The following is a 121,148-nucleotide window of genomic DNA, read 5'->3' on the forward strand; positions in this document are numbered from 1 at the left end:
CTCCAATTTACTGCATAAATATGACCATTTCACAGTCCTCAAATTACGTACCACTGTATATTTAATTTAATGAGTGGTTTTTCCTTATATAATTGTTTACTAATCCCAACAAAATTGAAGTTTCTTTATCGCAACCAGTATTTCTTTCTGACAAGCACTCTTCTCACAATTCGCCGCAAGTGTATACTCCTTGTATCGATAGCACCTGGGGTTTTAACAACACTCTGGCCCTATTTGATGTTAGACCTTGTGGCACTCACGATTATCTACCATGGAGCCCGTTCTTTCTTCATCATGATCTAATTTTGTTGTCTTCAGCTCTAACAGCCCTCTTACCCTTGGCAGAAACAACAATGTGAGTGTTGGGTTCCTGGTCATGAGAGGGTTTCTGGAAACGAAAGAGCTGATGCCCTGGCCAACTTGGGCTCAACATCCAACATGATAGGGCCTTAACGTTGTGTGGTATTTCTACGTGCAAATGCTTTGGGGATGTCTTGAAGTGGGTACACGCTGAACATATGAGGAGGTGGAGACTGCATCCGGTTTGAGGATGAACAGTAACCTTTCCCCCAAGGGTGGCGTCTGACCTTCTCGGTTGTGGGTCTAATTACTGGACATGGTCACTCGACAAAAGATCTTTACAGAGTTGGCATTTTCCGGGAGGATTCGCTCTGTAGAAGATGGCAGAAGGAAACTGCTGAACACCTGCTCTTTGTCCTGCAATAGCAAGGGAGCGCTACGCCATCTTTGGTAATCTGGACAAAGAAATGTTGAAACCATAAACTGGTTGGCCTAATGGTATACTTCCGGGGTGCGTAAAAGGCCCTAGAAGTTAATTGCAATGCAATAACCCACCCCTTAGAAGAAGAAGAACCGCCTCTTTCCGAACGTTTCCCATGTATTTGTCCTACTCGCTGGTTTTTTTTTTAACTTTAACCTTTACCTTCATAGTGCTGAGATGATCGTTTTACCAAGAATTTATATTTCCAATAATCAAAAAAGTGATTAAATGAGAGCCGGATATGGGTTCCCGGCCTTATACTCCCATTGAGACTATTCCACGACATCTCAACAGGAGGCAAAACCCCACATTAACCTTAAATGTCCTGGTAGTCTGTATGTAAGCTGCGCTAAAACCATTTAGGTTTTAAATTCCATTGAGGATTCTTCAGCTTCTTTCCTTTCAGATAAAAAAGTATATCTTTATTTCAGCCTCAAAAGTATCCCTTGTTATTAGTAATGATTGTAGCCTGCATGAAAAAAGGTGTATTCCTCATTTAAAAATTATGTCTTGCATATTTTTTATTCTTTCAAGTCTAGAAATCATTTAAAAACAATTTTCATATTAAAAACCTCTAATTACATATTTGTATCCACAATGTTAATGTAAGTAATATTTTAATACTTAATTTGATTGTAATATACTAATAATTAATCAAATTTTTGGGTAAGTGTATTTTTTGTGTTTAATCTTATGGGAAGAAATTTTATTCTATAAATAAATTTAACACGATTTAGCTAACCCACTGCCAATCATATGATTGTTATACAACAGCCTTGGATTATGATTTGAATGGGATTTAACCTTTCTCTTGTTTCTTCTTCTTGTCTTCTTTTAATCAGCAATGGTCTTCAGTATAGTTTTAATTTATTTTATATTTAATTAGTTACTGTACTCTCTCAAACTTTTCTGAAATTTCTAAACTCTGTATATTCATTTCCTTTTTAAATCAGATGTTAAACATCATTTCGTACAAGAAAAAAATCTACTAGATATTTTAAATGAAACAATAAAATAATTTGATATTCTTCCGTTTGAAAAGTATTTTTTGCTTAAAAAACAACTAATTAGTGTAATTGATCTAAAAATGTGTATATTACAATAACAGACATAATAATGATCACAAATCTTAAAATCCATTTTAATTTCATATAAACTAGGTTAATGTTTTGCATTTTTAGCACAAAAATAGTCATTTCTTTTCCTTATATTATTTTTATTAATTTTCCTTACATTTTATAGTCTTCATACTTATAACTAACCAAAAGATATTTTAGTCACTGTAAATAAAATATGAACAGACCGTTTTGATTTTGTGTTTATCCAATTTTAATTTAGAGCTAAAAATTAGGGGTAGGAATGACAGTGACTTTGTGTAATATTAGTAGTTTGTTTGTGTTCAAACAGTATTTTATGTTGTGTATAAATAATGATTCTACTATGTTGTTTTTTATCTACATAATTTAATTTAAGTAGATTTAGACTATTTAAATGAATGTTAAATAAATGTATATTTGTTTGTGCGCTAGATAGCCTATGTAAATAGCCTAACGTATGTCACTATTTATTGGTAAGATAACTAACTGTCAATACTCTGGAGTATATTTTTGCTTGTACACTAGGACAATAAAATAATGACATTCTGTGACAATATTTCTTCTACTTACCTTAAAATGTGTTGCTCGATTTTTAATGATAAAACTTGTTTTTGGAAAAGTTTGCCAAAGCATTCACCCAAGTTGAAATTGTAACAGTGTTTTATTCACAATTGCTTTCCAAGTTGTTTGAATTGTTGCAAAAATGAAAGTCTTTTGGAAAAACTTCTGATAAGATGTTATGTAATGAAATAAACTTTAACCAATACACAAGGCATTTGAATGGAATATTGTTGAAAAGTTAAGTTTACTTATAACAGTGACTAACAGAGTCTATCCACAAATTTTTTTAGTCCGTAATACAAATAAACTAAATGAAAAAAATTATAACAATGTACATATTACCTTATGTTTGGTACATGTCAAAATTTATTTCAAGGGTTACATATGTAAAAACTGCTGGAACAGTCGTCATTCATTCACAGTCAGATTTGAAGCCCCATAGTCTCTATAATGAACAGCACCTCAAACATTCTGAGGAGCATCAAGAGCATGAACAGAAATGATCTCAATGAGAAATGAAATGAAATGAAAAATTGTTTATTTAAACTAAAGACAGTAAATTAAACATTAATCTAAACACTAAAAAATTATAAATATTATGATACTTCTAAAAAGAAAAATATAGTTATACAATCATAACACAAAATAATATTACAACTTCCATTATTAATAAGAACCAAAAACTATTAATAATACTTAATAACAATAATTTATAAATAAATAATAAGAATATTCTAGAAATAAATAATATTTATGGTGTTTTATCTCACTCACACTCCTCACACACAATGCCAGCACCACACCCACAGACTCCTAGGACGGACCCGCCCCGACCAACCGTTCATGGTACAAACGTCTAGTGTCGCCACAAACCGCCGATCTCCCTCAATGGAAGTGATTTCTGGGGGAAGGGAGTTCCACAGACGACAACCCATCACTTGAAAAGATCTATCAAATACTACAGTCCTGTGTTGAGGCATTCTTAAGGTACGAGATCCAGAGCGAGTGCTTCTTACACTATCATGAGATATAAATTGGAAATAGTTTGAAAAATATTTTGGAAATCCAGATTGTAAAATTGAATGAACTAAATTTAGTATTTTGATTGATCGTTGTTTTTTTTTAATCTCAAAATATTTCCCTGAATATAGTACGGTGTAATGTGTTGGTCTCGTCTCACATCATAAACGTAACGTAAACAGTAGTTTTCAGTCCTTTGCAGCTTCTCACTAAGTACTTCTTCTCAATAAGGTGCTGATTAAAACCCAGACTCCTTTTTTTAAAATAATCATCTCTTCTTTTGTTATTTCACATAACTTTTCAGGAGTGCGAGTTCAATACATAATGGGAATGCAAATCTCTATTTGATACAGATATACCATTCTCAGAAATGGGATGCTCATATGTACCTCATAATTATTTTCATCACAAATACAACCCAATTCAGAGGTATTACCACAAGTATCATTTCACCAGATTAGGGTAACTAAATATGTTTGTTAGTTGATGTATATTGTAACGTAATAAATAACCAACGTATTGAATGAGTTATGAATGAAAAAACTGCCATTTTGCCTTTTTACCCCAGAACCAATAACATTTTCCCTTGAACTAAAAGAAATCAATTTCTAAAAGTTTCAGTTCTCTAAGACCTTTTGTACAACAGCTCGCATAGACGGACTGTCATTTGGTCTTCAAACACAAAACTTAATACTGTTCTTCCATGGACAAAGAGAAACGTTTTAACTGATTTTGAGATCTCTGAAAATCTTTGTATCACGAGTTATTATACAGATAGATGACTACACTACTTTAGGAAGGCCCTGTCCTTTTCTGAATAAAGACAAAGCTTCAAGCATGCCTTCATTACTAGGTGACAATTACAGTGATAGAAGAAGCAGCTTGGTTTTTGTGTAACAAAATCCTTTTTCCTACTTCTTGGTAGTTTTGGTCCACATTATCCTAACACTGTGTAAAATATATATAGACGTATATGCCCCTTCATGTGACATATGAGTTGGTAGCTTTGTGTACCTTAAAATTTAAACCTGGATACCCACTGACAAAATCTGTGTTTTAGTCATAAATTATTCTTTATTTGCATGATATATTATATGGATACAGGGTAGACAGTATAAATGCACATCGTTCTTGACATAAAATATAAAACTAATGTAACTTTGAATTTATATTGTGTACCTAAACCATATAATGTATCATGCAAATAAAGAATAATTGACCTGACAATTTTTTTTTCTTGTATCCTTGTGTATATACATACACACAATTTCCACTTCCAACATAATACAATCAAAATAAAGAAAAAGTCTGAGTACTAAAACAGGAGAGTGCTGCAAATTAGCTCCAGCTATCAAGTAGGTACTCAGCCAAGGAGTAATATTCTTTTTTTCACCAACTTATCCTTTACACCCTTTGTTTTTGATTAAGACAAGTGGCATGGTGAAGTATTTTGCTAAACAATTTTAAAGACATATATAATTATATTATAATATAACTATTTTAAGGGTTTTTTTCAAATAAGGATAGATTATATAGGGGATACTGAAATGTTTAATTATTCCGTGTATTAAACTCAGTGTGTGGAGGTAAACTCATTATACAACGCAGGCTTTTTTAACACCAACTTCACTACTTCATAAACATATATTCCTGCTGGTGTCAATACATAATGTTAGTGTCAGGCTGTCTACATAATGGTTGACAACTCATTCGTTTTTTTTTCTTAGCAGTACAAATTATACTCTTCTGTGCAACCAGTATATTTTACAATGTTTTTGTGCACCCCAAAATGCTAATCTGTATCTCAAAAAGATTCTAATTCAAAATTAATTAAAACGTTTTCTAATTGAAAATGTTCAACCTAAATTTCCTAAAATTGTCCAAAATATAAAATGTTACCTAGTTAAAAGCCAAAACAAAAATAAAATATAACTTGTTACAAAGTAAAATAAAAGTTCTTCTTTAAATGTCTTAAGGGCTCAAAAAATCTAATTCCGAGTCCAAGTCCACTATTATACACACAAATATTCACAAAGTCGGCATGAAAATTCCAAGTATTTTAAATATATAATTGTATAACTAGTCTATAATTAAATTCCTTGAAAACAAATTGGATGAGAACTCAAAATATATTAAATTCGTAAAAACCCACCTAATTTCATCTTTACATAAACTTTCATCAGGTCTTCTTACTTCTTTTTCGTAAAGCGCGCATTCTTTACTCCGTATTAGTTGCACAAGATAACACAATGCTATACATTGCGACATGGAAAACTGATCACTTGGACTGCGCTCTGTAAAGTGAGGCTCAGTTTGTAATATTTGAACAAGCAAAGTGGCGCAGCCCTAGCGTCGGATCTCAGAACTAACTGAAAAATCCCTCTCCCCAGGATAACAGCGCTCCTTGTCCGTATAATTGATTAATCATCTGCGTAACCAACAATCCAAGTTTGAACACAAAGTAAAATTACCGAGTTGTTGGAACAAAACTCCCTTCTAATCCCCTTCGGATTACGTAATATCCGAGCCTTATGGTTAGTCCAGCACCTAACCTTTCAAACAAGGATTTCTCGCTTATTTCAATTGTTGACAACATAAAAGTATAATATGGATCCGAGAGAACAGCTGAGACGCGACTACACACACAATTTGACGTGATCCAACAGAAGAAGGAAAAAGGTCAAATCATTAAACACAAGATCACGCTCGGTGAAGGACCGTTCCCCGATACGACTGTTACGCTGAATCGTGACAAAAAGGAGGGACATCAAAGCCGTGTAGTTCCCACTTATTGTAGTGGTAGAAATTTGAAAAATGGTAACCTAGAAATAGCAGCATGGAAAATGATAATAATATGATCGTTGCATTGTGGAATTTTATCCAGTAGTTTACCCCTTAGGGAAGTATAGGTGTACATCATAGATCAAGCTCAAGATATTAGTGGATGGGTAGCTGAAATTAGAAGTTACCAACGCATATTTTACAATTATTTTCGGTTGAGTTTTCCTACTTTTGAAAACATAGGTTCTGGAACTCTAACCCCCATTTAAAGAGATTGAATATCGCTCCAGAGAAAACAATTGCTCAAACTTCGCTTTAAAAGTACAACGAAAACTATTAAATCATATACTAGCTAAAAACATGTAATATTACAGTTTAGGGTAAGATTCTAGATATTAAACGTTTGTAAATTGATACCACCTATAAGAAGGCGTTTTTGAACGAAACACATGTCCCAAATGTATAGATTGATAAATATAATTTTTGGAAACAGTAGTTCCTATTGTTAACTATAAGGCAATATTCGTTAACAAGTATTCATTTTAAAAGTAAAAAAAAATTATTGAATGAAAATAAAGTACAATAAAAATAATTATTAAGTTATTAATAATTATTAGTGCTTTTAATTATTTTTAATTTGTCACAAGCTTTTGGCTCATTATGGACAGTCAAAGCTCATTTCAAAACAACAATTTGTATTTTTAAATAAAAATAAAACTCCCAATTATACCAATATTTATAAAGCAAATCTCAAACAGGTTATTGTATAATGCTTATGGGCGATTACAATACTTTAATTTCTGCAGTATTAAAGTTTGGTTTATTTAATAACTTCGTATGCCTGTTAGTATTGGGGGTCCCAGAAAGGAATGCACTTTTATTTTGGGGAAAGCCGAATGTCCAAGAGAGATAAGATAAAGAGCTTATCAGGGCTTTGTAGCCATGCCCGCGGAAAATCATTTGCCATGGATCGCTTTACCGGTGAGCAGCGTGCTTTCTGTGTACGCGAGTATTACCATACGCTTTCTTATGTGACAGTTCGACGACACTTCCGCGCTCAATACAGACTTCATGATCTCAACCAAACGCCATCAGTGAACATAATTAAATGCTGGGTGCGCAAATTTGAAGCTACAGGATCAACTATGAACCCTCGTCCCATCGGTCGCCATAGAGAAGTGCGTTCTGAACAAAATATCGAGCGTGTCCGAGATGCTGTGGAGGATAATCTACATCGATCAGTAAGAAAACACGCTGCTGCTTTGAATATACCCCGAACCAGTATTCAACGCATTTTGAAACAAGATTTGAAGTTACACCCGTACAAAATCCAGTTAGTACAGGCATTGAAAGAGACTGACTACCCGCTTCGGCTTAACTACGCAAACGAGATGCTTCGCAGTTTTAGAAATTTCAATAACATAATCTTCAGTGATGAAGCACATTTCCATGTCGATGGATATGTGAATAAGCAAAACTGCCGTTATTGGTCTGCAGAAAATCCAAGGGAGAAACACCAACGCTGTTTACATTCCCCGAAGGTTACTGTCTGGGCGGGAATGACTCAAACAGGCATCATTGGGCCGTATTTCTTTGAGGATAACCAAGGGAACACTGTGACAGTAAATTCCCAGCGATACATAACAATGATTAATGATCATTTACAGCCGTTCTTGCAGACGTTACCTCGGGCTAACAGGCAAAGATTGTGGTTTCAACAGGACGGAGCTACGTGTCATACAGAAGGAAACTCCATGACTGCAATAAGGCAGCTGTTTCGTGGGAAAGTCATTTCCAGATTTGGTGACATCAACTTTCCTCCGAGAAGCCCAGACCTAACTCCACTGGACTTTTTTTGTGGGGGTATCTAAAAAGTCGGGTGTACAACAACGCTCCTGCTACCCTCGATCATCTGAAGCAAAATATTCGTGAGGAAATTGAAGACATCCCACCAGAACTCTGCCGTCGAGTTTTCGCAGATGTAAGGTTTCGTTTGGTGGAGGGGTCTACATCTGGATGATGTAATCTTTCACAAGTAATTTCCCTGAAGTGTAAAAAACAGGTAATCCTGGGATAATTGCTGTAAATAAAGCCGTTTTTCTGTTTTTTTTTTCTTTTTAAAAGTGCATTCCTTTCTGGGACACCCAGTATTTGACATTAGCAGCTTGTGATAATTAATTGTGGGTAGTTTTAAGGTTGCGGGTAATTTTGGCATATAACGTTCACAATACTGATGGCCCGAAGCGGGAATGTGAACGTCAAATTCAAACCATAACCAACAAATAACACTATCTAAATCTCATGTAAACTTCATACGTAATTCTAACCTGTTTCTGTAAACAATTATGCGTGTTTATTCTTGATAGTTGCAATGTTCTAGTTGAGTTCAAGCATGCTTTAGTCTTGCCCAGTTATTTTACATTAGCCCAAGAGATCATACACCATGTCGTAAGTGAAATAAAATTTACTTTCTTAACATACCTAATTATGCTTAGGGTAATGCATTGTATAATTTACCATACCAGATTTATAGATCAAGCATTTTAAAAATTAAAATTTTCGTCTTATATTAGAACTAGAGAACATATGGGTTATTTTATTTAGAAGTATGGTTATACTATCACTAACAGGGGAGACTTATTTTTGTAAAGATTATAGTGTTTAGAGTAACTTAATGAGGCAAATAATGCTGATTACTTACCATGTTTACCAACTAAAACATTTATTAGATTAAACTTTTTTGTAGGCCAACTGGGACATGATTTTTTATTCAGTAATTATTTGGGTGAATATTTACTTTAAACTACACATTATATTTTGTTTCCAAATGGAAAATTTTTATAAGTTAAATGGAAAAAAACAGCAAACAATTTAGGTATGAAAATGCCTAAACATAAAAAACCATGAAAATAAACTTGTAGTTTAATGAGTTGATACTAATGCTTCCTACCTTCAGCATGAAGTATAGCAGCATATTTGATGCTGCCCTGTGCTAATGTGACAAACGAAAAATTTCCTTCAGGATATTACTGCTACAATATCATTAGCAGATAAAAATTCTATAAGGCCTGATCACAAATGTTTGAGATCTAATGATAATGTCCTAGAGGAATACTCCGTCAAATGTGTTGCTAATTTTTGTGAAATATGTGGTTTCCTTAGCTCCTAAAAATTATTTGTGGGAATGAAAGTATATTGTTATAAGAAATTCTTTAAAGCGATTTTAGACCGTTTCATGTACAGTAAATATTAGGCTGTCAATAATACGATGTAGACCAATTTATTAAATATTTTCACCCTTAAAATATAAAAAATACTATATAAGTTAATAAATATTTCTAAAATCAGGTGTTCAGATTTTAGACATACTTTTTACCAATTTCATCTGAACGTTTGGTGGGTTTCATTGAAAGTTACTATTTTTGATCATTTCATAAACTTTTACCCTATCACTGAACAGTAAATATTTAAAATATCTCCTGATAATATATTTTCTAACAAAATATTTAAAAAAATTCTAATATAGTGCTTTACATTAGTGTTTTAAGTTTTCTATAACAGCAACATAGCTGGTTTTTATAGCCAGTGTGAAAGTTCTTGAGACACAGTTTATGCTACATGACACAGTCCTTATTTTGTGATTGACTTTACTAAAGTAAGAGTGTTTTTAAATGTGTATTCGTTTTTATATGGGTATACAATGTGATTGGTACTTAGTAACCATAGTTTTTTTTTTAGAATATACTGTGAAATACAGAACCTAAAACTAAAAAATTAAAAATTTGTTTTGTCTTGGAACTGTGATTTTTTTATTTAAAGTGTTTTGTAATATATCATGACCTATTTATCATTACTAGGCCTGGGTATTATTTCATTGAAAGTCATAACATTCCATACTAGTAATTTTCTTCATAAAAAACTTGTTCATGGAGTGAATTGCTGGAATGATACTGAATATATTCTGGTACCAATATATTATACACTTATTTTTTATTGCCTATCAAATATTGTTAACTTTTTTAGTTTGTAATAAGCTTTCAAGTTATAATGAAAAGTAAGCTGTGGTACCTCAAAATATCATTACATGGGACGAAAAACAGTTTAGTTTAGCTTGCCATATTTAAAATAATTATAAGTAATAAAGTTTCCAATCAAATTATATATATTATTAGAAAATTAAATTTTAGCCTACTTCCTGTGATTTTTAGAACTAGAAAACTAAAAAAAAACTGTCATCCTGCCACAAATTACATATGCATGTAAAACAATATTTAAAACAACAAACACATATAGATAAGGTACTCAAGATTGGAAGAAGAATAGTTAGAATTTTTCTAAACAAAACTATGAAGCAGACAGAGTTTGGAGACTGACCTTAAATTTAAAAACAATATACTGTAGAACCAATAATAAGTACAATAAAATATTAAATGGATATCATTCCTTCATACGTGTTAAGAACACCTGAAAAAAGAATTAGCAGGAAATTAATAGAAAAATTATGGAATGGTAAGAGTAAAATTAGATGATTTATGGAATTGAGAGAAGACATGAGAGAGAGTTACAAATTACAATAGAAGATTTAAAACACAAGAGAGACAAACTTAAAATATTAGAAGATATATATATATATATATATATATATATATATATATATATATATATATATATATATATATTCTACACTACTGTTGAATAGGAATAACGAAGAAAAGTAAGAGTGGTTCTGGATGAGGAAAGAAAATTGTGCTCAGAAAGTATAAAGATATGGGGCTGAAGAAATGAAGAAAAACTTAAATCATAAATTGAGAAAAGTAGTTCAATTTAGGCCATAAAGTGTAAATAAATAAAGTTTCCAACCTCACTTATTAACAAATATTAAATCCCAAACATCTATGTGCTGTTTAATATTTGGAAAACTTTTTGAAACAAATATTTAGATAATCCTCTACTTTATTCAATATGCTTTTTTAAATAATGTACCTCAAAAAGCAAGCTGGTTCTCTATCAGAAATTTGTAAGTTGAAGTCTTTTAAAATTTTGAACATTTCAAAAAGTAAGTGTTATTTATCGATAAACATCCTCCAAGTTTAGTTCCTTTATGTAGAATTGTAATAGTATATTTCACAACTTTTGGGGAAAATGGGGTTTTTCCAAGTGTGAGTTGTTTGGTGAGTAATTTAAAAACACAAGCACTGGAAAGAGACAATGTTCCCAAGAGTTTTGAATAATATTTTCACAATTCACCATGAAATATGTTAAGTACTATGATTATTTCTCATTTTATTTCGAAAAACTTTCCACGTGAGGTTCACAAATATAACAAAACTAACAATAAATTGACTAACCTTAACAATGTCAAGAACAAATAAAGGAATGTTTTTACCGTTTTTTAATTTTATAAAGCAACTGTTGCATTTAATAAGACAGAGGAGCTAACATTTGATTTTTCGCCATTAGTGAAAATACATCCCAACCAGCAGGATCATTCCAGTAGTATTTGGAAAAGGAATTTGCAGGGGAAAGTAAACGTTCTTGTTGCTTTGTGTATTTATTACTCGAATAAACGTTGAGTACTTATTTACAGGGTATTACGACTGAGAGGGATCAGCCCATACGCAATTATGGCAACAGGTGGTTACGATCACACAATCAGAATGTGGGGACTTGAGTCTGGCTTGTGTACCAGGATCTTCAGGCACGAAGATTGTGTATCCTTTAAAAACACATTTAGGCTATTTTTAGCACTAAAAATAATTTTAGTGCTAAATGTAAATTACGAATATTAGTCCATTTAAAAGATAGTACAGTATCAGATAACAGAATGATAGCAGCATATTCAGGGTCAGTTTCAGGGAGGGTCCTCCTCCAAAACCATATGAGAAAAAATGAAGCCCTTTGAAATGCTGTTCTGTTTTGCTGTAATACTAAGAAAATTGTACGATGAACTAATTGATGTTCAATTGTGGAAAGTTTTTGTTTAGACACTAATTGAGTGTGCCTATTAATTAGAATCTGTTTACTTTGCTGTTTCAATCATTGTTCAGTTATGATTTAGAAATTTGTGGTGATTCTAGTAATGTAGCTGAAATTTTAATAATCCACAAAAAGTTATCAAAATGAATTTTTCTAATCTTGAAATCCCTGTGATACTTTTTAGTATAACTCTTTTGTTTGTAAACCTCAATAGCATGGATTTTTCCCAATTGAATTCTCAACTCTAATCCTTCATAGCAAGTCTTTTCAAAACCCGAACCTTAAGAGTATGAGTTCAGCCTCAATGTATGTAATTTAAAATATAACAAACTTTATAGCATGAGTTTACACTTTCTATTGCATATTTCCAGGTGTCAGTGATGTGTTAACAACGTATAAACACGGGCCTAGATATGAAACACCCCTTCTCCGTGACACTGTACATGTGTCATGTGAATTACCATAGTCTGCAGCACCATGTACAGTAGTGTGTAGTCGTGGTTACATGGCAGTGTTGTGGTTACATGGCAGTTGTGGTTACATTTGCAGTTATCAAATCTGTGAAGTTTCGAAATGTTTTTATTAGCAAATGGATTTTACGAATAAAATAAATTAATGGCTTGATAGTGGCTTGGATCACATTCATGTAAATAACAAACATCTGCAAGTTGTGAAAAAAATTTAAACAACATTTAATCAACAGAGATTGTTATTGTATTCAGTACATTGAGTTTGTTTTAATCCATTTTTATTATATATATATATATATATATATATATATATATATATAATATATATATATATATATATATATGAATATATATATATATATATATATATATATTCATCTTTGATTTACTTGTTGTTTGTGTTTTAATTACTTTTTTGTTGCTATGATGTTTTCCTGTAATGATTACTTTTTTAATAAAACTATGACTATGATAAATAAATTTGCTCACATCAGCTATACTGTATAACAGTATTATCACAAAATACAGTGGCAATACTGTAGCAGACTTGCAGTAATTTTACTATGTAAAATAAATTTCCATCTATCATTGTAACTACAGTACTATAGTACTGCACAATTAAAACTGTTTTCTGTTAAATGAGTTACTACGCTTGTCACAATCATAACATACTGTAAACAACCGTATTCCAAATGCACTTTTAAAACAAAACTTGTTAGCAAGGGTATGTTGTTTATATGTTTTGACTAAGCATATCTTATGTGTTTATTAAATATTGATGATATTTATTGCATGTTTGCATTGCTTAAAGATGATAAATATTCTTATCAAAAAGTATCTCGTTTGGTATCACATGTTGTCATATCATGTATAGTTCATTATCAGTGAATTATATATGATAATAGGGCACAAAATTGGTAAAGAAAAGTATTGTGAAGTGTAATGTCAGTTACAGGATGCCATACATAGAAAAAAGCCACAAAGTCATCAGAATTGGATTTGGTCATTCGATCGTGATGATACTCCATCTCAGTAATCGCATCTTTTCCGATGTAGTTTTTGGATGACGTCAAACTATACAGGTCCAGCAGTCCCCCCACTCGCTCGAATATTGCTCTTTGTGACTTCTTTGTTTGCCAAAATCAGTCAGTTAGATGATGATTGCAAGATATAGAGGAGATGTTTTAACAAAAAGCAGCAACTGTACAAGGTTCATAAAGCGATTTAAAACCCTGCTTCAATGCTTTTCAGCAGTGTAAGTTGTGCTGGACAAAGTATGTGGCATCAGGAGAGAACTACTTTGAAGGATTAGAAGTCTCAAAACCCTAAGTCTTTTTTAATACTGTCAATCCAGATACTTGTGTACAGACTGAATTTCATACTTTTTTATGCCCACATTACAGACTCAATTATAACACAATATATAAAAAATTGTAACTTGGCTCAACTCTCTTAACTTTTGAAATAAAATAAATTAAATAAAATATCCATTAAATTGTTCTTGTGCCCACTTTAAATGGGCTTTGTCATAATGTTGGTATCATACTCTGTTTCAAAAACATGAGAAGGGAACAGCTCCTAACTGTCCAATAGTCGCCTGCATTTTTATACAGCATGATAAAAAACACAATCATTGTAATGTAATATGACATAATACTATCATACCATTCCTTATCATTCTACTGCAGCAAGTGAATTGTTTGGCAATATCTCCGAACAGGAGGCTGATAATCTCTGGAGGTAAGTTGCTGGATACATTCCTGTTATACTAGATCCTGCCTATTTACTGATTTACCACAACATATGTTTAAAAAAATTGAAAATATCATAACTATTCCAAATAATAACAATTAGATAATAAGCTTTTTAAATTTGATCAATAAATTTCTGTTGAATGACCCTTTACACAAGGTATCAGAGTGTTTAACAATAAGATGATATACAAATGTAAAGTTCACCACCATTTCACCTTCCACTTAGTTCATCACTTGACAGACTGGACTCCTGGAATCTGGAATCAACATCCGTCTGAAGATATCCTACACAGCCAGTGACGAAGAAGCTCAGACAATCTACATGAGATCATGACAACTTATGAGACAATGACTACAACACTTCATCCGGTTTACAGAAGAAGCTCAGACAATCTACATGAGATCATGACAACTGACGAGACAATGACTACAACACTTCATCCGGTTTACAGAAGAAGCTCAGACAATCTACATGAGATCATGACAACTGATGAGACAATGACTACAACACTTCATCCGGTTTACATTTCTCCGTAGTCTAAGTTCTTTGATGTCGAAACGGTGTAAAGAATTCGTTTTGGGCTTCTTCATCACCGGCTGTTTAGGATATCTTCAGACGGATGTTGATTCCAGATTCCAAGAGTCGAGTCTGTCACAGCGTTAGACTTCAGACGTTGCACTAAGTGGAAGGTGACATGGAGCTGAACTCAACATTCGTATTGAATCAACCCTTTCCACCATTGTTCTACGTTATGTGAAATTGATATATTCAACCCTTTCTCCTACAGTAGTTAAGTGGTTATCATCTGAGCTTAGGACCTTGAAAACCTTGGTTTGAATGTTTGACTGTACATAATTCTCATACTCTAATAAACTCTCAGATTCTACCCATAAGAGTAGTGAAATGTCCTTCAGTTTTACTTTGTAAGTACAATGTTAACATTAAAACTTTTACATCATTATTTTTGTTTGAGAATTATTACGTTTGAATGATATCTCTCATAATTCTAAGATTAAAAATGAGTGTGGAATTGTTTGAGATTTAACACTATTTTCAAGATTAAAATCAAGATGGCATTTAGTACAGCTGGCTCTTTGGTAATGTGACAAATTTATTGGTTCCTGGCCAGGACACACCCGGAATTTCATTTTGGGGAGAAGCGGGACAATAGTGTATATCACAGTCAATATTGTATGTAGTATATACGAGTATTTTCAGTTTGCATATAGCATGGAAATTTTATATTAATAAAATATTACTGAAAGCGAAAAATGCTGATAAATCCTAGGATTCAAACTAATATTTTTCAATTGACCTTCCCAGATGTTAACACACACCATATAATTATCAATGTATGGCTCTATGTCAGCAAGGTTAGGTTTATCGGTTTAGGGTCGTGGGTGATAGTTTCTTATAATTTCGCTATATCAAGTCTCCAGATTCTTAACTGTGTGTTTTTTAAATTAAAGTACCTAAAGAGACAAAAATATTATATCACTTAAAATTACAAATAACACATCCTAACTCAACCAAATTGAAAATTAACTTCATGATCTTTGACTAAGAGTTTCAAATGAATTATATTCTATATACAATGTAATATATGAAATTCCTATTCAGGAATTATTGTAGAATTAATACATTAAGACCTTGTTTATTGCTGCAAATATGGAGGTACAATGTTTCAACATTTGACTTCCTCCAGTGACGTAACTAGAACTTTGTTTTGAGGGGGAGAATGAATCTGATTGAAGAGCATGTTACATAGGGGGGGGGGGAAGGGGAATAAGGAATAATTTCAAACATTAAACTGTTGTGTTTCAAACCAATTGAATTGCTGTTATTCTTATCACATTACATTTTTTTGCTTTTAGGGATTCCATCCCCTTCATGGTCTCTTAGTTATGTCACTGGAACTAATAATATAATGTTATACAGGGTTTGTCCGGAAAGTAATAGGACTGATTTTCTTTCGCCGAGACTGTACTTCAGAGCGTGGGCGCACCAACTGGATTCGGTAGAGGGCGTTCCTAGCTAACGAACAAGCGGCTGGTCAGTTGTCTCCGAGCACCTGAAGAGTCAGGACAGGCATTTTCACGTGACGTGTTTTCTGTGAGTGGTGCAAGCCGAAAATGCAGTGTTCGTTAGAGAAGAGGTACACGATTAGATTCAGTGTGAAACTCGGTAAATCTGTGACAGAGACATTTGATATAATCAAGCAGGCTTACCCAGATGTTGCTTTAGGAAGAAGTGGTGTGTATCGGTGGCACCAGGCCTTTCTGGAGGGCCGAGAAGAGGTCGCTGATGAAGACCGTGCTGGAAGACCTTCGACTTCGACAAACACAGACAATGTGACTTGTGTGCGCAAAGTTTTGAACTCAGACCGTCAACTAAGTATTTGTTTAATTGCCCAGATGTTACATTTACCAAAATCTGAGGTTCATGAAATTGTGACGGAGCATTTGAACATGCGCAAAGTGTGTGCGAAGATGGTCCCAAAAGTGCTCACTGGCGACCAGAAATTGCGGCTCACACCGCCATTCTTGTGAACAGCTACCTGACCAAGGCCGGCATCCCAACTCTTCCACAGCCGCCCTACAGCCCAGATGTGGCCCCCCAGACTTTTTTTTGTTTCCTCACCTGAAAAGGCAAGCATTTTGAGACGACAGAGGGGATCTAAGCAGCTTGCACCGTGGCTCTCAAGGCTATTCCGGAGAATGCCTTCCGTGACGCCTTCAATGCTTGGAAATCGCGCTGGTAGCGCTGCATCGACGCAGAAGGAGCCTATGTTGAAAGTTTTTAAAGAATTGTAACAATTTGCTCAATAAATTTTTTTTTTATCGACTCAGTCCTATTACTTTCCGGACAAACCCTGTATACCACTATTAAAACCTGTTATAAACAATGTACCTTGGATCTTCCCCCGTAATGACACTGCACTACATGCATTACCATCTGCTCCCAGACAAATATTCCATTTAATAATTGCAAAGTAGCACATGTTTGCCACATTGAATAACAGGTGACATCTGTTAAAACAATTAATTTAGGCATAATACCTATCGGAATATAAGGCCTCAGTGCTCAACTCAGCTAAGCCAAGTGGTGTTTCTACTGCACATTTGGATATTTACCGCACTGTTGGCGACAAATAAAAGAAAAACATCTCTCGAGATATTACATATCACGTAATAGGATAAAATTGTTGAGGGTCTGATCAGAAAAGTCTGAGAAAGCTAAAAATATTTTCGTTTCATTTGGAAATATATTTTATAAAAAATAAGCTAAGTTTGAAGCATGGTTGACCAGTTCCAAGTTCATTATCTGCATAACGATAAGATATTTGATAGTTTCACTGATAATGCCGTAAAACTGATTCTCAGTAGTCAATATTAATGTAAAATAATATATGGAACTGTTTTAGCATTAAGTAGCTCAATTGAAAAAAAGTTTAAAAACTGCGGGGAGATGAAACATTTTTACCCATTTATAGGAATTGATCAGATTACAAAAATAGAATATAAAACAGATCTAAAAATAAACCTGTAAGATTTAAAATATTTTTCTTTCAAAACAAAAAGAAACAGTATACAGCAAAATTATGAATTTAAAGAATACTTACTCATTATGTTGTACTTAAAAAATTTAAATATTATAAACATGTCATAAAAATTAACATAACATAAAAATTAAGAAGAACAAATAAACTAGACTTAATAAGGGTTAGGGTTTACAGGTTTACAAATTAAAAAGATGTATTTTTCTGTTTAAAGAAAAATTTAGGAACTCGCAGGATTAGCCTGTTTAGATTTGACGTTCCAGCATTTAAAATTACTTATTTCATACCATAAACGTTCAGAATGAAAATGAAATATGGTATTATGTTAATAATTAAAATAATACTTAAGCTTTGATTTATGAAAAAAGTTATATTATGCATGATATTTTTTGCTTCTTTTTTTTATAAAAATCTATTGAACTAAATAAAAGGTAAGACAACTAAACGATAAATAAATAACACTTTAAAATAATAAAATACCGATCATGTGTCTTATTGATTTAATATTTAAATGTTCAGATTTATATTACAACCATGAAGTTTACTGTAAGAGATTACTGTAAGAGACAAAAATGGTAAAAAAATTATTCCACATCTTCAATTTGTAATAGCCATATGTAAACCATTGAAAAATTTTAACAAATTCAAATTTTTATTGTAAGAACATCTTTACAATGTATAACAGTGTCAGAAACAAATTCAGCGCGAACTATCATCTATTACATGCATTGCCTAGGCCTAGTAACAAGTGTCTATCCAATTACAGCATAATAATCACTGATGTCATATGGGCTGATATTAATCAATAGCTTTTTTACACTTTTCTTGAAACAATTAATTTCAAGAGATTTAAGATGAGAAGGAAGAGAGTTGTAGAGTTTAATGCCTTTTTCAGCAAAACAATTTAAAGTGGTTTTAAGACTACATTGAGATATTCTAAGAGAATTTGAGTTTTAGTCGTATGGTTATGTACAGATCTATTTGTAGGTATGGCATGTAAATTTCTTTTGGTATACAATAGGCAATCTAAAATATAAAGTGCAGGTACTGTAAGAATACCATACTTTTGAAATAAAGGTTTACAGTGAGTTCTTAGGTTTACATTAGCTATAATCTTAATAACATGTTTTTGTAAAATTAATAATTTTTGCCCCATACAATAATTCCATAAGATAAGAAACTATGAAGGTTGGCATAGTAGACAGTAATGTGGATGTTTGTAGTTACAATATATCTTAGCCTAATTAATATAAAAATACTCTTAGACTTTCTTGCATAACATTTCAACGTGCCTATCCCATTTAACCTAAAGAGTTATTGGGCTTTCTGCTTTTACTGTATGAATAAAAACACAAATAACCATTTTTATTATTATGTTTAATAAATTACTGTCTTTTTTAATCATTACTTCTATCCTTAAAAGTACTTTATAACATGGTTTTTTATAACAATTGGTATTTTATGTATAATAAATAATATAGTGGATATTGAGTAATTAAAAAATTTCAGGTACAGTCTCTATGTATTGGCTCTTCATAATTGTTAGAGAATTCTGTCTTCATGAGAATGAGAATACCTTTATTTACAATCTTCAAGATTAAAAATAGTGTCAAAGAAAAATATAACATCAGGTAAGTTTTTTGAAGAAACTACTCCAGCGTATAGAATGGTCGATCTAGAAGCCATTTATGTAGAGCTGTATTCAGTTGCTTTCCTCTTTTGGACAGCAGGTAGGGTGGTAGCAGGTTGTAGAGCTTCATTTCCCTGTATGAAGGTTTCCGCTCGTATAGCTTAAGACGATGTGCTGGAAGATTGCAGAGTGCAGCATTTCTGGTATTGTAGGGGTGTACTGTACATCAGTGTTCTTTAAAAGATTTTCCCCATCAACGTACATTATAAATTCTTGAATGTAAAGTGAAATAATAGTGAGAATCTTGAAGACCTCTCTACAGCTTTTAAGAGGTAAGAGGCCAGCCAGTGTCCTAATACATTTCTTTTGTATGATAAGTATTCGTTAAAGATTTGTAGCAGAAGTTTCACCCCAAGCAAGTAGACCATATTGGAGGTGGGATTTGAAGAGGGAGAATTTATTTTTGCTGTTTCTAGGCTACTGAGGAAAATTATCTGTTTTTTAGCAAAATGACTAGTGTTGAGCTTTTTGTTTAGGTTGTCCACGTGATTAGTCCAATTTAGGTCTGCATCTATTGTTATTCCAAGGAATTTTAACTGAGCAACAAGACTGATGTCAGGAATAGCTGAGGCTTCTGGTGCTACCCATCAAAAAGTGATCTGGTTAGTCTTTGATGGGTTTACAGTACTACAAGATCGTTTCCGTAGCAGTACTGGATGGCCGTGTTAAGGGCAATATAAGTTGAGGCAGCAAAACTTTCTGCAGAATGTTGATTTAGGAACAATTTAGTATCATCGCCATACATAAGAGTGGTGCAGAAGTTTCTTAGTTGTTGGGGTAGATCATTGGTAACAAGGATGAAAATTACTGGTTTTAATACAGAGCCTTGTAGCACAGGAAGAATGTTTGAACTGATTGGCTTTGTGATGAATGGTTTAAGTCAACTAGCTGTCTGCAGCTCTCAAACCATTCATTAGCTGTTCCTCTGATCCCAAGTGACTCTAATTACTTCAGAATGGTGTTGTGGCTGAGGCAGTCAAATGCTTCGCTTAAGTCAAGAAACAAGGCAGTGATTAATTTTCCCTCTTCAATGCTATCTGTCACTAACTCAATTAGATTGATCAATGCTGTGGTAGTTGATTTGCCTTTTGTAAATCCAAGTTGTTTTCACTTAACATGTTGTGCTGTCATAATGTTCTCTGTCCATAGGTTTTGAGTGCATCCGCATATATGATGTGAACCAGTCCCTTGACAGTGCCCTCCTAACCAATAACAATGTTGAGAAGAATGTTCTTGCGGTTGGGATCGAAGAGGAGGGCAAGTGGATGTACACTGCTGGGGAAGACAACACAGTTCGCCTCTATGATCTCAGGTCGAGTTTATAGTCATTCTAGAGGGGTGACATCATGACTAGATTTTAGGAGCTGTTTTCTTAAAAATAGCGTTATATTCTTTGTAGTTTTAAAATATGTATGAAATGTTTATTTTGCCTATCTCAAGTCCAAATTAAGAATAGTCTGGTATTATAGAAAAATTGGATTTTTAATCTCGCAAAAGAAAGTTCTTAGAATTCTCAAAGCTTTTAATCACTGTAGTCCATTGTTTAGAAAATATGATAGACCTTAATAAATTTAAACATTTCATAGTTATCTAATAAACGTTTTAGATAGTAAAAAAATGCACATAATAATAGCAATTCATTGGTTTTTCAAGTGGTTTGGTGAGCTAAACAATAAATACTCAGAGTTGTTTTACTTAACATTTATAATTAAATGAATTCTTTCATTTATAAGAGCAAAGTAATTTATTCAAAAATGTGAAAAGTCCATTGAGTTGGATGTTCCAGCCCAATTGTTCTGCAAGGGACCTGCGTGAACACGTCCAGTACATTCCCAGATGTCTACGAATATCATTAGATTGCAAAAATAAAATTGTGGATCCGCCACTAAGCAGCATGATGGTGAAATTAGATCTCCACATTCCTTTTTCACTGACCATATAAACATAAACTGATGGCATACATTTGCATTTCCATTTTTAGGGTGAACTACAATAATTTGGAGTAAACTAAGGAATTAAACTGGTGTTTAGGTGCTCTAGATCTCTAATGATTGTCCTTCTGTCTGACAGGGCTCTGAACATGAAGTGCCAAAAAGTATTTCAGACTGATGCTACAGTGAACTGTGCATGCCTCCATCCCAGTCAGAAGATGATGGCAGTGGGAGATCAGAAAGGCATCATCCACCTGTGGGATCTCAAGTCTGATCATAGCAAGCAACTGGTATAGTGAAACAATCTTAAATATCAGAACAAACATTCTCACTTCCTTGTTTATAGCTGGTAGAATTACGTAGTTACACTATGTACGTACGTAGTTACATGGTATACGCCACGAGCTGAGAGCCAACTTGCATTGTATAAGCACACAATTAGTTTTGGTGGTGGTCGAAATGGGTGAGTATCAAAAGGGTTAAAATATGATATCATAATCTTTTTCTCATGCATAAATACATGGTCTGGGAAAAAGATTTTTAGCTTTACACACAGAAAACCCAACCATCAGATACGTATGGGTGTTTACTGTTCTTTATGAATCTGATGGTCAGGTTTTAGTGTATCAAGCTAGTTAAAATGTATGAGAAAAAAAGTTATTGTTTCATGTATTTATACCCGTTGATATCCTACCATTTCAATGTCCACCAAAACTATTGTGACTCATGTTTGTTTTCTTCTCAGGGAAAAAGCCTCCATCAACCCCTAGAAAAACCGGTTTTTGTGTTTATACAGTGCCAATTGGCTCTTGGTTCCTGCACTAGTAGATCTGCGAACTGCAAGAGATTCCGGCATCAAGTGTCAACATTGTCAACTGTTGCAAAGTTTGACTTGAAAAGGAGAGACGGCTGTTAAAAAGTTTTGTTTTTCTTTAGTCAGCTATGAAATTGTACAATTCACTGTGATTAAGAATTGTATAAGGTTTTATCTGTCGTGAGAGAAAGAATGACTACATTAAAGTACTTTTTGTCGTATAACAATATTTCTTATTTTGATTTTATTTGTAAGCCATGTATTGTACATTTCATACACACTTTTATCAGAACTTTGTTGAAACATAAATGGTGTGTACTTGATAAAAACTTATTTTGGATTTAAAAAAATTTTATGTAGAAAGTATAAATAATAATAATAGTAAGACAAAAAGTCACTTGAAATATTTATATCTATTTATTAGCATAGCTCATTTGTCAGGTTGTGAAAATCGAACTCATAGTTCAACGCATCCTGCCCTGGCGTAACTAAGAGGGATTATGAGTGGGATAGAACTTTCCCAAAGTCCTTTTTATTATACATATGACAGCAATCCAACTTGTTTGAAATCCAACAGTTAAGTGTTTTTCATTAGGACCTATATAATTTATTTAAACTTAGATTTATTTAATTTTACCCCATATCTCCTGTCTGGTGGGCTCTTCAATTAGGCTCGCTCCCCCCCCCCCAAGACAAGTCCTAGCTACGCCACTGATAACCTGTATAATGTACATATAAAACTAAACAAAACCACCTACAGATCCAAGTACTATAATCATTTTAAATTGGTTAACCAATATATTAAACAATATAAGAAAAATAACTTTGCAAACAAATATTATAGTATATGAAAATCCTGAAACTATTGAAAACAAGGGTGTTTTAAGGCCAAAACATTAAACATATCTCCTTACATATTTATTTTTTATTCAAATAATAATTCAATAAATAATCGCTAAAAACGTAAAAAGTTCCACAGACCCATATGAGGTGAAAAATTCAAAATTATAGAACAAGGGAAACCCCTTGTTTTATAACGCTTGAAGGTCATAGAGAATATCATAGATTTTCAACAATTTTATTTTTATTTAACAATTATATAATACATTGTTAAAAGTAGTGTACATTCCTAAAATAGGAATACATGCTTGCAATCCCATATTGGAGAAAAATTTAAAACTGTGTGATATCAGGTTTTTAAAAGTCAAATGAGAGCACAATTTGATCAGCTAAGCATAATTTTGTTGCAAATAATAAAAAAAATGTATATGTAAAATTCACATAATACCTACAAACACATACAGAACAACAAATTTAATTTGTTAGATATACAATTTATAAAATACTGTTGCAAATTCTGTTTTTAGTCTCTTTTGTAATAAATATTCTAACACAGTAGCAAAAATGACATATGGAGTCCAAAATAAGGCAGTCTCAAAATTTCTCCATGTAAATTTCTTGAGAGCCTTGTGTGTCGAAACCAATGCACAACTGGATCATCCAAGTGGATTTGTGGACAAAACAAAATGTTTTCCATCTATGTAGGTAGGAGAGGACATTGAGAGTTTTTTTTACAGATTCCATATTAAAAATGTTTGATATTAAATATCACAAAACTTTCTGGTAATGACTTGGATGTCAATAAACGCTCCCCAAAACCGGACATGACATTCATTGGCTCAGCATTAGCGAAGTTGTTGCTCCATGGGATTTGGCTGAGTGTTAGTTAAAATATTTTCCATTGGTCTTATGTGTAAACATGATGAAAATAAGGAAAACCCATAGAAGAATCTGATTTGAGAACCATTATATGACATTTTAACATGTGACATAGTATAACATGAACCTCTCAACTTAAAATTGTACATACAACCTCAACAAAATGTATTATGCTACACATGGTGTGTTTTACTTCTACCTTGTTAATGTTTTCAATAAGAGCCTAAAAATGGTGTAAACATTTAAAAACTGTTCTTACAGGCAAAAATTAAGTTTATTTTGACGTAGCATGCTCTTAAAACAACCAACCTGAAATAGTCAACTTTCCAGAATTAATAGCAAACCTTTTGCAAAGCTTTTTTTAGTTTTAAAGAAGTTCAGTCATAGTTCTAATTTTATGCAAAACAGCTACTGATTTAAAGAATTGTGAAAATAGTAATCTCCTTCAACTCATTCTTTCTTGAGTATTACACTTGTATGTATGAAAATAAACAAAGGACATAACCCAATGGTCAATGATTTTATGCCATAGGTACCAGAACCTGGAGCGTCTATTCAATCTATCGCTATGGACCCCAATGGCAAGTACATGGCCGCTGTCACCAACAGGGGGCGATGCTTCATCTGGGAACTGCCTGCCATGTTCGTCGAGGAGCTCACATTGATCCAACACAGGGCGATGATCGAAGCTCATCAGAGATACGCTTTGCGCTGCAAATTTAGCCCTGACTCCAAGTCAGTACCACTTAATCCTTACAAAGTTACAAAACAGTGTGTTTCTACTACACAGAGCAATGATTTAGCTCATCAGGTGTTACAATCCTTAGAAAGTTATACAAAACAGTGTGTTTGTAAGATCAGATTTTAACATATTACTTAGATCAAACAATGATTGGATAAACTTAATTCAACAGTGTTTATATTGCTATGTATACGTGGTTCGATATCTATAGTTATTTACCACAAATGCGCTGATCATGATTTATTAAATGTTTTGTTAACAGGACTTTAAAACCGAACAAATTTTAAGTTACGAATAGTTTAAGTTTTATACAACAGACAATCATTCTTTATTTACACAATAATAGAGATCTGTATTCAGCATCAAATCAAAATTATATAAAAAAATTAAATTGCTGTGTCATGGTTCTCAGGTCTTCTACTGCAGCAATTTCCCTCTCGCTGTAGTAGGAATGATCTTGAAGCCACTGAACAAGTTTTCTCTTGAAGGCCTTTCCTGTATCACGTTTGATGTAGTATGGCACATTGTCACTCCTTTATACTAGAGCTATTCAGAAAGTAGATTACATTTTGCTCTGTAGCTGCTAGGGGCAGGCCGTCAGGGCATTTCTACGTTCAGTGGCTATCCAACCGTGCTACAGCTAATTGACAATAAGCACAATAAACTAATTGAGATTTATTGCCAAATCTGTGAAGTTTATGGGTGTGATTACTGAAGGTGGAGTGTGTCAGTATTGCATTAGCTTTAAAAATGGCCGAACATGTAATGTACATGATGATGAACGAAGTGGAGGACCAAGCATTGTGACTGATGAAATTGTCTCTAAAGTCAATGAGAAGATTCCCAATTCACAATAACAGAACTCTTAGTTTTCTTCAAATTTCAAGGAATTTTTTTACATGAAATTGTTATGTAGAAATTAGGTTACCATAAATTTTGTTTAAGATGGGTACTGAAAATCAACAAATGTCAAATCGGATTCGACAAGTCGTGGATGCTTTTGAGTGAGAGGTCTTTTCACATATGCTTTACAGTCCAGACCTTGTACCCAGCGACTACTACCACTGTTTCCAGTAATGAAGACCTGGCTTGCGACGCAGCGCTTTGACAACATGGAACTGCAGGAGAATGTGACTACCTGGTGGAAGTTTCAGGCGGCAGAATGTTATAACGCTGGAATTTCATAACTAGTTCACAGTTATGATAAGTGCTTAAATTTGTATGGTGGCTATATTGAAAAATAGTATTTTAGTTTCACTTTCAAATTTATATAATACAATTTGTTTGTTGCACTTTGGTTATATCAAAATGTAATATACTTTTTGGATAGACCTTATAGTTGGCTTCCTTTTGGAAAAGCTTATATGATGAAATGGGATTAAAAATGCTGAGTCATTCCTTGTGTTGTAAAATAAAAATGAAATGGAACTTGGCTTTATAAGAAGCAAAGGTAGGATTACAGAGTCCTCTTTTTCACTTAACCTTAGTAAGATATTACTAAGGATAATCATATAGGAATTTATTACTGGTGGGAATCTCTAAGTTTTAGTTTATTTGAAGAGAGCATCAGTACAATTATCTTTCTAATATACATTTCTGGTTGTTTGGATTGAAATTGAAGTGTCTTTTTAGTTTGTTCATTGTGTATATGGAGTATTTGTGAGTATAAAGAAAGAACAAAAACTTCACAGAATATTACAGTGTAAACTACTGAGATTTTCTTTTTAAATCGAATAAAAAGAACTAACTTGTAAGTGTAAAGTATAATAATTTTCTTAGCCTAAAAGAAGTTTAACTAAACAGCTAAGAGGTGATAGATGAGTTGTAGTCGATCAGATCATCTTAGCTAGGAAAGTTTTAGTCCCCTATACTGGCTGGGATTGTACTCGAAGAGAGAGCGGAGTTCTCGATTTTCAACTGAGTACACTGTAACACAGGGACAGGTAAAGTGGGTACCGGCCAGTTGCTGTGCAACTGCGGCTATTTTGGGAAACCTTGTGTTGAGCAAAAGCACAGATACTCTGCCTAGTGAAGTTGTTGACATTGTTTCGTCTCTTCAGACATATATAGACAGCCTGTTTTAGCTGCCACTGTGTTACAGCATACTCAGTTGAAGATCGAGAACTTTGCTCTTTCTTCGAGTACCTTCCCAGCCAAATTAGGAGATGGAACTCTAGTACTAAATAACAGAGTTACAGTTTTATGTACTGACAGCAAATTTAGTTTTTATGAGACCATGATTTTGATAATTTTCATTACTTACAAAAAATTTACAACACACAAGCTCTGTAATTGCTTGATTCTGTTTGTTTTTAATTTGCTTTATGGTTAATAAACTTAAAGCCTGTCTAGAACTGCTGCAGGTCGGGTTAATGTACTGAACAATTTTGAAGAGTAATCTGATTTGTTAGGAATCAATCACTCAGTGATGGAATCTGAAATCTCACCTTGTAAACTTCCCATCTCTGATACATGTAGAGAGCTTTCTCTCATCAACCCTGTAAGCTCCAGCCATTGGAGGGTTTCTGCATCCAAAACTTGCCAAACCATAGGAATTTCTAAGTATCTTGGCCTCAGCCCTTATGAGCTACCGTCTTCTAAGTGCTTCTGGTGTCTGGAAGCTCTCGGGCTCTGTGGAGCCATTGACTCTTGAGAGCTCTCAGACCCTTGGACCTCCTCGCCTCCATAAATTCCTGATCTATTGAAACTCCTGATGATTAAATGAATGTCATTATAAATTGAACAAATCACCTCTTTCACCTCCCCAGCTTTGGAGGTGTCTCAGGGTTAAGATCAACAGGCTCATAGCCTCACTCATAGCCTATGCAAGCTGTAGATGTCTGCCTCTGGGAGTTTTCAAAGTCTAGAGCTTCCCGCACCTGAGAGCTTACAGTCTTTTGACAAATCCATGTTTTTGGCTGTCCCTGACTCTGACAGGTACAGGCCCTTGAGAGCTTGCAGTCCTTGAGAACTTTTACCTTGTAGGAGCTTGCGCCTTGTAAAAGTTTCAGACAGCTTTCAGTTCTAGGGAACTTTTGGATTTAGAAGAAGCTTAAACAATATAAAATATAGAGTGAAAAGTCTATGGTAGAAGTTAGTGCTAAAATTTAAATTATTATGCAGTCTCACATTGCAGTACTCTACATATGTCACTGGGATCATGAGGACCTAGTTTCCATTTACCACACGGCACCAATTTCAAATCCATCAATATTACATTCATTTTGTTATATTGAAAACAAATTCTGCTGACTTTAGTATATAGAAATTTCGTGTCAAATAGTAATTTATTTTAGATTGCACTTATATTCATTGGCATAATATAATGTGTCAAGGAGATATGACAACTGCTGCAAATAATAATGGTAACATTAAACACGTGGTTTACAATACATGAAACAAAAATATGAATGATAAATTATGGCAATGTGTATAAATTACACTTACAACAGTCATATAAAGAAAACTATAAAGTATGTAAATAAGGTTCAGAATCTCTGATAATATCTGGACTTTCGGAACTTCAGGTCTGTGGTAAGTCTGTGCTATAGGAGTTCTCGATTTCTGGTAGCTTCTAGACATTGAGACTACTGGGCTCTGGGAGCCTCCCCTTGGTTCTCAGCTATTGGAAGGTCTCTGGAACTGATATCTTAGAAGCTACCAGATTTTGACATCTGAAATATTCCTACCTCTATTCGAATTGTCCAAGATTTTAAATTACGCAACTTTACTTCTTATCCCTTGACAATCCTATACAATAATAATACAACTATACAAGTCTGCATCATTTGAAATCTTGCACAATTTGAAATAGAGGTAGGAATATATCAGATGCCAAAATCTGGTAGCTTCTAAGATCTAAGATATCAGTTCCAGAGACCACCCAGGGGCTGAGAACTATCGGTGTATCAGGTCGTTAAGCGATAAGAAGTAAAGTTCAAACAATTAAAAATGTTGAAATAAAAATGTTCGAATTATTCATGTTTAACTACAGTTTCATTGCTACAGAGACCTCCTTCCTTGAGTCAAGACACCCATTCTTCCCGACATGTCCATGGTTGAGTTGGCGCTAGTAGATATGACCAATTGAGTGTACGTCCTTTCTTGATGACACATGGTATCAACAGTGTGTCGCTGATAAAATAATTAAATATTAGATCATCTCCTAATAGAGAACTAAACATGTGGTCAATGAAATAACATCACTTCATTCTAGATTAATATTGTGAATATGAGCTGTTCTATCCATTGCTCATTGCATGTATTAGATACAATACATATGATTACAATTTATTTTTATAGTCTTGCAAAGTCAAGCATGGTTAAGTTTTATGTATCATCTATAGTTATAGATTTTTCTCTGTATATTTATTTATTTTATTAAACAAAGGAACTATTCTTGTTTCTGCAGAATTTGTTGATATTATTTGTATAGGGGATCTGAATTTGTTCTTCTAGATAAAATTGCTTGTCTCTCAGAAGAGACTACTTTTGAGTCAGCGGCAATTTTGCTGCCTGCCTGGAAGACTATAGTGGTAGCTTTCTACAGGTCTCCAGCCGGAAATTTAAATCTATTCCATGAGAAATTGAGTGAAATGTTTTCTATCTTATGTGGCAATAAATTTAACCTAACTATTGTTGGTGACTTCAATATGGACTTTCTCAAGCAAAGTGGTGATACCAAAGAGCTGCTAAACTTGTTTGATAGTTTTGTACTTAACATTACTGTTTATGAGGTAACAAGACCTGGCATAAATGATAACACGGGTAGCTGCATCGACAATCTGCTTATGACTGTGCATCAAGATAGGGGACAATCCTCTGTTATTCATACTGCTGTCTCAGATCATTGTGCTCTTTTTTGAGGCTAAATTGGAACATGAAACATCAGAAGCTGTCACTAAGATATCCATCTCTAGGCCTATGTCTGATCGTGGTACATCACAGTTTCTATCTTATCTTGCTCTGGTTAATTGGAATGAAATTTACAGTATGGATTCAGATGTAAATTGTAAGTTTAAGTTATTTTTTAGATAATTTTCTGTGGGCTAAATAGTTCTATGCCTCTTAAAAAAACCAATTAAAACTAGGCGTAAAGATATTTCCTGGTACCATGATGGCCTCAAGTTAGAGTTAGACAGACTTTATTTCATAATAAAGAACACAAGATCTGAGCTAAACTTAGAAATAAGAAGTAATTACAAAAAACTAAAAATAGTCTATATGAATGAGATAAAGAAGGCTAAACTTAATTTTAATAATGGCCTAATTGACAAAGCAAAAAATAAAAGCAAGGCTGCTTGGAAGATAATAAACCAATCAGCTAGGTTAAATAGCTAGTCTAGGCCTATAGGTTCATCTATCAAAATAAATCCAAATAGTTTTAATGAATTTTTTGTAAACTCAGTTTCCGAGACTTGTGACGGGATACCACCTAGCAATAATGACTACTCCTTCTATTTAAATAACTACTCTGTTTCATGGCTCCCAGCTGACAATTTTAGTTTTAAAGTTTTTAAAGTGGAAGAAGTCTATGCTGCTATCATTAGTTTAAGTAATAGTTCTTGTCTTGACTATTTTGGTGTTAATGCCCCTATTTTAAAATTAGCTGCTAGTTTTGTTTGTGAGGTTTTAACTTTTTTGTTTAATGAATGTATTATGTTAGGTATTTTCCCTGATGTTTTAAAAACCAACAAAGTAATTCCTGTGCATAAGAAGGGTCCCAAGGATCAAGTATGTAATTATAGGCCTATATCGATTGTTTCAATTGTGTCAAAGGTCTTGGAACGGTTAGTTCATGGGCAGTTAGTTCATTATCTTGAAACCTATAATTTACTTAGCAGCTGTCAGTTTGGTTTTCGGGCCAAGCGCAGCACTGTTGGTGCAGTCCAATCTCTTATTAATGATTGTTATGAGGGCCTGGAATCGAAGAATTTAGTAAATTTTAGGTCTTATAACCTTTCCAAGGACTTTGATACAGTAAATCATGCCATTTTAGTAAATAAGCTTAAGTTTTATGGTTTTAGTAATACTGTTGTAAATTTCTTTATTTTTTACCTTACAAATAGGTTCCATTATGTTTATTTCAATGGCTCTTTGTCTGATACACGTCTTGTTCAGTTAGGTGTTCCCCAAGGTTCAATTTTGGGGCCAACTTTATTTATTATTTATGTCAATGACCTGCCCTCTAATCTTAATGACAACAGTGTAAGCACCTATATGTTTGCTGATGACCTGGGCCTCAAAGTCTGTACAGAATCAGTTGATGATTGTAGGGAGATGCTTAGTATTAAAACTTCAATTGTAAACGACTGGTGTGCAGCCAACAAATTATGTCTAAATGAAAATAAAATCCAGGATTTACAACTCACCTTGTCTTGTAGGTCAAGTGACAACGATGACTTGAGTCTTAAGTTTTTAGGTGTTTATTTGCAGTCAAACCTAAAGTGGCAAACTCACATTGATTGTGGCTGCTCAGACTGCAAGGAGCATCTTTTTGATTAGGGCTCTAAATGGAGTCATTTCTATTGATCACATGCTGTGTGTATATTATGCATATATAAATAGTTTTTTGACCTATGGAGTTGCTTTGTGGGGCCATTCTCATTTAGCAAATAAGCTGTTTGTACTTCAGAAGAAGGCAATTAGGATAATTGGCAATTTACATGGTAGAGAACATTGTAAACCTCTTTTTGTAAATTTTAATATTTTGACCCTGCCGTCCATCTATGTTTTAAATGTATTGTTGTATGTTAAAGATAATTTATTTAGACTTAGCAACCAAAGAGATGTACATAATCATTTTACACACAACAGAAATAACTTAATAACTCCTAGATTTAACTTTACTAGTACTCAATGCAGCTTTCAATACCAGGGTATCAAGCTTTTCAATGCTCTACCCATGCAGGTAAAAATCATGAGCAGGACTAATTTCAAAAATACCATAAAATATTGGTTGTTAAAATCTGCTAGTTACAGTGTCGATGAGCTTTTTCTTGTAGTGCAAAATCTCACAAGCTAGTTTAATGTATCATTATTGACGTTGTTATATACATTCTTTGTATCCTGACAATAAATGATGTTGTCATTTTTGCTAAGGTGTAGACCTCATAGTCTGCAAAGGTAATGTCATACATTTTTGTAACCATTAACACTATGACATGTTAAGGCAACAAAATGAAATATCGTTCAACAAACATGTCAGGTTAACAGGCTTCACTGAAGTTGCATTCAAAATTATAAAGTTGCATTTAATTTCCTGTGGACAGACAGACAATGATACAGAAAAGACATTTTTCAATTCCTCCTTGCAGAGTGATAGGTGTCAATGATGCTCAGCCAAATTCTACAGTTGGACATGCACTATAACTCATTCTTGTCTATTTAGAAATGAAATTTCAAGCAAAATTCAAAATCTACAGATGAAATCTTTTTCGAGATATTTTACTAAATGATAATTCCACAGTTTTGGGAACTAAACTAAGTTTCATAGCAGAATAATAAAAGTTCCGGTGAGCTAGTGTAGGTTCCATAACGCTAATAATAAGAGTACACTTAAAAGTCTAAGGAAGAAATATGAATCACTTTGATTGTATATAGTGCAATATTTAAAAGTTCACCCCATGTTATTCTGAGAAAGACTAACTCTTTTCATTTTACAATGTTTTAATAAGAATTTCAATGACCTGTTATTACATTTTAGAAGCTTAATTCTTTATCCCCGTTGAAGTTACACTTTACTATTTGAAGTATTACTTTTTCAAAATATTTTAACTTGTCGTTATTTGAAATTTTTTTAAATTTCACTTTGATAATCTATATATAAAGAGAACTAATGTAATATTTGTGTCACACTAAACTGTTTGGTTTTTGCTAATGGCTGGCTGGATAGACCTCCATAAAATCACAAGGGTTGGCTATCACGAGAATCACTGTATTTTTGTATAAATTTACCAAACAAAACAAAAAAAATTAACATTTTTTCTCAATTATTAAATGACATTTCCTTCAAGTTTGATAATTTTTATGATGAAAATATTGATCTTTAATATCAACTTGATTAGGTTACTGATCACATCATCGGCTGACCAGACTGCCCGCCTTTGGAAGATGGGAGAGTACGAAATTTTCCGGGAGCTGAAACGTGAAAATCAGAAGTGGGTCTGGGATGTGGGCTTCACTGCTGACTCAAAATATGTCGTCACAGGTAAGCAATTTTAGCAGAATACGATTAGTAAACTATTCCAGCTAACTAATCCATCAAGCAAAGTTCCCCCCAATTAATACACTTTATGAAATTTCAAATACACTGCTTGGTTGAAATACTAAAAACTGTGTGCCAAGCACAAATATTTGTTTTGTTATACAATAATTATTTTCTTTGAACATTTGCTAGTTTACTACGTCTACTACACATTATTACGTTATTTGTTGCATATTTCTTCAATTCAGTGAAAATTGTAGTGCAACATTGACCAATTTTCAATATCTAATTAATTACTTAGGGTTTATGGAATTATATGCTTTTGATTTTTAATTACCAATCATCCAAGTAAATAACATTTTCTTTAATGTAGTATTGAGCTGAGTAATTTACGAATGGTAGAGATTGGGGGTATATATTTTGGAGTATATATACTGCTCGTTCATGTACCAACATCTCACTGCAATAATGCAGAGTTATTTTAAATTAGTCTAGCGTTAGAATCTAGACTGCACTGGCAATATCCGATTCCCAGACAAGTGTCAATGTTCTTTCTACGTCCTTTACCACCACATAGACCTACATTCACTTCATATCATTGTGTTGTATAGTGTCTTCAGACAATTATGCCTGGCTGTGTAAGCTGGAGAATTGAATGGTCCTAAGGGATTATAGTGGACACGAAATGGCTGCACTGGCAATATCCGACAGTCAGGCTAGTGCCGGTTTTCCTTCTACCTCCTTTACCACCACATAGACCTACATTCATCTCATGTCATTATGTGTTGGACAGTGTCTTCTGACTGTTTGGCACTGCTGTGGAAGGTGGAGAATGGAGTGATCATGAGAGATTATAGTGGACACAAAATGTCTGCACTGGCAATATCTGACAGCAGGCTAGTGCCGGTGTTCCTTCTACCTCCTTTACCACCACATAAACCTACATTCATTTCATGTCATTGTGTGTTGGACAGTGTCTTCTGACTGTTTGGCACGGCTGTGGAAGGTGGAGAATGGAGTGATCATGAGAGATTATAGTGGACACGAAATGTCTGCACTGGCAATATCTGACAGCAGGCTAGTGCCGGTGTTCCTTCTACCTCCTTTACCACCACATAGACCTACATTCATTTCATGTCATTGTGTGTTGGACAGTGTCTTCCGACTGTTTGGCACGGCTGTGGAAGGTGGAGAATGGAGTGATCATGAGGGAGTATGGTGGACATGAGAAGGCAATCACTGCTGTGGCGGTCTCCGACTCTTTGACTGTTCCTCCCGGAACTCCTTCCACCTCCTTTTTTACCCTTTCAGACATAGAGTCACCTTAAGTTATTTAAGATTTTTACTGCCAACTGATTGGCCAGACGATACATCGCAAACTTTGTTTATCATAATGACTGTTCATTTTATTACATGAACTTGAATTTTACTGTCGAACAATTAAAATTTACGATTAAATTTAAGCACGTATTATTATAAAAGTATAATTATATACAGTAAAAACGAGATCATTTTAAATGTTAATATATGTCTGGAACTAGTAATTTACATTTTTATCAACAGCTAATTTATTAATTTAAACCAGTGTAATTGTTATCTCATTTTAAAATTGTAGTAATGTATTGTTGTAGTTGTTATGTTGAATAAATAGTTTGTGTGAGTACATTCTTTTATTTATCAACACTTGCACTTCAGTGCATCTATTTACTGACTTATTTTTCTCTTCTACAAACCGTATTTCAGGGTATAAAAGTAATCACAATCTTGAGAAATTAATATATACACATCATGTAAGTTTACAAACTATTGCATCTGGTCAGTCGTAGGTGGTTGGTAGATGAATGCAGACGTATTGTGACCTGTATTCTGTAGTTCAGTTTTAGTGATTAGTGTTGTCTATAGTTTTTTATTAAGTGCATGTTTTAGATTTAGTGGAGTTGACACACAACACGGTGGTTGTGATTCCTGACGTAGGCGTGGCACAACGCTTTGGTATGATTTGGTTATTTTAACCTGGTTTGTAATTATGTATTAGGTTAGTTATTTACCTGAAGAAGAGATCAGATTGCAGATCTCGAAACTAGTGTTACTGATTTTTTGTTTCACTGAACGATAGCAAATGTCCGAAAAAATCCTATTTCCTTCACAATCCATTCATTGTCAAAAATAAACTTCAAACAAAGAAAACTATTACAATTATTAAAAAATGGACATATGTTTAAACACGTAACATAATTTAAAACTAATCCATTACTCTATCCCTAGGCTGTTTGATAGCACTGATGACTCTTCAGGATCGCAGCGGCTCCTCGAAGCTATAATAACACTGATTGACCAGCCATTTATTAAGTTTAGTACTAAAACTTGTTGTATGGGCTAAATTTGGAACTCAGGGAGCTTTTCAAGAAACTTCCTTCCTACATAAGTTGCTTATAAATGATTTTGTATGGTGTGATGCAGAAAGTGTGTTTCTGTAGCAAGTTGTACAATTATGACGCCTGATGTTTGATTCTAATAATCTATTGTTGAGATTATAAAGAATGGTTTTGCATGTATACATTGATGGAGCAATTAGACATTTATTTATCCTGAAAGAATGTCTGCACGATTGATTGTACTTTAAATATTTATACCTAATTGCTCATTATTGTGTCTTATAGCAGCTTGACTCGTAACATATACACTGAGCTTACCGTACAGTATAAAGTTTGTGTTTGAAAAATTGTGAACCACAAGTGCAAAATAGTCATTTTCATTTTGTACCCAAAGATAATGTAATAATGTATTTTTCATATTTTATTCGTCACGTCTCAGAAATAACAATTGTTTTTTAAAGGAATTATATAATAACATACGAGTAATTCATATTTCTTACCATAGTGGATTTTTATGAATTTATATCTAATGACTTATAACAGGATGAGTAAATGCCACCCACAAATAATCGAAGAATTAATATCCAAATGAATATTTTCAACAACAAATGAGCAATTTTGTTACCAATGTAATAAACATTAAAAGATCATTCTAAACTCAAAATAGAGTTAGCAATAGAGAAGATATAGGCAAGTCGACCATATATTGGCTAAGCAGAATTTTCCACCTCCGGGTCATAGTGACCAGTATCTTCTAAGAACAAGAGTGTAGTGAGGAAAATGATACTGCTTTGGAAATAATATTTCAACGGTATTCATATTATAAAATCATCGGTCATTAAACATTACAGTTCCTTATTCAATTAGGTTGGATACTGGAAACTATTCTGAGTCCAGACATTATGAGAAGTGATGAAATCTATAATGCACATCTTCACACTTTTGAGTCCAGATATAATTTACAAGAAGTGATGAAATCTGTCGTCCCATACATCTAGACTTCATATTTCAGTCCAGACATTATCTAAGAGAAGTGATCTATAGTGCCATACATTTAATCTTCACACTTTTGAGTCCAGATATCATTTACAAGAAGTGATGAAATCTGCTGTCCCATACATCTAGTCTTCAACTTCTGAGTCCATACACTATCTATGAGAAGTGATGAAATCTGTACTGCCATTCATCTAGTCTTCGACTTCTGAATCCATACACTATCTATGAGAAGTGATGAAATCTGTAGTGCCATTCATCTAGTCTTCAACTTCTGAATCTATTCATTATCTATGAGAAGTGATGAAATCTGTAGTGCCATTCATCTAGTCTTTGACTTCTGAGTCCATACTTGATACTTGATGTCTTCGTCTTTGACTGATAAAACCAGATAGACTGTGTCAATTTTGTTTAAAACTGTTTGCAATTTGTTCAGAACAATTTTGTCAAGTATTTAAAACTATATACACTATTTACAAAGGTTTATGGTGTATATAGTATTATCTATGAGAAGTGATGAAATCTGTAGTGCTACATCTAAATCTTCACACTCCTGGGTAAAGAAATCAACTACAAAAAGTGACAAAATTTGCAGTCTTAGCATATTTACCCAATTATTTATGTTGTGTATTGTGCACAGTCATACTTCTAAATTCTCTCTGTGAGCTGTATCAATCTTGAATGTGGCACAATATTTCATACTATAATCTAATTCGCTAGTAAATAAAAAATTAATGTTTTCAAAAAATAATTCTAAAAATGTTATAAATGCGAAGTATCTTTGATTTGTTTTGTTTTCGCATGTAAATTCCTGCACCAATTTTCTGAAATTTTACAAAGATATTCTTACTGTTCTTGAGATGAATATAGGCCTATTCTTATTTCAAAAATCCCTATGGGCTACGCCACACTGATCTTTAAAACAGTGAAAAATCACATCTTGGTCTCTAAATTTGTGTAATATTAATTGAATGAGCCTGTCAAATGTAATCAACTGTTCTATATAAAAACTATTAATTGTTACTTTCAATTTCTTTACATTTATAGTGAGTAAATGGTCTAAACAGTAACCATACTTTCCACCCCATTTAAGATTTCAGCGATTAGGTAAATACATATCTATCTTAAAAAATGTCCTAAAACATAAGGTCAGAATCTGACTTCAAAAACTCCCTTTGAAGGAGTCAAAAAGAGCTATGCTACTTGAACTTTCTGCTGGACTGTCCTTTTGAACTAATATACCAATTCAAGCTCTAAATGTTTTAAAATATTAAAAAACTTTTACTATAAATTTAAAGACTGTTGTGACATCTATCTAAGTCATATTTTGACAAAAGGAGGCTTCTCAGAGCTGTGAATGTACATTATTTTCTTGATCAGGAGAGAGGCAAAATAAGCAATGGAACAAAAAATGCTAAGACCGGAGTAAATTAAAATGTTCATAAATATAACTTTATAACATTTTCTATATCGTGGGAAGAAAGCAAACTGAAAATTGATGTCGGAAATATAATTCATTCAAACAAAAAGTACTCATAGAGGTGCAAGCGAACCTAAGAAATTGTGTACGAAGTTGGGAGTAACTGCTAGTAATATTATCAATGCGATAGTGCCTTTGCTCGTTTGTTTCACTTTATAGAATTAATTCAAACTAAAAATGCAAAACCTAAAATAAGAATTACTCACAATTTTGCTTAAAACCTCTGGTTCTATTAATCATGAACACTGAAATATGGGTGAATAATATACAGGGTGATTCATGAAGTTCTCCCCCCACTTCTACAGCACATTGTACTAGTAAAAATAATGAAAAAATGTTATATAAACACAGGTCCGAAAACGCTTCGTTAGCGAGTTACAGCTAGCGAAAGATTTTCGCCTGAATTCCTGGGTAAAGAGTAAAATAAAGCCATACTGAACTTTTGGAATAAGGTTAATTAAGTAAGAAATATCGTGGATTCTTATGTATTTTACCTGATAAAGCTAATAAAAAATAGGTTTCAGAAACTGTACCTGTAGTAGTTTTTGAGGGATTCAGGGGTTAAATGCAAAAAATTGGGGCACGAAACAATGTTTTTTTTTAAGTTTGATGTACAATAACTTTGTTTAAATTGGTAATAAATACATAAAATCAACAAACATTAATTGTAGAGAATTTAATTCTGAGAAAATTGATATATAATCAAAGTCTAAAATAAAACAGAAATAAGTACCAAAAAATCGATTTTATTCAGTATAATACATTACTAGTTTTAAGCAAAAATTAATCAGGTTGGGCCAACCGTACGCACCTTTTTATAATAGATGTTCGAAAATGAGGCCATCATTATCAATACATTTTGCAGCACGTTTGTGTAATTGCTTTTGTTGCGTTTCTTAATTTTTTCAGGACTTTTCCCTGTATCTGCACAGCCGAATCCATAATACGGGCAATTAATTGATCACGAGAATTCACTTTTGTCTTGTATACAATGTCTTTCATCCATCCCCAGATGCAATAATCCAATGGAGATAGATCTGGTGAAACTTGGTGGCCAAGGGTGAGGCCCTCCACGACCAATCCAGTGTCCAGGAAATTGATGATTTAAGTAAGCAGAAACGGCACGTGAAAAGTGGGGAGGTGCTCCGTCAATGCTGGAAGTACAAATTTTGTCTGAGATGTAAAGGAACATTCTCTAACAGCTGCGGCAAACTCTTCTTGAAGGAAATGCAAATAGAACTCAGCACTTAGGCGTCCAGGTAATATGAAAGGTCCAATCAGCCGATTGTGCAAAAGGCCACACCAGACATTGACGCTAAATCGGTGTTGAAAGTTCTGTTCCACTACCTCATGTGGATTTTGGATTTTCTTCTGCCCATGAGTGTTCATTGTGCAAGTTATTGACACCATCCCGAAGTGAATTGTGCCTCAATCCGTAAACAAAATACGCTTGTAGAGTTGATTATTAATATTCAAAAAGTTGCAAAACTCCAAGTGAAGCGGACCATCCCCTAGCTGTAGATGTTGAACCTTTTTGTTTATGAAACGGATAAAATTTGTTTCGATTAAGTGACCTCCACACCGTTGACTGCGAAACTCCTATCCGCCTAGAAATACGTCGTGTACTTACACCTGGACTGCGATGAACAGCATTAATAACAATATCATCATCAAGTTGGACAGCTCGTTCATAAATTGGTTCTAGTACTTGGTAGTGATCCTGTTTTCCCGAAGAGTACGAAAAGTTCCTGAAATTGTTTTGGTATCTGGAACCCTCCTATTAGGGTAACGTAGTTCATATTCTTCTACAGCAGCTCTAGCATTACCATTAAAGTAACCCAAAATAAAAACCATATCAGCGTATTCCTCTGATGTAAATAAGTAAGGCATTTTTTCGCTGAATAAACAATCGAATTATAACTCACATAAAAATTGCATTTAATAACACGAATCACAGAACCCGATCTCCTGCTGTAGCTTGCAAAACACCACTAATACACAGTGTTCTAACGTAACAGTACAGAATACCATTGTTGATCAGCTGTTATTCGTGCGTTACCAACTTAGAAATTAATTAAAACAAAAAACTGCATTTCGATTATTAGTAAACAATAATGGGAAAAAAAAAAATGTTTGCTTCATTTATTTTCGAACATTTGATGTAAATTTTTTATTTAAAAAAAACAAAAAAAATACAACGTAGTAAAACATGATATTTTTATTTACAAAACAAATTTATTTAACAGTTAATCTTGTTTTCTCAATTTATCTCATCATTAAGGAACAAACATTTTGTTTTTGTTTTATTTTAACTAAATACGTACGGTTTTTCTTTACAGCTAGTAATGTATTATACTGAATAAAATCGATTTTTTGGTACTTATTTCTGTTTTTATTTTAGACTTTGATTATATCAAATTTTCTCAGAATTAAATTCTCTACAATTAATGTTTGTTGATTTTATGTATTTATTACCAATTTAACAAAGTTATTGTACATCAAACTTAAATAAACATTGTTTCGTACCCCAATTTTTTTGCATTTAACCCTGAATACCCTCAAAAAACTACTACAGGTACAGTTCTGAAACCTATTTTTATTAGCTTTATCAGGTAAAAATACATAAGAATCCACAATATTTCTTACTTAATTAACCTTTCCAAAAGTTCAGTATGGCTTTATTTTACTCTTTACCCAGGAATTTCAGGCGAAATCTTTCGTTAGCTGTAACTCGCTAACGAAGCGTTTTTCGGACCTGTGTTTATATAACATTTTTTCATTATTTCTACTAGTACAATGTGCTGTAGAAGTGGGGGGAGAACTTCATGAATCACCCTGTATGACATTATTACAGCACAAGTGCTTTCACTACGAAAGCAATGAAATCATGGGAGCTATTCAATCAAATACAACGAATGTTGCGTAGCAATTGCGGGCAAAGCCACGGATATGTGCTAATAATTTCAAACAAATTCCATTTATAGCCTTCAAAGCATAGAGCATGCTTGAAAGTAGTATTTATAAGTAATTCAACCTTTTCTCCAGATAATAAAATTTTAAGTTTTAGTAAAAACATACATTTAACTGTACATTAAGCATGCAGTACTTGGTCGGCAGTGTTATGTAGATATCAAACACAAAGTTACTGCCTAGCTTTGACTACAGATTTTGACCGTTATAAAACAAAAGCACCGGAAATGTTTTCATCAGAAGCAAATTACAATTCCTGAAAGTATTTGCTTTATCATCGAAGTAGACTTCTCACACTTATTATGTGTGTATATATTTTATTGATCAGTGAAACATGCCAAACTCAACTATGGCGTCGAATATATAATTCATGCGAATCAGAAGTGCATATGTGCATAGAAAAACATTCGCAATTTCGCTTAACTTTTTAAGCTGTTAACCACTGATAATATGTACTCAAAATATGTTTATTTCCGTCTTAAAATTACATAGAGACCTACCAATTATAACATCATAAGTGTGCTAACTGAATACTAAGGACTTCGACTTTCAGATTCCTCTAGAATGGCCTAAAAGAGTTCAATTGTTACTGATGTCGTTGCAGCTACTAAATCAATAATCATGGAATGTTGGAGAGAAATTTGAATTGTTTGACAGTTACTTATAAAATAAGTTTCACTCTCTGAATTCATGACCTCAAAACAGTGCTCTTTAAACTTAAATCTACAATGTATCAGTAGATTGGATATCTTTCATTGATTACCACTTATCTCAGGAAGTTTTAGTATGTCTTTTAAAAGGAATGTACCCACAATGTTCTGTTTTTCAATAGGAAATAGTGTGTGAAGCCGCGTGTAAGTGCTAGTAAGTTATACTTGAAATTAGTATATTGCTCATTATATGAAATGAAAATGTAAATATTGCTACCATTATGCTGAATTTCAGAACAAATACAAATATTAGTGTTTGGAACGAACCCCACTGAAAAGAAAATATCATCTTAGATAAGGCCTCTAAAGTGGTGACCAGCCCCTTGACTAAATGTGCCCACTTTTAGCTTTTTTTGGTTCTTTCAACCAGGAATATCCAGTTATTAATGTGGAATCTATAAGTTCAGAACCTGGGCAGGAATATACGTGCATAGCGGTCGTTACCTAGATGGATAAAACTGGAACTAGGCAGATACACACAGCTACAGCTACAGAATATTAGAAGCAATGGATTCCAAAATAAAATTCAATTAAATTTATATAAAAATAATATTCTTACCTCTTATAGAACACAGGTGTAGTACTCTGACTTGTGGGCTCTAGCGAAACAGGATCTACTACTCCGCATAAAGACAACTTTTGGAGTCTACAAATGGTGAAAAATTCTAAGAAATCATATAATTTTTTATGTCTTTCTTCCCTATTTTTGTAACATTATAGTTTAAACTTCTTAATGTCTTCAAGACGTTATTGTTTTTTGGAATTTATTTTAAAAGTAATTTACAAATTTAAGTCCATCACTATTATCACAATGAGTTTTGAAACTGAATTGATCCATAACATCCTCTCTTCAGATGACCAGGAGAATCTACAGAAATCCCTTTCCTGCATTGTTGAGTGGTGTGTGGCAAATTCTATGGACCTAAATATCTCCAAGTCCCAAGTTATCTCGTTCTCTCGCGCTACGTTAACCTTCAACTTTAACTACCATATTGGTGGTGTGCCCCTTAACAGAGTTGATCGTCTGAGAAACCTTGGGGTTATTTTGACCAGTTCACCAAGTCCTTCTGATCATATTGCGTCCATCACTTCTAAGGCTTATGCTCTCCTTGGCTTTATTGGAAGATCGACAAGGGGCTTCAAGTCGCACGACTCAATGCTGGTTTTGTATAAATCCATAGTGCGACCAGTGCTTGAATATGGAACTGTGATCTGGTCCCCTTACCAACTGGGCCACGTAGAAGACTTGAAGAGGGTGCAGACATGTTTTTTGAGGATGCTGGGAACTCGTCTGAGCTGCGCCTATATGGAAACGCCTGTTCTCCAACTGGAACAGCGTTTTCATCTGCAGTCACTGTACCATCGGCGCATCATCTTCGATCTTCTCTTCCTGTTCAAGCTGATCAACGGACTGGTGGGCTGCCCTGCTCTCCTGGAAATGGTTGATTTTAGCGTCCCTAGGGAAACGAGATCACGGACTGTCTTCTGCCGCAAATTCCTGCCCACGAACTATGCATGCAAGAGTGGTGTTGCAAGAATTCTGAGGCATGGTGGAGTGTGGTCCGGGCAGGTGGATTTCTTCCTGAGGTCTCTTTCGCCTTTCAAAAAAAAATCATGCAAATTGTTAACTAATTATAGGTCCTACTACTCAGTAACTTTGTTGTGATGTAACTTGTTATTGTTATTCTCTTGTCTTGTAAGATTTTGATTGCATGTTGTACGTAAACATAGTTTTAAGTTGTTCTTATACCTAGATATATGTCATTTTTTCTTTAGTCATATGCTAAATGGTTATGTACCGTTGGAAGAAATAATTAAACATACAATGCAATAACTACTTTCAATTTGCAAATTTCAACCTGCACTCCCAAATGCAATGAAGAAAAGTTAAATTCAGTGAAATCATCATTAATACCGCCAGTTTTGGTCTATAGCCTACTGAGAGAGGCTAACTAATCTCAATATGCTTCTGCAGCGTAAGGCACCTGCAGCTGTGTTAAATCTATACTAAGAGGTGAAATAACCTGAGAAAATTAACTTCAAATTGCAAAGCGCAAAAAGAACAGTGCATACAGAAAATTAAATCTTGACCAACATTCTAACACGATGGAAGGAGGAGGAAAATTTAAAATTCTTGTCAACTAGGAAGCAAAAAGAGAATAGCTAAGGGAGAAAGAGCTGCTTGTAGATATGGATGATGAGGGCAGCAATGAAAAAGAATGTTTATTCTGTTGTGAACAGTATGAAAATGAAATGGATCTAGAACAATGGATTCGCTGAGTACATGCAAAAGATAGGTCCACGAGTTATGTGCTAATACTGGTAAACGCTATAAAATCAATGAGTGTGATTTTGCCAAATAAATATTGATTTAGTTCTATCAAAGTGTATAGTAATACTTGAAACAATATAATTCATATATAGTAGTCAATAATCCAAATCAATTGGAACCTGAACCGTCCAAATTTTTGAAATGAACCAAAAATTGGAGTAACAAAAAGCAAATAAAAAGTTTTGTGCAATCAAACATAAATCACGTTGTTTATGAAAGTAGAGCATATACATAAAATTATTGATTACTGTTTTAATAAAAGCTTTAAACGTTTAACTTACAGAAAAAATACAAAACTCCTATTTTTTGTAATGTACGTCTAGGTATATAAAAATAAAACACTGTACTTGTAAAACTTTGATTAATAAACAACGTTTGTTTTTCAAACCACACCAACAAAGTGTCTGCTGACATAAAAGCCACAGAAAATATCGGCCCAGCTTCTTCAATTTCATTTTGTGGAAATTCCCTCCACTGATAAGACGCATCTTGTGCGCACTTTAGGACAGAGAGTTTTTTTTTGTTTTATACAAGTAGGTACTGTACATGTATTAAAAACACATTTTTTGCCAGAATTAAATCCTTTGATGCTGTACTATAATTGAAAATAAAAAAATTGGTTTCCAATTTTTACTGCTTTATTCTACCCTTCCATTATTAGTGTTTTAAGGTACAAGAGGATGTATATAACATTATAATTTAAATTTTAAAAAGTAATTATCGTATATACTATATTAAAGTAAACAGGAAAAGTTGTTCAGTAATGTGCAATAGTTGTTGTCAGCAACATATTTGCCAAATTAATAGTATCAAAAGTCTCCCCTCTTATAAAGCCCAAGAATAGAGTAGCAGTAATTGCGTTTTTGAAAAGTATTAGCTTTTAAGTAATCGTCCAAATTCAAATATGTTTGAATATCTGTATCAATAAGGACAATTATGAATGAACAATTAATTTCTTGTTTAGCTTTGAACATTGGAAAAAAGCAGCAACTATTAATTGTTGTGCACTTTCATAACCACGAAGATTCAAGCAAAGTGGATATTGATGTTATGAAGTCTAGTCTTAGTAAATTGATTGCATATTTGTTCTAATACATTGAATTGCTTTTTACTGTATCTTTTCTCTTGGCTTTCTTTTATACATCAGAAAAATATAAACATAATATTGCAATTAAATATTGGTGTTAAAGGAAGGAATCTATATAAAACAAAACCAATTTATCCTTAATATTGGTCCATATACATTTCTCAATTATATCCCATTCTCTTCATCTAGAAGATCACAGTTCTGGGTCTCCTTCTGGAACTGTTGAACACCTTCAGCACCTCAATCTTTGACCATATTGTAAGAGGACTAAAAGACATATAATTTTTAATAAGAAAATATTTTATTGTATTGAGAGACTTATTCAAAGAACCACCAGTGAGTTGAAGGTAATTTGGAAATTTCTGCTTGAAGAGTAGCACTTCGCTCACTGTCGTCAGAATAACAATCGAATTCTGCAGTTCTGAGACAGTCGTCTAAACCATCTAAGTCTTCGTGCTCTACAAATTCCTTGAGTGTTTCCTCTAAAGTAGCTGATTTGTCATCAGTGCTTGCAGGAAAGTCCTTGAATGTATCAATGAAGAATTGGAGGCCAGATCGCTGAATTCTCACTGCATCTGTGCTATGTGAAGAAAACGAGCTTTGAAGGGTAGATAACTTGTAACCCAATCCTTGCAAGGCAGGTTGAACTAAGGGGCCTATAGTTCTTTTTTCTTCCAATGTATAGGCTATGTTTAATACTCCCGCCTTGTAAAATGCAAACAAAAGATCTTCAGCAGTTGATGATGTTTTCACAAGATCTGCTTTACTATCAAACTTACTATTTCCTATGATCTTTAATCCTTCAATAATCCTTTTAACAATTTTGCCTGGCTCCGACATCCTGAGAAAAAACAAAAATTTTTAATTATACTAAAATACAAGATAAGTTGCGCAATACTGAATAATTCTAAAAAATGCCAAAAGTTAATTTTGAACAAATTTTACACAAAATATATTACACAGGTATACAAAAAAATATACATGAAGTTTTGGATAAGGATTCCCACCTCATTGACTTAGTTTAAGTACTTGTGAAAAAATCAATAGAAGTGAAATATTGTCAAGTAAAATGCAGAAGTTTCTTCAGACATACAACATTGCTATGGTGGGAAGGATTCATTCAATCCGAATATTGGTTAATCTCCTTTTCACATTCCGTTTAGTACAGCGTAAATCTGACAATTGAGACAGATTGGCCCTGGATCTGGAGTCCACACCTATCAGAAGAGACCCATAAAATGTCAGTGATGAATACGTTCAACCTTTGCAAACCATTTCATCTTGTGCTTAAGAAAGCAGAATGTAAAATGGAGATTCAATATTCATAATCAATAAACTATTAAACTACTAGTAAAGTTAATTGTTTCCAATTAAGATAAAAAAATTATCCAACTACTTTATCTTACAAAATATTATTTGTTACATAAACAAATACAATTTCAGTAAAATAAAGACTTAAAAATAATTTACAAGGCAGCCTTGGAATTTTGAACAAGAATCTTCATGAAAATGGATATTTGGAAAGTGTACAACAATCCTCTTACATAATACTAAATTTTTGAAAAAATATATATATTCTTTCTCCACCAGGTATTAAGGACGGGCCATTAAGACCCACAAAATTTGTGATTTGGAATCTAAAAAATCTGTTGACCTTTTCAGACAGTATTTTATACAAGTCTAATTGATCATGTTACCTTTCAGATAAACTTTTATGCTCAGTAAAGCAGTAAAAATTTTACACCAAAAACCAACAAAGGAATTGAAATCTTTTGGGAATTAATGTCCAACAGTGATACATAGTGATGCATATTTTCACCACCAATATATTATGATGGCATAGTGATACATATTATGCAACACCTGGATTTAGCTATAGGGTCATTCCAAGTCAAATAAACCAATGGTCTGGATCTTGACCTCTCAGATTTGTATGGAAGTATTACCTACCAAGACTAGCAGGGCCGTGCGCAGAATTTTATTTAGGGGGGGTTCTATACTTATTTTATGAACAGTATATAACAGTAGAACAGAGCTCCAATTTTTAAACAGTATATAACACAAATCCTTAGAATCAATCCATGCCCGAGGCCCTTTGTTGGGTTTTTTAGCTGCATAGAGTTTTTTACAGATGTTGGGTTGCTATCGATATCAGGGGATATCGAAGGCAATGTCGGAACGGAACTTGGGACCTGGTGATTGGAATGATAGGAGGGAGTGGAAGTTGGGAATCGGAAGGCGACCACATACGCTGTGAAACCGATTATATATATATATAAAACACAAATCAGGCGGAAAGCGCGCGCGGAAATATTTGCGCGCGCATGCGCGTAAACTGACGGCGCAATAGAGCACAATTAAACTGATATATGGAAACAATATGATATATCCCAATCTTCAAGGGGGGGGTTTGAACCCCCAAACCCCCCCCCATGCGCACGGGCCTGAAGACTAGTGAAAATACACAATTTTACATTTTTCTCCCTTTGGGTTTTTGAGTTACAGGCTTTAAAAAACCCAGTTGTTACTGGAGTACACACCGGTTTGGTGTGAGCAGCCATTGCAATGTACCATTAAGTAAGTTATTGTGTTCTGAAATCAGTTAGCTGTGAAATTATCTCCCTTTCCCAGTCAATGTTTTACTTCGAATTTGGTCAATACTTCTAAATTTACATATGGAAACATTTTTAGTTAAATTCTTAGTTTTAAATTAGTTTTTAGACAAAATTTTTATTAACAATTTTAATTTTGACAATATAACTAGTTTATGTAAATTTAGCATTACTGGACCACATCTTTTCAATATTACCTTTTATAATTCTTGAAAAGAGTGTATTCAATTATACATACCGGCTAGATTCTGAAAAGTAAAAAGTGACAGTCTGTTCTTTAAGAATTTTGAACAAGAATGTTGCTAAATTGGTGTAAGATATTTATAATTCTAATGATGTTAGTAGAATGATACTTGGTAAAACATATCATGTCACAATTAGAAATTAAGATAGAAAGGTACAGGTACAAAGAGATTAGTTATAGCAAATTTCTAAGAAATATATGGCTTATTTAAAGAAAAATTCTTTAAAAGTTTGTAAGCTTAGGCCCAAGGACTACATCCTTTCTGGGTAAAGTGCACCACATAAAATTTATATTTCTGCACATTGCACCGTAACTAAAATTAATGATGACTGGATGATGAGCAAAAATGCGAAATTTTGTCCTGGATAATGATTATCTTTGAAAGCCGATCAGATAATGTTCAATCCATCTTCTCAGCACTGTTACATCAATGTGTGTAAAGAATACCCAAGTATTAAAGAATTAAAAGACTTACTGTATGACAAATTTAATAAAGAAATAATAGATGAAAGTGCTTACAAAAAAGTGGGTAACTGTAGACAGGAGTTTGATGAAAACAACAGTAAAAAGCACCAGAGATTTTATTGTGATTTTTAGAACCATATTAGAGGCTTAAAATATATACATTTCTAATTAATCTGCAAAAGGGACACTATAATGAAATAAACAAAAACTTAACAGAAGGCCATGTATTAATTAATTGTGATTTGGGCAAACACTATTCCTTCATCATATAAGATGAGATACAATCCTTTTTTCTGGACAACCAGTCAACCTACCCTACATCCCTTCATTATTTATTACAAATTGAAGGGAAAATTTAAACATCTTTAATATGTTTCATATCAGACTGTCTGGAACACAATAAGGTTACCCTTATACTTTCTAGAAACAAACTTTTACAAATCAAATTTGGATTTGAATTAATTAAATTAAAGCCGAATGTAAAAAATTGCAAATACTAATTCATACTACAAACTTGCTATAAATCAACAATTTCCATTTTTGTAATTTTTAAAAAGCGACTATAAGGTGTTGTGTTTAAGGTAATAGATATTACCTAAGGGATAGAGATGATCAAATGAAATATTTTTTTTAAACAAAATAATAACACGTATGGCTGTGCCGTGCTAGCTGCATACATCAATCATTGATTGCTAAATATGCGTAAATAGATTTTAAAACTTTTTTTTATTGTTTGGTGTTTTAATTGTGTACTTTTCCAACCTCAGATAATTTTTTATGATCTCAACGCCTTCAGTGTCACCCTTTGCTTCTGGCAGAAAAAGAAAAACACCCTTAGAGTCAATACATAAATTCAAGCTCAGATCACATCAGTATTCATAAAGGATAACTTTAACTTTTTCCTACCTTTAATATGTACGTACTTACCTATTTACATCTAATAGACTAATAACAAATAATAGCGACAAAGGGTGGATTCGATATTTGTATTTATTAAATTTTTAGTTTATTCCGTCTTCTGACACCTGTATCAAATGTTATTAAACACATGCTTTTTGTAATTGCAAATGCATTCAACCATCAGTGTTGATGTCAGAGTTTTAGGAATTTGTTATTTTGTTCCTCAATTCCATACAGGAGATAGTATATAAACCTTCTCCGTTACAAAATACATACGCATAGAAATTTTCATAATGATCAGTCCAATAGTTTACGATTCTATAAAGGACATACGGACAAACATTCATTTATATATAGATTTTAGTTTGTAAATTATATTTTAAATAGATTATATTAATATCCATACATTAATTTCTAAGATTGAAAGATAGCAAAACCGTACTGTTCTTTGAAATATCTATTATGTCATTTGGTCGCCCAAATTTTGTTTTAAGTTCATAGGATGGTTATGAATATCGATGATTCTAATCATTCAATAATCATCATCCGATTGTGATGGTTGCCGCTTATTAAACTGTTAGTAGCTGAAAGATCTCAGGGGCAGAATACGATAAGATATGCAGATCTAGTTTTTGTATTGCTTATTTCAATCATTGATACTGTATATATATCGAATAACAGAACTACCAATCGGTATATTGGAGCCAAACCCACATGTTTATTTAGGAATTTATCACATAATTTCCTCATATCCATCAGCACTTTCAAATTCTCAACAAATAAATTACTTCTTGCTGTTTATTGTTTACATGACAAATGACTAACTAATAAGTAGGAATCAATGTTTTGTTAAATAAATTGTAATATCGAATTATTCATTCCGATAAAAACAATCAAACCATTGGATAAAAACAACCGGAATGAAGAGTGTAGGCCGCTTATTAAAGTCTACCCCATAAATCATTAAAGTTAAACTGGGACAATAAATCCAAATAAAGATAATCTTCAAACAGAAGTTTAATAAAGTATCAACGTTTATTCATACATCGTTCACAAGACTAAAATCCGATTAATTTCAGGAAACTTGCATATAACCTACAATAACGTAAACATTACATTTGATATTTCTACTCAATTCATATCAAAACTAGATATTTTTTAAACAAACCAAACTAATATTCATGTTGCAAATACTAAACTTGATGTAAATTCTAAAGCACTGCCTCAAATCCCGCAAATCATTAACGAAACACTACATAGGTCTAACCCCAAAAAGCATAGAAATCAAATGAATATTGAAGGTTGAATAAACAGACAGGCCAGCTGAGTTCAAAAAACAAATCATCTGCAGCAAATTGCAATACCATAACCAACACAAGATACATAAGATGAGATACGATAGATAAGATGTGTATTGGGGAATATTAAATTTCGCAAAATATGGCCCTAAATATCAATAAAATAAAATATTACATATAATATACCCACATGTGCCTTGTTTTCTTAAGTGGTTAAATCACAGGATTGTTTTCTCTTATCAGCACTATTGAAAATTATAATAGTAATGGCCGATGATGGTTCGCGATTCGCGTACCTGCTACTTTTTAGCGCGCTTTTAAATCGCAGTTACAGCTAACTGTTACTGAACGAAAGTAGCAGGTAAGAAATCGCGATTGCATAAGTGGACTCTTGTTTTACTGCTGGCAACATTCGTGACTCACGGAGTCAAGTTACCATTCTAAGGACTAAGGAGAAGGAATAGTTGCACTCTCTGCCGGTATACACATTTAGCTTTAGTATTGAACAGTTATTATATAATGTTATAATATAATATAATATTATATAATGTAAATAACAAATCAAGGAACAGCTGATAATGTAAACTATTTAAAGAACACATGAATAATACTAAATATTATACCACTTATATTTTTGGAAGTTAAGGTTGTTAAATACCGCTTGGGTTTAGTGTTAGTTAAAGCTTTTATCGTAGCCTACTATCTATTGCTACGTTTATAACCCTGTTTTATGCATACAACAAAATGTCATCGCCATATTGTAACACTTTAATTTTTCTAGAAACCTTTCTTAATATTATTAAAACTATGTCCATGTCTGCGACGTTAATTGAATAAGGTGGCTAGTACACAACACTCTTGATTGGGTTTATTTGTATAATACTTAACCATTTGTGATAGTGATCAGTAAATTTATTAAATCTATCCGGACAAATCATTTTATCAAAATCAAATCAAAATCGTTTATTCTCAACAAAAAAAATATTACAAATGATATTCTTTGTTTGAAGGTTATTTTTGACGATGGAAGGATTGTGAAGAAAACAGGATTTTTCCGGACATTTGCCATCGTTCAGTGTGAAACAATAAATCAGTAACACTACGTTTCTTTTAACCTAGTTTGTTAATATTATGTATTAGGTTAGTTCTTTACCTGAAGAAGAGGATCAGATTGAAGATCTCGAAACGTAGTGTTACTGATTTATTGTTTCACTGAACGATGGCAAATGTCCGGAAAATCCTGTTTCCTTCACAAATGATATAATTATATTAATATATTCATTGTCTAAAAATATACAATTACCATACATATTTGGATTTTGACGTATATTGTGTAAATATAAATTTATGTTTTTTTCTAATTTAATTATTTGAGAAATATTTTCACATGGGCTACTAAAGCCTGTGCGTGAGAACGAGTCACCACAAAGTACTCGATTGGTATTTCAAACCTTAAAATTTTGTTATATCTTATTAAGTAAAAAAAAAATTAAATAAAGTAAAAATAATGTTTTATAGAATGAAAAATAAAACTAAAGTGAGAATGTATCTAGACGAAGTAAGTGAATAGAAATAATTATTAGAAGGACAAACGACCAACTGTCGGAGATCAAGACCACGGACAGGCCTTGGTGCAACTCTTAGTTAACAGACGGACATCTCGGAAAAACTGCGTACAAAAATTCACCATTTTTTATCATCGAGGGTTGTTATCTATATTTATGGCATCAACGTATTAGTCTCGCATGACTTCCCCAGAAGACACACACACTCAAGTTCACATACACACACACGCGCGCGCGCGCGCGCGCAAAACGCTCGCGTGCAGCACACACACACATTCGCACACACACACATGTACACAAAAAAACTAAAACTAAAAACTCGCTCACACTATATTACTTATTTTCTAATACTTACTTACAAGCCAACATACATATAATCATATTAGCTATATACTTCCAAACAAACCCAAATGCTTCCAGTATATTTCAAACATACTCACGCTTACATCCTTACATGCCTGTTACACCAACACTTATATTCATTTTTCCGCCTCCCATCCTAGCCCACATCATCTATTGTCTATAATTTGATGTAATTAAGAATTCAGTACGATATCTTCCCACCAAATTTAGCCAATTAATAATTTCTCTTTTTAAAGAAAACATTGTTAGGCCTATATAATTAGTATTTTTTTATGGAATCCGGCAATTTATTAAAAATAATGTGTGCTATATATATATGTATTAGTAGTAGAGAAGGTTTTAATTAATCTCGGAACTCTAAGTCTGTCCTGTAGTAGCGTATCTTGTGGAAATATTCATGAGGCAAAGAGTCAAATAGATTAGGTCAATTAATACTGTTGTGTTTTACCCTGTCACAGGCCTTGGAAAGGATACAGTCATAGTATTCATTTAAAGAGCTGTTTGTATTTTACTTAATAATTAAAGACATCCCTTTTCTTTATAAAAAATGTACTGTGTATGAGGCAAGATATTGTCTGTCTCGAAAAACCATTCAAATCTATTTTTAATAATTCCTTAAGTATTAAAAAAACTAACAATAACACAATACTGAAACTTATTATAACCTAAACACTGTTTAAGTGTATATTCCCAAAAACTATATAAAGGTAATACACAATTGGGTTTTTTACTACTATCATGAAGTATTTGACGTCACTTTAGTGTTAGAACACGTCTCAAAAAGATGAGAATAGAGAGAATTGATATATTATCTTAGGGAAATACCAAAATATAAAATAGGCTGTGTAAAGTCTTTCACTGTCCGACTGTCAGGGTCCCAAAACATTCCTCTCCCAAAATACTGCTGTATAACTTAAATTCCAATTATTCTGGAGTGGACGATGAAATTGGAATATATTCCATTGGTCAACACTTTTTTCAGGAGTGTGCCTCATATCATTTAAAAGTTATATGCCTAATACTTACCTGTTATTTGATAGGAAATAGCAAAAAATGAAGTGATACATTTTATGAACGCAAAGCCATTAAAATAAGCAAATGCAGATATCCTTTTAGGAATTTATTTTAAATATTAATTATTTTTACATTTTTAAGATAAATTAAAATAAATAAACTTTATGGAGAAGAGAAAAAAGTATTTTTTTATTCGAATATATTTTGGTGATGTGTTCAACACAATGTTTAATTTGCACGTAAGAGTATAATTACGTATTTATCCATGCAAACATGAAAATAAAAATAAAATATTCCTATGGCATTGTTATTTATTGCCAAGGAAACCAAGCATATTTAAAAAAATATTCTTGCTGTACTGCATGTTCTTTCAGACTCTTCTTGCTAACACTATTTCGTAAAGGAAACCAAAAAGAAAGGTATATAACAACTCTAGAAGAGTTAATCCAACAGCTTTTTTTCGTTACTGGAGCCTTTTGGTTGAAGAGACTACACGTATCTACAAGGAGTGAAGGAAAAGGATGGGAAGGTGTTGTACCTAGGATCACATTTTATAAATTAATTTTTTACAATGGGGTTTAAACTCTAACACAACAATTAGTAAATGGTTGCTTGCTATAGTTACTTACATCTCAATTGATATTTTTTAAATTGTACTAATTCTATTTTAAAGTTACAATTTTTAACATTTTCTCAACTACGACATGGTGCAGCAGTATGTTGTACCTTGGTTCGCCATATGTTGTACAGTGGGTAATGTATTGTACCTTGGGTCATTTAAACTAACCATATGTACAGTAGTATACCTGAAAATCATTTTTTGGGATTAATAAAACTTTTTTATTTATACATTTATTTTTTCACAATTCAAATTCATCTTAAAGATTTGTTATGGGAAAATAATACCATATAAAACTTAACAACAGTAGCCATTATATATTTTTCTAGAATTAAAATACATTGTTCAATGGTTTAAGTAGCCAATTAATGTTGGTCTTTAAGTAAACTAATTAACATAAAAAGAACAGTCTAAAAAAATGTGTAAAACTGTACACAGTTTAATAGACGTTTCGAACAACCAGTAGTTGTAAGTGGCAGGCAGTATTCTCTCAGTATCTTCGTTGGTAATGTATACTTCTTGCTTTTCTAGGATAACCCTATTTGTACCTTGAATACGTTTGTAAAATTTGACTTTGTAGTTCTTATCAAACAACTCTTTGTGCAAGAATTTGTGCAAGTAGCACATCCTTTTTTCGCAGATATTTTAGTGAGGACAAAATATTGCTTTTTTTATTTAAATTGAGGCATAGTTCAAACATTTTTTCATGCTGGTCCATCACCATTTCCAGATCATCGCCAATGTCATCTGCGAATGATCAGGAACCTTTATAGTCAGGAACTTCATCAGAATCGGAATCACAGTTTAGTGTTTTCTTGACTTTTTACATTTTGAGATATCTGTTTCTTATAGTTTTACCCCTCTTTTTCAATTTTAAACTTTTAATCTATTTTTTTCTGGGGTGTCAGTAAGTATCCTGGTTTTACCTTTCTTCCTCCTACCTGTAGTGTTTCTAGGAGGGGCTTTGGGGAAGGGACGAATCATTTCTGGGGATTTCTTCATACTTAAACCAGACCATATACCTTTGGTCCAGTGGCTGTAGCTAAGCTTGCTGGAATAGAAACAGATACAGTTGATAGAACCCATTTATTTTGAAAAAAGCAGGGTTTGATGCAGAATCTAATCGAGCTGCAGCGCACTAATGATAAAATGAAGTTCATTGTAGCTAAGACTGTATAAGTTATTTTAGGGGCTCGGTCAGCAGTCAAACCAGGAGATACATTTCTCAAACCAAGGGAAGAGTAATTTAACGTAGAGTTTCAGTAATAGCCTCTGATGTTTCAGCACTTATTCTATGTGTAACGTAAGACGATAGAAATTCATCTTTACGAAACATATTGTTATTAAGTGGATAAATTCCAGTGATTCAAAAATCCATTTGGACGTGTTCAGTAGTAAAAGCTTTATTGTGAGCAGTGGTAATAATTACAAGTAGATTATAAATGCTAATTGGCCTTCCAGGATGCTGTATCATCTATTCGTTTAAAGCAGTGTTGTAGAACGTTTTGTAAGATCCAAAACTCACTTATCCAGTGGCTGCAGCTTATTAGAAGCATGAGGAGAGATTTTTAGCATTACTATCTCGTTTTCATTTGCAATGGTTTTAGCATCTATGGATATGTGAGTCTCATGGTTGTCTAGGATCAGTAAATTGTGGTTGTACTTGATTAATGAAATGTTTGAGATATTGACTATCTATCCACAAGATATTTAAAAAACGAACTGACCTAAAGACCTTAAATTTCGCATGACGCTTCATGTCTATGCAGGCTACAATGATTACAATGATGGTAGGTGTAACACACTAGGATTTGACTGAACGTTAGTGGTTATTTTAACATTGGTCTTATGGGTAACCGTCAGAGCAACAAGAAAATAGCAGAACAAATTAATTTTTTAAACAAACTAAACTACTATCAAATGAGATTTTAACACTTGATATTTTTATCCTTAGAGTAAAAAGAGAAAATAATAGGGTGTTATTCAATGTTTAAAGTTGGTGACAAGATTTGATTTCAACACACTCTTGCCTTATAAACCCTCCATAGATGTTCAGAACTTTTATTATTTGAACAATAATATAAACCTAAACTAATGAAAAAATGTGAATGGATCATGTGGAGAAATATTTCTAGAAGTAGTTCATCTGTAGACTTTAAATTTGGCATGAAACTTCATTTTTACGTAGATAAAAATGAGTCCTATGGTCCGAACCTGAAATTTGGCTGAGCGTTGTTGAATCTTAACAATTTCTCTTTTGTCTGCTGGAGGGACGATATAAAAAATACTGAACAAAATTCTTTTATGTACTGTCTGCAGGACATCTCAGAGTGAAATGAGCTACATATTTGAAATTTTGAACTTTATGAAGGTCGTACACAACATGTCATGTGGTGTATTCCTACCTTGTTATTAGAACTTCCTAGCCACTTTCATTTACATAATGAAAATTCTGATTCTAAACTCATGGTCAGGGACAGAAAATAATCTTGTTTCTGATCATAATATTGTGAACATCTCAAGTTATAATCACGTGGTGAGTGTGTGCATATTAATTGTTAATTTTATCTTGTTTGCTACACTTTTAATGTTGTCTTTGAAACATGAAGCACACTGTCTTAGGTTGGAATTAATTTTATCACCAATGTACATTTAGATTTTATACACATTTCGAACCTGTGAAGAAGTAACACTCCCAAATCAAAGTAACAGATATGCATGTACAAATTTTGTTTTTGATGAAAAATTGAAAAACCATCAGTTTTACCTCATAAGTCAACCTCGTTTAATGCCTATATTTTTAGTAGAACTTGTTGAACTAACGGAAATGTCTAATTTTAAAGAAATGATTAATAGTCATTCAAAGGCTTTGATTTGTACACATTTTTTCTTTTATCTCTTAAGACGAATATTACTCCAGATTCCAGAAGTCAAGTCTGTGACAGCTTCAGATTCCAGATGCTACACTAAGAGGAAAGTAAACGGGAACTACACTCAAACTTCACATATAACTCTTGATTTTAATTAACCCAAATTGTAAGTACTACTTGTTGTAGGTTAAATAATAAATGTACACAAATAATACTTCTTAAGTTTTAATGGAAATAGCACAAAATTAAACAAGACACACTAAAAGCTTAAAATTATGCAGTTTTGATTTCAGATACATTATTGATAAAATATTTTTTATGGAATTGATAAATGTTTTTGAAAATTAGAAAGAATTTTTCTAATAAATCGAAAGTAATAATTTATTTTCTCATACAACAAAACAAAATTATAAATACAATAACTTTGTCTATATTAAAGCCAAATTGTATACTATTTAAATAAACAAGAAACAGTACTTCTCTCATTTATACCAAAACTAACACAAAAATTAAAAAAACAACTATAGGAGTTACAGGTATTAAAATGAAAAAAGTATTGTTACAAAAGAAAATGAGAGGCAAATATCTCGCAAGCTTTTGCCTGTTTCAGACCAACAGTTAAAACTATTTATTACTTATAATTATCATTAAGAATAAAAATTAATTATGAGATAATATTAAATGAATCTATTAATATATATCTAGAATAAGCACAATAAAGTTTAATACAAGTAATATTATGTAAGTACAATATAATTAATGCAATATAAGTACAATTGTATTGATCTATGTATGTTATATTTCATTTTGTTAAAATAATAATCAAGTGAACTAATAAAAAGAAAAAAGCATCTAAAGAGGAAATACCGCGGATAAAGATAATAATAAAATATTTAGATTTATATCTAAAGAAAAGATTGATATCTGGACTGTTTCCCTTACACAGACCTCTTAGTAGTCTATAGAGTGAATAAAAAGTCAGTCAGGACCCCCACGATTCATTTTTTAAGTTCATATAAGATGTCCTTTGGGTAGCAGTGTAATGTGGAAAGGAAGTTTCATTTGATGAATTTAAACATTTGTTGTCTCCAAAAATCAAGATTATATATCATTTGGGTAGTGGTGCTTTGTTACAAGACTTTTAATAACTCACAATGTTGTCAAGTCAAATCAAATGTTCAAACTGAAGCCCTCCTACTATTCGGTAGTAAGACAAGCGTAGGGTGAACTCTCTCACGTTTTGAAAAGTCTAAAGTCGTATTTGGTTGCAGGCCTCAACAATCCTGTTTCTTAAATCTTCAATCTTTTATACTGGTGTTTTGTGAATATAAGTGTACAAACTTCATGTCAACCTATTATTTTTTGGAAAAGGGATAATGATCTCTGGTTTGCACCATTCTTTAAGTTTGTTTATGCTCTTCAAAATGAGTTACCCCTAAAATACCGCATTTTTGGGGAACACAAAATGTTCCAAATCATTAAATGTAATTTCCTGTCAACATTGCACCACTGCCCAAATGATATTCTGATTATATTAACTTTAGAGAAAAATAGAGAGGGATCCTGATTTTTTATTCACCCTGTAATATGGAGAAATCTTAATTTTAATTTAGTGATGTATGTTATTCTTCAGTGCGTGTGAATAAGTAATTTAATTTTATTTGATTTGAATTCTTTCGAAGCTTGAACTTACAAAATATATATATTACTTGTTTTAAAAAGCAACATCCAGAGCTGAACTGACTTGGTTTGTCACATTTGTTAACACGTAAACAGGTTGGAGAAAACAACAGTTAAAGTGAGAAATAAACCATACAGTAAGAAGAATGTTGGTGCCATAATACTACCTTTGGCAATCAAGTGAATTTCCATTTGTGGGATCATTGAATGAATAACACAATTTGTGTAGGTACTCCAGCCCAGTTACCAAAGTTCATAAGGCTGGGTCCGAGATATCTGCTCCTAACTCCCTCAATACATTCACTGTATAAGGTACACCAGTGTTCTACCCTACCATAACTACTAAACTACATCGTTACTTCACAGTGCGTCATCCAAAACTACGTAATCCCAGGAAAAGCTTGAAAGCAAAAAGGTGTATACTGAACAAATAGACTACCTAAAACTAATATATATGTTTCATAACACAATTGCTAATATATAGATTAAAGCATGTTGAAACTAAAACACACAATAGTGCACGTGGGATGAGAGATTCCCACATGGCTGGGTGACCCCATATCCTATAAATAAATTACGTCACATTCGGGTGAAAGGATGACACTACACTCATTTTGTTAACTAAATAATAGTCAACTAGATATTAAAGTAAAAATAAAAAATAAAATGCAAGGATCCAACCAACTAATAGCTGTACTCTTGCGTTGTATTATTAGCTATGTGATTGAATATGATATAAAGATGATATCAACAATCTTACAAACTTGGTTTCCTTTTAGCCATCTTGATTTTAACTCACTTCTTGATAAGAAGTGTATTCAAAACATTGCATCCTTAATTTTTGAAGTAATGTTATTGGAGGTGGCTCATTTTATGTAATTAATGAGCATCCAAATACTATTTGAGTTTTGAAAATGAAAATGTTTTTTTTTTCTTTCGTAATTTGAATATCCAAAAAAACTTAAAAAGAAAACTAAAAAGGAGATTAGTTATATCTTTAAATTCATGATATCTTCCAAAACCCTATGACAAAAACTAAAAGGGTTTAAAAGTGTTTAACAAGAAAGTAGCCCAAAAAAAGTTTTGGGGGGGGGAGATCGAGACAACTGATATTTTCCCGTAGTGGACAGAGAGTAAGGCCCCATTTTGTTCCTTAAAAAGTTCTTGACCCATTTCTTTGTTGAGAATGATCTTTCAGCAGCACATGTCAGTAATACTAAATTATTTAAATAATGATAATCATTTACTAAAAAAGTAATTTAAAAAAATTCAAAATTTAGGGGGTTTCATTTTTCTTATAGGGTAAAACTCAAAATCATTTCACTACAGCCGGCTCTTAAGCATTGCATTTCTATTAATGACATTTTAGTGCCACACTAAATGTCTATCTTGAACAAATTACTATTTTTATGGTATTTTATGACAGATACCAGTGGTATTTTTCTAATGTGTTTTATAAATGAGTGTGACCATTCCATATTCTACTCACAGCACAGAATCGTTAGTATATTTAAGTTTTGATTTAAAAAAATGTTAATTATCTATATAAATATGTTTTACATCAAATGGTAATTAATTTTTTTAACACAAAGCTTACAGTGCATGCGTTCTCGCTTTTCATTTAATATGTCTGCCATTTAGAGTGGGATTGGTATCGGCCAAACTTTTAAGCGATGGGGAGCCCCCCTGTCTTATGGCAGGTTCTCAGGCACACGTATTACAAAGCCTCTTTCAAAATCACAAATTTTAATTTTTTTCTCTTATTACAATTCTTATGTTTATTAATGTGACATGATTAACTTTGCCTTAATTACAATACATACCTTAAAATAATTTAAATTGGACAAGTTTAAATACTTCTTTAAAATATAATAGGTAACCTGTTACCTCTAAGACTATTGTTAAAACAAAATTTTTTAAATATTTTAGATTGTGAGAAACTTCTCTTTGATGTATATATTTTTAATTACATGTAAATTAAGTTTTAGATAAAAAAATTTGGTTAAAAAAAAGACTAGTTGAGACGTTATGAAAGTAATATGTGTGTCAGGTTGGACTGATAGCAAGCCAGCTGTGTTGCCAAACTGTGCAGACCTTAAGAGAAAATAAGAGAACATAAACTGTAGTTTCATTCTGCTGTATTACTCAACACTTAGCATGAAAATCTGAATTTAAACATTTTGACTTTGGTCCATAAGTTATGTATGAATATATTACAAAATATAAGGCTACTGTTGCAATTAGTGTAAAATTTAAGGCTACTGTTGTAATTAGTACAAAATATAAGGCTGCTGTTGCAATTAGTACAAAATATAAGGCTACTGTTGCAATTAGTAAGAAAAGTAAAGTAATATCCATGATTATCAGTGCTCTATGAACACTGTAAGTACATATTCCAGCATTCAGCATTGTAATTCTAGAAAATTCAAAGAAAATAATGAAATTTAAAAACAAGAAGCACTTGGGAATCAAAATCAAAATAAGATTAACCCAATTTCCGAGAAATTTGAAACATTAACATAGAAAAACTATATCCAAAGTACAACTGTAACACTAAAAAATTAATATTTAACATATTGTTTAAAATAAGTACAAACTTAATTATTTAGATTAAAATTGGTCTATAACGCTGTGGGGATTGCATAATGTCAAAAATTGTTCTCTTTTGTGAAATATTGAACCAAGGGTTGTGGTTTACTTTTCTCAATAATTATGAGAGTCACCCTAAATTGTGGACTTCATAATAAATTCAAAATGTGTATACCCCAAAAATATTTTACGTTTTAATTAATTTTTTCAGAGTCAAAAATACTTTATTCAAAAACTTAAATTATTAAAATGTTATTCATTACACAAAAGCACCTAAAAAGAGCATATTATGCATATATTAAAAGATTTTCAATTTTTTTTAATTGCCTAGATAATTTTGAGATGTTTCCAACATTTCACTTTAGTAGTGTAAACCATATCAGAGCTAATTACAAACAGGTTTGTATAGGTTTAACTCTTCAAGTACATCTAGAACTTATTACTGATATTATTTAAATTCAAAATATTTGTTATGAATTTAAATTAATACATTTTAATATTATTAAAGCACATGTTTTGGTAACCGAAACACAATATCATAAGAAATAATTAATTATGGTATCATAAATTTAGAATTGATTTTTTTAAACATTTGTAACAGGTGGCTACCACATAATGTTCAATTTATAAGGTGATGGTAATAAATATTGATCTATATTTATCCATATCCATAACAAACTATCAACTTTTTGCAATACCTAGCATTTGTTTGGAAGAAGCTTCGGATCGTACATGACAGTAGCAATGCCAGAATTTCCATCTCTATCAATTTTTATTGCTCTCACTCCTCTTTCTGGCTCTATGTATGTAATCATCACGCAGCTACCGTCTTGACTCAACATTGAATTTTTCTTGTTCGTCGGGTTTCCAACAACCTCTTGAGCAATTTCGAAGTACTGCTCCTCTGTTAGATTTCCACTAGTGCCGAAATGCTTGTGCTTCAAATGGTGATAGGTAGCAGCATCATCACTGAAGAAACCCGGTTTGCACTTTTGGTTCAATGGAGCGACTTTGGATTTCAAAGAGTTGTAACGCTCTTTCAGTCTAGCATAATCTTCTTCAGTCTTGAACTGATTCATAGCTTTCTGCCTGTGAAATTCTTTTCTTTTCATACCTTGCCCTATGCCACGGTCTTCATCAAATTTTGATTGTTTGAAATCAGGCTGAGTTTTAGCTGCAGTCAAATCTTGTTGATATCTCGCTTCGTAGGAGTTTACAGTCTCGTTGAGGTCTGCTACAAAATACTCAGTATATATGATAAAGTCCTTTGTTGTGGTACATCCACTTGATGCTGCAAACTCTGTTGTCATTTGTAGTATCTCTTGGTTATTCTTCGCTGTGTTCTCAAGAACAACTCGCAAACGATCTATTTCATGGGGCGTAGCATTTGCAAATATCTTTTTCCCACCCACTACAATATCATTTAAATTTTCTTTTCCATACATCTGACAAAGCTTTTGCGTAGTTTCTTTTCTCATGCTTTCAAAGGCGATTTGATGCTTTCTGCAATACACTTTCATGTCCTTGTGAAATTGATCTTTGGTTAGTGTCCCATTGGAATAGTTTCTAGTCGAGTTAAAGATAGCTTTCCGTGATTCAGCGGGGATTTCCAGCAGTTTGAGAGGATGAATTTTAAGGTTCTTGTTGACTACCAACTGTCCTTTAAATCCTTTTTCAGTCAATTTGACCTGAAAATGAGGAAATGGATGAGCATTTTTATACTAATTACTTACTATTTGATGTAATAGATTTAGATGTCCAATTTACACTGATCAAATAGAAAGATTGCAGTACAGTAGTCATGGTTGAATCAAATTGGAATAGCTTATCAAATTATATGTTCAGACATTCCTAATTGTGGGGTGTTACTTAAATTATTGTACTTTCTACCAAACACTGCGTCTTTGCTCTCTAGGGCCCAACTATACAACGAGAAAAATGAAGTCTTAAAAGAAACCGAGCACAAACAGTATTCACACGGCCACAGCTCGTATGTCAATCTTACATTCCGTACAAAATTTGTCAATGTTGTTACCAAAAATGTTTTAATTATTAATGTTGTAATTAAAATTAAAAACCTGCTTACATTGTCGAGGTTAGCTTGGACTATATTTAAACACCAGAATCATGCATAATATAATTTTATAATATAAAGGAATCATTTTATCACCATCACAAGAGTATAAGAGTTTTTTTAGTAACCATCATTGATTTACTGACACTCAGAGGCATGTGGTTTATATCAGACCGTCATCTAGCAGAATCAGTGACTGATTAGCTCTAAATGTTCTCGATGAAAGATAAAATTTAATTCAACGAATATGCAAAAGGCAAAATCAAGAATCTGGCAACTTTCCCAAGAAGAAACAAGCTGACAAATTGTAAGTGCCTTATGTAACCACAACCAATGTAGTCCTGCGGTTTAATGTTGAATCTCAAAAAAGATTCTCATCTATACTGCTATATTCCATAGCTACCAGGGCAAATATCACTATTATGATGTATTTTTACCTTATGTCTTGATTATATGTGGTTAAAACTGATATCACTGTTTTAGCTTATGGACTATTTTTTCAAATGTTTAGAAAAATCCTATTTCATTCACAAACCTTCTACCATAATAAACAAACTTTAAACACAATTTGTAGGAAAGGAAATAGACAGCATGATAAGGTTTCCTTAAAGTCAAACCCTCTTTAGGGTTGAATGAAATATCCTCAACAGTACTAAAAGGATGTAAAGAAGTAAGGCTATAACTAACATAAATAAAAAAAATTTACTCAAGGAAAATTCCCAGAACTATTAAGTGGCAAAAGTTTACCTTGAACTTAAGAAAGGGAATCCAAAGATCCAAATGACTAAAGGCCTATCTTTCTCATGAACCATTTTATAAAGTGATAGAGAAACTTGTTCTGTACAGACAACCTCGCCTCAACCAACATGGCTTCACTTTTTTATTCATAATTTTTATTTCAGTATCTATACTTATCTTGCCTTTAAAATGTTTAAATCAGAGTGTGTGTTTTTGTCATTTTTGTTAAAGTTTGTTTGTTATGTATTAGGCAATATACCATTTGACGCAAGTTATTCTGAAAAACATGCTGAGAAACGCTTAAGAAATAAAGGAATTTTTTGAATTATTTATTATTAAACAAACCCCACTCTGAAACCGTCATTAAATTAAGTTGGCCAACAAATTTATCAGTCATAAGAAGTATTATTTCAATTCAACATTTGGTCTGAATAAATTAGAAATTAAGGCAATTAATATATGTTTACTAGCCCATAATATATAAATGGTCTCATTACAAAATTTTTAGTACTAATTTTTAATAAAATATTTTAATTAGTTTTAATGAAATTAACTATAAAAATACTGAAGTGGCCATTATTTTTGAAATTGTGAAAGTGTTTACTTAATTTCAGCAATAATTTTGGCTTGAACACTTCACAAAGCTGTAAAACTGTAGAGAGGAAGTTTCTCTTCACAATCACTAGTGCTAGCTCAGACAGGCTTAGTGACAAGCTTTTATGTGCTAGATGAATAAGGACAACTTTTGACAACCAGACCTGTGATTAGGGGAGGATGTATCTCTTCACAAATCACCAGTGCCAGGCTTTGTGTGGCAATTGTGGTAGGAGGAAATTTAATCCTAAAAGGATTTTTGTGCTGCTTCTGCACTAAAAGAATATTCAGGTTGAGTAAGGATGGAAACTGCTTTCTAAGTGTGCTTTCTTATGTGTGTAAACACATCTCATATTAAATGCAGCATGAGAAGGTTTAAGAGACACTGTCTCAGAAAGGTCTAGCTTTCTATTATTTTTTAAATTTCTTAATATTGTAAACACATTTAAAATGAGTTTTGCTGAACAATAGCCAATATATACTTACAAAAAACGAAACTAATACATTACGCAGGTACTATTCGTATGCAGAATATGTAGTGCTGTTTGCACAGTTCACTTTACTGCAGCATCTGTTATTTAATGAAGTATGGGTAGAGCTACAGCCAGTTGATGTATCATACTTAGGGATATTCTCAATATTAAGACAAAATTTAAATAGTGTAATTTAAATAGTTTTAAAAATTAAAATATTTTTCTACTGATCACATAGGGTACACAGACATATGGAAAACAAAGCATTTATTTTCAGATATACGTTACATATAATTTATGTTTTATATTGATATCCTGAATTAGACTGGAAAGTGGACTCATCCATATTAATTTTTAGTAAAAGTCTAATTTCAAATTCTGAAAAAGGCTCTCAAGAGGTTTTACAGGTATTTAGAAATGTTCTCTGTATTGTATATTTATAAATGTGTGTGTGTGTGTGTTTTTGTACTATTAAATACAATAAGTTAATACATTTTTACCTTGCGAGTTGAGACGTCTTTTTTCACCATCATTTCATAAAGCTCTTGAGAGTTTTCAATACGATTCAGCTGTTTCACAACCTTAGCATTTCCATACATTTCATCACGGCCACGAAGTTTCCCAGTTTGTTTGTTGAACAACTTTTTTGCATCTTTGCTGAGACCTTCTCTATGACTGTTAATGACATCGTGTTGCACTTCTTTGATAATAGTGCTAGCAGTTTTACAGTTTATTGCTGAATTGGTGAAGAATAGAACTGATGCGCTGAATTGGAACACATCTAAAGGTGTTAACTCATTTCTTTCACTTTTATCAATCAGAATCGCAAGACCATGCACAATGCCAATTCCATTAACTGTCAGACTTCCTGTTTGAACTATGAGGAATGCAATGCGGCCAGCTTTGCCCATAACTTCACCAGCTCTTGCAGCGTTTGTCATAGAAGCGATCATTCGGCCTTGCGCAAATCCCAAACTTGATCCAACAATAGATAACCAACATCCTCTAGCTTCAGCATCACTCAGACCAATACTTTGGCTATGAGTTGCACGATCGTACAGAACATATGAACTTCTGGTTACTCCATAAGCACCTGTGGACACTCCAGCGGCTACAGATGCGGCCATGATTGGCCCAGCGATAGGAACTGTACAGAGTGCTGCTACTCCTACAATGGTGGCAGAAACTGTGGCTACAGTCGAAACTGTGTCAAGAAAACTTAATACTCTACTTGTCACGTCACAAGCAGGAGACGTACCAAAGGAAACACACACTTCATTAGAGTTATTGTTCTCATACAGCCCATTAGTAGGGTAGCAGTAAATGCACTTTTGAAGAGTATTATTTTGTAAGTAATCATCCCAACTGGAGTATTTGCGAGCACCTGTATCAACAAAGACACATTTGGATGAAGATTCATCTTCTCCTTTAGCTTTAAACAATGGAACAGTGTAACGATCGTTGAATACTTTCATAACCATGAAGATGCAAGCAAAGTGAATATTACGGTTAGAGAAGTCCAAAGTCTCAACCAATTGATCACATACTTTTTCTAATACATCGAATTGCTCTTTACTATATCCTGTCTCCCGATTTTCTGGAGTTGGTATTGAAGGAGGGGGTCCGAATATACCAAAACCAACTTTTCTCCTTAATATTGACTGACTGTTTACCTCAATTACATCCCATTCTCTGTCACCTAGGAGATCGCAGTATTCTTGCTGCGTAGTCTGTGCCTCCTTCTTGAATTCTCTAACATCTTCAGCATCCCAGTTGACCATATTGTAAGAGAACTGAAAGACTCTTCTGATTTTTAATAAGAAAGTATTTTACTATAATTATTCAATGAACCACCAGTGAGTTGAAGGTAGTTTGGAGATTTCTGCTTGAAGATTAGCACTTCGCTCGCTGTCGTCAGAATAACAATCGAATTCTGCAGTTCTGAGACAGTCGTCTAGACCGTTTAAGTCTTCACGCTCTACAAATTCCTTGAGCGTTTCCTCTAAAGTAGCTGGTTTGTCTTCAGTGCTTAAAGGAAAGTCTTTGAATGTATCGATAAAGAATTGGAGGCCAGATCGCTGAATTCTCACTGCATCTATACTATGTGAAGAAAAAGAGTTTTCAAGGGTAGATAATTTGTAGCCTAATGCTTGCAGGGCAATTGGGACCAAAGGGCCAATTGTTCTCTTTTCTTCCAAAGTATAAGCTGTGTTTAATACGCCTGCCTTGTAAACCGCAAACAAAAGATCTTCAGCATTTGACAATATCTTCAAAAGGTCTGCTTTATTATCAAATTTACTATTTCCTATGATCTTCAGTCCTTCAATAATCCTTTTAACAATTTTGTCTGTCTCCGTCATTCTGAGGAAAAAACAAAGTTTATTAATAACAATTTCATAAGTAAGTAGTATTAGATAAATTGTTTATTTTAATGAGTAAATGATTAGAAACTACTAAGAAGTTTAAAGAGTGGATTTTGAGTACATCATGCACAAAAATACATTACATAGGAATAACAAACAGCGTATGAAATTTTCAGTCAGTAAACTAGCTTGAGTATGAGCTAAGGTTACATTTCATGCACCATAAGCCTTTTAATTTACAATAAATCAGAAGTTTCTTAATATCATTTTCTTGCTTTATGATAATATAACTAACTGTACTAATAGCCCAGTCAACGAATGATTCTAGAAGAGTCAATAAATTTTAAGATGAGAAGAGTTTAAGACACTAAAAGTTCTCAAACCTATCGGTGGCGACAGATGGAGAAAGGTGATCAAAAGTTCCTTTTTTTGGTGATTCGCCTATGTCTCATAAATCAGGCACATGTACATGTATGTTCTCTAGGAGTTGGTCCTACAGAAATATACTGTACACGTATACAAAATGACAGCTGATTAAATTTTCTACATCTTTTGTTCTTATAGTTTAATGGCTATTTGTTACCATTACTGATATATAAGATCATGTAAATTGGTAACTTTTGAGGAAACCCATATGGTAACACATTTTTTGCCAAATTTCTGTCTCCATCAGTGCTTCAGCGTATGAAGTAGGATTCTATCCCCTCCAAATCCTTTAATGGCCCTTTAGAATAAGTGTTGAGCACTAACAGCATTATGTTTTAATAGTATAATATCACAAATACATTGTATCCCTTTTAAAAATTTATTTATCAATAAAAATCTATGACGAAAAAAATTGAAAATTGGTAAGATCTGAAAGTTACTTCACCTCCTCTTCATAACATCTTCAATTCAAAATTGACTTTGGAAGATCAGTGTACAAAATTAGATAAGAGATACTTTTTAAAGCGAATATTATAAAAAATTTGATTCAGAAAATCCTTTTTTAATTCTTGTTATACATTAAACTAACTTATTAATCAATAACAACAAAATTTTAACAATTGTCTTTTAGAGAGGCATTTCTACTCAGAAGCATCTCCTTTTCAAATTCTAGCTTCTCAATAATTAATGCCTGGTTATGAATTTCATTGAGCTGTGTCATTTCAGAGATTGTATGTGCTAGTTTTGAATTTTCATTAGTCATGTCTTGAAATGCCAATCTTAATTTATTGTTTTCAGAGAGCAGGGCATTTCCTACCTCTGCAGCCAGGGTAAGAGAGGTTTCCAGGTCTGGTTCCTCTATATTTAGGTTTTTTATTTTGTCCTGGATGTCAGAGAGTCTGAGGTCTGGTTAGGGGTTGCAGATATTTCTGATACCGCTAGTTCGTTATTGAAACAATTATTAGTAGATTTAAAAGCTAGTGCTGCCTCTTTTAAAGCTACGATGATTTTTTTATTTTTAAAATTGTCTACTAATGGATTGTCATAGAGTTGTTGGATGAGATGTTTTCGTTGTAGGGTTGCAGTGTTCGTTAAATTTGCAGTGTTGACTTTTGCAGTTGTATGGTCTTCGTACAAAAGAATATTATATTTATTTTCAATAGATATTATTTTTATTACTTTAGCAGGCCAGTGGCCAAACCAAATAATTGTGTGATATTTTTAGTAGAAAGTTCTAAAAGATAAACCAATATACAAATAAAATTTTAGAAGTATTCATCCAAGTACCTTGCAGAGTAAAACATAAATTAGATCAACCAAAGTATCATTGTCAAATTCCCTACACCATTTCTATTACCTTTTGCAGTACCAACATGAAGTTCAGATTCAGTATGAAAATTATTTGATCATACACCAAAGAAGGTGTTGCAAAACATTGAATGTGGATAGGCATACTAATGATATTACAATGGAAGTAAACAAAGAACTTGAACAACAATTAGAAAAATTTACACACACTTTGTTGTGAATACATTAAATGAGGATCTGCAAAAAAAAGCTAAACAAGAAATTGAAGATCTTAGGAATCAAAATGTCTGTCTCGAAACTATGGTGTTGCAAAAAAGAGGAGAAAAATTATTTTGCTTCAAGCTGAAATTAAAGAATTAAAGAATAACTTAGTGACATCTGAAGAGTCTTTTACTGTTGTCTCAAAAAAGAAACATGATAGTAAACGAAATAGTTTACCAGCAGTTTTAACATCCTTTTCTCAAAATAGCAAACTTAACCGTACTATTAATCACCGTTCCTACTCATCTGTGGTTAACAAAGAGCAGAATAAAGTTAATTTTCTTAAAAGGCAGTCTTTTTACAAAAAGTAAGAATGTTGGGCCTAGTTATTTTTCTGAAAATCGCTACAATATTTTAACACCACCCGATGATAGTGCAGTGGAGGGACACAAGTGTCTTGCATGAGGTTGAGGACAGAATTCCTGAGAAGAAAATGTTGATCTGTGCGGATAGTCATGGGAAGGACTTGTCGTGGCATATTAACACCCAAATATAATAATGATCAGCATAACAAGTCTCTCAAGTCTGTGGGTTTTGTCACTCCTGGAGGCCGTGCATCGCAAATTCTTAGTAGGAAAAATATTGATGAAGAGCTAAAAAATGAAGAAGACATGTTAGTTATTATGTGTGGGACTAATGATGTGGCTAGGAATGAGGGAGAAGAAGCATTAAAAAGAATTTTAAAAAACTCTTGACGAATGTAAGGATAAAAAAATTATACTAGTGGACCTTCCGAATAGATACGAACTTGGTTGATTGGTCATGTGTCAACCAAGAGACCAGGAAGACTAACTTGGAACTCAAAAGACTCGGTGAGTGCTTACGAATGTGACTGTGGTGGAGGCTAGCAAAGCGGAGAGGCAGATGCACACATCAAACGGTATGCATCTCAATAGAACTGGTAAGAGATGGTTGGCGGAGAGAATATGTGAGGCAGCGGGGATAAGCAGCTGTCAACCCGAGCACACGTCAGGGACCAGACCGACACCGGCGGGAAACGACCAACCACCTACAGGGGACCTTCAGCCTTCGACACCACAACCAACACTGACAAACTCCTGAGTTTATTCCATCTAAATATACAGTCCATTAGAAAATAAGTTGTTTTCTTTAGAATTAGCATTAGATAAATTAAATTGTAACATAATAACTATCAATGAGCACTGGTTGAATCAAGATGAAAGTTCACTGTATATTCCATCAGGGTATGTTTTAGCAGATATTTACTGTAGAAAAACTCCTCTTACTAGGGGTGGGTGTTGCATATTTGTCAAAGTGGGTATAAATTACAACGTAATTAATGTAAGTAGTTTCTGTCTTGAAGGAGTATTTGAGGTATCAGCAATTATTTTGAATGACATAAATAGCATTGTTATTACCATTTACCGTACACCTACTTCAGATGTATGTATGTTTATTTATTTATTAGAACTATTGATTAAGTTTGTAATTAAGAAGTACAATGGAGCATTGATTATAATATCAGGTGATTTTAATATTGACATAAAAAAGAACACACTTAAAACTGTATCCTTCCTAAACATGCTTAGATCTTACAACTTATATTGCTTAAATACTGAGAGTACAAGAAACAATGCATGCCTGGACAATGTCATAACTAATGACTTGAAAGAAAAAAACTAACTGTAAAGTATTTGAACCTTGTTTGTCTGACCATGCAGGACTTTTTGTAACATTTAACAATACAAATTTAACGAGGGGATAAAGAGAATAAATATTGTAGTGTAAGAAATCTGAAACCAGGAGCAATTTCTAACTTGAAAGCTCAACTAATACACGTAGATTGGTTGCCAATTAAGAATGTATAGTGATGTAGATGAGGCTTTCAGTTTCATTTATTGGTGTATTGTCAGGTATCTATAATAACTGCTGTAAGGTTAAGAAAACTAAAGTTAACTCTTTAAGAAACAAACCGAAAGTTAATTGGTTTACACCTGAACTGAAGAAAATGAGAGAATTTTTGCTAGTTTTGTACGATAGGTTTAAAACATGGTGTAAATAATGAGGATAAAATTCAGCTTAAGAATAACTATGCTTTGGCAAAAAAAAGATACAAGTGTAAAATTACTCAGGCAAAATAGCTGCAAATAGTCATTACATTCAAAATGCAAATAACAAGTGTAAAGCTGCATGGAATGTAATAAAAGCAGAAAGTCAAAGTATAAAATTAAGTAAAGAACCAGAAGTGGATTCCAAACAATTGAATGAATATTTTGTTAATGCTGCTTCCCAGCTAAATCAAAGTAATGCCATCAGTCAAAACAATAATAGTAGCAAAGCTTTAGAATTTTTTTAAACCAAATACCTGTCTAGTCATTCTAATTTAGATTTAAAGTTTTAAGTGGCATCACATTACAGAATTTGATATTTTGAAATGTGTATCACAGTTAAGTTCAATCTCAAAGTGAGGACATATATGGTTTTTCAAACAAGGTTGTAAAAGAAATTATTTATGTTATATTGGAGCCACTATTATATCTGTACAACATGATGCTTCAGCAAAACGTATTTCCAAATGTTATGAAAGTAATTAAAGTGATACCTATTTATAAGAAAGGAGAATAAACGGAATCCAGCCAATTATCGCCCAATATCTTTGGTACCTATTTTTAGTAAGATTTTTGAACATTGTATAAAAGAGCAGCTGTATGGATTATATATCACAGAATGGTCTTAATCTGTGATGAGCAGTTTGGGTTTTTATACGTGGCCGTAATACTATCAAGGCTGTAGAATCAGTAGTCAGTAAAGTCTTAAATAGTTTTTGAATGTTAAAAACCATATGTTCTGCTACACTAATAGATCTATCAAAAGCATTTGACTGCATTCCACATGACTTGCTGTTGAAAAAACTAAATCAATATGGTGTTAAGGATTGGGGAACTGAGACTTTTTTCATCATACCTCACTGGTAGAAGGCAGACGGTGGTACAGGCTAATGACCAATCTGATTTCTGTAATGTAAAAAATTGGTGTACCAACAAGGATCAGTATTGGGACCTTTCTTGTTCATTATAGCGGTGAATGACTTTGCAAATAGCATGCCTTGCAATTCAGTTCTATATGCAGATGATGCAACACTACTGAGCAGGAACAAACAGCTAGACCTTCTTGTGGTTGGATCAGAGCAGAGCATTAGAAAGAGCAAAAAAGAATGGTTCAAAGTCAACTCTCTTGTAGTAAATAATGACAAAACTGAACACATATGTTTCTCCTTTAGATTAAGCAATAATTTTTAAACCTGTTAAGCAGTTAGGTATATATTTAGATAGTAGGCTAAGCTGGGACTTTCATATTCAAACTATTTGTAAAAAATTAGCTAGAGTAATTTATTTATTACGTAAATTTAAAAAGCTGTGTAAGTTCAGAGATGCTGTTGACAGCTTACTATGCATTCTTTCATCCTCATCTACTGTATGGAGTGGTGTTATGGGGTAATAGTAGTGCAGCCAAGCAAGTGTTTTTATGGCAAAAAAAAGGCACTAAGAGTAGTTAAGGGTATACCAGAAAAGAGAGTCTTGCTACCCAGTTTTTAAAGAATTACATATAATGACTCTGCCTTGTCTATTTATTTATGATTGTTTGCTAAGAGTTAAGGCAAACCTAAGTAAATATCAGCTAAGACAGGATGTACATAGTTACCCAACTCGATATAATGGAAAGTTAGATGTTTTAAGTGTTTAGATTAGAGAAAACAAAGAAAAAGTCATATATTTATTGAAATAGAATTGTTTAATAAAACTACCAATAATAGCTTGGTCAGGTCAGCATGGTGAAATTTAAAAATGTACTGAGGACCTGGTTTAAAGAGAAAGCTTTTTATTCTATAGAACAATATTTGGCAAGTGATACTAGTGATATGAGATTTTAAATTAGGATAATACATTCATTACTGTTGATTTGTTGTAGTTTATTTTAAATTGTTGACTATTTTTACCAATTTTATCTCGATTATTTTAATTCACTAGTTATAGGCTTTTTGTTATTGTTTTGTTATTCACTGTTAATCTTGTTAATATTTTCTGTTAATTCTTGTTGTTAGTTTCTTGTTACTCTTAAATTTGTTAATTAATTATTAAAAATTAAGAAATTTGAAAGAAGCTTAAGGAAACTGAAATAAGAAGTTCTTAGTTTAAATATTTTTTTAAGCCATTCATATTACTGACGATGTTTATTGCATGTAAATCATGTTTAACAACAAATAAAGATCTTGAATCTTGAATCTTGAATCTTGTACAACAGTTTGAGAAGTTGACTGGAGAAGTAAAGGTGTTAAGTTCACTCAATAACAAAGGTGTTACAAGACACTGACTGTGGTTAGACTGTTAGTAGGTGGGTATCACCTTGTAACGATGTGGGTGGGTAGTAAGACTGTACTACAGAGTAAAGTGCAAGATTGCGTCTATTAGTGATCCTACCTCAATCATGAGCGAAAATTGTTCAGTTTGTAATGACATTGTGCCGGATGAGGGAGGTGAATATGCAATGTGTTCTGTTAATAACTGTAGATTACATTTTGAGTGTGCCGGAATTGCAGAACAAACTTGGACCAGGATGGGACAGAAAAGAAGATGTGAATGGAAATGTAGAAGTTGTAGTAAGCCTTCATCAGGTAATATTCAGGATTTAATACAAAAACTGCATGGAGATTGTTTATTGAAAATTGAAAGCACAGTAAAAGAACAGTTAATTGCTCACACAGAATTAGTTAAAGACGAAATTGTGGAAATTAAAGCTTCACTTCAATTTTTTTCTGACAAAGTAGATGAATACGATAAAAAAGTTGTGGGGTATCTTTCTAAATTAAAAGAGATGGAAAAATTAAACAGTAGTCTAGTTAGGGAAAATACCTCACTAAAAAAACGAGCTACGTAACCTTAAAGAGCGATTTGAGGAATTTGATCAATATAATCACAACCATAACACCCAGATTGATGGTATTCCTGAAGTTGAGGGTGAGAAGATGTAACCTGAAATTGTAACCAAACTTACAGAGATCATTCAGGTGCAATTGGATTATTCTAGGGATATACAGGCCAGCCACAGAATGCCTACAAATAGTAAGGATAAAAGTAAAGGAAAGTAAAGATAAAAAGAATAATTTATTATCAACTAGATTTGTTTCCAATGTGCCAGAAACGAAAGTGTACATTAATGAGCATCTAACTGTGTTTAACAAGAATCTGTTGTTTAATGCCAAAAAGCTAAGAGACATTGGTTATCAATATGTATGGATAAAGGAGGAAAAAGTATTAGTTAGAAGAGGAAATAAGGAGAAAGTTATACAAATCCGTTTTGACAAAGATATTGAGAAAATAATGAAAAGTGGTAGCTGTGTAGACTGATAATTTTTGGCAAAACACACAAACAGATATTTGGTATTAGTTTTATTTTACTTATGTGTGTTGTAAATTATCCAAACAAGTTTAAAATATTTCACATTAATATTAGAAGTATTCAAAAACACTTAAATTATTGATTTACCTAGAAGTGAATAACAAGAAATACGACTTGATTATTTTAAGTAAAAATGGATAAAGTCAGATGAGAAGCAGTCCTACCAGATCCCAGGTTACAACATGACCATGCAGGCAGGGGAGAGTAATCAATCTGGAGGTGTGCTTATCTATTTGGATAGTCATCTGGACTTTGAGCATGGATTGTTATCTATGCCCATGGCCGAAATGATTCATGTGGAACTGTCTGTTGTAATACAAAATAATAAAGTACAAACTATCATAAATTCAGTTTTTCTCAGTTTAGAGAAGAGTTTGAAAATGTTTTAAAATTAAATAATGACCCTATCATTATTATAGGGGATATACATGTTTGTACATTCAAATATAATGGCTCTGGTCAAAATTATATAAATTTATACACATCATATGGCTTTGAAAAATTATATTAAAGAACCAACTCGAATAGTTGGAATAAGTAAATCATGCATTGATCATATTTTGATTAGAAATACTAGTGCATTAGATTTCGAAATTTATCTTTTAAAAACGTACATAGGTAACTGATCACTTTGCTTTAGAATTAAATGTCTTCAACTTGAATTTAGAATTAAGGAATAAAGTAAAGTTCTCTAAAGTTGTAGATTATGATATGCTTAGTAGGAAGTTATTGTCTGCTAATTGGTTACCCGTTCTTCAGGCATGTGATGTAAATAGCTGTGTTAAAATATTATGTGATACATATAGTAATTGTTATAATGACTCTTGTAGACTGAGAAAGATTAATAGTAGAAATAGAAGACACAATCCTTGGATAAATGATCACTTAGTGAATCTAATAAATATGAAAAACCGTTTTTATAAATTATACATTAGGGATATAGAAAATATTTATTTGAAATCTAGGTACAGGGAACTTTCTCATACTGTGCACAGGCAAATCAAAAAAGCCAAACTTGACTATTACTCTACTCTTTTTGATTATAATAGCAGTAACATAAAATAGTACTGGAAAATAATTAAGAGAATTAAAAAAAAGGAAAAAATAGGTATCAGTAGAATTAATTGTAATGGTACTCTGATTGATGTTAGTAGGAATAAGCTGAAGGTAGCAGATGTGTTTAATGATTTTTGTAAATGTTACCTCTCAGCTGAGACAGGAGCATTTTGGTAGTGATATGTTTCTTATTGACAGTGCTGATAACTGTGTTGTGTTTGAGCATTTCTCAATTAGTCACGAAAACATTGCAAGAGCTATAAATAAAATGACAAATAAAAAAAGCTGTGGGCTGGATGGAATAAACATTATTACTATTAAGCGTAACATTAATGTGCTTTTACCGCTTCTTCTGAATATTTTTGAAAAATTTCTAAGACACGGTGTATGCCCTGATAAATTTAAGACTGCTTGTGTAGTGCCAATATATAAAGCAGGTAGCCATACAGAAGTTTCATCGTATAGACCTGTATCGTTAATTAATACACGTTATGTACAAGATGGCTGACTGACTACAGTCAAAGTGAAGTGGCTCCCAGTTAAAAGTGTTCATAAGTGTGTATTTTACAAACAACAACAAATATTTACTCACCTGTGCAGCAATTTACCTGGAAATACTGTAAGTCCATTTCACAATAAAACTTGAAGAAAACTAACCAACTCAAGAAATCATGATCATGACAAGAAATAAGCTGTAACTCAAGGAACATACCTGCAATGTAATCTCAAGCATTTTAAAGAACTTAAGTCTAATGAAATCGTAATAAGGCTTATTCACACTACAAAGTATTTTCAATGAAGTTTACATTTATGAAACCAGGAAACTTTACTAGATTTACTGAATAAATTCAAACCATATGGAGACAACTGGAAACAGTGCTGATAGTGCTGACAGCGTCACATTCCACACCTGACCTACTGACAGCTGTGTACACAGCCGTCAGCAATCAACAGCCTTGCTTCTAACCATGGCTCTCTTAAACAATCTGACGACGTGTTCCCTACTTACTAATTTGAAATTGTTATATAGTTTCATTGATATATAAATCATTATTCTGACAATCTCCCTATACAAGAGCAGTAATATTATCCTTGACAATCTGTGGAATTTTTTTAGCCTTAAACTTAGAGAATCAGCCAAACTCTCAAGAAAAAACTGAATTTTTATCATTTTAACCTAGAGAAGCAGTCAAACGCTCAAGAGTCTACATAAATTGGAAATAGACTACAAAATAAATACATCCTAACTCAAAAATGCCCCCAAGATATCCCTGTGGCTCCTGCTCAATTGGGGTCAAATTTTCAGGAGTAAAATGCACTGGCCCGTGTGGTATGTGGTATCACGCTGGCTGCCAGAATATTCCTGAGAAAACCCTGAAAAAATGGACCGACAGTGAAATAACAATATGGAAAGTACACGTAAAGGAGAGCTCAATGCCACTGATTCAACTACTCCTGGCTCCTCAAAGCCTCTAGATCGTCTGTGCACATCAATAGACGAACTGGAAAGCAGTCTGAATGAAAATAATAATCTATATAACTTAGAAGATAATGATGAGAAACTAGAAATGGCTGCAAAAATAGGAGTAGCACTCCTTGAGGAAAATAATCTTTTGAAAGAAAAAAATATTAGATTAGAAGCTAAACTAGAAATTTTGGAAGAACAGGTTGGGAGAATGGAAAACGAAGAGAATAAATATCTGAATAAAATTGAAGACCTATTACAGAATATCTCTGAAATACAGGCTCAACTGGAAAGAGAAAAAAAACTTTGCATAGACACACAAAACGTCTTTGAAAAGCACGACTACAAAAAAGGACAACTTGTTGATAATCATACTAAAACAATAAATCACCTAGAGAATATAATAAAAAATCTTGAGAAAAAATTAAGCTCACAAGAAACACTTCAATCAGAATTTCTGAATCGTACAAACAATGAATCCCAAACTGAACCGTTCACTCATTACATCTCTCAGCCCATAAGCTACTCCTCAAACTCGCTGATGGAACTTGCTCAATTAAAAGTAAGGCAAGATAATTTAGAACGTACGGTTGAGGACTTGGCAGGACAAATCAAAAATAGACATACTGAGCCTCCGTCTAACTCAGAAATACAAAGCATGTGTAAAACACAAAATCATAAAATAATTAAAAAAAGCATGCCAACCAAACAAAATAATACACCATCTAATAGAGGAAAGAAGAACTATTTCAGTGTTTCACTACAAATGGCTAAACTTACACAATCCCAGAAACAATATCCTATGGTTACACAAAGACAGATACTTTTGACAACTAATGAACTGCTTAAGACTGTGGGAGACTGCCAAACCCGTACAGAAAAACAGAAAATCTCCTGTACGACTCAAGGTCTAGGCCAGATTCTGGAAAACCAATCTCACAAGACTCAAGAAATGACAGCAACTTACGCACAATATAACAGCAACAGGAACACAGTCGGTACCAACAAAACTGAAAACCTGCTACCTGATATGACTGTGGGAATCAGCCAATCCTCCACAAAAATACTGTCCACCGAAATCCATGACTCATCAGAACATAATGACCAAATCACACAAGATATTACAGAGGGAATCTGCCAATGCAAACACCAAACACATTCATTCAACAAACACAAAAGGAGACATCATGGAAACAGATACAGGCAAACTCGAAGACATTCCATTAAGTGATGACGAAGACTCAGAACTTACAGAGACAAGAGCGACCGCCCGCAAGAATGTTGGGAGCACCTCATTAAACACAAACACAGGCCGCATTTCCAACCTACTCGAAGAGGATCTTAAAAATCTTGAAAGATTAAAACCATACTCTTTCCCACCAGAAGAGACACCTATATTGACTACACAGTACATGACCAAATCGTGTAGCATTTTCCTCTTCAATGTTGATGATACCTGCTCAACTTCAAGATCACCATCAACTCAAAACGTCACTGCAATTCAAAAGAGACTAAAGAATAAAAACATCTCATTCAACAACTTCACTACAACTCAGGACAACAAGGGAAACACAAAAATAATCATCTGTTTTTCCGCCAAACTCAACAACTGGAAGAAAAAACTGTTTCCTTTTCTAGAGCTGGCCAATGAATGCATCAAATTTCTAGTGCTCTTCTCCATCAATTCAGAGGAAAACATGAAGGAAGTGAACCTGAGCCCCTCAAGCATTAGAGAGATCCTTCAGGTATTTCTGCAGTTCTCCAGCAATGCCTACCTACATCACTTCTGCCTGTATACACAAGAAAAGGAGACGAAGAAAACAATTGACCGGATTCTTGATGATACAGTGTACAAAAGTCAAATAAAAATATCAAGAGTAGCAACAAGAGACTCGGCTATATACAGCACTTGGAGAACAACTCGAGGGTCCCTCGAGCCCAAACACCTACCACCCTACTCGCCCAACTACAACAGGCTCAACTACATACAAGGGGCAATGCACGAACAAAAAGAGCTTTGGAAATCAAAGGAAACATTATATCCTTAAAGAGCATAGTAAAATATACAAGGAGTACAATGTAAGCCACCTGACAGAAGCCTCCCAAATAGATCTTTTCCACCAAAAGACTAAGAAAAAGTATGACATCATAAATATACGCACAGGAAAAGTGCTTACAACAGAAAAAACACAAACACAATACCAATTCGGGTATGACGGTGCACACCTAGTGGAACTGCAAAGAAACGAAAACCAAAATTACAAATTATCCCCCAACAATTTTGCTATTAATGATAACATCCTAGTTTCAGATAACACACAGCTCCTAAATGACCTGAGGCTATATAACAGCATAAAACACCTCAATATTACTCTTACTCCGGATATTCCGCTTAACCTAGTACAAGGAGTACCAGGATGTGGCAAAACCACCTACATACAGAAGAACTTTAAACCTGGAGATCTAATCCTATTCCCTACTAGAGACTCAGCAATTGACTTCAAAAACAGGTTCAAGGACACACACCCTAACTACTGTAAAACTAACATTAATGACACCTTCCGAACCCTACACTCATTTCTGATCAACTCCTCACAGCATATCGAGAAAGGAAACCAGTATGATAGGCTCATCATAGACGAAGCACTTATGATGCACGCTGGGAAGATTCTATTTGCAGCAACCCTCTCTGGAGCAAAAGAAGTCCTATTCATAGGTGATACCAATCAAATCCCCTACATAAATAGAACATCCGAGCTGGAGGTAAAATACTACAAAATCTCTGAAATAGCCACAACGGTCAAAGTGCTAAGCACATCCTACAGATGCACTAAATCTACGACAGCTGTCCTCTCAAAATTCTACCCACAAGGAATGGAAACAACAAACGACATAGTAGGTGAACTGGATATACAAAACTTTGAGGGCCTAGAAAATCTAAACCTGCACCCAAAGGAGTACACTGTTCTGGCTTTTAAACAGGCAGAAAAGAACGAACTTATCAAAAGAGGATACAAAGCATCCACCATCCATGAGTTTCAGGGCAAACAAGCTGCAAATATAGCTGTAATACACACTTCCAGTAGCCCAGGGGAAATATAAAACTCACTCCCCACTGCCTAGTAGCACTATCTAGACACACCAAATCCTTTCTTTACATGACACCATGTAGGAATGACACAATAAGCAAATGGATCCAGCAGACAAACGCTCTTGACAATAAGGAACTCTTAGCATTCACAGCAAATAATCTCACTACTGACCAGCTGAATAGAAAAAGCATAACAATCAACACAGGCCAAAGTACTAACAGGCAAGAAACAAACCCACATCAGCAGCAACCAACCACAGACCATGATTTTTTAGACAAAATCCAGCACAGCAAGGAAAGAGACAAGACCAAAGTGAAACACAAACCACAAACACTCTGGAACTCCAGCTTCAAAAAAAATAAAACACCTCCTAAACAACACAAGGTCACGCGGCCACACCAAAACATTGTAATGGCCCACCAAAATATAGATGGAATCAAAAATAAAATAGAACGACTGACACACTTCCTTCACTCCCACAACCCCGACATTCTCATACTGACAGAACATGGACTAAACAGTGCAAACCTAGAAAACATCAGGATACCAGAGTATGAACTCATTGGAGGGTTCACAAGGACACAACATAAGAAAGGTGGTGTGGCAATATTCAACAACAAGAACTTAAAAAGCAAGGTCAGCATAGTATCCATCTCACTGATTCAACTGAAATGATCTGTGAATCCATAACACTGAAGATAAATCTCAAAAACTGCTTTCTATACCTAGTGGGAGTCTACAGACCTCCACATTCTAACCTTGAGAACGCTATTGATACACTCTCAACAGAACTAGACAAAATCCCGAATCCAAATAACCCGATAGTCATAATGGGTGACATAAATGTTGATAACCTGAATGATATTCAAGAAAGCCAAAGCCTAATGGAAGCTCTAGAGGGATTCAATATTAAGAGATTAAAACTAACTCCTACTAGAATCACCCACCACAGCCAGACCTCTATTGATGCCATCTGCACAAACATAAGTGAGGATCAAGTATCCCATAGTGTGATCACCACAGGGCTTTCAGACCACACTGCTCAACTGTGTCGTGTAACCGTAAACATTGACAATCATACTCCAATAAAGTCTAAACAAAGGGTTATAAATATGCACAAAATGGAGGAAATACGAACAATCTTAGCAACCCAAAACTGGGCAGATGTAATATCTAAAGAAAATACAGAGGCTGCCTTCACTGCTCTGGATAGTGTCTTGCGGTTTACTCTGGACGCGGTATGCCCACATAAAACAGTACAAATAAAGAAAACACGAGTAAAAAGAGTATGGGATGCCGAATGTGAAGAACTTAAAAGATCATATAGAGGCATTAAACCGAGAAATCCTCACTGGTAATATAGAAGACAAAAATAACACAGCTCTCAGAAAGAAAAACTATGACCTCAAACTGAAAGATCTGAGGAAAAAGCACAATGTAGACCTTATAGAGCAAGCAGAGAACAAATCAAAAGCCTTATGGAAAGTAATAAATTCAGACAGGAAGAAAAAGAGTGAGACTTCAATTTTAGAAAACCTGAATATAGAAGGAGGCATGCACAGCTCACCTGAGAGAATAGCAAACTACTTAAACAGGTTTTTTGTGACAATTGCAGATAGAACACTGAAACAGAACGAAAAGGAAGAACATGGCACAATAGAAGACCCTGTTGAAAATATATTGGCTCAAAACCTCCAGCTTTACAAGGCAACTGAAGAAGAGATAAGAAAAACTATAGATTCAATGAAACCCAAAACTTTGGCTGGAGAAGACGAGATCTCATCTAAATTAATTAAATACTGTAAGAATGAACTAGCAGACCCTCTAACAAACCTAATAAATAAATCTCTTGACGAAGGAGTCTTTCCTAGCACTTTAAAAACGTCTAAAATATATCCAAAATACAAAAGTGGAAAAACCACTGAAGCAACCAGCTACCGCCCAATCTCCCTAATACCAAACTTCTCAAAAATTCTTGAAAGAGTAGTTCTCAACAGACTCACAGAGCATCTTCATCAGCATAACCATTTTACCTCTAAACAGCACGGCTTCATCAAGAACAGGTCAACAACAACAGCCATTACGCAACTCATAGAAGGCCTCATAGAGAAGCTAGAACAAGGCTACATTGCCTCAACAATCTTGCTGGACTTCAGCAAAGCATTTGATTGCCTGGACCACAAACTGATAATAAAGAAACTAAGGATTCTCAGTATTTCTGGAAAAGAAGCACAATGGTTTCAAAGCTATATAAGTGACAGGAAACAGTTGGTAGATATCACCTATGAAGACAATAACGTCTTACAAAAGATGAAATCACAAGTACTACCAATAACTAGAGGAGTGCCACAAGGATCAGTGCTTGGTCCTGTCCTGTACATTCTTCTAGCAAACGATTTTCCAAAATACCTAGAAAACTTTTGCGAGGCGGTCATGTTTGCGCATGACACAGCGATGATTGTTGCTGACAAAAATAAAGAACAATTAGAAATAAATTCCTATGTGGCTTATAACATGGCAAAGCAATACTGCTACCAAAATGACCTTGTCTTAAATGAAAGCAAAACCTGCCAACTCATCTTCACAACAACCCCAAACAACTATCAGGGGCTTCCAGACATCACAACTGTCAGTATAAATAAATACTTAGGCATAATTTTAGACAATACCCTAACATGGACACCTCACATAAACCAGTTATGCAATAAATTGAACTCCAGTCTCTTTGTTATTAGAAGAATGAAACAGATCAGCGACCATAAAACAGCACTAACTGCCTACTACTCACTCTTTGAGTCCCAGCTTCGATACGGACTGGTAGCCTGGGGAGGTACAAGTGACACAAATCTGCAAAGAGTACTGATCATACAAAAAAGATCAATAAGAACTCTGAATGGACTGGGCCCCAGAGACTCTTGCAGAGAGGCTTATAAGGAGCTCAAAGTACTGACAGTGGCCTCACTCTACATCCTTGAAACTGTGCTCTTTACAGTAAAATCGGGCCAAACTAGAATGGAAGAACAGCATTCTTATAACACAAGGTACAGACACAACTTTTATATATATATATATATATATATATATATATATATATATATATATAAATGAGATATTGCAAATTCCCCTGTACTCAACAATATTTGCATATGCTGACGACACAACAATAGTTTGTTCTGCAAATAATAAAAATACATTAAGACAAATGGTTAACCAAGACTTAAAATCTATTTCAATTTGGCTAATTCAAAATAAAATAATAATAAATAGTAATAAGTCAAAATGTATATTATTTTTTGACCAAAATAAAGAATGTAGAGAACTACAAAATGAAAATAACTTTTTCTGTCATCAACATTTATGCCTTTATAAATGTTTATGTGAGGGTATTGAGGTAGTTGATAATGTCAAGTACTTAGGGCTTATAAAATGGATTCTTTAAAATGGGACTTCTACACAAAATATCTAGTAGGAAAGCTTAGAAAAATAAATTATGCTTTATACCATATGAGAGAATATCTAAAATCTGACCATTTAAAGAAACTATATTTGTCTTAGTTTGAGGGAACCATAAGGTATGGTATTATACACTATGGTGGGACTTATGACTCAGTTTTGAGGCAGGTGATAATGTTACAGCGATTTGCAGTGAGGAATGTGTACCATATAAGAAAATTTGATAGTGTGTCACATTTCTTTCAGCAGGAGAAAATTTTGACTTTTTCTCAACTAGATGTATTGAGTGCAATAATGTATATAAAAAAACATTTAATAAATTATGAATTACAAAAATTTAATCGTGACACTAGATTATCTGCTAGAATGGTCATAGAGACTCCAAATTATCTTAAAGAAATCGGATGTAGACAGTTTTGCTACTCAGGGATAAGATGGTTTAACCGTTTCGTACTTGAGTGTGGTGACAACATATTGTATGAGAGGAAACCTAAATGTAAAATGAAGGCCTTGGAATTTATAGTTAGCTTGGGTTTGATGTGATGACACCAATAGAGAGAGATCAATTTATTGCAAGAATTGCTGTTCATACATTAATTGTTGATAATGGATATGATGCAGAAGCTCAGTGATAGTTCCTGGCCTCACTCAGTATAGACCAGCAGTGGAGGTGGTAAGTGGACATATAGTAAGACAGTCATTGTACAACTGTTTAAAATGTTGACTGTGACAGATGCCTTATACTGCAGAAGCTCAGTGGTAGTTCCTGGCCTTACTCAGTATAGTCCAGCAGTGGAGGTGTTAAGTGGACATATTATAGTAAGACAGTCATTGTACAACTGTTTAACATGTTGACTGTGACAGATGCCTTATACCACAGAAACACAATGATAGTTTCTGACCTCACTCAGTATAGTCCAGCAGTGGAGGAGTAAGTACCCATATTATTGTTAGACTGTTATTGTACAACTGATTTTATTTGACTGTGACAGATTCATTATACTGCAGAACCTCAGTGATAGTTCCTGGCCTCGCTCAGTATAGACCAGCAGTGGAGGTGTTAAGTGGACATATTATAGTAAGACAGTCATTGTACAACTGTTTAACATGTTGACTGTGACAGATGCCTTATACCACAGAAACACAGTGATAGTTCCTGACCTCACTTAGTATAGACCAGCAGAGGAGGAGTAAGTACCCATATTATAGTTAGACTGTTGTTGTACAACTGTTTTATGTTAACTCTGACAGATGCCTTATACCACAGAAACACAGTGATAGTTCCTGACCTCACTCAGTATAGACCAGCAGAGGAGGAGTAAGTACCCATATTATAGTTAGACTGTTGTTGTACAACTGTTTTATGTTAACTCTGACAGATGCCTTATACCACAGAAACACAGTGATAGTTCCTGACCTCACTCAGTATAGACCAGCAGAGGAGGAGTAAGTACCCATATTATACTTAGACTGTCATTGTCTGTTTTTTGAGCAAAACATAAATAAATACAAAACCATTTACAGTTCGTCCAACCCTGACTACGTACAGGATGCTTATTTTTTAGGAATAGAAGGCCAAAAAAAGACCAGATACAAGAAAGCGTACAAACCCAGAGTATTCCTAAACTCAAGAATGAAATATCAAACACAGTAAATCAGCAATTTAGCATTCTACACCAAAATGTGAGAGGCCTCTCAAGAAAAGTAGAAAGACTAAACCACTTCATCGAGTCTGCAAATCCATCAATACTGATTGTAACTGAACATGGCCTTGATCCAGACAAACTGAAACTTATAAACCTAAAGGGCTATAGTCTAATAACTGAGTTTAGTAGACATGTCCATAAGCTGGGAGGAGTTGCCATTTATGTTGAGGATACGCAAGACTTGGAAGTGGAACAAATTGACGTAAAGGACTACTGTCAAGAACTTGTATTTGAAGCCGCACTGGCTAAAGTAAGTTCAAAAAAGCAATCATTCCACATTCTTGGCATTTACCGTCCACCATCGAGTAAAACTAAGGAAGCAATAGAGGCCATATCAAACATACTTAACCTTGTAAGAAGTGATGTAAAACCACTAATCTTAATGGGTGACATCAACATAGATAGATTAGACTCTACAAATCCTGGAAACAGCCTACTTGAAGAGGAACTGTCAACCTTTGGAATTAGAAGACTACCACTACCAGCCACCAGAATAACAAGCTTAACCAAAACATCAATTGATTGCATTTGTACAAATCTACCGGAGGACAAATTGTGCTTCGACATTATTCAGGGTGGAATGTCGGATTATACTGGGCAGCTGTGCAGAATCCTAACTACAACAACAAATTACAATAAACAAGGCAGCTCATATAATAGAAGTTTTAACAAACAAAACCTTGACTACTTAAAAAATGAACTTGCAAAAGAAACCTGGGATGAAGTGCATAATGCTCATGATGTTGAGCTGGCATATAATGCTTTTCACAAGATTGTGATCAATGCCCTAAACCTGGCCTGCCCAAACAAAATAGCTAGGACAAAACCAAAGGGGAAGCAGAAAACCCGGTATGATGATGAGGTGAATAAGTTAAGAGAAGATTTTCTTAAATCATTGCACATGTATGAACTCACAGGAACCACAAGAGATAAAGAAATAATGGCTGAAAAAAAGAAAACCTATGACCTCAAACTTCGAGATCTGAGACGTGATGCAGCCTATGAACACCTAATCAAATCAAATAACAAACCTAAAGCACTGTGGAGCATCATAAATGCAGAGAAGCAGAGAAGCCACTCCTCCAATGCTGCACTTCACTTGGAAATAGATGGGAAAACAGAAGAAAACCCGATGCTGATCGCTGAGCATCTTAACAACTACTTTTCGACAGTGGCAGATTTAACTTTGGAGGAAAGCAGGAATCAGTTTCACAATGTGGAAACAACCTTTGAAGGCATTATACATTCACAATGCAACCACACACTAAGCCTGACACTAACTGAGGAGAACGAGGTGTTAGAAACTATTGGATCACTGAAGCCAAAGCTCTCCTGTGGCATTAATGAAGTTCCATCAAAGATGGTAAAGCACTGTGCAAATCAGTTAGCCCCACCTTGGTTAGCATAATAAATAAATCATTTAGCAGTGGACAATTTCCCTCACTGTTAAAGGTGGCCAAGGTATATTCCAAGCACAAAAAGGGCCCAGCAACAAGGGCAGAAAACTATCGACCAATATCGCTTGTATCCACTTTCTCAAAAATAATTGAGAAAATTGCACTAAAGAGAATGTTGAAACTTGATAACAGACAGCCAACATGGTTTTCTAAAGGGAAGGTCAACTGTCACTGCCATTACAAGTCTAGTAGAGTACATAACAGATCGGCTAGAGGAACAAAAGCATGTCTCGGCTGTGTTACTAGACTACAGTAAAGCCTTTGACTGTCTGGGGCATGACCTGATTCTAAACAAATTGTCAACACTAGGCTTTCAAGACACATCAAAAAAGTGGATAGCAAGTTATCTCCAAGGGCGCAGTCAAATTGTCGAGGTTCAAACGTCAGAGAAAGGCAAGAAATTAACTTTCAGATCCAAGCCATATTTTATGAACAGAGGGGTGCCTCAGGGCTCAGTTTTGGGTCCTTTCCTCTTTGTACTGTTTACAAATGACCTCCCTATATACCTTGGCAACAATAACATAAAAACTATTATGTATGCTGATGACACGACATTGGTTCTGGCAAATGATAATGCACAAGAAATGTACTCACAGATATCATGCTCAACAAACAAAACAATTCAGTACTGCCTTCAGAACAACTTGGCTATAAACCCTTCAAAAACAATGCACATAAATTTTAGTAGGAAGCATGATCCAGTGTTAGAAAGCACAGATACTCTCCAAGAGAAACAAGCAAAGCTACTTGGTCTAACTATCGACTGTGGACTCACTTGGACAGTGCACATAAATAATCTGTGTAAAAAGCTCAGCACAGGAATCTTTGTGATCAGAAGGATGAAGTGGATTGCAGGGCCTGAGGCAGCAAGGACAGCCTATTTTGCACTTGTTGAGTCTCATTTGCGGTATGGAGTTGCGGTGTGGGGAGGAACATCTGTAAATAATCTGAACAAAATTCTCATCCAACAAAAAAAGGCCATCAGAATTCTAGCAGATCTAAATCCACAAGACAGCTGCAGAGGAGCTTTTAAGTCTCTAAAAATACTGACCATTGTAGGTATATATGTCCTCTCAGTGATAACAGATGCAGACTGTATGGCAAATCAAAGAGGTGAGAACTTACACTCACATAACACCAGGAGGGCCACAGACTTCATTCTCCCTCCGCACCTCACTACCAAGTACAGCAAGAAGCCATCATACACAGGATGCTTGCATCTTGATGTACAATGCATTGCCGCAGCATTTGAAAAGGCTCAGTGGGAAAAATCTCAAGATAAGTCTCCAGAACTGGTTGATGGAACGACCTTTGTACACCGTGAAAGAATATTATGAACTTACAAAACCTAATTTGTAAAGCAAGAGACATGAAGATATATTTCTTTGTAAAATTTTATTGGACGCCATTACATGTCTTAATGATAATGTGAATAAAGAGATTCTGATTCTGATTCTCTCAGTATAGACCGGCAGAGGAGGAGTAAGTACCCATATTATACCTAGACTGTCATTGTACAACTGATTTTATGTTGACTGTGACAGATTCGTTATACCACAGAAACACAGTGATAGTTCCTGACCTCACTTAGTATAGACCAGCAGAGGAGGAGTAAGTACCCATATTATAGTTAGACTGTTATTGTACAACTGTTTTATGTTGACTGTGACAGATTCGTTATACCACAGAAACACAGTGATAGTTCCTGACCTCGCTCGGTATAGACCAGCAGAGGAGGAGTAAGTACCCATATTATAGTTAGACTGTTATTGTACAACTGATTTTATGTTTACTGTGACAGATTCGTTATACCACAGAAACACAGTGATAGTTCCTGACCTCGCTCGGTATAGACCAGCAGAGGAGGAGTAAGTACCCATATTATAGTTAGATGTTGACTGTGACAGATTCCTCATACCACAGAAACACAGTGATAGTTCCTGAAATAACTTGAGGACAACTGTTTATTACAATGAGTTTCAATATTGTGGCTATTCCTGAACATATAACTCAATAATGTTTTCAGTGAACTATCGTCTAGTCATCATCAAATAAAAATTGACAATGATAATACAAATAGTTGCAATGCTTATTTGAGATAGAATGTGCTGCTATCTCTTTGTACAGAGAGGCACCTTTGGTTTTTTATCGAAATCTTTCCCCTGCAATCCAAACATGAACAAAATCATAGTTTTCTTACTATAGCTGACATTTTTAAATTTTCTGGAGAAGGGGCCTTTGAATTACTCTTTTTCAGAAAGATATCCTTATCCTCCCCTCCTCCCTCGTACCTGTGAAGGTTATAGTTCCGCTACCTAGAAATATATAGGTCTAGAAATCAAGTAGTATATACAGTATTGTACACTTCTTGTATATTAATTTAATAATAAATTAGCAAATACTGTATTGTTGAATAATATTATTATTATTTCTGATTTAACTACTTCATGACAATAAAAATAAAAATCGTGTTGAATCAGTAATATTGGTAGTTGTTCAGTTTTAAAATAAACTTTGATTAATTTCAGTTGAAACATATTTATTATGTTTTAAAAGTATCAGGAATATTGTTGTATCATTTTATTCCGTTCTAGAGTAAATGGTTGGGGATGCAGAATATTTTGTCGATATGTTTTTACATAAGTGTATCCAGGATACAAATATTCAAGGTATATTTTAACTTGCGTTAAACTGAAAATATATTTGAACAATGCATCATAGTTCAGTTTTGTTTTTATTTGTTTTGATATTTTAACTATAAAAGCTGAATATAGTAAAAAACAAGACTCATGATTTATATGGACATGACGAGTCCATATGTAGGGAGTGATAAACATAATACAGACACTGTTGCTTCCACACTTCACGCCGCGTACGGGTGAGACATACAGACCATGAACATCTACCGGTCATCTCCTTGAACCGGTAATAATCTGTAAGAGCTAAGAATTTGTAATAGTCTTAACATAGTTCTCATCACTTTTGTTCTTGGCACTAGTCGTGTATCCACTACTTCGTCACTACTAGTCGTGTGTGTGACTTGTGTTATTAATGAATAACAATAGTGGTAAAAGTAACAAAAATAAAATTTTACTATTTATAAATATTTTATTTTTTTTAAAGGGATTAAATTTTACTCACTCTTACTGTTACATTTTCTGGTATTGTTTCAACCCAAAATATTTAAGACATAAATAATTAGATGCTTCTCAAAACGTATTTTTATACGTTTTTGACCTACCTAGACAGATAAAAAATTAACTTTCAACACTTTGGTGGTGCACTTCTGATATATCAAAAGTTATGGAACAACTCATTTAATTAATTTTATAACATATTTTATTCAAATGTTCACAAAAACTGTAAGTTCACACCCAAAGTAAAGAAATACCGTGGCTATTAAAATAATATCTGACGAAGTTCGTAAATTGTTACGATTTTATTTTATATACTACAACATAAATAAATAATAGTAATAAAAAATTTTGTTATTCAAAACAAAATTAATGCAATGATAAATTAATAAAGATTGGCTTGTTAAGATGCTATCTGACAAAAATATTCTCTAAAACTTTCTCGTGGTTCTAGACTCCAGACGACCAGAAAGTACATGTGGAACAAAATTTCTATTAAAATCCTGAAGAAAACTAAATTTCAGAAAACATCTCTCAATCTAAACTCAAATATTTCATATTATGCTGCCTTGAGAGTCTCATGGTTGCACTGTTAAAAGCCTTAATTAAATTGAAAAAGATTACAATTATGCTCGTTTGACTTAACGGTAGTCACTGATTTTCGAACAAATACAGTAAAGAAATGGCACACATTGTGAAGATATGATGGATTCTAGATTGAGATAAACATATTTCAAGAAAGTAGTACCATAATGAATATAAGTAATGTACTGTAGGATGGTAATGTATAATATATTTCAAGTTATACTGAAATGTACTATTTTCTCAAATATTAAAAAAAGTTAATCATTATTGGCCTCAATCTAGCAAAGTTAAAATTTAAATTTTTTTTAGGATTAGGATATATTTACTAATCTTAAAATCAGTTGGGAAAATACCCTGAGTGTTTGAATATTTTAGTAAAAAAGTCAAGTAAGGGGATAGTTCAAAAACATATATTTCATTAGTGAGGAAGATAAAACAAAATGAGTTATAATACTCTTTTGAAGAGAGCTGAGATTCCAACTCTAATCCAGAGATTCAAATAACTATATTTTTGGAGGTAAAATTTAATTAAATATATTAATAATGGGAAATTTAAAGATTTAGATGGAAGAGTAATATCTGCCTGTTTACTGGAATAAAAGGATTTAGATGTTAATGTAGCAAAGTTGTCAATAAAGTTAAAACTATAGCGATTTCTTGGAGACCGTGTGTTATAATCCTGTTGAGTTTCAATTCACCCATCTCATGTTTAGATGACGAAGATTATAAATTAGAATTGGTGATCATTTTTTTCAAAGAGTTGTCACCAGCAACAAGACCCTGGCATGGTCGAATTTCACCCTAGCAATGTTTTATTTTCAAAGTTATTTAATTTATAATAACTATTAGTTCTGGTGGGCCATTGATCTGTACAATATAAGCATCTTAAAGTTCTTGTCTGTTAATTCCTGATTTTTTATTAACCCATTGGCCTTGTATCACGGAACGGTTTTCCGTGACAGCTAGTCTGGGCTCAAAATTTATATCACGGAACCGTTCCGTGACAAGTACAGCGCCATCTAAATATTTTTTTTAACTCCTTTTTCAACCAAAAGTTAGTATAAATTAGACTAATATTGTTGTAAAACATAAGAAAAACTGCAATTACTACAGTTAATTGAAATTTAAATAAATAATAAGTTTACTATAAGAATATTAGTGTACTACAAGAGAAAAAATCAATATTCTTGGAATTTTCAGTATTTAGAAAAAACATTTATTCTGACATTCTATGCATATATATATATATATATATATATAATATATATATATACACATATTCTAGTATTGTTATGTAGAGAAATACATTTCAAATAAAATAAAAGCAACAATGGGGTATTTTAAATTTGAGTAAAAAAAAATTAAAAATTTAAAAAATTCCAAAACTTTTTTAGTTTTTACAGCATTATTATTTTTAAATTATGACCAAATGTATCACTATCTATTTATTATTAAATCCCATTTCATGTTAATCCAAAAAGATATATAAAAATATAACCAAATCACTTAAAAAAATAAATTTTTTACAAACATATAACAAAACTCTTACGTTTTTAGCATTTTTTAATAGGATAACTCAAGTTGAGCTGATAATAAAAATATGTATAAGCCAATGGGTTAAACAAGTTCGGCTTTTTTTTAAAATTATATTGTTTTAGTGAATTAAAGGGGATGTTTTGTTTGGACTGTTTCTAATAGTGTCTATAAAAAATTAATGATTGGTTTTTCAACATGTCTTTCATGGAACACTATATTCCAATTTTCATGTTGCAATGTTTTTCTACATTTTCTTAGTAAAACTTATCAGTTTTATTTTTCAGGTATAGTGTACTTGCTTCTAAGTAACTGTTAAATAAAGGGATAATTTTTTTAAGTGAAAGATTAACAAAACTGTTGTCTATAATGTGCCTTCCCTGTCATAATAATAATAAATCTCTTTATTGCCGTTAAACAATTCACATATTGTATAGCATCCGTCAGTTTCATCTTAATTCTAAGCTGTCTAGAGCATTAAACTAAATTTAATATAACATCTAGCAGATTATTATTTAAAACATGATTTATGTTATTCAATTACAAGTATACACAATCAATTACTTCAAATTAAACTTGGTCAAATTAAACAGTGTTCATACAACAAATATATTTAACTAAAAATATATCAAATTTTAAATACTTTTTAAATAGTTAAAACTTTAAAACAGATAAAAAATTTAAAATGGTTAAAACTTTAAAATAGTTAAACCTTTAAAATACAATAAAGATCATAAAAACATAATTTAAGACTTAAAAAAACAGGTCGGCCCTCTAAAAACTCTGGCTCACGGTCCGCAAACTCAGCACAACGCTGTAGAAGACCCCCCCCCCCTACTAAAAATTGCTTTAATTTCTTTTTAAACAGTGTTTACCCTGTTTTCCTCACGTATACCGAGGGGAAGCAAATTGATTAAATTTAGCTCCGACCTCACAGGGTAGAGCTTCATAAGCTTGGAACCTGTGCTGTGCCGCCCTTAACACATCCCTCCCCCTAGTGTTATAGCCATGTATGTCCCTGCCACGTGTGGTTTTACATTGTACCGACAGTACAAGACAGTTTCGTACATGTAGAGGGATGGGAGTGTCAGCAGTTCGAGCCTTCTAAAACTCTCCCTACATGACTCTCTGAAACCGAGTTTTGCAATTATTCTGATTGATCTTTTTTGCAACACAAAACATCTGGACAAGTTTGTGATGCGAACAACCACTCCATAGAGTAATGCCATAAGACATGTATGGGTATATGAGGCCGTACTATGCCATTTTTAATGTATCCTCATCACAAAATGTCGCCAAGTTTCTCAATACAAAAATGCCTGAGGATATTTTCTCACAGACAACATCGACATGAGTGTCCCAAGTAAGCATTCTATCAATATGCATTTCCAGGAATTTCGTCTCATTGACCTCATTGATTACAGTTTCATTTAATATTACTGATGGATTACACTCTTGGAGTGATCTTTTTCCAGAACAATAAATAAAATTATTCACAACAGCCATTCACAACAAAGATGGCTGACTGACTACAGTCAAAGTGAAGTGGCTCCCAGTTAAAAGTGTACATAAGTGGTATTTCAACAACAAATATTTACTCACCTGTGCAGCAATTTACCTGGAAATACTCCATTTCACAATAAGTCCATTTCACAATAAAACTTAAACATAACTAATCAACTCATGATCATGACAAGAAATAAGCTGTAACTCAAGGAACATACCTGCAATCTAATCTTAAGCATTTTAAAGAACTTAAGTCTAATGAAATTGTAATAACGAGGCTTATTCACACTACAAAGTATTTTCAATGAAGTTTATATTTATGTAACCAAGAAACTTTACTAGAATTACTGAATAAATTCAAACCATATGGTAACAACTGGAAACAGTGCTGATAGTGCTGACAGTGTCACATTCCACACCTGACCTACTGACAGCGGTGTACACAGCCGTCAGCAATCAACAGCCTTGCTTCTAACATTGGCTCTCTTAAACAATCTGACGACTTGTTCCCTACTTACTAATTTGACATTGTTATATAGTTTCATTAATATATAAATCATTATTCTGACACTCTCCCTATACAAGAGCACTAATATTATCCTTGAAAATCTGTGGAATGTTTTAGACTTAAACTTAGAGAATCAGCCAAACTCTTAAGAAAAAACTGAAATTTTATCATTTTAACTTAGAGAGGCAGTCAAACTCTCAAGAGTCTACATAAATTGGAAATAGACTACCTCTCACAAACTCTGTTTTACATTACACCAACCTGAATAAATATTTACCACTTTATTAACCCAGTCTGAACTTGACTGAGATTTGAAATGCCAACATAGTATCCTTGTGGCTCTTGTACCGTAGGAGTTAAATTATCAGGATTAAAATGTTCTGGACCCTGCAATATGTGGTACCACGCTGGGTGTCAGAATATACTTGAGAAAACCCTTAAAAAATGGTCTACTACAGAAATTAATGTGTGGAAATGCAGTAACTGTAAAAAATTAGATCAAGACACCTAAAATTTTGACACTAAGGCCAATGAAGCAGGCACTCATCAATCTTACTTCCTAGCAGATAAGCAACTATCAAGCACTTCCCACATCCTTGATCATAAAACTGACCACACATCAAACAAACCAGTCATTAATAATGAATTCACTTCCTTGACACAAGTAACAATTTATGAAGTTCAAGAAAAAATTAAAAACTTGGAAGATGATGACCTTGAAACTTCACTTACCTTAGCTGCTGAGGTAGGAAATGCCTTGCTGGCCGAAAATGGAAAACTAAAACAAGACCTAAATAATTTAAAACTCAAAAATGTTCAACTATCACAACAGATCACAGACCTAAAAAAATACAGTGAAATTGAATATGAAATGAAAATTAAAGATTTGGAAAATGAAAAAGACGCACTAATTAATAGAAATTTGGCCTTAAATGAAACTCTAAATCAAATTGAACATCAGCTCACCAAAGAGAAACAATTTAAAATAGAATTAGTTAAAACTTTTGAGGAGCAGGACTGGGAGAAGGAACAAATTATTTTAAATTATGAAAAAGAAATTAAAAAACTTCCAGATGAACTCAAAAAACAGAAAACTAATTATATTGATCAAGTTTATCCAAAACAAGCCTTAACAACTGTAAAACACTCAGGAACACAGACCGATACCTCAGAGTCCAACACTCTATCACCCATGACTACACCCCTCCTTCTTGAGCTGACAAAAATGAAGGTCCGCCAAGACCACATAGAACACCTTAGGAGACTTGCCCTGCCACCAAAGAGAGTCACAGCCACCTCTAACTCCTCTATTGATATTATCTGCACTAACCTCCCTCTAGGTAAACTAAATGTAGAAGTCTGTAACACTGGTCTCTCAGATCATACCGGTCAATATTGCACAGCTGATCTTCCTAAAATACTTGACAACTCAACATCTTCAACATATAGGGATACAAGCTCAAGGAATCTAAACAACCTAAAACACCTCTTAGCCACAGAAACTTGGGAAAATGCGATGCAATCAAATGACACTGATGACGCTTATGACAATTTCCTTATCACCTTTACTAGGGCCTTAGATGTTGCCTGTCCATTCAAAACCAAGACACAACATCACTCTAAAAGGAATACATACCACAACGAAGAAGTCTTGAGCTTACAGAAAGAGTTTATTAAAGCACAGAACAAGTTCAATCTCACAGGAAGAATAGAAGATAAGACTGAAGCAAACTGGAAGAAGAAAACTTATGATCTAAAACTCAGAGAGCTTAGGAAGGAGGCCAATGCAGGCTATATAAATCAAGCTAACAATAAATCCAAAGCGATCTGGGAAATTATAAATAGAGAAAGAGCTGCTAAAAACCAAACAACACCAGGCCTGACTCATTTAAAAATTGATAAAGTACAAGAAACAGACCCAAATAAAATCGCTAACTACCTTAACACCTTCTTTGTTAATATTGCTGACAACACCCTAAAACAACATCAAATATCAAATGACAACATAGTATATAATCCACTGTACAACATAGAAATCATAATGACAGAGATGATCCCTGCCACAGTAAAGAAGATTAAACAAACAATCCACATACTAGCAAGTAAAACCTCCTCTGGGTTGGACAAACGTCTTCAAAAATCATAAAATTTTGTGAGGCTGAACTCTTAAGACCAATACACCACATCAATAACCTATCCTTTATGCAAGGCAGATTCCCGAAAACCTAAAACTGGCCAAAATATATCCTAAATATAAACAAGGAAATAAAGACGAAGCCACAAACTACCGTCTCATCTCACTACTACCGACTGTATCTAAAGTAATAGAAAAAATAACTCTATCTAGACTCCTCACTCACCTGCAAGCCAATAATCTCCTGTCAAATAAACAGCATGGTTTCAGAAAAGGAAGATCTACATTAACTACAATAATGGACCTTGTTGAATTTATTACAGACAACCTAGAAGAAGGCAACACCATCACCAGTATCTTTCTAGACCTGAGTAAAGCCTTCAACTGTCTTGGCCATAACCTAATCCTAGCCAAACTACAATCTCTTGGCATTCAACAGTCAGCTCTGAAATGGTTTGAGAGTTACTTGAGTGAAAGATACCAATTTGTGGAGGTCAAACAGAGAAGAAATGGAGACACCTGCACTGTCAGGTCTGGAAGGCTACCAGTGACTCGAGGTGTTCCCCAAGGCTCCGTCCTAGGGCCAATCCTATATATTTTATTCACAAATGACGCCAACTTTCTTGGAAAACTACACAAAATCTATTATGTATGCAGACGATACTGTTCTGCTATCTGCCCAAAAGGATGTTGAACAGCTGGAAATAAACTCCTACATATAATTTAATATGGCCCAACAATATTGTAGATACAATGATCTAGTATTAAACAGCTCCAAGGCTAAGCAAATCACTATAGGAACTAATAAAAACTATGTGTCCGAACTCCCTGACCTCCAAGAAGCAGAAGACATGAATTATTTAAGAATAACAATAAATAATAACTTAACTTGGACAAATCACATTGACAATTTATGCCTTAAGCTAAATTCATCTCTATATGCCTTACGACGAACCCATGCAACTAGCAACCTTGAATCCACTAAAATAGCGTACTATGCGCTATTTGAAAGTCATCTTAGGTATGGAATAGCAGCATGGGGAAGCACAACAAAATTCAACCTTTCAAAAGTCCTCAAAATCCAAAAGAAATCAATACGTTTAAAGGGCAACCTAGGACCTAGACAAAGTTGTAGAACTACATTTAAAGAATTGAAAATACTTACGGTTACATCCCTTTACATAATAGAAACAATATTGTATTGCCAACAAGAGACCTTCCTCGAAATGGTGATCTCCATGAGCATAATAAAAGACATGGTCAAGACTTTCCACTACCTCTTCACAGAACAGCCTTATTTCAGAAAAAACATACCTACGCTGGGAAGAAACTCTTTAATGCTCTGCCAGAATAAATCAAGATAATATCAAGAAAATGAAGACAGCAATGAACAACTGGCTACTGCAGAGAACCATCTATACAATAGAGGAATTCTACTCTTGGAGGCAATTCAATCAAGCCCACTAATACTCTTTATAATAAGACTTAACAACTATGTACATCTTATTTTCATTGACGCTACTTGTAATCTTAAAGATTATCAATAAAGTATCTCTGATTTCAGATTAGATTTTGAGTCGTTAGTACGCAAATTTAGTTCTGTTAAAAATTGCAAGCAAGAATTTGAACTTTCAAAGCACTGCTTTTACAATGCTTCTTACAATTTCCTTGGAAACAGAGAGTAGTGTCATCCGCATATTGAATAATTTGGTCTGAGGTTACCGATGACATGAGGTCATTTACATAAATTAAAAAATGTACTGGACCTAAAATTGATCCCTGTAGGACTCCGTATTTAATGGGCAAAGTTTTTGACTGATTTTCATTGAGCTGAACATATTGGGATCTTTCAAATAGATACGATTTTAGCCAACTGAGTGGTTTACCTCGTATCCCACAGCTATTTAATTTCGAGATCAGTATTTGAAGATCCACGTAGTCAAAAGCCTTTGAAAAATCTAGGAAAATGCTGATTGTAGGTTTTCTACTGTCTAGGCCCTCCAGAATAATGTCAATAAGCTGTGTGACTGCATCAGTTGTAGATCTACCTCTCCTAAAACCAAATTGCTCTTTACAGAGGATCTCAAATCGGTCCAAGAAGGAGAGTAGTATAGAAAGGAACAGCTTTTCAAACACTTTACTCAATGCCGGGAGAATGGAGATTGGGCGATAATTATCTGTATGTTTGTGTTTCATGTCTCTAATAACTGCCATCACCTCCTCCTCAGTAACAGGAGCCAACATCATAGATTCCAATGCATTAAGTTTGCCCCAATTGAACTCGGTTAACTGCAGAACAACCACCATTTTGAGCAACATTCACAAAAAACTCATTCAATCTATCTGCAACCATGCAAGGATCTTTGATAATATTGCCTTCAATCTCAAGGCAAATAGGATTGGCCGGAAGTTCATTTTTCCTAAGTTCATTAATAATGTTACAGGCCGTTTTCGACACATTTTCTGGATTTTTAATTTTTTTCTTTACATCATAGGCCTTTGAGGTAGCTATTACTTTTTATAATTTTTTCTTTAGTTTTTAAAGAATGATTTGAACTGTTTATTATTTGTAGTTTTAAAAATTGTGTAGTATTCTTTCAATTTTGCTATGGAGGTTAAAATCCCAGAAGTCACCCAACTGTTCTGTCTAAAATTATGTTTTCTTGTTATTCTTTTTTGAGGACAAGCTATCAAAGTAATACAAGAGTACACTGTTAAATATCTCAGAGACATCTCTTCTACGTCTGAGCAATCATCAAGACATTCCCAATTTTCATTATCTAATAATTTGCAGAGGGTCGTGATGTTAGCTGGCTTGTGGATCGACTAATAACAGTCTGAGGGAGGCGAATGGCAGGGGTAAAGTGACTAGCTGCGCGTCATGGTCAGAGACTGCTGTGGCAATGAGAGATACCACCGCGGCTGATGTTTGTGATAACGTTGTCAATCGCAGTGGCAGAAATTGCCGTAACGCGGATTGCCGAGTTAACGGACCAATGAAGATCGAAAGTTTTCAGCAAGTCCCGAAATGATCTGGTTTTCGAATTGTAGACATTCAAAACGTCTATGTTAAAGTTGCCCATCATTATGAATGATCTGCTATTGGAGCACAAATTTTGTAATAAAAGACCCAATAATTCAATAAATATTTCAAAATCTCCATCGGGGGATCTATATAAACCGATTAAATGAATTTTAGTTCTCAACATTGCTGTCCTCCGTAGTCACAGTCTGGCAGAGGGCCGTTGAGTCGTGTCTGCTGTCCCCGCTGTCACTGTTACCGTCCTCTGTTCTAGTAGTGAGGACTCTCGATTGCTGCAGCTGATGCAGTTGACTAGAGATCGATGCTCGGCCCGGGGTTGAGCTGATCGCGTCTGCATAGCTGTCAAACGGCAAGGTGACGGGACTCGACTCTGGTGTCACTATAGACAAAGGAGAACCTCCATAATTACCTGGACTCGAATAGGTCGGTTGCGAGTCCATCGTATCGTCGTCTTCACTTTCCTTAGGTAATCTGTGATGATATACAGCCTTCGAGATTCTCTCACAAAGACTTGCTTTACCCACACTGTTGAGGTGTTGCCCGTGCCCCGTAAACATGCGCCTACCAAGTTTGCTGACATCTACAATGATGGTACCGTCCTTATACAACTGATTTATTTCTTTATTTATAAGTTTTATTTCTCTGTTTACGTACAAACTGTAAGGTAGATCATGGCGGTGAAATAAGTTTAATACGACATGGGACTTATTGGGTGCAGATTTCAGTTCATGATTGAGTTGGTCCACCACCGTATGGGACTGCCTCTTGCCAAGTTGTTTGTATCGTTGATTCCAGCAGTGATAATAACAGCATCACCTTTGGTAAAGTTTTCTGTCATTGCCTCACAATTCGCAAGAACGTACTCGAGATGCGCTCCTGAATTAGCGCAGCCAAATACTTGATCGTTTGTCACCTTATTTTGCAGAATAGATTACAATTCCTTGGCATGGCTATCTCCAAAAATGTGAATCCTTCTTTGTTTTAGAAGGTATTCTTTTAATGGTTGTTCAATGGACGGTACCGGCAGTTTGTTTTTCAGTGGCATGGATTTATTCTTGTTTTTTTATATTATTTGTTTGTTTGCTGACATGTTTTTTCGCCTTCGGTTTATTTCCTCTAACATTGCTGACTTTATTTATATTCACAATTTTTTCGCGTCGTCTGATATTTCCAGCTCTTTAATATCATCAATAAAGGAGAAGCTATTGCTTTTTTCCACTTTCCAGCATTTTGTATAATATTAGTTTGAATAAGGATTTTTGTCTCATCCAAAAGTATTGCACATTTCTTACAATAGATTTGCACATTGCTTCAATAGCCTTATCGACCATTTCCTCCTTGTCAGTTTGCGATGCAATATCCGTAGTAAGTGGCTCCTGGCGAGAGACGCAAGGTTTTACCTCATTCCGGCCTTCTAATTGTAACGTCAACTCCTGAATTTTATCAACTAACACTGACTGACGTAACGCCAATTCTTCCACCCGTGCAACCAATTCATCCTTACTTTTCAGGTGAATGTCATTTGTTTGACACTCCGCACTGTAAGTTATCTTCCGGAAGAGAGTTTGTGAGAGGAGAGGTGAGGCGCATGGTGAGTCTTTAAGTCTCTAAGGACTGCGGTGGTGAGAAGGCGGAGGAAGCTGTCGCGGACACGCGGCCAGTCGCTGACGGTCAAGGGGTGGCTGCTGCCGCTGTCAGGGTACGCATTGTCACTGGATGTTCGTCAGAATGTTTGTCATTGATTAGGGTGATAATTTTAGTTTTGTTAGCATCGGTTCTTACTGCAGCGTTGCACGTGCGGCCGAGACATTGCCATATAACGTCCCCATTTACATAAGTCCGTTGCTCCCGGTATTTATAAGAGTCCAAAACAATATAATCCTTGCCCGATCTATTACTTCCTAGAAAGCCGTATTTTCTATTATTATATCACGTTACTAATGTATATACGTTCGTAATGTATATACGATATTACTAAAACTATTTTCAGTAAATTAATTTAGGGTTGTATAATTATTCGCCTGCAAATGTTGAATACACGTGGGAAACATTTGCAGTATTGCAAAACAAGTATTGCAAAACAAGTATTGCAAAACAAGTATTGCATTGACAAGAATGAAGGTGATCCAATAATCTGTAATTGTGATAAAATCAGATACGCCCGCTTTCAGCTTTCTTAACGCAACTGGAGGTCAATCGCGGATTGCACAATTGGCATCAAAGAATCCCAATGTGCATGCGCCAACTGATAAAAGCTTGACGTAGCCCTCCTCTTTTTGAGAATTAGTGCCTAATTCTAGGAATTGATGACTCAGTTAAAACTTTTAACTCACGGGCTGATGAGATAACCTATACATCTACTGTCTATTACGACGACCGCGCACTATCTTCGTATTTTGATGCGAGTCTAGATGGTTTACACTCATTATACATTAATATTTACGGAACGAATAAAACTTGCTTTTAATCATTGTAGGCCTACCAACCCCCCTGTCAGATCTCAGGTTGACGCCTGTAATAGTTATCTAAAGCTGTAAACAAAATGAATATCTAATATGGCATTATAGTCTTTTTATCACAAGTAGTACGAAATTAAAATCTACAACAAACAAAATAGATTTATTTTTGTCTATCTATATTTGTGTATGTTCATTTTATTACAATAGTTAAGAGTGTAAAATCACTATAGCGTGTTTCTGTCACAATGTATACAGAACTCAAGATTATAAAAGTAACGAAATATGGTGTTTAAATTGAAGTTAATATCTATGTCTATACTTGCTTAGGCTATCACTGAGCATTTGCCGCGTCAATTCACATGCACGCAGTGGACGTCAACCACGCAGCGGCGGTAAAACACACAGTTTCTAATTTCATGCCTCAAAAATTGTGTAGTCAATAAACAGTAAATACATCCTCTATAAAAATACGTATTGATTTATATTCCAGTATTTTTATCAGGGATGGCACGGTTTGAAATTGAAAAGTATTTAATGTAAAATACATATTATTTAAGTATTACAAATAGACGGCAATAGTTTTAAGTAAATGATAATGTATCCTGGAAGCGCATTTTAGAGTGTATAAATACTAGGTAAAATATGTAGTTCTTAACATATAGCCATTTTCCTGGGCCTCTGTTATTCTTTATAATACAGCGTCGTTTTCTTGACCTTCTTTTGTGTTACTAAGTGCTATCTAAAAGGTTAAAATTCACTTATTATGTAGCGGTTTTTGTTAAGCATTATATAAAAATAATAATCATTCTCTCAGTAAGCTGTAAAACTCACAATATTCAACAATATTAACATTTAACATATTCAGGAGAGCTTGTGTATCTCACTGTGAGGTACAGAAAATGTAGAGTGGTAACCCCCTCCCCCCTCCATTAGGTCACCCTAGATACACTTATGAATGTTTAAACATTAATTATAGCTTCTAGCAGATACAATGAGGAAAATATAATATTTTGTTATTTTTAAAGAAAGAGAATAATGCCTCAGTTTTTCATAAATAATTAAAGTTGCAGTTTTTAAATTATATATTTGATTTGTATGTGAACTTAGTGATCGCCATATCATTTCATCATATGGTAAAAAATATTGAATTATTAATGCATCGTTAACAAAACATTTTGTTTAAAAAATACTTGACGTTAAGTAGACAATCTTCTTACAACATAAATTTTTTTGCAAACTGCAGCAATACGATATGTTATAAGGCTACAATGAGAGTCAATCAAGCAAATTATGTTTAAAAAATTATCTTAAATCTAAAATAATCTCCAATTTATCATAATTAAGAATATATACTTATTTATATATGTGTTACCTGTGTTATAGTATTGTTAGGTAACTATAGACTAAAACAATAAATAAAATATTGCGTGTTTTAAAATTGTATTAAACGCTTGAAACACTGCCCCTGAACATTGCTTTTTTTATTATTTATGTACCATTTTCTCCTAAACGATTAGGCTGAGAGATTTCAAATTTAATCGCAAGTTTAAAGGTAGTAAAATAATCTTTTTAAATAAAATGTGTTGTAATGTATAACAATATTTTTACTTCTTTGTACTAAATTAACTACATTGCATTAAAGTAACATCTAAAAGTTATGAGGAATGTGCACTGAAGAGATGTTACTTGCTTTTTCCATTAATAAAGTGTTACAGGCCTCTCTGTTATGTTTACTTAAAATATAATGAATTTATTGTAATAAGGTGTTTATTATAATTTTTATAATTACATTAATAATTATTACCTATTATTAAACAGTAATTTCAGTAATCTAAAAGAAAACAAAATCATCAAAACACTCAATTGTAGTCTATCTGTTTGCGAGTGTGATTAAGTGCTCTTATAGAGCAAACTGTTATCATTGTCTTTCATCATGTCTATTAACTGAGTGGCAGATATTTGAATCACTATGTAACTGATGTAACTATGCATTGTTCCAAGAACGTAGCCAAGAAAACGTTTTGGGTGGTCCAGAAAACTGATATTTGCCATAGTGGACTGAGAGTAAGGCCCCATTTTGTTCCTTAAAAAGTTCTTTACCCGTTTCTTTGTTAAGAGCGATTTTTCAGCAGTACATGTCAGTAGTATTGAATTATTTTAATAATAATAATTGTTACTAAAAAAGTAATTGAAAATTTGGGAGGGGGTCCGGACCCCTTGGACCCCCTTACTGGCTACGTCCTTGCCTTGTTCTTTACTCTTGAACACTGTAATACTGTAGAACTATGTACTAAAGGTGTTATTGTATTCCAGAAGGAAATAAAATTGGTATTTGATCAGCGAGTACTGGGACTGATAATATTAAAAAGCCAACGTCAGATAATTAATGATCAAAGACAGAATGTTACTTGGTTTAGATAATCAGGTGTGAGTGAATGTAATTCATTTTTAACTTTGTTTTCAGTAAGATGAGAGAGTGATGATGTAAGAAGAGAACTGGAAATCATATCCTTTTCTCTGGCACTAAACCTCTCTCTATCTCTAAATTGTAACAGATTTACTCTATTTGTGAAGAACAAATAGTTCCTATAATATTCTTAATTATTGATTGAAGACCAACTCAGTGTTTTAGATAGACTCGTACCATAAGCATATAATTGAATTTGGGTAATTCTAATGGCTAATACTAAGAAAGTAAAAGAAGGTTACTCATTGAATTATTTTTCATTTTACTTTGTTCATCCTATAGCCCACGAGAAATATTTTAAGTAGATAATTTTAAAACAAAAACAAAAAGTTGGTCGTATTTCTGATTCGGTATAAAATTTCAATCACATAAGATACATATATCCCATTACTCAATTTACTTAGAATAAGATAACACTAAAGTCAAAATGTAAGATCATTTTTAAGGATAATCTGTGACTACAAATAGTATAACATTGTAAATAATAGACTATTATGACGTACATATAGCTTACCGATCTATTGGCTGTAGCTATCACTTTCGTGATAGGCAAACAAAGAAGTTAGCAACAGCAACGCCAATCTGTGATAAGCAAATCAAAGGCACTCACGCTCCACACTGACTTCAGACTTCAACATGATAGCGATGGGATAATAGAAAGGAAAACAACCGAACATTCGATTGTTTAACGTTTTCCGATTAATTGCTCGAAGTAATCGAAATATTTACAATGATTCTTTTAGTTCTTTGGATTAATATTTTTTAAATCAAATTACACTGACTGATTTTTTCATGTTTCGAAATAATTATCCGTTATTTAGATAACACAGTAATATAAATATTATTTTATAACTACCTGTTTAAAATATTAGCCTAATTGATGTTTTCGTAAGTTAATATACTTTTTACGTATAAAGTTTATAAAGGTTCCTTCTAAGTTACAATGAACTAAAATATCTACCATTATTTTTTTGGTTTTTTATTATCCAAATGCCTTACGGCTGACTTGGAATTACACCATGAAACCAATTTTCACTTAAACATTTTTTTGCAATGGTTTCATTTTCTATTGCCTTTGATCTTATTCCTCGATTATGTTATATGTTTCTTTTTACGGTTGTCAGAAATCGACTTATTTCCTTACATAACGTTGTATCATACCATTATTTATTGTAAATATGGTTGTTTCTATTCTATTTAAAAATATTGAACACATTTTATTCAGTGTTATTGTCAATTGTTTCAAATAATCACACATGAGTTCCGAGCAGCTATATTTTTAAATATGTTCTATTAAAAAAAAAAAAAAAAAAAAAAAAAAAAAAAAAAAAAAAAAAAACAATATAACACTGTTTTAAGAGTATTACTGTTTAAGATTGTATTATTTATTTATGATGCTTTAAAATTGTACTAAGCTGTTCTTATTAGCAATTTGCAACATCAAAGTCCTTATAATACTTAGTATAAGTACTCATGATGTTATATGATGGTGTCCTATGAACGTTTTTAACGAAATTAAGCATATATTAGGTAGTATTATTTAAGTGTGTTAAGAGTATCAGAGTTAACCCTGACCGATATCATATTTTGCACGTGAAGAAGTATTTCTGGTTCAAATTAATTACATTGCCAATGTCAAAGCTGAGTCTGCATCGTTACTCCGATGAAGAAAATACAAATATTCAAGTCTCGAAAATATACTTTGGTCAAAAAGCCCTTTTACTGCTGGCCCTTGTATTTTTACTTCCGGTCTATGATATTTCAAGTGCCATAGTAGAGTTTGATTGTCCCGACACACACACACGCGTGCGCGCGCGCGTGTGATTGAGAAGCCTACTTCGGTTAAAAGGGGCTTACTTCCGGCCGTTTAAGTTCACCTAAGGTGCCACAGTTTAGTTTGCCTTATTGTCCGATAAAAAACCCATATTTTGGTATAAAACCCATATAAAACGTACTTAGCTCTTGGAAATCTACTTCGGACAAAAGGCATCTACTTCTGGTTCTTGCAATATACTTTCAGTCTAAAACATTTTCAGTGTCATAGTTGAGTTTGCCTTGTTGTCCCGATAAAGAAAACATACATACATAAGTAGGCTGAGAACCATACTACGGCTTAGGGAAAATACTGCCTACATCCGGTATAAAGGGAAAATCCATGTTAAGTTTATACAACATTCTAAAACAATCGTTTATAAAGTTTTGTGTTATAGAAATATTGTTGTTTATCCGAGTTTAATCTGGGAAAGAATGGATTGTTGAGGCATGTTAGAGTTCATTCATCTGGTTTTCCATATGCCACATCTCAATGTCAAGGAAGCCCACGAGTTTGGAGTACCTTATGTGAAAACATTCACACATTTGCTCATTAAAGTTGATTTTTTTAACAGTGTTTAAGTAATATTTAGAATGGATTAGATGTTTTAAATTTGTTACTGGCGCAATCTGAAGTAAAAGTTAGATAATAGCTTTGTATATGTAGTCTGAACTATACCACTGGGCAAGCACTGTACAATTAAATATTTTCTAAAATTGCAAAAATATACAAATATTTCTGCCTTTTTGTTGATTTTAGCTGAAAGTGTGAACAGCTGTTAAGTATCAGTTAACTTTGGATTACGTATAGTAAAAACTATAATTCTTATTTTCTCAAATACTTAAATATTCCGGAAAACGTTTAATTTTTTCTATTTATGAAAACCTTTTTCGGAATTCAACGGGTATATTATAAACAGAACTAGTCGTATAGGTCCACCCGTTCCTGAAATTAGCGCTTAGCAACATGTTTAGTGATCAACTTTTATTTATAAGGTAGTGAATTGAAATTATAATAAATATCGAATAGTTTGTCGTGAACATAATTGTTGGCCAATCTAATTTCATATTATGTTAAATACAAAGTGCATGTACGTATTATTACTGAGTGTTCACAAATGTGGGGTAATTTATAATCTAGCTTGAAATGTTAGAGATCAGTCATAACATACAACTTATGGCTCATACTTTGATGGTTCATTTTATTGTAATAAAATGCAATGGGAAAACTACCGATTCATAAATTACAATATAAGCACGGCTACAACAATCGAATGTTCGCTATATTATTTAAAAATGATCGAACCAAAAGTATCGATTATAAACTTTTGATCGATTGTCCCACCACTACTTCTAGTTCCGAATGATTGCAATGAGTATAGGTTTCTGCAGATGTCAAAAATAGATCTGCAACTGTTGCAAGTACAAGTCTTCATCCCCACCACATTGGCCGACGACCGCAGCGCTGTGATTGCGGTCTCCACCGATAGCCGACCTCATACGGCCGCAGATAAATTTGCAGTGTCGCTTACAGTAACAATACCAAACTACAGATGCGCGCGGCCAAGACTGTACTAGCTACTCACGAAACATTGACTTCACCTAAGCTCTGTCATTCTGCTATTGATTTAAAACAACTGAACTATCGGGACACTTTTTATTTGAATATAACCACAAGAAAAATGAATAAATCACTATATATTCCAGGTCGTGCCTCTTGGATAATGAGGATGGACTCTAAGGGAAAGCTCCATGTTCTTGGAAAAGACACCCCTCTCCCCCGCCCACCAATCAGGCGATCGGCCGACCCCCGCGCAGATTGCTTGGCCCATCTGTACAGTTCGAAGAATTTAGCTGCGCGAGTGACCTTGAATGTGTGGTGATAGGCGGGAGGGGTGGCAGAATAGCATTATGCGCTGCGTCCGGAAAACATTTCCTGTGACTCATGGGTAAAACCCTCTTTTCAGGAATCGTATTGGCCCAAATAACTCATCACACTCGCTAAAATCAGTCTGTTTTGTGACAGTGCTGATTGTGGTGGAATTAAATAATAAGAGAATACCAAATAATAGCAATAATAGGAATTATCCTTATTTTCCAGTTGTTATAGTATTGTTTAACGTGTTTAAAAAAATAACGTATTTGTCAATACTAATCTGCAAATCTAAATCGTGAGTTTAAAGTCGTTAAAGCGACTTCATTTCAGCGGCTAGCACGTAAACGCAACCCGCCACAGCTGATAGCGTATATTTGTTGAAAGGGTAGTATTTGGGCCCTATGAGCACAGCTAAATTCCTCCAACTGTACGCCTGATATTATATACAGTTGATATTTATTTGATTTGCCCCTGTTATCACTGTATTTGGGTGACGAATATCTATACCACCAACCAGGGTCGTACTCAGCTTTGGCGGGCCCCGAAAAAGATATTTGGCTGGGCCCCGTCATGCCCGGCTACCACGCTATCAAAATGGACGGTCTCTCCAAATAGACGTGCGGGGGCCGGGCCCCGGTAAAATTTTCCAAAAAACCCGATCTGAGTACGGGCCTGCGACCAACTGTAGTCAATGTAAGTTTCATAAGGTGAATTTTATAAGTACGATTGTTAACTTTCCGAGTGAAACTCTGCACCACGTCCTTTTGGTTCGAGCTTTTTGGTTATTAATTAGTTCACTAAATTTTATCGTACGTTTTGTACTCATACTTTGAGAACAACTTGAATAATGATTTGGATCAATGAATACTACGTGATTAACTGTTTGTTGTAAAATATAAATTTTTGAAACTGAGACGACTTGTAATACATCAGTGACGTAGTTAGTAGGAGGGTCATTGAGGAGGGGCAAAATGTTACAATTTAATTTTTAAATTTGACCAAAATGTTTTTATTTGTGGAAACTGTCAATATAAAGGGTTTACTAGAGTTCGTTAATTAGTTAGATAAAACACATATACATACATGGGGTAAACGAAAAAATACAGATCATTGAGTGCATTTAGCTTTTGTCTCATGTTGGTCCTAGGTAAGAAGTCGTAAAGTTTTTCACGATAGCTTTAAAAACTTTGTATGATTTTTTTATCGAAAAGGTTTATGCTTAAACTGTATAATAAGTATTGTTCAATGTTCGTGACAAATTATGGTTAAAATATACTCAACAGCATAATATATAGTACTTGTACATAAAATTCTTCTGGCCTGGGAGCTAAGCTTCCATGGCCCCAAAGCCGGTTATAAGCTATCTTTGTTTATTATTTGTCCAAATCATTCATATCGAATTTGGCTGAAATCCACCCAACCAAAAGGTGTTCAGAGTAATTGTACACATTCATTTAAGAACTATCCATGCTGTTCGAGACGTTGTCGTAAGAACTCCACATTGGTAACTCAGCGTCATTACAAAAGTATTAGTAGGCCTATATGACTTGTATTGTAATCCAGTTTAGCAATCGTGGAATTATCGTGTAATATCGATGGAAGCTACATGCCAATTGTTTGGGGATCACTTAATGCTAAGTAATCGTGTAATATCGATGGCAGCTGTATGCCAATTGGTTGAGGAATGTAATGTTCAGCAATCGTGTAATTATCGTGTAATATCGATGGAAACTGCATGCCAATTCTTTGTGAAACATGTAATGTTCAGTAATCGTGTAATTTATTACCATCCAGATCCCCGATCTATCAGATTGTGTTTTCTTATTGACAGGTCAGCTTAAAAGATAAGTGTTTCTTTGTCGATCTACTGAAATTTATTCATAAATCGTTCAAGAAAATTATTTTATCCCGTTTCTTAAAAATACTACGTGTATGTTACAAAGTACGAATCGTACATCGTACGATCGTACAATCGTACGTGTTGCCTAACAGTCTTCGCTGAAGTTGCTTGCACAATTTAAAGTATGTATCTCATTTCATTTGGGTAGGGAACGATAAGCGGAACCGGTTGTTTATATCGAAGAATGTAGTCATCGATACCTAATATTCGCATCTGAAATCCTACACTATCAATCGATATAAAAGTATCTATTGTCCTCAATAACAATGATATGTTTCAAATTAAAATTTGAATTTAATATTTACAGTGATCAAACAAATTATTATAACCAAAATTAGGAAAACTGAAGACGCCCATATCCGCTCCCCTTACGTTACTGTTGTTTCTTTCCTACAAATTTCACATAATGGGTTTTCGGTACGAGTCCAACATGTTGAAGCCACGTAAAACATGTATTATCATCTTTCAAAGCAATGTCGTGTAGATTTCTAAAACTGACTGCCATTTTTAATAATCAAAATTACTTATGTAAAATTGAAATATTGCCCTACGTATATTATTTTAAAGTGTTTACAGCTGTTGATATAGATTATTTAAGTTAATAGTTCAAAATAATTAATCAGTATCAATTAATTACCTATATCGATGGTTATGATTAGGTAACATCGTTTGCCAATTTTGATATAAAAACCGGGTCCGCTTATCGTACCCTACCCTTTCATTCTTGGTATCTCCTGCTGACAGACACAAAATAAGATATATAAGACATTTTTACATTGCCTAGCCAAACAGATGAGAAACTTTGCTTGCCAACTACTAGGCAGAACTTGCACCATCATCGAACTCTATCTCCACATACAAATAAACTGATACAGCAGAGTATTAAAGGATAAGATACAAAGTAACGAAAATCTTTCCAACCAGTCCACCTAGTGTCATATGCAAAAATATTTCACATAGTTGTACTCAAACCTCTTTATAAATTTGCTTAGCTATCATTGGTCTAAGACCAATGTAAAAATTATCACTAACGCTCAGCCAAATCCCATAGAGTGGTATGTATCGTCATCGAACTAGACGTTCTTCATAAAAGATGAAATTTGATGCAAAATTTCATATCTAAGGGTCAGTTTGTTTTCGATATATTCTGCGAACAGAAAAACATGACAGAAATATATTTTCCAATCCCACGTGTGATAGGCTTCGCTGTTGCTCAGCCAAAATAACTTTTAACTTATTCAAATAAAACAGACTTATTCGAATAAGTGAAGTCATTTCGTACCCCATCACTAGCGTAGGCACACAAGTTATGAAGTGCGTGGGAACAGGAGAATTCTGTGAGATTTGCTACTCAGCTGGAATGTGAGACGTTTGCAAGTGAAGTGTTTGCTACCATAACGTCCAAGCAAGCAGAAGTGTTTGTAAACATAAAAAACACATTCAGCTGTACTGCTGTTTCTAATCGTATCTCCTAGCACCTCTAAGAACGCAGTTTCAACTAGATAACTGTTGTGACTTTGTACGTGTTGTACATTAAACTAGTGTATAATCCTAATCACAATGTAATAATATTTTTTCATACCTCATTTTTGTATTTCATAGCAGAAAATGTAAGGTCAATTAAATACTTGATATTGTTGCGAGAATTGAGTGTATTGTAAAACAATTTGTAACACTAATATACAGTGTGTTCTAAAAAAGATAAAATATTCAAATATGGCGGCAGTTTCTTCATATTTTAAATATCTCTAAAAATAAAGAAAAGTGTCCCTATTTAAAGATTACTGTCAGAAATTTATCGTTTCCAGGATTATTATGGTGACTCATTAATGAAGCCATATATGTAGATGTTTACAAACGTAAAGTGATTGAAAAGGTCAAGTACAGACTGTTTAATTGATGATGATTATTTCAGTTTTATCCGAATTAGAACTAACCACGAACCATCGTATTTACAACGTTTTTGTTAATTACTTGACACCTGACCTGTTTAAGAATGTAGTTTCAAAAAGTACAGTACAGTTAACTTTCAAACAAGCAGCATGGTCGTATTGTGCATCGTTTATACTGTAGATACAAATTAGCTGCACTCTCAGTCTTTGTGTTCTAGGTAATTTAGAAAATTACCAAGTAATGTAAACGTAATTATTTTAAGTACCAACACTCGTTATAGTTCAAACTACATAGTTTTATGAATGTAATCGTAATATATAAATTGGAATAAAAGTGTGTTTACTGAGATTATATTAAAATATGAATATCTGTAACGTTGTACAACTTGTTTTCTAATTAATTCTATAAAATGCTATTCATGAAGGGCAATTTATTACGTGTCGGGCGGTTATACACTCGGTCGCTTTAGCGCCTCCGCTTTAGTTCAGTTACTAATACCGATACTGTCATAATCGCGATCACTGCTGTCTTACCATGTACCGCGAATTTTTACCGGCTTCTTTAGTTCAGTTACTAATAGCGATACTGTCATAATCGCGATCACTGCTGTCTTACCAAGTACCGCGAATTTTTACCGTCTTCTTTAGTTCTCATTAGCGATACTGCTAATAGCGATACTGTCATAATCGCGATCACTGCTGTCTTACCAAGTACCGCGAATTTTTACCGGCTTCTTTAGTTCTCATTAGCGATACTACTATTAGCGAAAAAGTAGCAGTCGCGATCACTGCCGTCTTACCAAGTACCGCGATTTTACCGGCTTCTTTAGTTCAGTTACTATTAGCGAAAAAGTAGCAGTCGCGATCACTGCCGTCTTACCAAGTACCGCGATTTTTTACCGGCTTCTTTAGTTCAGTTACTAATAGCGATACTGTCATAAACGCGACCACTGCTGTCTTACCAAGTACCGCGATTTTTACCGGCCTTCTTTAGTTCAGTTACTATTAGCGATAAAAGTAGCAGTCGCGACCACTGCTGTCTTACCAAGTACCGCGATTTTTACCGGCTTCTTTAGTTCAGTTACTATTAGCGATAAAAGTGACAATCGCGACCACTGCTGTCTTACCCAGTACCGCGATTTTTACCGGCTTCTTTAGTTCAGTTACTATTAGCGAAAAAGTAGACAAGTCGCGATCACTGCTGTCTTACCCAAGTACCGCGATTTTTACCGGCCTTCTTTAGTTCAGTTACTATAGCGAAAAAGTAGCAATCGCGACCACTGCTGTCTTACCCAAGTACCGCGAATTTGTTACCGGCTACGTTAGTAAGTTGATCTACTAATAGCGATAAAGTCGCAGGCGCGATCACTGCAGTCTTACCAAGTACCGCGATTTTTACCGGCTTCTTTAGTTCAGTTACTATTAGCGAAAAAGTAGCAGTCGCGATCACTGCTGTCTTACCAAGTACCGCGAATTTTTACCGGCTTCTTTAGTTCAGTTACTAATAGCGAAAAAGTAGCAGTCGCGATCACTGCCGTCTTACCAAGTACCGCGATTTTTACCGGCTTCTTTAGTTCAGTTACTATTAGCGAAAAAGTAGCAGTCGCGATCACTGCCGTCTTACCAAGTACCGCGCGATTTTTTACCGGCTTCTTTAGTTCAGTTACTAATAGCGATAAAGTCGCAGTCGCGATCACTGCAGTCTTACCAAGTACCGCGATTTTTTTACCGGCTACGTTAGTAAGTTGATCTACTAATAGCGATAAAGTCGCAGGCGCGATCACTGCAGTCTTACCAAGTACCGCGATTTTTTTACCGGCTACGTTAGTAAGTTGATCTACTAATAGCGATAAAGTCGCAGTCGCGATCACTGCAGTCTTACCAAGTACCGCGATTTTTTTTACCGGCTACGTTAGTTGATCTACTAATAGCGATAAAGTCGCAGTCGCGATCACTGCAGTCTCACCAAGTACCGCGATTTTTTTACCGGCTACGTTAGTTGATCTACTAATAGCGATAAAGTCGCAGTCGCGATCACTGCAGTCTTACCAAGTACTGCGAATTATTACCTACTAAATAGATGTCTTATTTTAGCAATGTGGTAGCTTATTATGGCTCTCTAGTATAAACACAATTGGTTTATAGCATATTTAAAGCACAGTATTCAATAGTTTTCTTGAAGAATAAACAATAAAGTAATTATTTATATAATGGTACATATTAAATAAATTATAAGATTACTATTATCTTTGTAAATATATTTTATAACTATCGTAATGATCGTTTTTTCGTAAAATATAAAGATTAAACTATTTACATAATGATACATATTAAATGCATTTAGATAAGATTTATACTATATTATTTGTTTATATATTATATCTAAAGGAATACTTTTTTCATGAAATATGAAAAATTAAATTATTTATATAATGAACAACTTCTTTTCCTGTTATTAAATTTGATTTTGAACATAAAAAAACAGCGTCCAGCTACACGAATAGAATTTCTTACCTGATACGTTCGTTCAGTAGTAGTTAATAACTGAATGATAACTGCGGTTTACAAATCGCGCAAAAAAGTAGCTGGTACGCGAATATCGAAGCCAGGCCAACCTTTTTTTTACACCCTGTGTGTGTGTGTTTTTTAAAAAATTTGTATGTATTTTCCACGGAGAAGGTTTATATGCTATGCCCATTGATGGAACTCGCCGCCAGGGGGCACTGCAAAACACAAGTGTTTAATGCGCCTACAAATTATAACTGCAATTACGAGACAGTACCGTATATTAAATAGCCAAACACTATTTGCAGGCGCTAAGTTATGATGTAGTATATTGTCTTTAAAATAAATTTCTAGTTGAAATTTTAAATCTTTAGTGTTAGACCACTTTCTAATAAAGTACATGTACGTGTTCAATGGCTATGAACATACGTTTGACAGATTGACTTAATCGTGACAACAAGGTAAACTATACATTGGCGTCGGAAATATAATTCACTTGAACCAAAAGTGCTGATACACGGGCAAAAGTTATGAAAAGTGTGCAAAGCCGCGCGAAACAGTGTTAATTTTATGAGATTCCACGTAACATTTATAAATAAAACCCTCAAGTTTGACAATACGATGTCAGATAGCAAAACGTGGCTAAAATTAGTTTTTACAACTTTACAAAATAAAAACACGAATAAATAATAATAATAATAACTTCTCTATTGCATTGATATAATTACAATTGTGTTGTAAACGTCAATCATTATATGATTATAACCTAACCATCTACACACACTTTTATACATTCAGACATATATATTTTAACAGTCATTCCACTCCCATACCATACCATACCACCCATACTGCCCATTCATACTGCTAACACCAAACTAGGAGGGTGGGGGTTAATTACTGATTATCCCAGTGGCACTGGAAATCTCAAATGTGTAAAACGAATTTGACACCAAAAGGTGTTTTAAACGAATTTTGAAAAGATTCTGGTTTTGATTTTTTATGCAATCAGGGAGGTTATTGATTACATTGACACCTTGTGAAAGTGAGTCGTTCGAAGACTGAATTTCAGTGTTGTTGAATTGTATAGTTGTCCCTGCCTCTAGTTTCATAAGAGTGAACATTCATGCCTAGAATCAAATTACACTTTGACTCGCATCACAGGGTGACCAAACATACAGAGGAAGGGCAAAGTCAATAACACAAGCTCCCTGAATGCTTCTCTACATGACTCTCTAGATTTCAATTTCAATATAGTTCGGACAGCTCTTTTTTGAAATCTAAATACCCTTTCCAGCTTGTATTTAGAACAGCTACCCCAAAGTATTATGCTAAACACCAAGATGAGTATGAATCAGGCCAAAATAGGCTGTTCTTAAGATCTTTATTGAGCAGAATTGTACTAGGTTACGCAAAGCAGTCAGAGCAACCGCAATCAATGTGATCATTCCAAATCAACCCTTCGTCGAATGTATTCCAAGAAACTTTGAGGGATTTGTTTCCTCTATAAGTCATCCACCATCACATTTATTTTGTTTTGTTCATTTCGTTACAGAAGGCGAATTTTGATGAAGTTTAATTTTGAATTGTTTACTTGCAAACTCATTGATATCATTGTAATCATTGATTTAAATCGGTAAATGGTTTTATTTCTAATTGAGCTGCTTGTTTGTTGTTTACACAAATAGTCGTATCGTCAACGTACTGAATCACTTTACAATGCTGCATAGATGACTTCAGTCCGTCGACATAGAGATTAAAAAGAATTGGGCCTAGAATTGATCCCTGGAGAACACCTTGAATTGCGTGCATTTTGCCAGACAGAACATTCTCGATCTGTACACACTGAACCCCGACTGTAATTCTTTGTTTGAAGTTTATTTTTGATAATGTGAGTTATGTTTTTGATAATCCCATATTTGCCGGGGTTATCGGAGAAAATTAGAAGAGTAGGTAGAAAGTACAACATTAGAACCGCGTTTAAAACACACAATACTCTTAGACACAGTCTCGTAAAAGCAAAACAAAAAAATGGCACAAGGATTCCAAAAACTATTTTACAGTATAAAATGTAGTTGAAAAAGGGAATACATAGGCGAGACAAAAAGACCATTAAACGTAAGGATAAAAGAACACAAAGAAAATACGAGAAAGAGTCTCACAGAAAAGTAAAAAATTGCACATTATTGTTGGTCCGAAGACCATCATATGAATTGGGATGAAGCCAACATAATACATCGGGAACCACATTTCTTCAAAAGAAAATTAATAGAGGCAACATACATTAAATTGTCAGACCAACTAATCAGTCAACCATCAGTCGAGATTAGGCCGCTTTGGTTGCCAATTCTAAAGAACGAACTAAAAAGAAAATCGAAAGTATCAAACGGATTAGATATGTGTAATAAACCATTGCGGAGTCACCATATGGTTTCAAGAAGTTCATCTAGCATGAACCAATAATAACAAAAAGGGCCCATTCCTTTCCCACTTCCTTTTTATTTCCGCAATCTTGTTTCTTTCTGTAGTGACGATTGCCATTTGCTATTAGCGTGTGGTCAGTCGTAGGTGGTTTGTAGACGATTGCAGACGTATTGTGACCTGTATTCTGTAGTTCAGTTTTAATGATTGATGTTGTGTATAATTTTATAAAGTGCATGTTTTAGTAGAGTTAGTGAAGTTGTCACACAACATGGTGGTTGTGATTCCTGACTTAGGCGTGCCACAACGCTTGGTATGCTTTGTTTATTTTAACCTAGTTTGTAATTATGTGTTAGGTTAGTTATTTGCCTGAAGAAGAGATCAGATTGCAGATCTTGAAACGTAGTGTTACTGTTTTTTTGTTTCACTGAACGATGGCAAATGTACGGAAAATTCCTGTTTCCTTCACCTATCTTTAAGATATGACGAGATCCATTTGTGCGACAGACCTCGAATGTAAAATTCCTCTGACTGGTGCAACAGTGTCTCATAATGCACGTAAAGGCTTTAGAGAGGTCATGAGATATGCTGAGCACATGCTCTCTCCTCTCCTACCTATCGACAATAAGTTCCACTAGGTTTGAGAATGCATCGACCGTTAATTTGTTTTTTCTAAATTCATATAGTTCTGCATCTAAGATTTCAAAACGTAAAAGATAATTTTCGAATCGTGCTAAAAAGATCTGTTTAAGAAGTTTGCTGATGGCAGGCAAAGTTGAAATAATAAGATAATAATTACTGACTATGCAAGGATCGCCTTTTTTGAAGATTTGAGTGATTTTTGCTATTTCTAACATATCTGGAAAGGTGCCAGTTTCAAAGGAAAAATTGGTGTTGTGGGTGGGTGTGCTCTAATACGTTAATGTCGAAATCCCCCAAAATAATAAATTTGGATTGTGTTTTTTAGTCCAATTAAAAAGTATTTCAATTTTTTTTTTAAATCGTCAACACAACCATTGGCTAATCGGTACAACAAAAAAATCGTGATTTTTTCCGAGCTGATTAGAATTAGTTTTTATAGCTTCAACCTCAAAGTCTAGTTCACAGTTGTAAACAACTTTAATTGGTTGAAAGCTAACAGAACACTTTACAAAAATCCCCACACCACCCCCTTTGAATGTGTTTCGGCCACAAGAACTGGCCAATTCAAAGTTGTTAATTTTGAAAAATTTAACGTTTTCCTTCGTGAAGCCATGCTCAGAGATGACAAGTATCTTAGGTGCAAGCTCTTTATAAAAGAGCGTTAGCCGTTGGTAGCTAATCGAGCATTTAGATGAATCAATTTAAATGTTTCATTATTGAATTTTGAAAATTGGAAAGTTGTCCATTTCAAATTTTGAGTGAACCATATTCAGGTGCCTTTATCCTACTTTCCTTTCCTACTGTCGAGCACAAGTTTTTTGAGACAGTCCATGTTTATAACTACTACTGTTAGTTGACTTCTGTATGACGGCCTCGGAGAAAGTATTGAAAAGGAGGGTGCGAAGTTCTGGTGTAGTTGGTGGAGGGAGTTTGAGCGGATGGCAGCTTTACGGCAGCAGCAGGAGGGCGCTGTCGGCGATCTTGATCAGGCAGTGAAGACAGTGGAGTGGAAGGGTCTAGAGAAGAAGAGGCATCATGAGCAGGTGAGGTTGAAGGCCGGATGGTCTGACCGAAACGATCAAGACACCCAAACAAAAGCTCTGTCAGCAGATGTTTGTCAGACAGTCGCAAGTGACAAAGTTGGGAAATGAAACATCTTCTCCACTCTTCAAGCATCGAGGAGTGCCTCAGGGCAGTTGTCTTGGTCCTGTGTTGTTCAATCTGTACATTTCTGATTTCCCCAGCTCAATAATCGAGGAGTGCCTCAGGACAGTTGTCTTGGTCCTGTGTTGTTCAATCTGTACACTTCTGATTTCCCCAGCTGTGTGCAGAACTGCAACGTGCACCTGTACGCCGATGACTGCCAGCTGCACTTGTCTTATGATGCTTCCTTTCCTGAGGACGCTCTGTTTCAGATCAATGCTGACCTCAAGGCGATTTTCACCTGGTCGTCTGCAAATGGTTTAAGGCTGAACATAGACAAGTGTAGTGTGTTGCACATAGCACCACGTGATCTTGTGGAGACCCTGAGAGAGAGGGGTGTGGGTGTTGTGCTCGGGGGCGTGAGTTTGCAAGTCTGCGACAAGGTGAGAACACTGGGCGTCGTACTTGACAGTGGGCTCTTGTTCTCCGAAAATGTCACGCATGCTACTCAACGCGCCCTAGGGCGACTGCGGAGTCTCTACAGATTTAGATCTTTACTCTCTGAGTCTGCAAAATTGCAAATAGTTCAGTCTTTGGTTTTGTCAGTATTCTACTACTGCTATCCGGCTTATGGGAACAGTATTTCAAAAGGGGACATCGCCAAAATACAGCGAGTTCAAAACTCAGCTGTGCGTTTTGTGTTCTCTCTCCGCAAATTTGATCACGTATCCTCCCATCGTGATGCTGCGAACTTAATGCCGATGGAAGCGGTCTGTGGAATGCTGACTACTTGTATGGTCCACAAGATCCTAACCCTCGAGGAACCCCAGTACCTTAAGGACAGACTACTGTATCGGGATCAAGTGTCACAAAGGGTCTCTCGTCACGGAGGAAGTCTTCATCTTCCTAGAGTAAATTTAGAGCTCGGAAGGAAGAGTTTCTCCTATTTCGGGCCAAAATTGTACAACGACCTTCCCGATTGCCTCAAAAGTCTAGTCAACTTAACTTCATTTAAGAAAAGTATTAAAACTAAATTATGTGAGTAGATTTTGTTCCTGTAAGTAGCCATTTAATTTCAATGATTTATTTGCATGTAGCATATAATATTAGCTTAATTTAAATTATAGTATTTTGCATATGTTGTAGAATTGACTTGAGTTGTTCTGTAAAGAAGTTTGTATACTTAGAAACGCTCTAATAAAAAGACATTTTTATTTATTTATTTTAAGTGCATACCATGTTGGGTATAAACCAGCGTTTTCAGATCTCGTTGAAATTTAGCACCTTTTATTCATTTAGAATACCTCGATGTAGAAGTTAACGAGGGCAATACGCTAGTTCACGGCGTGGTCCATAGAGACATCATGATGCGGAACGGTGGACACGATAACGACCGACGAGCTGAGGCGAACAGTGAACTGTTGCTCTAGGTGTTCGAAGATGGTATAGGACTCCTCGGCGGCGACATCGTTTGTTGAAGCGAACACCACGTAGTAGCTCCCAGGCGGAGGTAGACTACTATCAGCCACCGTCAGAAGTTTAGCCCTCGGCCTGCAGGTCCCGGTCACTTTGGTTGATGTGCTCACGCGGCGTCGAACGAGGCTGATCAGATGACGAACATGGCTGTCACTCTCGATATACACCGCTTTAAATGGAAACTTTTTTCTCAGAACACTTCGAATTTTGAGGGTGGCTATTAGATGGATGGTGGCTTTTTGATATTTGAATTATTCTTCAAATTCTTCTTTGATTTATTTTTTATAATCACCCAACCCTCGTTTTCTGAATCGCTTCGGTAAGTCTTACTTTTCTTCACAGCTTCAGCCTCGAAACGCTTCAACACAGCCTCCAGTACTTCAACGATGGCCTTGAGGCTGGCAACCAAGTTGCGGATTTCACCGAGTGCGGGTCTTGGCAGGCAGTAGACGACGACCGGTACGGCGCAATCAGCTGTACGGCCACCAGGAGTCTCGATTGTCGACAAGTTCGCCACAAATAGCTGATCAGTGAATTGGAGAAGACGTGCATCTGACTGAATAGAGTGGTCAAGAATTTATTCTCTTTCAACCGTAAGTTGGCCAACAAGCCTCCTCAATTCTAGGTTTTCAGCTTCCAACCCACTTGAACTCTGAGGTAGGGCGGCGTCGGGCGATGATACGACAGGAGACGATGTGACGAGTGAAGCGGGTAACGTACAGCCAGACGCCGCAGTACGTATCAGCGGCTCAACGGAGAACCCAGGCGTCGCGTCGTAGAAGGACGGGGCATAGCGGTCTCGGCCGCGGGTGGAGTAGCCGGCAACGATGACCTCATCCGCGGAGGTGTCAGGGCCCTCATAGTGACAGGGTGCGGACCCGAGTATCTACAGTTGACTGTAGTAACGGTCGTCCTCTCGGAATTCGACTTAATTTTCGCTCTACAGTGCCTTCCCAGGCA

The 121,148-nt window shown here is 34.1% G+C and overlaps 3 protein-coding genes across 3 annotated transcripts; 2 read left to right on the forward strand and 1 right to left on the reverse strand.

Annotated features, from left to right (window-relative positions):
- The first annotated feature begins 8,532 nt into the window (after positions 1 to 8,532).
- LOC124366221 (target of rapamycin complex subunit lst8-like) lies at positions 8,533 to 34,765 on the forward strand. The gene is made up of 8 exons (XM_046822610.1): positions 8,533 to 8,688; positions 11,828 to 11,951; positions 14,375 to 14,426; positions 20,840 to 21,002; positions 21,761 to 21,911; positions 24,687 to 24,889; positions 32,963 to 33,105; positions 34,258 to 34,765. The coding sequence occupies exons 1-8, from the start codon at positions 8,684 to 8,686 to the stop codon at positions 34,428 to 34,430; spliced, it is 1,014 nt and encodes a 337-aa protein (XP_046678566.1). The 5' UTR covers positions 8,533 to 8,683; the 3' UTR covers positions 34,431 to 34,765.
- A 7,676-nt stretch (positions 34,766 to 42,441) lies between these two features.
- On the forward strand, positions 42,442 to 58,990 carry LOC124366849. Its single transcript, XM_046823448.1, has 2 exons — positions 42,442 to 43,217; positions 58,909 to 58,990. Exons 1-2 carry the CDS (start codon positions 42,442 to 42,444, stop codon positions 58,988 to 58,990), a joined length of 858 nt encoding a protein of 285 aa, XP_046679404.1.
- LOC124366222 lies at positions 45,166 to 105,169 on the reverse strand. The gene is made up of 4 exons (XM_046822612.1): positions 105,036 to 105,169; positions 65,648 to 67,508; positions 61,967 to 62,956; positions 45,166 to 45,890 (listed from the first exon to the last, which is right to left on the reverse strand). The coding sequence occupies exons 2-3, from the start codon at positions 66,926 to 66,928 to the stop codon at positions 61,967 to 61,969; spliced, it is 2,271 nt and encodes a 756-aa protein (XP_046678568.1). The 5' UTR covers positions 66,929 to 67,508; positions 105,036 to 105,169; the 3' UTR covers positions 45,166 to 45,890.
- Positions 105,170 to 121,148: the final 15,979 nt, after the last annotated feature.

This window comes from Homalodisca vitripennis, chromosome 7 (assembly GCF_021130785.1).
Source record: "Homalodisca vitripennis isolate AUS2020 chromosome 7, UT_GWSS_2.1, whole genome shotgun sequence".
Taxonomy (NCBI): Eukaryota; Metazoa; Arthropoda; class Insecta; order Hemiptera; family Cicadellidae; genus Homalodisca; species Homalodisca vitripennis.

What these genes read in the sequence shown, in the direction of transcription:
- LOC124366221 (XM_046822610.1), top strand. An exon ending in GAGGCTGATAATCTCTGGAG is followed by an intron (nt 14,427 to 20,839) that starts GTAAGTTGCTGG and finishes CTCTGTCCATAG; the next exon opens with GTTTTGAGTGCATCCGCATA. An exon ending in CTCAAAATATGTCGTCACAG is followed by an intron (nt 33,106 to 34,257) that starts GTAAGCAATTTT and finishes TGTGTTGGACAG; the next exon opens with TGTCTTCCGACTGTTTGGCA.
- LOC124366849 (XM_046823448.1), top strand. Translation starts at nt 42,442, where the DNA reads ATGAGTTTTGAAACTGAATTGATCCATAACATCCTCTCTTCAGATGAC. An exon ending in CAGGTGGATTTCTTCCTGAG is followed by an intron (nt 43,218 to 58,908) that starts GTCTCTTTCGCC and finishes CAATTTGTGTAG; the next exon opens with GTACTCCAGCCCAGTTACCA.
- LOC124366222 (XM_046822612.1), bottom strand. Translation starts at nt 66,928, where the DNA reads ATGGTCAACTGGGATGCTGAAGATGTTAGAGAATTCAAGAAGGAGGCA. An exon ending in AAGACGTCTCAACTCGCAAG is followed by an intron (nt 62,957 to 65,647) that starts GTAAAAATGTAT and finishes CCTCATTTTCAG; the next exon opens with GTCAAATTGACTGAAAAAGG.